This window comes from Podarcis cretensis, assembly GCF_951804945.1.
Source record: "Podarcis cretensis genome assembly, chromosome: 10".
Classification (NCBI taxonomy): Eukaryota; Metazoa; Chordata; class Lepidosauria; order Squamata; family Lacertidae; genus Podarcis; species Podarcis cretensis.
In genome coordinates this window covers 5,187,352-5,331,006 of record NC_137179.1, presented here as the reverse complement: position 1 = coordinate 5,331,006, position 143,655 = coordinate 5,187,352, and the positions used below count along the sequence as shown (strand labels likewise).

The 143,655-nt window shown below is 47.5% G+C and overlaps 2 protein-coding genes across 6 annotated transcripts; both read right to left on the bottom strand.

Annotated features, from left to right (window-relative positions):
* Nucleotides 1–36,375: 36,375 nt before the first annotated feature.
* On the bottom strand, nucleotides 36,376–113,791 carry NRF1 (nuclear respiratory factor 1). Of its 5 annotated transcripts, XM_079992740.1 has the most exons (12): nucleotides 113,254–113,790; nucleotides 97,848–98,082; nucleotides 94,754–94,868; nucleotides 84,252–84,378; nucleotides 81,407–81,547; nucleotides 76,773–76,931; nucleotides 75,078–75,122; nucleotides 74,105–74,299; nucleotides 71,970–72,071; nucleotides 67,112–67,269; nucleotides 62,769–62,893; nucleotides 36,376–38,542 (listed from the first exon to the last, which is right to left on the bottom strand). In XM_079992740.1, exons 2-12 carry the CDS (start codon nucleotides 98,068–98,070, stop codon nucleotides 38,379–38,381), a joined length of 1,554 nt encoding a protein of 517 aa, XP_079848866.1. In that variant the 5' UTR covers nucleotides 98,071–98,082; nucleotides 113,254–113,790; the 3' UTR covers nucleotides 36,376–38,378. The 5 variants fall into 5 exon arrangements, with proteins under 5 accessions (XP_079848866.1, XP_079848864.1, XP_079848865.1 ...); XM_079992738.1 differs by lacking the exon at nucleotides 75,078–75,122 and having other exon boundaries at nucleotides 76,725–76,931; XM_079992739.1 differs by lacking the exon at nucleotides 75,078–75,122 and having other exon boundaries at nucleotides 76,725–76,931; nucleotides 97,848–98,079.
* A 10,880-nt stretch (nucleotides 113,792–124,671) lies between these two features.
* Nucleotides 124,672–128,858, bottom strand: SMKR1 (small lysine rich protein 1). Its single transcript, XM_079993237.1, has 3 exons — nucleotides 128,695–128,858; nucleotides 127,643–127,737; nucleotides 124,672–125,089 (listed from the first exon to the last, which is right to left on the bottom strand). The coding sequence occupies exons 2-3, from the start codon at nucleotides 127,643–127,645 to the stop codon at nucleotides 124,880–124,882; spliced, it is 213 nt and encodes a 70-aa protein (XP_079849363.1). The 5' UTR covers nucleotides 127,646–127,737; nucleotides 128,695–128,858; the 3' UTR covers nucleotides 124,672–124,879.
* Between the last annotated feature and the right edge of the window lie 14,797 nt (nucleotides 128,859–143,655).

Genomic DNA, 143,655 nt, shown 5'->3' with positions numbered 1-143,655 from the left:
GAAGGAGATCGCAAGCTCCAGCTCAGAGTGCGTTGGCTTCCTCTTTTAGATGAGTCTGGTGTCTGGGGGGGGGGGGGGGGGCTTTAAAATATTGCTCCACCTACACGGGAAAGAGTTCAGACCAGTAGTTCCCAGACTTGCTTTTTTTTTTTAATTATTAGATTTTCCAAAGTAATAACAAAAACCACAAAGCAGAATGATACACAAAAACAGAAAAAAAAGAAAAATACATCAATGAACGGAAAAAAGGAACAATAAACAGATAAACAACAACAACAGCAAACTTAATTCTTTACAAATCCGACCTTTTAAACATCTTGGTTGACTTCCTCTAGTCCCTCCCTTCTGAGTTTCCTTGTAGTTGAAAGTAACAGCTTTCCAATATCATTATTAAACTAAAACAATTTCTAATTATAGTCCATCTTATTCACATTTCTTAATATTCTAAATCCCATTTATTTAATTATAATTTAGTTTAATCCTAAGCCTATTTGTTTCTTTCAAGTAATTTCTAATTTTTTATATTACAATATTTCTTCAAATAGTCCTTAAATTTCCTCCAGTCCTCTTGAAGCTCCTCTTCTTTCTGGTCGCGGATTCTTCCAGTCAGGTCAGCTAGCTCCGAAAAGTCCATCATCTTCATCTGCCAATCTTCCACTGTTGGTAGTTCTTGTGTTTTCCAATTTTTAGCAAGTAATATTCAGGCGGCCGTTGTGGCATACAAAAATAATTTAACATCTTCCTTAGTTCCCAGGCTTTTTCTGGCCATCGCCCCCTCCCTTGGTTCGATATTCTCACCCCAGGATTTGCAGGAGCTGCTCAGAAAAGAATGTACCCCATACTGTCAATTTAATGGGGTTTTTTTTTGGTGGTGGTGGCTTGTGGTTGTAAATAGCCAATAAATTGGTCCCCCAGTCTACTTACTTATTCCACCTTTCCTCCAATATTTGCAACGTCTCAAATATCAGTTGCTGGAAACCACAAGAGGGGAGAGTTCTTCCTGTGCTCAGATCCATAGCTGTCAACTTTTCCCTTTTCTTGCGAGGAATCCTATTTGGAAGAAGGGAATCTCCCTTAAAAAAAGGGAAACGTTGATAGCTATGCTCAGATCCTGCTTGCTGGTTTCCCGCAGGTATCTGGTTGGCCGCGGTGAGAACAGGATTCTGGACTCGGTGGGTCGGTTGTCCTAGACATCCAGTACTTCAAGGTACACTGGCTTTGAATATGGAGGTTCTATTTTGGCTAACAGAGAGAGGCAAGAGTGGTAAATGTAATATGTAGCACAGAGAAGGGTAGCTCAGTCGGTATAACATGAGAGTTGTGGGTTCAAGCCCCCACCTTGGGTAAAAAAATCCCTGCACTGCAGGGGGTGGAACTAGATGACCCTCACGGTTCCACCTTGAGATTGGACCTGGGATCTTCTGGGTGCATTGCAAGGGCTCTGCCAGCCACTCTGCTATCTGCTGTGCCCCAGGGAATTGTGGGACCTGTAGTCTGGTGAGGATGCTTAGAAGGATCTTTGGGGACTGCACAGAACTGCAGAATCATAGAATTGTAGAGTTAGAACGGGCCCCATCTAGTCCAGTCCCCCGCAATGCAGGAATCTCAGCTAAAGCATCCATGAAGCTGATTTGAAGGTGTGCCGTTGAGAACCTGCTTCCATTCCTAGACCTCGCCATCATTAGAGTGCAAGTCAATTGCCCAGTGCCAGTCTTGACACGATCACTGCAGATGGTGACAGCAGTCACGAAATTAAAAGACGCCTGCTTCTTGGGAGAAAAGCAATGACAAACCTAGACAGCATCTTAAAAAGCAGAGACATCACCTTCCAGCAAAGGTCCGTATAGTTCAAGCTATGGTTTTCCCAGTAGTGATGTATGGAAGGGAGAGCTGGACCATAAAGAAGGCTGATCGCCGAAGAATGGATGCTTTTGAATTCTGGTGCTGGAGGAGACTCTTGAGAGTCCCATGGACTGCAAGAAGATCCAACCTCTCCATTCTGAAGGAAATCAGCCCTGAGTGCTCACTGGAAGGACAGATCCTGAAGCTGAGGCTCCAAGACTTTGGCCACCTCATGAGAAGAGAAGACTCCCTGGAAAAGACCCTGATGTTGGGAAAGATGGAGGGCACAAGGAGAAGGGGACGACGGAGGACGAGATGGTTGGACAGTGTTCTCGAAGCTACCAGCCTGAGTTTGACCAAACTGCGGGAGGCAGTGGAAGACAGGAGTGCCTGGCATGCCCTGGTCCAGGGGGTCACAAAGAGTTGGACACGACTAAACAACAACAACAAACCTTGACAAAGGCCAATCAGTCAATCCTCCTCAATAAACTTAAGCAAGTTCTGGAAAACAAAAGATCAAAGGTCTGGCATTTTGGGCTTTGCAGAGAAGCAAAGTGGATGGTCTCGTATCAGGAACCTTAGCCAGCTATCACGTAGGAAACAATTTTTTTAAAAAAAATTATTCATTTTTCTTTTTCATTCATTACATACATCTCAAATTCTTAACATTTAGTATATATTTCTCCCTCCCTCCCTCCCCTGCTAGGCTTCCCCCGACTTTCGTTTCTGGTTTGTTTCTCTTTTCGCCCACTTTGCTACCTATCAGAAAAAGTTATTAATAACATAACATCAAACAAACAAAAACACCATAAAAGTAAAAAATGAATACACCATAATATTTCTCTATCATCTAAACATTTTCTAATATTATTAACGTGTTTATTTAAATCCTGCCTATTGACTTTCACGTAGGAAACCATTTAAAACCATTCAGAAGTTTTGATTTGTGGTGATGGGTATGCATATGTTGAATTTCAATAGAGGGCAGATTTGCCTGACTTGATCAGTGTAAACTCTCGTAATTCCAAGCTGGGTACTCTTACACTCTCCTTGAGGAGATTAATCAGCATAATAATAATAATAATAATAATAATAATAATTTTATTATTTATACCCCACCCATCTGGCTGGGTTTCCCCAGCCACTCTGGGCAGCTCCCAACAGAATACTGAAAACATAAGGCAGGGATCATAGGAAACCTGTGAGCTGCCAAACATTGCTCTCATCATCCCTGACCATTGGCCACAGGGCCTGAGGTGGGTTGATGGGGGCCAACAGCAGCAGGAAACCCACAGATTCCCCTGGAGAACGTGCCCCAAGATGGACAGGAGAAGCCATGTTCTAAGATGGATGAAATATACTCAGAGTCGAGAGTGGATTTCATGCTCTTTATTCAGCTCCTAGTGGTGAGGAGGAATGAAAGTTTCCCCAAAGTATCTGCTTTATATACATTATTTACACAATGGGCCCCACGTGATTGGCTAATTCCGGAATTCTCCTGTAGGCCAATCAGGTGGTGGATTCACTTCCACCTGGAGCTGGATTGGGTGGCTCCTGTGGATCAATCAGACTGCTGCATTTTGGATCCTATTGTTCTAGGAGCAAACAGATTGCTGCATTTTGGATCCTATTGTTCTAGGACCAATCAGAATGCTGCATTTTGGATCCTATTGTTCTAGGACCAATCAGACTGCTGCATTTTGGATCCTATTGTTCTAGGACCAATCAGACTGCTGCATTTTGGATCCTATTGTTCTAGGACCAATCAGACTGCTGCATTTTGGATCCTATTGTTCTAGGACCAATCAGACTGCTGCATTCTGAATCCTATTGTTCTAGGACCAATCAGACTGCTGCATTTTGGATCCTATTCAACTCAGTACATAACAATGGACATGCGTTTTGGGCAAAGTTGTTGGGTGACTTTGGTGAGCAATACAAAGAGACGTGTTGGATAAAGCCATTGGCCCGTTTTGACCAGTATCCTGTTCTTACAGTAGCCAAAACCAGATGTCCATTATGGGAAACCAGAAGCAGGATTTGAGCGCAAGAGAAACTCTCCCTTTCTGTGGTCTCCAGCAGTTGGTATTCAGAAGTGTTTCTGCCTGTGGAGCATATTAGTCATTATGACAAGCAGCCATCAATAGTCCTCTCCTGTTGTTCTGTTAGGTTCGTATTAGCCACCTAAACACAGAATTATTTCTTCAAATAGCAAAAGACCTGGCAAGGGAAAAACAGAAGATGATGAAATCTGGTCCAAAATGGGAAGGTTTTGAAAAATACTTTCCTTTTCTTTTGGACCAGAGAAGATCATAACCTGAGCCCAGTTCCAGTGTTCGTTCCTGAAATGGCTGGCTAGATTGGGGAGACTTAATGCTCCCTCTTAGGTGAGATGCGCCGGCAACCTTCCTGCCGCCCAGAGATGATGGGGCTTAATGTGAATGGAGTCTCTTCAATGCACAGAGAGTTTCCTCCATGAGGACTGGAACCCTGAGGGCACACGTTGTCGTCAACAGCGTTAGGGTTCATGTGTTCGGAATTGAAGATCGGGAATGGATTCTAGTTGGGTGGAAGAGGTGGAAGTCAGTGGTGTATTCAAGGGCTGTTGGTTTAGTTGTATGAGATGCAGCGAAAGGTCCCAGGATCTCTCTGGGAAGGGCTGTGGAAGATGCCATCTGAAATTCTGCAAAAAGTCACTGCTAAAGTTACCCATGACTTGATCTATGCAGCTTCCTGTGTCCTATGTTGGGCTCTGCACTAGGAAAGGGCCAGGTTTGCTGTTGTGCCGGAACCTGAAATAAGCCTTCGTAGAATCATAGAATTGGAGAGGGAATTGAAAGCAGGACAGGGGGAGGGGATGTGATCTTGCAGCCTTCAAGTGGTCCATCTTGTAGAATTATAGCTTTCTCCCAAGCTGGTGCCCTCCAGATAGACTATAACCCCCATCGTCCAGCGCAGCTGCACAGGATGCGGGTGATGGGAGTTGTAGTCCAAAACTCCTGTAGTCCAAAACAGCTTGGAGAAAGCTATGTTATGTGATTTTATTTTATATTTTTAATGGTAAGTTAAGAACTGGGGAGGGGAGAAGAGGAGATGCAGCAGCCTGCAATTGCCAAGTAGGAGGGCAAGTGGAGCAGTACTTCCTAATTAAAATCTAATCCTCCCAAGCTTACAGTTCTAAGATTTTCATCAAGCCAAAAGCCTGCCGGCTTTGGGAAAGGAGGGAGGGCCTCCGCCTGCGTCTTGCTAGCTGATCAACAAAGCATATGGCCGGCTCCAGGCTTGCTAAGATGCTATTAAGGTGGTAGGGAGACGTTCTGAGCCTTCTCCCTCTGATGCAAAGGTTGCCATGGGCTAACCTTCCTGCTGCCCTATTCAGGGCATTTCTGCAGCACCGTTTTTTGTTCTGCAGAGCTGATGGTGTGCGCTGTTTCATTAACATAGCTGTCAACTTACAGATTTGAAAATAAGGAACCAGCAGCCTCGAAAATAGGGGATCAGCAGCCAAAATAAGGGATCAACAATTACTTTGATAAAATACATATTTTGTTGCATGCAAATGGCTTTAGATACCTATTAGGTCCATAAATTACCATATAGCATATATTCAACACAAAAAAACAGCAACAGTTTGTTGTTGGCAAAGGACAGCTGGACATAGAAAGGGCCCCATTACCTTCAGTAGCTTATTTAAGGGACATCATCAATAAGGGACAGCAGCGGGACATGGCGCTGGGATAAGGGACTGTCCCGCCAAATAAGGGACGCTTGACAGCTATGTTCATTAAGCTTTGGGTTTTATGCTTTAGGTTGCAGGAAAAAGAAGCGAAGGCAGTTGTTTGCCTTTGTGAAATAGCCCAGTGGCTGCACGACGCATGGGTCTGTAGCATATTCGCGTGGCATTTTGAAGTCTGCAGTTAAATTACCTGCCCTGGAAGGGGTAGTAGGGACCTTTGGGTGGTGTTGTGGCAAGAGTGTTGGGCTACGCTGCGGGAGGGACCAGGGTTCAAATCTTGCCTCGGCCATGAAGCCCTCTGGGTAACCTTGGGCCAGTCGCTGCTTCTCAGCTTAACCCACCTCAAAGGGTTATTTTGTGGATTAAATGAGGAGACGGAGAACCAAAAGGCGAGGCGTAAATGCAATAATAATGAGAATAAAATGCGCACAGGACGAACAGCCGTGGAGTCGTCTTTCCACTGAGGGGTAGCAGGTCTCCTTTTTCCCAACGGCGGGTTTGAACTAGGGCGAAACTCACTCCTGTCCTGTCTATGGCACTGGTAGAATTCACTGTGAAAAGACTCTATCAGTGAATTACCATAGGGCCATAAACAGAGCAGAGAAAGAACCGCAAGATAACCTTCCTGCAAGGGCCAATCGCCCTGTTCGGTCGCCCTTTTGCTAAAATGCCCTTTTGCTAAAGAAGAAGGTTATATCTGGGACCGATGGGATTTGTAGTCCAAAACACCTGGAAGGGGGCTGATTTCTCTGCTCCAGGGCAATGTCCAGGCCTCCCTCACTCCACCCAATGATGCTTTTTGCACAGGGCTAATTAGTCAGCTGTAGAATATTTGCACCTGCTAGGTTGAACGAGGCCATTCTGCTGTGAAACTCTTGTGACGTCATGAGCAATTTAACAAATCCGATGTCATGGGAAGTGGCCCCTCTGCTTCCTTTTCCAAGTCCAGTTTTGTTGCAAAATCAATAGAGGCTGGGATTTCTCGCTGTCGCTACTGGTTGGACTTAAGGTGGGCAATGGCATCTGAACAAAATGTCCCGAAAGGTGTCCATTTCCACAAAGGTTTCCCACGCTTTGTGTTGTACGGAGAACAGGGTTCAGTTCTTCTGACTCAGCTGTCCTGTTCCAGGGAGGAGATCTGGAACCTGCCGAAAAAAACCTCTGCTTGGCCCTTTTTGGCACTAGCACATTTTTGCTGTTGTATATATACTTTGAGCAATTATGTGTAGTGCCAATATGGGAGAAGATGGAAAACGCAACGATGTTTAGCCCTTGCCACCGCAGCCATCGGCATTTAGTATTTCTTCCGCACGCCCTTCCTTGTAGCTTTGTGTAGCCAGATTATGCCCTCGGCTCTTTCCTTACTTTTGGGGGTTTCTTTTGCTCTTGTGTTGCAGGTTCAAGTATGACACAAATGAAAGGTTCTACACAAAGGCAGGAATAGCCAGATGCACAGATATAGGGTGAGGGACAGCTGACTTGTGAAATGGATGTAGGGGTCTTAGTAGACCACAAGCTGTACATGAGTCAACAGTGTAATGCAGCAGCAAAATAGGCTAATGCAATTCTAGGATGCATCAGCAGAAGTCTAGTGTCCAGATCAAGGGAAGTTAAGAGTAGTGCTCTATTCTGCCTTGGTTAGAAGCCACCTGCAGGACTGTGTTAGGTTTGGGGTATCACAGTCTAAGGGACGTGGGTGGCACTGTGGGTTAAACCACAGAGCCTAGGACTTGCCGATCAGAAGGTCGGCGGTTCGAATCCCTGTGATGGGGTGAGCTCCCATTGCTCGGTCCCTGCTCCTGCCAACCTAGCCGTTTGAAAGCACGTCAAAGTGCAAGTAGATAAATAGGTATCACTCCGGCGGGATGGTAAACGGCGTTTCTGTGTGCTGCTCTGGTTTGCCAGAAGCGGCTCAGTCATGCTGGCCACATGACCCGGAAGCTGTACGCCAGCTCCCTCGGCCAATAAAGCGAGGTGAGCGCCACAACCCCAGAGTCAGCCACGACTGGACCTGATGGTCAGGGGTCCCTTTACCTTTACCACAGTCTAAGAAGGATATTGACAAGGTCCCAGCTAAAGAAGAGTGGCAACTTAAGTTGACAGTATATGCACAGAACGAGAAGAACATACGTTTAGAGAAGATTGAAAATGTTTATTGAATATATGGGAAATAACTGTGTACAGCTGAAAACGGTGGCAGCATTAAGATAAAGTCAACAGTGTAAATAAGTTATGATGGATGTAATAATGGAATACTGAATGGTATAGTTTCTGTAAAATATTCAGGGATTTATGATAAGTAAAATGAACCATGAAAAGAGAAGAAGGGAAGTCATTGATATCTTAAGGATGTTTAAATGAATACTTTAAATTGTAAAACAGAAAATTTAATGAAAAAAGGGGGAGGGAAAGAAGGATATTGACAAGCTGGAAGGTGGGCAGAGGAGGGCAATCAAGATGATCAAGGTTCTGGAAACCAAGCCTGATGAGGAATGGTTGAAGAAGCTGGGTTTGTTTAGCCTGGAAAAGAGGAGACTGAGAGGAGATATGAGAGCCACATTCAAATATCCAAAGGGCTGTCATGTGGAAGATTGAGGAAGCTTGTTTCATATGGGAGGAGCCAAACCAATGGATTCAAATGATAAGAAATGAGATTCTGACTAAATATTAGGAAGGATTTTCTGACAGTAAGAGCTGCTCAGCAGTGGAACGGTCTCCCTTGGATGGTGGTAGACTCTTCTTCCTTGGAGGTTTTTAAGCAGAGGTTGGCTGGCCAGCTGCCATGGATGCTTTAGTTGATATTCCTGAACTAGACGGCCCTTGAGGTTCTCTCCAATTCTGCAGTTCTGATTCTATGATCAAGGGATAACTGGGGGCCTGTCTCATAGCACTAGAACTTTTGCACCTCCAGTGAAGCTGAATGTTGGAAGATTCAGGTCAGATCAAAGAAAGTCCTTCTTTATGTGGCACTTAAGTTAAAGCTGTGGAACTTGCTCTCATAGGTGACACTGATGACCACTAACTTTGTTGTTGTTTAGTCGTTTAGTCGTGTCCGACTCTTCGTGACCCCCTGGACCAGAGCACGCCAGGCCCTCCTGTCTTCCACTGCCTCCCGCAGTTTGGTCAAACTCATGCTGGTAGCTTCGAGAACACTGTCCCACCATCTGGTCCTCTGTCGTCCCCTTCTCCTTGTGCCCTCCATCTTTCCCAACATCAGGGTCTTTTCCAGGGAGTCTTCTCTTCTCATGAGGTGGCCAAAGTCTTGGAGCCTCAGCTTCAGGATCTGTCCTTCCAGTGAGCACTCAGGGCTGATTTCCTTCAGAATGGAGAGGTTTGATCTTCTCGCAGTCCATGGGACTCTCAAGAATCTCCTCCAGCACCAGAATTCAAAAGCATCAATTCTTTGATGATCAGCCTTCTTTATGGTCCAGCTCTCACTTCCATACATCACTACTGGGAAAACCATAGCTTTTACTATACGGACCTTTGTTGGCAAGGTGATGTCTCTGCTTTGTAAGATGCTGTCTAGGTTTGTCATTGCTTTTCTCCCAAGAAGCAGGCGTCTTTTAATTTTGTGGCTGCTGTCACCATCTGCAGTGATCATGGAGCCCAAGAAAGTAAAATCGCTCACTGCCTCCATTTCTTCCCCTTCTATTTGCCAGGAGGTGGTGGGCCCAAAGATTAAGACAAATTTCAGAGAAATTCATGAAGGATGTGTCTACCAGTGGTTGATAGCCATGGCGGTTGTGTTCTGCCTCCCACTTTGGCCTGCTATGGCAGGGTCTTCTTATGTTCTTATGCTTATAAGGAATGTGGATTTCACTTTTGAAAAATTAGGTGAGGGACCTCAGGTGGCTTTGGAAAAAGAAACTGGTTCAGATAAATTCATGGTGGTCAGGTTGGCTGTCCATGAGAGTTACGAGGAGCTTCCTTATTCAGACACAGTGTACCCCTGAATACCACTAGTTTTTTGGGGAGCTCCTTCCTGTGGAATCTCTGAAGGCACCTGGTTGACTCCAAAAGCAAGCAAGATGGAGGACGATATGGATTTTTAATCTAACCCAGGAAGCCAGTTCTTATGCTTACCGCAGCAGTGTGTACCTATCTTGCAATCATGCAATATCATGCCATCAAGCACAGACGTTTGCATTAGAAATTTCAAAACTTTTGGGTGGCATTTATCCAGAGTGGACCCATTGAAATTGCAAGCATGGCTATGTTAGGTATATTAATTTCAATGGATCTACAGAGAAAAGTGGAATAAAAAATATTAATTTAGCAGAGGCTGTTACTCTTTGGGGAGGGGCATGTGCCATCCTCAGTCTTCATCTCTGCCCATTCTGAATGGGCAAGCTGGGTATCGTTTTATGGCAATGCTCCAAACATTATAACTGACAAGGAAAGACTGTTGTAGTATGACATAGGTTTGAACAACGCACATAGCTAGGTTGTGCACACACCATGCAAGAATTCCCCCAAGAATTCTGGGAACTGTAATTTGCTAAGGGCGCTGGGAATTTGTAGCTCTGTGATGGGTAAACTTCGGTTCTCAGGATTCATTGGAAATATGTTGGAATGTTCTTTAAAAGTATGTTGTGTATATAACCCTATAGCATTAGGAAGCCTCACAATAGTTAAATTTGCAAATATGGGACAGAATCTTATTAAATGTGATTGATAACTTGCAAAATGAGAATGAAATTGGAATACACCAATTTCTCACTCCATTACCTGAAACCGCTCTAGCAGCCAGGGAGATTTGGTACAAAATCATCTGTCCCAAACATACACATTTGCTCCCTATATTTCAAAGGGTTGGCTGGAATTGCATAAAACCTGTGCTCTGTTTTCGGCTGTCCGTACGATTAATATCATATACAGATGTCATGAACGGTTCAGAAAGCTAGTCTGGAACAGGCAGATTGCTTCAACGTACCTTCATCCAGCGCCCGTTCCTTACTAAACTGAATAATGAACACTATCCACACAACTTATTCCGCTCCTGTTTTAAAATAAACAATAAATAAATAAATAAATAAACCAGCCCTGTTGAAACACTTGACGGTAATCGTCAAAGGCTTCTAAATAACTCTGCTGGCACAGGTGATGATCTGAGCCAGCCTTTTCCAACCTGGTGCTCTCCAAATGTCTTGGACCAGAATTCTCCCCAGCTCCAGGGAGCCTGGCCAATTGTGGTCCAGATCAGGTGAGGCTGGTACAACATTGGTCTTAGTCTTAGAAGATGGCTCACCATGATACTCATTAGATGAATTTGGGTTTCCGTACCATCTCAGCAACAGGAGAAGACAAGTGTTGGTTTCTGTTTGTTCTACATTTAATCTCTATGGAATATGATCTAAGCGTTGTTGTTGTTTTCTGATATAGTAACTGGAGTCTGCCATGTCTTTTCTCCATCAGGTTTGATGTAAACCTGACTCCTGCCTCTGCAGCTACTAGATCTTCCACTGAACTGAGCTGGTTTTGCCAATTAACTGATTAGTTTGATTCCATTTTATGGGTCGCTTTCCATAACCCCTCCAAGTGGTTTTACAATTAAAATAAATAAATCAACAATAAAAATAACTTTATATGTAAAAACAATTAAATCCCATTCTATGAATACAAACAGTTCCATGTGCACGAACAATTAAAAACAATTTCATAAGTAAAAACAATTTTGAGTAGGCTGGGATAAAGCTCTCTGCTGAAATGGCTTGTTGAAAAGGGAAGCTCTTCAATAGATGCTGAAGAGGTAACAGAAGCAGTGTTTTAGTGGGAGAGAGTTCCAATGGGTAGATGCTGCCACACTAAACAAACACTCTTAACTTCTCTTAGCTTGATAATCTGAAGAAGCAACTTCTCCCAGTCCAGGCTACTTCGGAATGAGCTTCTTCTCTGGAGTTGGAAGGGGTATTCTGATTTGGCTTCCGAGAAGTCTTGTATCAAGTCGCTATCAGTGGTGCTGATCCATTGCTTAAAACAGCAAGATGTTTTCCCTTGTCTCCCCATCCATTTGAGGATAGTGAAGAGGAGTAGCAGTAATATGGAAAAGGCTGTAAGATGTCCCGAAAGTCTGGAATTCTGTTGCTATAAAGTGAGTTCGATTGTCGGTCACAATTTTATCTGGCATGCCAAAGCAAACAGGTATTCTTTAGCTGGGCAACAACACCAAACGTCAAACATTTAAAAACTTCCCTAAACAGGGCTGCCAATCAGGTAAGGATGCAGCCTTCACCAACTCCAGATATTTCAGACGTAAAACTTCTATCAACCCCAGCCATCACGGCCAGGATGGCTAGGGCTGATGGGAGTTGTAGTCCGAAGTATCTGGAGGACAGCAAACTGATGTCATGATTAAAGGTTTCTTGCATTGTCTTGATCTGTTTCTTCTGCAGTAGTCGCAGGTCCAAGTTTTGGTTTTTTATGTCACTCTCAGTACCAGGCCAACATACTGTCTTCCTGGCTTGCTCGTGGCATTTGGTTACAGCTTGATGAGGTTACTTTGCTTGCATATCATGGTGCAATAATACGGTTCTCCCTGGTTTATTAGGCCTTCCAATTTACTCAGTTGTCCTTGGTCAACAATTTGCCTCCAGGCATTGCTAAGGTATTTAGTGTAAGACTTGATCTTTGTGAATAGCCATTGAGATTTGATAAAGGCTGTTTTTGGGTGCCGGGAGAGGGAGCATGTATAGCATAAAACAGTAACATTTCCCTCTAATTCAGCGGTTCTCAACCTGTGGGTCCCCAGATGTTGTTGGACTACAACTCCCATTATCCCTGAGCTCTGGCCTTGCTAGCTAGGGGTGATGGGAGCTGTAGTTCAACAACATCTGGGGACCCAAAGGTTGAGAAAGGCTGCTCTAATTTGTATTGTGGGGCTTCATGGCAAGAGAGTGGCTGCTACAAGGGATGTAAGGAGCCATCATTATTTTCTGCATGCAGCCCTGTTTCCATTCGCCTGCATTTCATCTTCTGCCACAAACTGCACGGTTGACGTTTTTTCCGATTCAGCACTAAAGAGTGGGTTTTCCAGAAGAAAGTGGTAGGGCAAGCAGAAAACCACTCGGATCTGTGCTTAGAAAGCACAGGAAGAGTGGATGAGCCCCTTGAGTCAGACCTTTGGTCCATCCAGTCCAACATGGCTGCGACCTTTTTCAGTTTGAGGGCCACATGCCTTTCTGTGCAACCTTCCCGGGGCCATTTCTTCTTCTTTGGCAATCACTCGTAGCTGAGCAAGATTGTCTTCCATGGGTACAGTCTTAACAGTGAGTCTGTAAGTGACTGTGGAGGCCAGTTCTGGATCCACACCTCCTTCCACAGTGGAGACATTGGTTTCCAGGTGGGAGTTGATCACGGTGTGGATTTGCCAAGTGTGCCTTCCTCTTAGCACGTTTGTCCCTTGCGTCCTGAGTTTGAGTGTCTTCAAAGTCCATGACACCTTTGGGAAATGCTGTTCTCCAACTGGAGCGCTCGCAGGCCAATGTTTCCCAATTGTTGGTGTTTATACTACATTTTTTAAGATTTGCTTTGAGAGAGTCTTTGAACCTCTTTTGTTGACCACCAGGGACACAGGTGGCGCTGTGGGTTAAACCACAGAGCCCAGGACTTGCCGATCAGAAGGTCGGCGGTTCGAATCCCCGCGACAGGGTGAGCTCCCGTTGCTTGGTCCCTGCTCCTGCCAACCTAGCAGTTCAAAAGCACGTCAAAGTGCAAGTAGATAAATAGGCACCTCTCCGACGGGAAGGTAAACGGCATTTCCGTATGCTGCTCTGGTTCGCCAGAAGCGGCTTAGTCATGCTGGCCAAATGACCTGAAAGCTGTACGCCGGCTCCCTCGGCCAATAAAGTGAGATGAGCTCCGCAACCCCAGAGTCGGTCACAACTGGACCTAATGGTCAGGGGTCCCTTTACCTTTACCTTTTTAGCATAACGCTTTCCATTTTTAAGTTCGGAATAGAGTAGTTGCTTTGGAAGACGATAATAAGGCATCCGCACAGCATGACCAATCCAACGAAGTTGACGTTGAAGAATCATTGCTTCGACACTCGTGATCACATGCCCATAGTGGGCAAGGGGAGAGGCAAAAGCACATGTAAAAGTTTGCTTTTGTACGCTAAGCTAGTTTCTACGCACAGTCTCACAACTCTCTCCATCCAGGGACACATCCCAGCTAGTGCTGGTGAGAGGTGTGGCACAAGGAAGAAATGGGGGGCCAGATAGAGACTTCTGGGGGCCTGTGCTTGGTGCACGGCCCTGTGGTGCACACCATGCCAGAACTGGGCAGAACAAAGGCCGTTTCTGGTTCACCATGAATTACACAGGCGAGCACAATTTGAATGATGAGCTGTCTGTGCATTGTGTAAACCTGATGCCCATTTCACACCAAAGGCTGTTCTTGACGAAAGGGTCCATCCCTCTTACACCCTCCTTCCTCTGTTCCTCCTATCATGGGAGCAAGAGTGGTATAGTGGTTAGAGTATTGCAATAGGTACTAGGGAGAGGCCGGGGTTCAAATTTCCAGTTAGCCCTGCAGCTCACAGGGTGACCTTGAGCCGCCCATTGCCTCTCAGCCCAACCCTACCTCACAGCTAAAATATAAAATAAAAAATATAAAATAAAAAATATAAAATATAAAATATAAAATATAAAATTAAAATATAAAATAAAAAATATAAAATATAAAATATAAAATATAAAATATAATAAAATGGGTTGTTGTGGGGTGGGGTGGGGTTAAATGGAGAGGTGGAGAACTATATCCATCACCTGGAGCTCCTTGGAGGAAAAAATGGTGGGAGATAAATTCAATAAGTAAAATAAATGAAAACATGCTCATCCGATGCCCTGCTTTAGATGCTTTAAAGGTCCATTCCCTGTATCCTTTTCCGGACCCGCCCTTTGGGAGAGGCCCATTTTCTTCTTTAAGCCGCTGCTCTCAAGGAGATTTATTTTATTTCATGATTCCCTGGTTGTTTTCCTCCTCACCATGCACTCCACAGCCTCCTGCTTTCCCAAACGCCCACCTCGCCCCTGACTTTGCTGCTCATCATCTCGATGTCGGGGAAAGTGGATCGATTCCCGGACACCCGCACAGATAGATCTTCCTGTCAATTTTTTTTCTGCACTAGCTCAGCTGCTGCCCTCTCCATTTCTTCTTCTTCTTCTGACAACCGGGTTGCAAACCGCAAACCTGAGAACCAAAAACCTAATGGGTTCTCTGACGCCATCGGCTAGGAACCAGTTCAGCTATTTTGCTATTTCCCACGATGGCTGCACATCAGGAGGGCATCAGGTTAAATTCGCATCCACTTCTGATGACTCACTGCTCTTTCTTTTCTCTCCATTGGGATGGCTCCGCTGGTAGAGCATGAACCCTCTTAAATCTCTGGGTTGCGGGTTCGAGTCCCACGGCAGGCAAAAGATTCCTGCATGGCAGGGGGTTGGACTAGATGACCCACGGGTCCCTTCCAAATCGACAATTCTCAGATCCCACGACTCCCTTCCACGCAGGCATTTTGCTTTGTAAGCGCCTCGGGGCAGGGAACTGCATTTCTGCAGTGCTTTTGAACACTGATGCCACATCCATTAACATGACAACGTTGAATAATTTGAAAGAGGGCTGTTTTTAACGCAAGGCCCTATGGGAAATTAGCATGTAAAGTGGGGGTATTAAAAAACACACACACACACAAAATAAATCTGGTTTTTAAGAAAATGCCTGTTGTCGCCACAGAAATTACATGGAACAATTTGGGTTCCTGGGCGCAGATGTGAATTATCTTTGCCCATCCATGTTGAAAACCTGTTCCTTAACACTGAGATGAGAATATGCGAGTGAATATTCTCCATTTGCCTTATTGCAAAAACAGATTTCTCATGCTGGATCAGGGCATTATTGGGAGGTCGCAAAGGGGTAGCCATGTTAGTCTGTTGCAGCAACGAAGAACCATATGTAAAATTCTGAGTAAATTTAAACCGATTATTTAGACTTTTAAGCTGCCGTGAGATTTATTAGGAGAGGCTATTTGAGGAAAACATGGAGAAAGGACAGGAAATGGCTACGAAGTTATTTCTGCCTGCCGTTATGCTTGCAGGCCAAGTTTATTTAATGCCGCAGTTTAAATGGCCTCCTTCTCTGTCAGGTTCAATATGGCTGCCGAAAGTCGTGTCATGGGCCATTCCTTGTGCTGGATGACGAGGGAAAATATGAAAATAAGACTGTTCAAGGAGGGTCGACATGAGGAGCCGAGTTTTCTTGGAAATGCGTCAGCAGCTCTATAGGAAAGAACCGGGTGGGAAGCTGAGGAGACGGAGGCCATTTTGTTTTCAGTCCCTCAGGATGAAAAACCGCCTAAATTAGCAACTTGTGGTTTTCGTTTGCTTGTTGAAAAGGAGTAGTAAGCTCTGCCGTTTTATCCCCTCCACGGCGTGAAAACTAAAGGGCAGCAAGGTTCCCCTTCAGTCCCTTCTGGGCTGTCGGGGGAAGAGCGTGAGGGCGGCCATTTTGAAAAGAAGCCATCTTGACTGAGGTGGATGGAGACTGGAAAATGGCCGTCTCTGACAGGAATCGATGGACGAGAACGACGGGGTTTTAACTCCTCAAAAAGAGATCGCTGGGGTTTTAATTATTTAATTCCATTGATCTGGCTTCTTATAGGATTTCTCACCCGGCCTTCAACCATATAAGGTCCTAAGGGCAGGCTGCAGCAGTTTTTTTAAAACCAGATAAACATTATTTTTTTAAAAATGAGAAACCAACTTGGGTCTGGTTGACCCAACTTGACCACTTCAGTTGGCACAATTGCAGGTGCCCCAAAAATATCCATTTCACATTTGTAAGTACTTGGTCTTTTAGTGTTGTTGCAGCAGCAGCACTGTGGAACTCCCTGCCTCATGATATAAGGCACGTGCCTTCAATGTAATTATTTTATTTTATTTTATTTTATTTTATTTTATTTTTATTTATTTATTTATTTATTTATTTATTTATTTATTTATTTATTTATACCCCGCCCTCCCCAGCCAAGGCCGATCTCAGGGCGGCTAACAAGCAATAATAAAAACTATATACTCTTTTTGGCATCTGCCAAAACCATTCTTGCTTAGACAGGCCTACCTAGATGCTTAGAAGCTCAAGGTCATTTTAATCTGCTTTAGTATTTTAACTTTTGTATGTTTTTAAAAGTATGGTTGTGATTTTTTTCTCTCGGTGTTTTTGCTTTGTCTATTTGTAAACTGCTTTTTTTTTTTTACAGTCAGCTAGCGGGATGTAAATTTAATGGAATAAATAAATAAATAAATACTGTTTGAATTGGAAAACAGAGGTTGTTATAAAAACACCCCTTAGCTGTCCAAGGCTGGGGTAAAGAGTTGCATCGCTATTGTTTTCATTTTCTTTTAATTTCGAAACTTTATAACCCGCCTGCTAGCCCTGTAAGGTCTCTCAAGATGGCTAATCCTGGAACAGGAAAAAAAAATACAATCCAAAATGCATGATTATTATTATTATTATTGAAAGGAGCCCGGCTTAATGTACAAGAGGAAAGTTAATATAATATGATAACCTAAAATGTACAGGAAAATACACACAGGCACACACTCCACCATAAATAGCAGCATTTAAAAAGCTTTGCAAGAACAGAGCTGTCTTTCTTTGGTGCCCAGGACAAAATGGAGGTGGCTGGTGGGCCTCTTTGGGGCGGCTGGAGTCGTGCCACTACCACCGAAAAGGCCCTGCTTCAAAAACTCGTCGCTGTTACCTCCTGTGAAATGGAAACTGAAGCAGAGCCAGGGGCGTAGGAAGGGGGACGGGGGGTGTAAAAAATGAACAATTGCTGCCCTGCTAGGGCGGTTCATAAAAAACTTTTTTTAAAAAAAATGCCTGCTCCAAAGGTCTTATCCTACTACACTAGGGATTATATAGCCATACCTGAAATTTCATGCATATCAGTTAATATCTTGACTCTCCTCCATGAAAATAACTGTTTACTTGGCCGTTTTCATACGTCATGAAGGCTGAAATTTCAATTGAGTGCAGCCAAAACACAATCCATCCTGTAGATTTAAGTATCTGTCCACAGTCACCTCCTTGTTATCAGAGGCCCATAATCTACATCGTAAGAAAATATGAAATAACGTAAAACTATTTTTGCAGGCCAAAAATTAATAATCAATTGGGGGGGGTGACAAGAAATTTTCCACACCTTGGGGAGATAAAATCAAGATATGGAAATATGGAAATATCGATGAGAGGCAGGACTGAGATTTGGAAATGCTTTGAGGTTCAGATTGTGGGAAGTCGTAAAATCAAATTTACAATTCGGAACACAATTGGGTTTTTTTATTTTAGTTTTTTACTTCTATTGGATTATGATTTGATATGTTAATTGGATGTTTTTTATTGGAAAATTAATAAACGCTCTAACGAAACAAAAAAGAAAAGAACTTTTCCACACCGGGTGCCACCTGACCTTCCTACGCCTCTGAGCAAAGCTCCCTAGTTATCTTAAATAAAAACTGGGGCAATCAAACAGGAGATAAAGCGCAAAAGCACTTTCTGCCTATGATGCATTTGGCCCAGATTGGGCCAGGGCAGAGATCAGCTGCTAGACGCCCTAGAACCAAATCCGCCCAGTTTCTCCCCAGACCCGTATGGTGAGTGTTTGTGGGCCTGATGGCTGCGGCCATCCACTTTGGGGGACACGTCTCCTGCACGCCCGACTCAATTTAGGGGAAGTTTTTGAGTTTTAGGACTTGAGGAAGTTTTTAATGACTGATGTTTTGATGTGTTTTTGGATTATTTTGAATTTTATTGAAGTTATTCACAACACAAATCTACCACAGCAACAAATAAACCCACCACCGTAACATCTAAAACGAAACAAACTTTACAACAATACACTTTCAACAAAGAAAAACGAAATAAAGGACTTCCTTTATCCTGTACACGGCTTCCTTATTTACTTCTTATAAACTGTTTCTCGTATAGATAACTATGACTGGTTATCTCAAATTGTAACTTAAGAACCAGAAATCCTCCTGCAGGAATTAATCGAAAGAGTCTGGGTGGTTATTTGGGGGCACTGCTTTAAGGTACCGTATTTTTTGCTCTATAAGACTCACTTTTTCTCTTCTAAAAAGTAAGGGGAAATGTGTGTGCGTCTTATGGAGCAAATGCAGGCTGCGCAGCTATCCCAGAAGCCAGAACAGCAAGAGGGATTGCTGCTTTCGCTGCGCAGCGATCCCTCTTGCTGTTCTGGCTTCTGAGATTCAGAATATTTTTTTTTCTTGTTTTCCTCCTCCAAAAACTAGGTGCGTCTTGTGGTCTGGTGCATCTTATAGAGAGAAAAATACAGTATTTTTAATCTTTTGTTGGAAGCCGCCCAGAGTGGCTGGGGAAACCCAGCAAGATGGGCGGGGTATAAATAATAAATTATCATCATCAATGGCATCCTGCACATTTTTCTCTCTGTTTCAGGCATAAAAGCATCTCTGGCCTGCCGCGAAAGGATCGACCCAAACGTTAACCTGGATGCAAAGGTATAAAGAGCCATCGGGGGTGCTGCACGGACACCATCCAGGAATGCCGCCCCAACTTTCTTCCTCCTTTGCAGGCGATGGCGGTGGTCAGGATGCGGCCCTCCTGTGTCGCTTTTTCCAGCCGTATCTTCTCTCTCTTGCTGTGTTTGGCAATGGTAGAACTCACACTGGTGAGGTATCATGATCCGGTGGTTCTAGACTTGCCAACTACAGCCTGAGGGTCGAGCCTCAGTCGCCCGTCCTGCGGTCAGGGAGAATGGACCCGCTAGCAAACGGCTCCCTCTGCCAGTGGTCGAGAGCAGGCGCAGACAGAAGTGAAATTCCAAATTCTCTGCCCGCTCAGGGTCACAGAGCAAGTAGTCCTTTGGAACAGGGGGCTTCTGTGCCAAGATGATTGTTTCTTCTAACGTGGGATAGAAACTTAAAAAATAAAATAAAATAGAATTCAAGTTTGTCCTCATTGAAGATGGAGGCTATACCATCTTGATTTGTGAATTTATTGTGTATAAATGTTGGCTGCAAGGAGTGTGTTAACGGAGGGCGTGGAGGGGTACCAGGCTCCAAAGATATGGAGTCTTTCGTAAGAAGAGCTTGCGGGATTAGGCCAAAGTGCAGCATCCCATTCTCACCGTGGCCAAAAGAGAAGCCTGCAAGCAAGATCTGAGCACATGAACATTCTCCGCACTTGCAATTCCCAGCAAAGGAGGTGCTGCAGAGAGGCTCAAAATGGACTATGTTTTTTTTTAAAAAAAGATGAATGCTGTTGTCCTCTGTGTCTGGGACTAGCTTTCACACGGTCTCCGGCACAGTTCCGTTCCTAATGTACATTTCCCCTCGCAAGTGCCCCTTGTCCTGTCTCAAGGCAGCAAACTGGTTCCTTGCAAACAAAGAACCACCCCACCACCCTCCAAATTCTGCATAACCTTTGAAATATAACCTTTGAAATTACATGTCGCTGATGCTTTGCAATAAAAGTTCCTTCTTTTCTCTGGGATCCTATTCCTATTCCTATTTTGCAGAGGGGCAGGAAAACACCTATCTAATAGTTCTTGGGGGGAAAAAAGGGCTAAACTGCTTTGAAAGTCCAGCGGGCTTTCCGCATGGCCAGATTTTTGCACAATTGCACTTGGGATATACTTCGGAGCAGCCCCCTCCTCAAAATGCAAAGGGCTCTTGCATAGTTCCTATTAGTTTCAATCACTGTTAAGATGACCAGATTCACCTTCCCCTGCCAAGACATTCGCTCTGTCTTGGCCTCAGTGGCCCATCTGTATAATGGGAATAACGAAACTGTTGTAAGCACAAAGTGCAGGTAGCAGGGCAGTAAAGGACTTTGCTAAGCGGAAATGCAACTTAAAAACACACATCGTCGCAGCAGCTTTGAGGAACACCATTATACTGAATCAGACCATTGGTGCAGCTAGCCCAGGACTGTTCACACTGGCAGCTCTCTATGGTTTCAAGACAGGGGCCTTAACCTCACTCTAACATGCCAGGGATAGGAGCTGGGCCCTTCTGCATGAGAGGCAGTTGCTCATTCACTGAGATATAGAAGATAGGAAATAATAATAATAATAATAATAATAATAATAATAATAATAATTTATTTGTACCCCGCCCATCTGGCTGGGCCTCCCCAGCCACCCTAGACGGCTTCCAACCAAATATTAAAATACAGCAATACATCAAACATTAAAAGCGTCCCTAAACAGGGCTGCCTTCAGATGCCTTCTAAAAGTCTGGTAGTTGTTTTTCTCTTTGACATCTGGTGGGAGGGCGTTCCATAGATAGGGCGCCACCACCGAGAAGGCCCTCTGCCTGGCTCCCTGGTTCCCTGTAGCTTTGCTTCTCGCAGGGAGGGAACCGCCAGAAGGCCCTCGGAGCTGGACCTCAGCGTCCGGGTAGAACAATGTTGCCACCCTCTGGAACTCTGGCGGAGGAGGCACGTGAAGAAAGGCCTCATATGATTATCTCAGGGTCCAGATCGATTCAAATTATAAGAGGCGGTCCTTGAGGTACTGTGCCCCCTGAGCCGTTGAAGGCTTTATGGCTCAAAACTAGCACTTTGAATCAGACCCAGAACCTGACCACCAAATTCTGCAGCAGCTGAAGTTGCCAAACCGTCGTCAAAAGCAGTGCTGCCTCCAGCTGTGGGAGGAGAGCAGAGCCATTGTGGATAATAGACGCCGATAGGCCTCCATGAATTTGTGCGATCCTCTTCAAAACCCATTTAGCTTGGTGGCCTCCAGTGGGAGGGAGTTCCACTGGTTAACTGCACAGCTTCCGGGTCTTGTGGCCAGCATGAATAAGCTGCTTCTGGTGAACCAGAGCAGCGCACAGAAACGCCGTTTACCTTCCCGCCAGAGCGGTACCTATTTATCTACTTGCACTTTGACGTGCTTTCGAACTGCTAGGTAGGCAGGAAGACATAACTTGCTGTAAGGCAAATTACGGATTCCTTCCTCGTTCTTGATGGAAAATATGCCGCCACCCCCCTTCCGCCGTGCAGGTATTTTGGATGCTGGGCCTTCCGCCGGCCTGGGCGTCTCTCCTACTTGCGCGGCTGACGGGAGCTGACAGGTTAAATTATGCATGACCCGGGATTCGATTTGGACAGGTGTCTCTTGCGGAAACAGGACTGAACAAGACTCCGGGCGCTATCCAGCCAGGAACTACAGAGGGCCCAAAATGAGACAGGCAGTTTTCATGGGGTTAAGGGGCCTCGCTTCTGACTTTTGGCTTTTGGATCTGCTCTGCCAAGCGCTGAAAATCTTTTTTTAAAAAAGATGGGGGCCATTCATCCCACCAAATGAGATTCCACACTGTTAACCACACACAAAGAGATTTCTAAAATCTCACTCAGAAACTCTGATCGCTTGGCATGCACTCATTCTCTCCCTCTCTCTTTTATTTCACATGCCGTCTATTTTTCTTACATTTCCATTCCACCTTTACACCTTTGGCCAGGTGTCTGTTTTAGCTCCTTCCAGTCTAGCCACATACTGGGAGCATTTGAAACAAATGGAGAAAATCAGCAAAAGCAACCATTTTTACTGCCGGGATGCGTCCCTGCTGAGACCCTGCCATTCCTTCATATCCCTCCCAGTTTGTGACAGGAAGGGAGGACAGGTGTGTGCCTCTGGAGTGGCCACAGGTCTTTGGGGTGCTGTCCCTAGATATTTCGTAGACTGCTTTGTTCCAACAGATGCTAACTTTGCTGCGCATTCCAGTTATCCTCTTTCGTTTCTAAGCCTCTGCAGAGTGAAATACCAGCCAGTGCCTGTAAACACTAGCATGGTAAATATTTTGCTTCAAATTAACTGAGGCACCTTTTTAATCAATTAACAGTGCTGAAGTTCAGTGGATCTTACTCCCAGGTAAGTGGGTTCAGGACTGCAGCCTAAAACTCATCGTATTTGCCCAAAATGAGCAAAATCTGACCTCAGCTTCAGCTGTACAGGGAACTAACCCTGTGGACAGGAACCTTAGGCCCAGATGTGGCCCTCCAAGACTCTGTGTCTGGCCCTTGGAATGCTCCCCAGGCCAACCTCTCTTACTGGGCCTGTCCCCACCCCCCCTTTAAGTGCTTTTCCCTAGCTGGAATGTGATCTTGAACTCTGATGATGCCTCTGTTGGAGGATAGACAGGCGTACGGAGCTGGGCGGGAACTAGCTTATTGCATAAAAGGTAAAGGTAAAGGGACCCCTGACTGTTAGGTCCAGTCGTGGCCGACTCTGGGGTTGCGGTGCTCATCTTGCTTTATTGGCCAAAGGAGCCGGTGTACAGCTTCTGGGTCATGTGGCCAGCATGACTAAGCCGCTTCTGGAGAACCAGAGCAGTGCACGGAAACGCCATTTACCTTCCCTCCAGAGCGGTACCTATTTATCTGCTTGCCCTGGTGTGCTTTTGAACTGCTAGGTTGGCAGGAGCAGGGACCGAGAAACAGGACCTCACCCTGTTGCGGGGATTCGAACCGCTGACCTTCTGATCGGCAAGTTCTAGGCTTTGTGGTTTAACCCACAGCGCCACGAGGGAGCCGGCGTTTGTCCGCAAACAGCTTCCAGGTCATGTGGCCAGCATGACTAAGCTGCTTCTGGCGAACCAGAGCAGTGCACGGAAACGCCGTTTACCTTCCCGCCGGAGCGGTACCTATTTATCTGCTTGCACTGGTGTGCTTTTGAACTGCTAGGTTGGCAGGAGCTGGGACCGAGCAACGGGAGCTCACCCCGTCGTATGGATTCGTACCGCCAACCTTCTGATCAGCAAGTCCTAGGCTCAGGGGTTTTAACTATACGGACCTTTGTTGGCAAGGTGATGTCTCTGCTTTTTAAGATGCTGTCTAGGTTTGTCATTGCTTTTCTCCCAAGAAGCAGGCGTCTTTTAATTTCGTGACTGCTGTCACCGTGATCATGGAACCCAAGAATGTAAAATCTCTCACCGCCTCCATTTCTTCCCGTGGAAGACAGGAGGGCCTGGCGTGCTCTGGTCCATGGGGGTCACAAAGAGTCGGACACAACATTGTTTGAGCCCCACATTGTGCAAAATATTCCTCTTTTTTTCAATTTTTTCTATTGATTTTCCGCATTTATAACAAATAAAACACACAAAAGAAAACACAATACTAAAAAAAGAAAGAAAACAACAACAAAAACCCCAAATATATAAACTCTTATTATTTCTAAGACCCAATCTAGCTTTCATTGTTATCTGAGTTCCTCAACCCCCCCCCCCAACTGAATTTCATTGTATCACCATGTAACTGTTCTCCAAAATCATCCTTCTAATAAAATTAACTGCTTCAATTTACTATCATCTTCTCTTTTCTTAACAGTCTAAATCCATAATGCTTTGCAACTCATTCTTATTCTAACCCTAAGCCTATTTGGTACTTTCAAGTGACTTCTAATTATATTACAATATTTAGCTAAATAATCTTTAAATTTCTTCCAATCTTCTTGGTATTCCTCTTCTTTCTGATCGCGGATTCTTCCAGTCAGGTCGGCCAGTTTCCAAAAAGTCTGACATCTTCACCTGCCATTCTTCTACAGTTGGTATTTCTTGCGATTTCCATTTTTAGCTGATAGCAGCACATTGAGCAAAAAACTCCTGCATCGCAGGGGGTTGGACTAGATGGCCCTTGTGGGTCCCGTCCGACTCTGGGATTCCATTATTCCTTCTTCCTGATTTCCCCATAATTTTCCCGCCCCCACCCTGCCTGCCATGACATATCTCCTTCTCCTTTTTCACCTCCATCTTCCTCCTCCAGTCCGTCCTTCACTGTAACAGGTAAGGCGCTAATGCAAATAATTTCTCTTTACCGCCAGCCGGGCCTTGCAGCCGAAATCGAAATCTAGGCCACCGCCGGCTGATGGTGGCGCTTTCAGAATAAGCTGTTTGGATAGTGGATGAGGACTGGATTAAGGGCCGAAGGCTGTCAGCACTTAAAAATAATGTCAGTTTCACAGCTGATGCGGGGGAGGGATGAGGGGTCTCGCGATGCAAGGCTTATGGGGCAAGATGGGGATTGGATGGGGTTGCCAAGCAACCGGTCTTTTACTGGTCCCATTAAGAAAACTCTATCAGTTCAGGCAAGGGCTGAATGCATGCAAATGCAATGAACCCTAAATGCAAAGCTTTGCAGCCACAAATAGAGCACAAACTATTTTTACATGCCACCCAAAACTGAGCAGTGAGGGACTCAAAGGTTCTAGGCATGCAGCCTGGGCTTTGGAATGAAGGTCAGCTGAGACTGTGGCGTCTCTGGGATATATGTCCCCCCCCCAAAAAAAATGTTTTTTATTCATTTTATAACACAAATAAACAATACAAACAGATTCTTGTCTTATCCTTATTTTTCTAAACATTGTTAGGTGGGCTTCCCCAAGTCCCCCCTATCTGATTTTTATTTTACCTCATCTTTAGCAGTTTACATATATCATGATTTTTAACCATTTTTTAATCACACTTACTTTTACCACAAAAATCTTCACATTTTATCACTTACAAATAATACTATTTTAAAATACACTATCTTCTACTACTAACCCTACAGCCTATATCCACTTCCAAAGCTATTCTAAAATGTAAATTTTAACATATTTTTTCAAATATTCTTTAAAATTCTTCCACCGTCTCTTCTCTCTGTCTTGGAGTCTCCCGGTCAGTTCGGCAAGTTCCATATAGTCCATCATCTTCATCCGCCATTCTTCTATAGTTGGTAAATCTTGTTTCTTCCAATTCTTCACTAATAATATTCTCGCAGCTGTTGTGGCATACAGAAAAAAAGTAACATCCTTTTTGGGGATTTCTCCCCCCACTATACCAAGTAAAAAGGATTCTGGTTTCTTAATAAATGTGTTTTCAACACTTTCCCCAGTTCATTATAGATCCTTTCCCAGAAGTCTTTTGCCTTGGGGCACGTCCACCACATGTGGTGAAATGTTCCTTCTTTTTCCTTACATTTCCAGCATTTATTATCATGAGTATGATCCATGATCCATGATACTCATATGATACATGAGTATGGGATATATGTTTTTATTCACTTGCATATACCAACTAGCCGGAATTAAGATTGCTGGAAGAAATATTAACAACCTCAGATATGCAGATGACACAACATTGATGGCAGAAAGTGAGGAGGAATTAAAGAAACTTTTAATGAGGGTGAAAGAGGAGAGGTCAAAATATGGTTTGAAGCTCAACATCAAAAAAACCAAGATCATGGCCACTGGTCCCATCACCTCCTGGCAAATAGAAGGGGAAGAAATGGAGGCAGTGAGAGATTTTACTTTTGTGGGCTCCATGATCACTGCAGATGGTGACAGCAGCCATGAAATTAAAAGACGCCTGCTTCTTGGGAGAAAAGCAATGACAAACCTAGAGAGCATCTTAAAAAGCAGAGACATCACCTTGCCAACAAAGGTCCGTATAGTTAAAGCTATGGTTTTCCCAGTAGTGATATATGGAAGTGAGAGCTGGACCATCAAGAAGGCTGATCGCCAAAGAATTGATGCTTTTGAATTATGGTGCTGGAGGAGACTCTTGAGAGTCCCATGGACTGCAAGAAGATCAAACCTCTCCATTCTGAAGGAAATCAGCCCTGAGTGCTCACTGGAAGGACAGATCCTGAAGCTGAGGCTCCAAGACTTTGGCCACTTCATTAAAAGAGAAGACTCCCTGGAAAAGACCCTGATGTTGGGAAAGATAGAGGGCACAAGGAGAAGGGGACGACAGAGGACGAGATGGTGGGACAGTGTTCTCGAAGCTACCAGTATGAGTTTGACCAAACTGCGGGAGGCAGTGGAAGACAGGAGGGCCTGGCGTGCTCTGGTCCAGGGGGTCACGAAGAGGCAGACACGACTAAACAACAACAACAAGGTGAAAGACTTCTGGGAAAAGATTTATAATGAGTTGAAAAAAAATGTTGAAAAATACATTTATTAAGAAACCAGAAGCCTTTCTACTTGGAATAGTAGGGTTGGAATTGCCCCAAAAAGATGTTAGATTGTTTTGGTATGCCACTACAGCGGCAAGACTTTTATTAGCCAAAAAATTGGAAATCGCAAGAAATACCAACAATAGAAGAATGGCAGGTGAAGATGTTGGACTTTTTGGAGCTGGCTGATCTGACTGGAAGAATCCGCGACCAGAAAGAAGAGGAGATACAAGAGGACTGGAAGAAATTTAAAGATTTTTTAGCTAAATATTGTGATATAAGATAAATAGAAAATTCTTGGAAGGAATAAATAGGCTTAGGGGTAGAATCAGAATGTGTGTAGTAAATATTAAGGACTAGAATATTAATAAAGAAGAAGAGGTTAGTTAATGAAAGGAGTTAATATTATTAGAAATATGAAGTTGGAGAACTGTTATATAGGTAATATAATGAAATTCAGATAGAGGGGGATCAAGGAAGTCAGTTATCAATGTAATGAGAATTAGATATTTAAAGATACAATTTTTTGTGTTTATTGTGGTGTAATGTGTTTTTCTTTGTTATGTGGTTTGCTATGTCTTTTTTTGTGATAAATGTGAAAAAGGTTTGGGCAACCCTGGGAGACCTGGATTCAGATTCTTGCTCAGGGATCTGTTTTAAGGGCAGGTCTTCAGCCAGTCACAATGGTCTTCTCTGACCACTTAATCTGTCCTCCTCAGCATTCCAAGAGAAGGAGCCAGGTTGCAAGAGCTACAACTAAGTGAGGGGGTCTCCAGATCAATGGGTGGGCTTTTCCTCCAGCCCCCTCACCTAGCTGCTAGGCAGGGGGACAATCACCAGAGTGATGTGTGCCAGAATTAGAAGCAGGCCTGGATGCTGGAGACAAGGAGACCTGCTTACTCCGTACTGGATCTAAAGCTGTGACTAACGGAGAAGCAAGATCTGTTGGAGGTGCTAATGTTGTGAGCCCCTCCACCGTACGCTCAGTTGGTATATGTTGTTGTTGTTGTTTAGTCATTTAGTCGTGTCCGACTCTTCGTGACCCCCTGGACCAGAGCACGCCAGGCAGTCCATCTCGTCCTCTGTCGTCCCCTTCTCCTTGTGCCCTCCATCTTTCCCAACATCACGGTCTTTTCCAGGGAGTCTTCTCTTCTCAGGAGGTGGCCAAAGTCTTCAGGATCTTTCCTTCCAGTGAGCACTCAGGGTTGATTTCCTTCAGAACGGAGAGGTTTGATCTTCTTGCAGTCCATGGGACTCTCTCCAGCACCAGAATTCAAAAGCATCAATTCTTTGGCGATCAGCCTTCTTGATGGTCCAGCTCTCACTTCCATATATCACTACTGGGAAAACCATAGCTTTAACTATACGGACCTTTGTTGGCAAGGTGATGTCTCTGCTTTTTAAGATGCTCTCTAGGTTTGTCATTGCTTTTCTCCCAAGAAATATGGACCTTTGTTGGCAAGGTGATGTCTCTGCTTTTAGGACACGCCAAACTTTTTTCAAAGAGGGCCAGATTTGATGAAGTGAACATGAGACCAGGACATTACTGCCATGGATCCGGATTACATCGGCCGCCAGCGGGCTGGATTAGGCCCCCGATTCAGACTTGACCCAGCCTTCCCCAACCCACAAGTGACCTCCACAAGTTCAGGACTCTTGATCCTCCTTTGAGGGAGCGATAAAAGTGACCTACCTCACAGGGTTGTTGTGAGGGCAAAACCAGTAAAGATAATAAAGCATTTTGAAAGCCCCTGCTGGAGTCTCATCTCCCCATTTCAGCAGGTTGGAAGAGGTCAAACCGAGGCTGGAAGGGCTGTGGAGAGTTTTGAATCGACGACTCCTTGGGTCTCTGCTCAAGCTGAGCCACACCGACAAAGCCATCCTAAATGCTTACGGTTCATGAAGGACTTAAGAGGGTTTCTTCATTTTTAAGTTGAGAAACTGCGAAAAGGGTTCAGACCGGTGTGACATTTAACCCCGAAATGACTCGGGCCTCAGATATCTGAACATAGCTGTCAACGTTTCCCTTTTTTAAGAGAAATTTCCTTATTCCGAATAGGGTTCCTTGCAAGAAAAGGGAAGAGTTGACAGCTATGTATCTGAAAGGCCACCTCCTTCTTCCATGCAGACCCTCTCAGGTGCTGAGATTGGCAGACCCCCTTGGTAGATCTTCCACCCTCAGGGGCTGAGGATTATGATGGCCTGGGAAAGGGCCTTCTCGGTGGGGGCCCCATAGCCAATAAACTAATAGGCTGATAGTTGTGGGGGTTGTGTTTGCCACCTTCCTTGTTAATTGGGATGATAATACTCTGGTTCTAACCCTTGGGGAAAGTGCCAGTATAGTTGATATAAGAAATTAATTTTGCTAGGAGGGGAGAGACCACCACGCAGAATTATTCCTAAAGACCTCTGAAGGGATCATGTCTTCTCCAGAAGCTTTATCCGTCATTAAGGCACCTATAAGATCGCTTACTTCTTGTTCTGAAACGGGGCTATTATGGTGTCAACGTTAGCAGGTCCTGAATCATAGTTGGCCCATTGTCATCATCACTTTCAAAGATTTTGCTGAAGTAAACACGCCAAGTATTAGCAGAGATAAAAGCATCTAACGTAGGATTAAAACCTGTATCTGAAATCAGGTGCCAGAGCTGTCTATCCATTTCTATCTAATGCTGCCATTCCCAGCTCTTTCCACTGAGTGATCATGAATGATTTCTCCACCTTAGTAGTTCCTTATAATTTGATAAGAAGCCAAAGTTGTTAGGTTAACTCTTGTCTGTGTCTGTCATACCCTCCTGGTTGAGCCAAATTCTTTTTTGTTGTTGTTTGCCTGCACTCATTATCGCACCGACCCAATTTGCCCAAAAATCCTCGCTGGATGTGTGACCCGGTTAAGTTAAAAGCAGTCTTAGATCTGCAAAGATGGACACAATGCCTTCAAAGGGATCCAGCCGTGGAAACTTGATGAACTGGACTTCAGCAAACAAAAGCTTATGCCGGAATATTGTTCCATGCACCGCGATCTCTGAGCAGCGGGAGATTCCCCCTCTTTCCTTTCTCCTTCTTTGATGGAACTCCTATTTGGGGACTTCCCTGGCTTTTTTCTGACCCACGTAGGACCAGTCTGGATAGTTGGCCTTGGTGAAGATTTGACGGTTCCATCCCCAAAAAGTTTTTGATTTGCATTTCTGCTGAAATGAGGATGCATTATAATATTGTATTTTAATCTTGTTTTTAAGTTGTATTTTAATCAATTGTTTTTATACCTGGTGTTAGCCGCCCTGAGCCCGGTCTTGGCTGGGGAGGGCAGGGTATAAATAAAATTTATTATTATTATTATTATTATTATTATTATTATTATTATTATTTCTGCACCTACTCTTAGGTCTGGAGATGACAGCAGTGATATAGGGTTTTATTTACACACAAACATATAAATGCTGAGCTTAAGTTGGAAGGGCTTGCAACATTTGATACTCCCAAAAGCTCTTGCCCCTGACAATTAGGTTTCTAGGGAGTTTCCCAAAACCACAGCTTCGGATTCAGGACAGAGAGGAACTCAAGCCTCTGGGTCTCATCCAGTGTGAGACAGGCCCCTTTTCTATTTCTCTCTTATACCCCCAGCAGCCAGAGCCGTTGCCCCATTGATTACCATGCTGAACCTCGGAAGATTCAGGAGAGGCAGAAGGCATTCCTTCACTCAGCACACATTGGTCTCAACTAGGGCCAGGGCCTTTTCAGTACTGGCCCCGACTTGGTGGAACGCTCTGTCCCAAGAGACCAGGGCCCTGCGGGACTTGACATCTTCCCGCAGGGCCTGCAAGACAGAGCTGTTCCGCCTGGCCTTTGGTTTGGACTCAGTCTGACCCTTATGTTTCCCCCCCACCCACCCCTTATGGTTTTGATCTATGGGCTGCTTTTAAATAATAATGATAATGATAATGATAATGATAATGATAATTTATTATTTGTACCCCATTCATCTGGCTGGGTTTCCCCAGCCACTCTGGGCGGCTTCCAACAAAGACAAAAAATACACTAAGACGTCACACATTAAAAACTTGAACAGGGCTGCCTTCAGATGTCTTCTGAATGCCAGGTAGTTGTTTATCTCTTTGACATCTGGTGGGAGGGCGTTCCACAGAGCGTGTGCCGCCACCGAGAAGGCCCTCTGCCTGGTTCCCTGTAACTTGGCTTCTCGCAGTGAGGGAACCGCCAGAAGGCCCTCGGAGCTGGACCTCAGTGTCCGGGCTGAACGATGGGGGTGGAGACGCTCCTTCAGGTATGCTGGACTGAGGCCATTTAGGGTTTTCAAGGTCAGCACCAACACTTTGAATTGTGCTCGGAAACGTACTGGGAGCCAATGCAGATCTCTCAGGACCGGTGTCATATGGTCTCAGCGGCTGCTCCCAGTCACCAGTCTAGCTGCCGCATTCTGGATTAGTTGTAGTTTCCGAGTCACCTTCAAAGGCAGCCCCATGTAGAGCGCATTGCAGTAGCCCAAGTGGGAGATAACCAGAGTATGCACCACTCTGGCGAGACAGTCTGCAGGCAGATAGGGTCTCATCCTGCGTACCAGGTGGAGCTGGTAGGCTGCATTTTAAATTGCATTTTAACCTATATTTTAAATTGCCCCCCCATTAGGTTTTTACTGTAATTTTACTGGTGTTAGTTGTCCTGAGCCTAGCTTTGGCCAGGGAGGGCGGGATAGAAATAAATAAAAATTATTATTATTATTATTATTATTATTATTATTATTATTATACCCTAGATGGCTTTAACAAGGTTGGGACAGATCCATGGAGGAGGAAAGGGCTATCGATGGCGATGGGTTTCAAACAGGGGGCATTTTAGCCACTGTGGGCCATTTGCATGCAAAGAATGAGCTCAGTCCCCAAGTTATAGCCCTGCCCTGACCTTTTGTTAGTCTTTATGGACCCAAGCAAACTCATTATTATAGAGAGATGCCCTTGTGGGGGTCGAAGGCTGAGCTGTTGCTCTCAAAACAGGTAGCTGCCTCCTTCTGCGCACCTCCTCTCAAACCCTGCCAGCCCTTTCCGCTTAGAGGAGCCCTCGCAGTTGGTCCTTTAATCTTCCCTAATCATTTGTTAATTAGGAGGTCACAGTCCCCTGTTGGGAGTCCTGCTCACAGCTGCCACAATCTATGTAATCCTCTCTAACCCCACTCCACTCCTGCCCTAACCTCCATCAGTATTTCAAATGCCGCAAGAAATAAGGGAAGGAGGGAGGGAGGGAAGGAAGGAAGGAAGGAAGGAAGGAAGGAAGGAAGGAAGGAAGGAGTCGGGAGCCAGAAAGAGACAAAGGTGCCTTACCTCTCTCGCCCTGATCTGGCCACAGTGATCCATGCGGCGGTCACCTCCAGGCTCGATTATTGTAACTCACTCTACATGGGGCTGCCCTTGAAGCTGACCCAGAAACTCCAGCAGGTGCAGAATGCTGTGGTGAAGCTCCTTATGGGGTCCTCGCTGCGGGATCACATTCATCCAGTGCTTTACCAACTGCACTGGCTCCCGGTGGAGTACAGGGTCAGGTTTAAGGTGCTGGTTTTGACCTTAAAGCCCTATGCGGCCCAGGACCCACGTACCTATGGGACCGCCTCTCCCGGTATGCCCCGCAGAGGACCTTAAGGTCCACAAATGACAACACTTTGGAGGTCCCAAGTCGCAAGGTGGTTAGATTGGTCTCAACTAGGGCCAGGGCCTTTTCTTTTTTTACATAGAATATTTATTAAAATTTTCAGAAATAATACAATATAAAATAAAAAGAAAAAATAACAAAAACACAAAAATAAAAACAATTAAAAACACATAGAATTTCCATTACTTATTTTCTTTTAACTTATTTCCCAGACCTCCTCATACCTCCCTTTTTTGTATTCCAATTCAGATTGTTAGTTCAGCAAATCCTCACCATTAGTTTTTACTTATTTCTAAGCCTTTTTTTTCATATTCTCTTAAGCATTACAGCTGGAAACCACTTAATTTCTGTCCAACACCATTCTAACATTCATTAATTTTACAATATTTCTGTAAATAGTCTTTAAATTTCTTCCAGTCTTCTTCCGCCGACTCTTTTCCCTGGTCCCGGATTCTGCCGGTCATTTCTGCCAGTCCCATATAGTCCATCACCTTCATCTGCCATTCTTCCAGAGTGGGTAGATCTTGTGTCTTCCAGTATTTTGCAATAAGTATTCTTGCTGCTGTTGTGGCATACATAAAAAAAGTTCTGTCCTTCTTTGGCACCAATTGGCCGACCATGCCCAGGAGGGCCTTTTCAGTACTGGCCCCGATCTGGTGGAACGCTCTGTCACAAGAGACCAGGGCCCTGCGGGACTTGACATCTTTCCGCAGGGCCTGCAAGACAAAGCTGTTCTGCCTGGCCTTTGGTTTGGACTCAGTCTGACCCTTATGTTTCCCTCCCCTTATGGTTTTGATGAGGCTGCATTTTAAATGGCATTTTAACCTGTATTTTAAATTGGTCTCTCCCCCCCCCCATTATGTTTTTACTGTAATTTTACTGTTGTTAGCCGTCCTGAGCCTGGCTCTGGCTGGGGAGGGCGGGGTATAAATAAAAATTATTATTATTATTATTACTGTATTATTATTATTATTATTGAAGTTGCAGAGGGGAAGGAACGGCAGCGGAGTTTTTCTCCATCTCTCGAAGCCACCCAGCGAAGCTGAACGTTGCAAGGTTCAGGACAGATAAAGTCCTTCTTCGCGCAGTGTGCAGTTAACCTTTGGAACTCCCTCCCACTGGAGGCCACCAAGCTAAATGGGTTTTAAAGAGGATTGCAAATTCATGGGGCCCTATCGGCGTCTATTATCCACAATGGCTCTGCTTTCCTCCCACAGCTGGAGGCAGCACTGCTTTTGACGACGGTTTGGCAACTTCAGCTGCTGCAGAATTTGGTGGTCAGGTTCTGGGTCCGATTCAAAGTGCTGGTTTTGAGCCATAAAGCCTTCAACGGCTCAGGGGGCACAGTACCTCAAGGATCGCCTCTTGTAATTTGAATTGATCTGGACCCTGAGATAATCATATGAGGCCTTTCTTCACGTGCCTCCTCCGCCAGAGTTCCAGAGGGTGGCAACATGAGAACGGGGCCTTTTCTGCAGTGGCTACCTGCTTGCGGAATTCTCTCCCCAGGGAAGTTCGCCTGGTGCCTTCATTATACACAAAAAAACATTCCTCTTCGACCAGGCCTTTGGCTGATTGGCATCCAATACCCTTTTAAATGTGTTGTGGGAGGAGGAATTACTGCTTTGTCGTTCTTAATTTTTTACCCTGCATTTTGTGGTTTTTATACTGTGATTTTATGTTGTGGACCACCCCCGAGATCTTCAGATGAGGGGTGGTATAAAAATTTAACAAATAAGAATAGTAGTATACCTGAAGGAGCGTCTCCACTCCCATCGTTCTACCCGGACGCTGAGGTCCAGCTCCAAGGCCCTTCTGGTGGTTCCCTCCCTGCGAGAAGCAAAGCTACAGGGAACCAGGCAGAGGGCCTTCTTGGTGGTGGCGCCCACCCCGTGGAACGCCCTCCCACCAGATGTCAAAGAGATAAACAACTACCTGACATTTAGAAGACATCTGAAGGCAGCCCTGTTCAGGGAAGTTTTTAATGTGGGACATTTTAATGTATTTTTAATCTTTGCTTGAAGCCGCCCAGAGTGGCTGGGGAATCCCAGCCAGATGGGCGGGGTACAAATAATAAATTATTATATATTGCTAATTTCTGGAAACCACAAGAGGGGAGAGGGAGCTCTTATGCCCGAGTCCTCCTGCGGGTTTCTAACAGGCTCAAATCTCCCGTGAAAAGAGGAACAGACAGAAGGCGACATGGAACTTATTTCACTGCAGCCCAGGGATTCTGTTGCCAGGCAAGAGCAAGGCGGCTCAACGGTTTGACTGGCGAAGGCGGCTTCCTTATGGTCAATTCCGTTCCAGTCCTGCCTGTTTCATATGTTTAGCCCAGCTGTCTAGTGGGCAGAGATGGGGAGCCTCCAGCCCCCACCATCGGGTCCAGCCAGCCTGGCCCAAATTGCCTGGGAAGATGGGAGATGGAGTCTGGAAAACCCTGCAGTCGCCCCATCCCTGATTTAAAACCAGAAACTTTGTGCATGGCTAGGATGTGCCCCACTACAGAGCTATGCCCTTTATATTTCTCACCTAAGGCCGACCACCGCCCTGTTTCTTAAAGATGTGCCATGCAAGAGAGGGAAGATCGGCAAAGGACGGCAGGTTTGGGCGTACGGTGGCAGCACAAGCGGAGGCCACGAGTGAAGACATTTGTAAGAAATCCACCTTTTAAGTGCAGAATTTACACTGTGGAACTACCTGTCTATTGACTTCAGGCAGATGCCATCGCCTTACTTTTGGGTGCCTGCAAAAAACGTTTTTGTTTAGACGACCCTCCCCAGACATGTAGACTGCTGCTTTTTGTTTTGACCTGTTCGTTGCTAATTTTGTAGGTAAAGGTAAAGGTAAAGGTACCCCTGCCCGTACGGGCCAGTCTTGACAGACTCTGGGGTTGTGCGCCCATCTCACTTAAGAGGCCAGGGGCCAGCGCTGTCTGGAGACACTTCCGGGTCACGTGGCCAGCGTGACATCGCTGCTCTGGCCAGAGCCAGAGTTGCACAAGGAAACGCCGTTTACCTTCCCGCTGGTAAGCGGTCCCTATTTATCTACTTGCACCCGGAGGTGCTTTCGAACTGCTAGGTTGGCAGGCGCTGGGACCGAGCAGCGGGAGCGCACCCCGCCGCAGGGATTCGAACCGCCGACCTTTCGATCGGCAAGCCCTAGGCGCTGAGGCTTTAACCCACAGCGCCACCTGCGTCCCCTACTAATTTTGTACTTTGATAAAATATAGTAGTAGTTCTTACTGAAAGTTCATCACTTTATTCTGCTTGCAAACCGCTTTGAGTTGCTCAGCAACTTAAAAAAGGTAAAAGGACCCGACCATTAGGTCCAGTCGTGACCGACTCTGGGGTTGCGGGACTCATCTCGCTTTATTGGCCAAGGGAGCCGGCGTACAGCTTCCGGGTCATGTGACCAGCATGACTAAGCCGCTTCTGGAGAACCAGAGCAGGGCACGGAAACACCATTTACCTTCCCGCCAGAGAGGTACCTATTTATCTACTTGCACTTTGACGTGCTTTCGAACTGCTAGGTTGGCAGGAGCAGGGACCAAGCAACGGGAGCTCACCCCGTCGCGGGGATTCGAACCGCCGACCTTCTGATAGTCAAGTCCTAGGCTCTGCCACCCGCGTCCCTTTCAGCAACTTTGGCTCTCCACAAAAAGCTCAATAACTTTCATGAAGCTTTCCCCCCAAAAGCTGAACAACTCTGGTCAATCCAATGCCAGTTTTTTTAACGGTGGTTGTAGAACGCAGTCTCTTGGAAGTTGGACATCCCTGTTTTATACAATCAATGAGGGATGACTCAGTTGGTAGAGCATGGGATTCTTAATATAAATTTTATGAAATAAACAAATGGTAAGAGAGAAACAGCAGAATTCTGGCATCATTCGCCCCCATCGTGTGAGTTTCCATAGTCCTAGGTGTCGTTCGCTCTGGAGTGACCAGGAAGCCGTTGTTCGTGCAGGAGCGCTCCACGCACCTCCCATGCTTCCACCTGCCTCTCTAGTCCTCCATGAGGACTATAGGCTTGCTTTAAAAATCGTGCACACACAAATCCAAGGCTTTTAAAGGAACTGGGTTCTACACGAGACGCAAACCTGATTATTAAGTTCTGCCCTTTTGCCACCGAGTGGAGAGAGAAGACGCGACAAAGGGAAGTTATAGACACTTCTGTAACAATTTATTGAATGAGGCAATAGACAGAATTTGGGGGAACAACAGGTAATTCCATGCTCTGCTACAGGACTGCGGGTGGCTGGGAACGAGGATGGTTTATCTTTGGGTCTCGGGGAATATGTCTCAGTCTATCGGAACGTTATTCCATTGCCAAAAAAAGAGAGAGAGGAAACACGGACTGTAAAGTCACACCTGACATCTTCACGACGACGATAAAAAATAATATTTTTTAAAAAATTTAAAAAATTAAGTCAGAGACCTGGGCTTTTGTTTCTACAGGAAGGATTCCCTCCCCTCGATTTAAGTCCAGGGTGTTGGTGGTGGGGGGATGGTGATTATACATTTGAGATTTTCTGTTTTTTTAAAAAAGCCAAGTAAACACAAGAATCTGGAAAAAGCAAAACCCTGCCCTGAAAGGTTGGGACAGACAAGGAGAGGTGTGGTGAATGGACCGGGTAAAAGAACGCAAAAACGAAACTAATTGCTGCGTACTATTCCCAGCCGGAAAGGGTGCTTGAAATAGGAAAGTAAGAGAGTGATTCTATCTGTGAGGCAACAGCAGCCGTTTGCTTAGCTGGGGCCTGTGAAAGCCTTGGCCCTGTCTAAGAGAGCTATCAAAAAATGCCTGGGGGAGACGTGAGAGGGGGGCAGCCCTCCCTGAGCCCCCATTCTGGGGCGGGGGGCTATCACCTTTCCCTTTGCCAACTCGGCACAGGGACTGTGGGTGCCCAGCCTTGCTGGCCACATGTCTTTCATAGATGTGCAGACCCTGGGCCCCTGCACAGCGCAGCATGGCAGCCGATGTCGAGTTTACAGCCCTGGCCGCCACGAAGGGGATGTGCGCAGCTGGGGTCGTGGGGCGGGGCTCCAAGGGCTCCGAACAGCCGCCACGAGAAAGGGGTCTTTGGATGGGCCCTCGCCCCAGGGTGCCAGGTGCAATTTGGAGGGGAAGGGGTCGGGGGAAGGAAATTGAAGCGAGAATTGTGGGTGGGATCTAGTGTGCAATCTGAAGCCCTTCGCCACCTGAATTGCCGCTGGTAGCTGAAGGTCGGGATCTCAGCCACGTGGCCAACGAGAGCGTGCTTAAATGCCACCTGTGTCCCTTCGCAACACCCAACAGGGCCTTTCTACTGGTGGCTCCCTCGTGCCTTTCCGAACTTGTCATTCCAAGGGAGGGGAGTCTTTTAAAAAAACAAACAAATGCAGAAATTCACCAGTGGGGAAAGGAGGCTTTGGAGGGAAGGGAAGGCTTTGAGCATGGACTTAGAAAGGGAGGACAGAATCTCCTTCAACAGGTCACCAAATAACTTTGGAAGGAAGGAATGGAGGAAGAATGGTCCCTCCATCCCGAGTCAACAGACTGCAGCCCTCGCTGTCTCCCGCAGGACTTTTCTTACCCTTTCAACGCCTTTGCGAGAAAAAAAAGAGGAAGCCTCTTTCCCCAATTTGTCTTCTCAAGCCTTGCTTTCTCTATCTCTCTCTTTTAAAATATATGTCCATGTTAAAATGATACCTAATTCTCGACGCGAGGAAGGCGGAGGAGCCTGGCTTTGTGGGGGTCTGCCGGGCCAGAAAAGCCTGCAGGGAGCCCCACCGCGGACCCCGCCTCCCCCCCCCCCCGCAACAAGCCCTGAGAAGAGAGGGCTATAAACCTTTTCCACCCCATCTCACCCCGGCTTTGAGAAAGGAAGGTCCATGCAGTGGGAGACGAAGGCTTGGCCCAGCCTGCCCCAAACAGGCTTCCTTGCTTTCACGAGGCCAGAGAGAAGCTGTCAAAGTCGCGGCTCCGAAATACACCCTGTATGTTTGTGTGTTGTTGTTGTTTTTTCCTTTTTGTTAAACGAAACCTTTTTTTTTTTTGCTTCCAAAGCTGCGAGACTCACAAATGCCACCTGATTGCACCTCCGCAGAGGCGTAGAAAAAAAACTATTCGCACAAAGGAGGAGGAAGCTGCTGCAGCGCCATGATCCTGCCGCTCTCGCCCGTCACTGCTCCAGAGTCACCACCTCCACGGCCTGGCCGTCCATGGTGACGGTGCTGTCTGTTATCCTCGCGGCCACGGGAGCCATGGCGACCTGGACCGGGCCGTTGCCCTGAGCAAGGCTGGTGACCACCGTCTGGTACATGCTGACGGGGATCTGGACGAGCCCTGCAGAGAAAGAGAGAGGGGAGAGGGTCAGGCGAGGCTGGGCAAGGCGCTGAGTCAGTTCCCGCGATCATGGAATCACGAGAGTTGGATGGGACACCGGGGGGTCATCTAGTCCAACCCCGCTGGCAAGGCAGGAATCCCAACCAAAGTGTCCCTCTGGGAGGCGGACGCCCAACCTCTGCTTAAAAACCTCCAAGGAAGGAGACTCCATTCTTCCTGAGGTTAAGTGGGAATCTAATTCCCTGTTCTGATGAAGAGAGCAGAGCAGAGATTATATTTTTTGAGAATTCTCCGGAAAAACAATCTCTCAAAGGAGCTGTTGATGGCATCTTGCCATTGCGCTGTGGAGAGTGTATTAACTTATGGTCTGTGTGTGTGGTTTGGGAGTTGCACGGTCAGGGGAAAAACAATGCTGTCCAGGGTTGGAAAGACTGCGGAGAGAATAATTGGGTGCGCTCTTCCCACCTAGGATCAAATCTATGCTTCCAGGTGCCATAAGAAAGCTGCAGAGACAGCGCAGGATAGTGCGCACCCCGGAAATGATCTCTTTCAGCTTCTGCCTTCTGGAATAAGGTACAGGGTTATAAAGACTAGGACTAGCCGCCTGAGAATAAAGATTATCGTATCATATTCTGAACCCACTAGTTCGGGTCCCACCCTCCAGAGCAGGAGAAAACAGGCTTGCGCTAAATTCCATGGGGCAGCCCTTGAGATATTTGAAGATGGTTAGCATATCTCCTCTCAGTCTCTTCTTCCCCAGACTAAAACATCCCCAACTCCCTCAACTGTTCCTCATCAGGCTTAGTTTCCAGACCCTTGATCATCTTGGTCGCCTTTCTCTGCACACCTTCCAACTTGTCAACACCCTTCATAAATTGTGGTTCCCAGAGATGGACACCATATTCCAGGTGTGGTCTGACCAAGGCAGAATAGAGTGGCACTATGACTTCCCTTGATCTCGACACTTAAGACTTCTGTTGATGCAGCCGAGAACAGCATTCGCTTTTTTTGCTGCTGATTTTTGAAAGCACCTGAAAGCAAAAAGGGACCCATCTTCTGCCTATGAAAGAGAGCTGTTGAGCCCCTTTGCCCAAAGACTAGCCCAGGGGGATGTTTTTTAAGCCCAGTGGCCGCCTTCCCTTCTGGGTGACTTTCTAAGGACCACATGCAACAATTGTGACTTTGTGCAACAGGTTAGAGATGACACACCCACACACCCCTCTCTATCCTCAACAGACAAGCAAGAGGGTCTAGCACCAGATTATGGTTGCCATTGTTTCGTATTATTACTATTATTTCATTATTGTGTTTATATCCCACCTTTTCCTCAGAGGGGCTTGAGGTGGTCTACATGGTTCTTCCCTTCTCTTTGCTCATTCAGTCCCCACAACAACCACATGAGGTAAGGCTAGGGCAAGAAACAGTGACCAAAACAACCCAAGCCAGCTTTGTGGCTGAGTAGGGAATTTGAACCCTGGTCCTAGCCTGACACTCTTGAGCGCTGCGCAGAAAAGGCTCTCATTATAAACATGTAACTCGCTCTACGTGGGGCTGCCCTTGAGACTGACCCAGAAACTCCAGTGGGTGCAGAATGCTGCGGCGAGACTCCTTACGGGGTCCTCGCTGCGGGATCACATTCACCCGGTGCTATACAAGCTGCACTGGCTCCCGGTGGAGTACAGGATCAGGTTCAAGGTGCTGGTTTTGACCTTTAAAGCCCTATACGACCTGGGACCCTCGTACCTACAGGACTGCCTCTGCTGGTACGTCCCACAGAGGACCTTACAGTCTTCAAATGAAAACATCTTGCAGGTCCCGGGCCACAGGGAGGTTAGGCTGGCCTCAACCAGAGCCAGGGCCTTTTCAGTACTGGCCCCAATCTGGTGGAACGCTCTGTCACAAGAGACTAGGGCAGTGCGGGACTTGACATCTTTCCACAGGGCCTGCAAGACGGAGCTGTTACACCAGGCCTCTGGCCAAGGCGCAGTCTGACCCCCTCCTTCTGTAATCCTCATAGAACTCTAGCCCAATGGTTGCCATTAATTTGATTCTGAATTGATTTTAGAATGAATTGTAGAATGCATTTCAATTAATTGCTTGTGATTTTATGTAAATGGTGTTACTTTTATTGTTGTTAGCCGCTCTGAGCCCGGCTTCGGCTGGGGAGAGCGGGATATAAATATTATTATTATTATTATTATTATTATTATTATTATTATTATTAGAACCTCTTTAGCAAAAATTCTTGGGTTTAGGAAGCGGAATCCCTGAGCCCCAAGCTCTGAAGGCGGGGCAAAGCGAGTCTGCCGCAGACCTCGGATTTCATTCCTGAAGGTCAACGTTTAACAGCAGCAGGAGGAGGAGGAGGCAGAATGTGATTTGAGTGTCCTCATATCACTTTGCTGTGCAGACAGGGAAGCTTAAGCCTTAAGCGCTCTGACCTGATATCTGAGGCAACTCCAAATTGGCCAGGCCTGAGCCCTGCCTGGTTGCTCTTTCTTGGATGATCGTGGTGCCCTTGGGCACCGCCAGGTAACACCACCTTCTCCCCAGAAAATCAGGTAAAAGAAGTAGCCTGTCCGAGACAGACTCACAGAGTGGGGGCGCTGCTCTTTCAAGCCCCGCACCACAATAAATCAGCAGCAGAACTAGAAAAAACATGCTAGGAAAATTTAGGCCAGGGGTCAGCAAACTTTTTCAGCAGGGGGCGAAGTCCACTGTCCCTCAGACCTTGTGGGGGGCTGGACTATATTTTGGAAAAATAATAATGAATGAATTCCTATGCCCCACAAATAACCCAGAGATGCATTTTAAATAAAAGCACACATTCTACTCATGTAAAAACACAAGGCAGGCCCCACAAATAACCCAGAGATGCATTTTAAATAAAAGCACACATTCTACTCATGTAAAAACACGCTGATTCCCAGACCACAAGCTGGATTTAGAAGGTGATTGGGCCGGATCCGGCCCCCGGGCGTTAGTTTGCCTACCCGTGCTTTAAGCCAAAACATTTTCAGAAATGAGCGCCAGGGGAAATTTGCACGCGGGTTCCTATTTCCCCCAGGGTCAAGCTATGCAACATATCCAAGATCTCTACAGTTCATCAAGCAGCAGCAATGGGAATCGGGTGGTTCGGCTGGGAGACTTCTGAAACTTTTTAGTTCAGAGAAATCGCAAGGAAGAGGTGACGTAATAGAAGTTTGTAGAGTTAAAAGTCTGGCTTGGAAGAAGTGGACGGATAAAAGTTTTTCTCCCTCTCTCATGATGCTAGAATTCATGGACACCCAATGGAGCCGAATGTGGGAAGATTCAGGAAAGAAAAATATCATTTACACGGCACATAGTTAACCTATGGAACTCACTGCCACAGGAGGCAGGGAAAGCTGCCAACTTGGATGGTTTAAAAAGATTTGTCTAATTTGTGGAGAGGGCTGTCAAAAGGCTTCTAGCCACGACGACCCTTCTCTGCCTCTGCAGTCGGGCGCAGGCGTGCTTTTGAGTCCCAGCTACAGGAAACTGCTAGAGAGAAGAGTTGGTCTTGTGTTCAAATCCTGCTTGCAGGCATCTGAGAGCAGGACGCTGGACTAAATGGGCCATGATCTAGCAGCAACACCTTATGTTATCATGAGATAGTTAATTTTTTCTCTCCCAGTGTTAGATTCCCAGGGAAAATCACCCCCCCCCATTCTGAAGCTGCCTTTTTCCCTAAAAGGAAAAGAAAAACTTACTTGTACAGGGAACTTAGGAGAAACTTTTCTCCATGGGCCATGTGTTCATCCCCTTCCCTCCTCCCCTTGCATTGATCCAGTTCAGGCATAGGCAAACTCCGGCCCTCCAGATGTTTGGGACTACAATTCCCATCGTCCCTGACCACTGGTCCTGTTAGCTAAGGGTGATGGGAATTGTAGTCCCAAACATCTGGAGGACCAGAATTTGCCTATGCCTGATCCAGTTGGTTACTTCTTAGTTTGATCAAACCATAGTTTACTGTTACATCTCAGCCTTCCAAACTGTCTCAACTGAGCCAGTGAGTGACTTTTGTTAGAAACGGGCCTCTGTAGCAGCTATACATGCCAGGAGGCAAAAGATGGACCTGTTGTTTTGCGCAGGAAACCCTGGTTTAGACACGATCTATAGCAAGCCGTCTTAAAAACCAAACTACCTTTTTTGCAATTTAAAAATCCTGACTACACTCCAGAGCTGGCTGTTAAAACTTGCCAAAGCTCTAAACTCCTATCTGCTAAACAATTCAGATCACAGATTCATTCATTCATTCATTCATTCATTCAATCAATCACCCATCTTCTTCTCCCAGGAGCTCAAGCTGGTATAAATGGCTCCTCCGCTCCTCATTTAACCCCCACGACAACCCTGTGAGGTTGGTTAGGCTAAGTGGCAGCGACTAGGCCCCAAGGTCACCCAGTGAGCTTCACAGCCAAGTGAGAATTCAAACCCTGGTCTCTCCCGGGTCCACGCTGGCAAGCCGAGATCAAGCACGTTGCAGAAAGACGTGAGGAGGGGGACAACTCTGGAGGAAACGAAGCCGAACAGCCAAGCCAGAATGCAATGGTACACTTCTACAGGCAAATTCAGTTAAAAACAGCAGAAAACTTAATTTGGGGTATGCTATAAACATCAACAATCTCATAATGTTTTGGACTACAACTAGGGCTGCCGGTAGTAATCTCAAACCATTTGGGAGGAGGGTACCAGGTTGGCAGGGACGCGGGTGGCGCTGTGGGTTAAACCACAGAGCCTGGGACTTGCTGATCAGAAGGTTGGCGGTTCGAATCCCCGTGACGAGGTGAGCTCCCGTTGCTCGGTCCCTGCTCCTGCCAACCTAGCAGTTCAAAAGCACGTCAAAGTGCAAGTAGATAAATAGGTCCCCCCTCCGGCGGGAAGGTAAACGACATTTCCGTGCGCGGCTCTGGTTCACCAGAAGCGGCTCAGTCATGCTGGCCACATGAGCCAGAAGCTGTACGCCGGCTCCCTCAGCCAGTAAAGCGAGATGAGCGCCGCAACCCCAGAGTTGGTCACGACTGGACCTAATGTTCAGGGGTCCCTTTACCTTTACCAAGTTGGCAAAGGCTGATTTCACTCATGTGGCCCACTCAGCCTACAATCTGAATCCCAAAAGTGGGGAGAAAAGTGAAGGGCAGGGGTTGCGATTGTAGGAACAGCTTCTCGCCAGCGATCTTCATCTTACTTTTATGGTTGTACGCAGTGCTTTCCCCCCCTTAAAAAAATGTTTAGGGGTACTCTCATTTTCTTACTCATATTGAAATACTGCCCCTCAATGAGGCCAAACTTAGATTCACAAAATGTTTAGGGGTATGCGTCCCCCCGCAAAAACAAAACAAAACGCTGTGTCATTTTAAACTATTTTTAATGTTGTAACCTGCCTCGGGAGGAGGGACGCAGGTGGCGCTGTGGGTTAAACCACAGAGCCTAGAACTTGCTGATCAGAAGGTCAGCGGTTCGAATCCCCGCAACGGGGTGAGCTCCCGTTGCTCGGTCCCTGCTCCTGCCAACCTAGCAGTTCAAAAGCACGTCAAAGTGCAAACCTATAAATTTCCCAAAGCCAGAGTTCTGTTGCTCCATTTATAAAAAGAAAGAAATGAAATACAGTGGTACCTTGGGTTACATACACTTCAGGTTACAGACGCTTCAGGTTACAGACTCTGCTAACTCAGAAATAGTACCTTGGATTAAAAATTTTGCTTCAGGATGAGAACAGAAATCGGGCTCCGGCGGCACGGGAGGCCCTATTAGCTAAAGTGGTGCTTTAGGTTAAGAACAGTTTCAGGTTAAGAACGGACCTCCGGAACGAATTAAGTATTTAACCCGAGGTACCACGGGATCCGTTCCGGAGGCTCGTTCGCAACCTGAACAGAACGCAACCCACTTCTGCGCATGACGTCATTCTGCATGTCTGCGCATGCGCTAGAGGCGAAACCCGGAAGTAACCGTTTCGTTACTTCTGGGTCGCCACGGGATGCAATCTGAAAACGTTCAACTTGAAGCAAACGTAACATGAGGGATGACTGTATGGCCAAACTTGCTCCTTGTCACTAGGGCAGAGAGAGCACGTTGGGTTGCAAGCCTGGAGCTCTCATCTGGGATAAAAGGAAAAGAGAGAGATGGAAGAAGAAAAAGGACAGGTGAGCAAAAAGCAGAAAAACAAAGTACAGTGGTACCTCGGGTTAAGTACTTAATTCGTTCCGGAGGTCCGTTCTTAACCTGAAACTGTTCTTAACCTGAAGCACCACTTTAGCTAATCGCTGCCATGCGATTACAGTTCTCATCCTGAAGCAAAGTTCTTAACCCGAGGTACTACTTCCGGGTTAGCGGAGTCTGTAACCTGAAGCGTATGTAACCCGAGGTACCACTGTAAAAGGAAAAACCAAGAATGGTCAATGTGCAATGAAACCATTGCTAAATATGTCATTCAGCCTGGCTTCGCCTCATGCACAGAACGGGAGCTTAAAAACCGGGAACTGTCTGTGCATGCACACAAAAACACACACAAACGTCCTTTGCTCCAAGGGGATTAAGCTGAATCGCTCCCCAGGCTTGGATGCAACGGCCTTCGGCACCGAGAAAGCGAGAGACGGGCAAGTTCCCTGCAAGACCCCAGAGAGCAGCCGCCTGCCCTTGGGAGAGCAGCCGCGGTTAAAGCCCCAGAGATATGGTAATCAGGCCTGGGACTGTCACCCCACGCATCTGCCCCTCTGATTAGCCTTAATCTAGTTGGCACATGTTAATCTAAAGCTTGGGATTTCGGACCCTTTCAATGGTATTAAAGAGAAAATCCCTTTGCTCACAACTTGGGCAAGGGTGGGGTGTGGGGGTGTGTGAAGAGCACGTCTGTAGGGCTGTCGGCTCTGCTCCCTGGTGTGGCACCCTGCCCCAAATGAAGGCGCACAAATTCCGGGTGCAATCCATGGGCGGATTGGGGTGGGGACTGTACCAGGGTGGGCCTTGGGGAAACTTTCCAAAAACTTCAGTCTGTTCAGAACATGGGTAGGCAAACTAAGGCCCGGGGGCCGGATCTGGCCCAATCGCCTACTAAATCCGGCCGACGGTCCGGGAATCAGCGTGTTTTTACATGAGTAGAATGTGTCCTTTTATTTAAAAAGCACCTCTGGGTTATTTGTGGGGCACAGGAATCCGTTCTTTTTTTCAAAATATAGTCCAGCCCCCCACAAGGTCTGAGGGACAGTGGACGGGCCCTCTCCTGAAAAAGTTTGCTGACCCCTGGTTCAGAACATGCTCCTGCTGGTGGTGACTAACTGGGGTGACTAACTGTTGCCTGATTTTTTAAAAAAACAACAGCACAATTCTTATTGATTTATTATTAACCAACAACGGCAGAGCCATGCATGGAGCATAGTCGGTGCAAAAGAAGATGAAATTAACAGAAGCACAGTTACAGGTAGCCAGGATTTTAAGGTAAGTCTATATAATAGCCCTAGGGACGCGGGTGGTGCTGTGGGTTAAACCACAGAGCCTAGGGCTTGCCGATCAGAAGGTCAGCAGTTCGAATCCCTGTGATGGGTTGAGCTCCCGTTGCTCGGTCCCTGCTCCTGCCAACCTAGCAGTTTGAAAGCATGCCAGTGCAAGTAGATAAATAGGTAAACGGTGGACGGGAAGGTAAACGGCGTTTCCGTGCGCTGCTCTGGTTCGCCAGAAGCGGCTTAGTCATGCTGGCCACATGACCTGGAAGCTGTACACTGGCTCCCTCGGTCAATAAAGTGAGATGAGCGCCGCAACCCCAGAGTTGTCTAATGGTCAGGGGTCCCTTTACTTTTACCTTTATATAATAGACCAACCACAACAAGGAATTGCGGGAGGGGCTGCTCATAGATGACTCCCCTATTGGTGCGGTCAAAGAACAGAGACAAGCACATGTCAAAACTCTCCCATTGGGCTTTGCCACAGGCAACATTGTTTAGCCCTGACCAGGCACTCAGATAAATATTTTATGGTACTAGGCAAAGGCCATGACGAAACCATACAAACACCCATACAGTGGTGCCTTGGTTCTCAAACTTAATCCGTTCCGGAAGTCAGTTCCAAAACCAAAGCATTCCAAAACCAAGGCGCGCTTCCCCATAGAAAGCAATGCAAAACAGATTAATCTGTTCCAGACTTTAAAAAACAACCCCTGAAACAGCAATTTAGCATGGATTTTACTATCTAATGAGACCATTGATCCATAAAATGAAAGCGATGTACTGCAGTCACACAATCCATCCTTCCATCCACCCATCAGGAGTGTTTTGTTTAAGGTTTGGAAACAGGTGGCAGCCATGACTTCTTCAGCACAGAATCCTTGGTGCACCACCTGAAAGGGACATACAGTGGTACCTCTGGTTGCGAACGGGATCCGTTCTGGAGGCCCATTCGCAACATGAAAAGAACGCAACCCGCAGCGACACGTCTGCGCACGCGCGGGTTTCGATTTGCCGTTTCTGCACATGAAGTCATTTTGTGTGCATGCGCAAGTGGCAAAACCCAGAAGTAACCCTTTCCGGTACTTCCGGGTCACCGCAGGACATAACCTGACAGAACATAACATGAAGCGGACGTATGATGATGATAATAATAATAATAATTTATTATGTATACCCCACCCATCTGGCTGAGTTTCCCCAGACACTCTGGGCGGCTTCCAACAAAGTATTAAAATACAGTAGTCTGTTAAATATCAAAAGCTTCCCTAAAGAGGGCTGCCTTCAGATGTCTTCTAAAAGTCTGGTAGTTGTTCTTCTCTTTGACATCTGATGGGAGGGCGTTCCACAGGGCGGGTGCCACTACCAAGAAGGCCCTCTGCCTGGTTCCCTGTAACTTCACTTTTCACAATGAGGGAACCACTAGAAGGCCCTCGGAGCTGGACCTCAGTGTCCGGCCAGAACGATGGGGGTAGAGACACTCCTTCAGGTACACTGGACCGAGGCTGTAACATGAGGTATGACTGTATTATCCAACCATCTCCATCTTGGAACCGAGCCTACTTGCAGCTTGTAGCTGCAGCATCCAGAGTAATTTTGCACTTCTTACGTTTTCCCTCATCGCCCTCCCTCCCACCCTTCCCCTGCTTTGAGTCACTGACATTGTGCCAGATATAGAGTTCTGGAGAACCTGAAAGCTTGTCAAACTCGCGTGACATTTTGCCTGGTCCCACTACTTGTCCAAGTGTGGATCTGGAATAACTTTTGAAGAGGACCTGCATCAAAAGCTCTCTGAAAGTCCAAGAGTAAAATATCTACCAGATCAGCCCTAGCCACCTGCTTGTTCACACTCTGCAAATTCAAAGTATTGGTGCTGACCTTTAAATCCCTAAACAGCCTCAGTCCAGTATATCTGAAGGAGCGTCTCCACCCCCATCGTTCAGCCCGGACACTGAGGTCCAGCGCCGAGGGCCTTCTGGCGGTTCCCTCACTGCAAGAAGCCAAGTTACAGGGAACCAGGCAGAGGGCCTTCTCTGTGGTGGCACCCGTCCTGTGGAATGCCCTCCCATCAGATGTCAAAGTGAAGAACTACCACCAGACTTTTAGAAGACATCTGAAGGCAGCCCTCTTTAGGGAAGCTTTTAATGTTTGATGCATTACTGTATTTTAATATTTTGTTGAAAGCCACCTAGAGTGGGCGGGGTATAAATAATAATGATGATTATCATCGTCATCATCTAAAATGTTGGCAGGGTTTCTTTTTGCGGAAGCCGTGCTGATCCTTCTGCCTCAAGACTTATCCTTCTGTGGGTTTTAACGATTCTTTCTACCAATTGAACCTGGGTCAGACGTTATGTCGACAGGTCTATGATTTCCTGTTTCCTCTTTAGGTGCCTTTCAAGCAACCAATGTTACAATGGCTGTCTCCTAATCCTCTGCTAAGGAGTTTGATTTAAATTCCAATCAACATTTGTTTTGTTGTTGTTAAAAGCAATTTCTCACAAGTTCTTTAGAGGACTCCAGGTGAATGCCGATGGCTTGTTAAATCTGTCCGTCAGCTCTAACATTTCACCTCCTGTCTCCTCCGTTTGGCAGAGTTGCTCAAGAGACCTGCCCGGAAACAATGGCTAGGGAAAAGGAGAAGAGAGAGAGGAACTGGCTGCAATTCATTGCTTATGAGCTTCCCACCAGAATGCTTGTAGCAGGAGACAGAAGGCTCAGCTAGACAGAGCGTATCTGATAGACCTTTTGGCTCGATCTGCTGGGACTCTTCCTGTCTCGGGCTGGCGTGAGGAATCAGCACCCAGAAATGGGGAAATTTAACAAAGCAACGAGTTATTGCGGTTAGCAGCTGCGGAGAAAGGCGAGCCTGAGTTCCTGGGTGCAAGATGGGAAAGGACTGTAGCTCAGGACACCTGCCTTGCATGCAGAAGGTCCCAGGTCCACTCCCCAATGGAGATGGGAGAGACTCTTGCCTGAAACCCGGGAGAGAGGCTGCCCGTCAGTGCAGACAATACTGGACCATTGGTCTGGCTTGCTATAAGGCAGCAGCCTAGGATCCTATGTCCGTCAACAATGTTTAGGCAACACGATGACCATATGCATAGGTAATAGACAATCTTTATAGAATTCCTTCATACAATAACAAGTTCAAAATGAAATCTTAGACTTAAAGTCTCTGAAAGTCTTTGAATGAAGTGAGGCACCAAACTCTGTACAATGAAAGATAAGCTGTGAAGCTTTGTGTCTTCAGCAAATATAATGTCCAACACTGAACAGAGATTCCGGGATATTGACTGCTGTTTCGTAGATCTTCGTCAGCGTGGTGGGAGAATATAGAATTGTTTCATAAAAAAGGAAAAGGGACCCCTGACCATTAGGTCCAGTTGTGGCCGACTCTGGGGTTGCGGCGCTCATCTCGCTTTACTGGCTGAGGGAGCTGGCGTACAGCTTCTGGGTCATGTGGCCAGCAGGACTAAGCCGCTTCTGGCGAACCAGAGCAGCACACGGAAACACCGTTTACCTTCCTGCCGGAGCGGTACCTATTTATCTACTTGTACTGGCGTGCTTTTGAACTGCTAGGTTGGCAGGAGCAGGGACTGAGCAACGGGAGCTCACCCCGTCACGGGGATTCGAACCACCGACCTTCTGATCGGCAAGCCCTAGGCTCTGTGGTTTAACCCACAGTGCCACCCACGTCCCAGAATTGTTTCATAAACCCATCTTATTTTGAATGAATATATGTGAATGAAAATATCAAATGCTGTAGAGCAGTGCTCATGTAATAATGACTATATTATTCTCCCACCACGCTGACGAAGATCTACGAAACAGCAGTCAATATTCGGAATCTCTGTTCAGTATTGGACATTATATTTGCTGAATACACAAAGCTTCACGGCTTATCTTTCATTGGTACCTTGATTCATTCAAAGACTTTCAGAGACTTTGAGACTAAAGATTTCATTTTGAACTTGTTATTGTTTGAAGGAATTCTATAAAGACTGTCTATTACCTATGCATATGGCCATCGTGTTGCCTAAACATTGTTGATGTTCTCTTTTGCAACACAGGGGTTGGTTTAGGTCCGGTAGGACAACCTCAGAGAGATACAGTGACCTCCACACAACGGTGGCTGCCCCATGGCCTCTTGTTCTCATTTCAGAAACTGCAGGGCAAGGGGAGCGTGCGTTTGCGTGTGTCCGTGGGGTGGAAAGAGGCCGATTCTTCCTGCAAGCTCCCCGCGCAGCTGTTTACCGGCTACGGATTACTGCAGTCACATGATCCGCTTCCCAGCAAAGCCAAGCTGTCCCCGGGACTGAGAAGGTCACTGCTGGGAGATGTGGGGCTGGAGAGGGAGAGGAGAAAAAGGCAGGCAGGCAGGCAAAGCACTGCCCTCCCCAGTGCATCAGGGGGCAGGATTTGCAGCCAGAAGGGCTACAGAGCTGCTGCTCAGTTCCTGGCACCGCACGCCAGAGAAACGCCAGCACATCCATGTCCTCAGCCACCCATCCAATCAGAGGCTAAAGCAAATGCTGGCAAACTTCACCAGCCTCCTTCTCTGCCCCATTTGCCTCCTGAGTTGCACCCAAGAGACATGAGGAAAGTGGCGCTGGTATTCATGGAGAAAGGAGATTATGCACGGGTGCAAGACGCAGGCATTTCTGGTGCATGGCCTAGAAGCTTTGCATTCTGGCCCCAAACACCTGCCCCAGATGCGCAGGAGCCAATTCTTGTTATTATTTTATTGCATTGCGTTGATGATATCCCACTTTTTCCCCAAGGAGCTCATGGTTTTCTCTCTTTTCATTCAATCCCCACAACAACCCTGTGAGGTAGGTTAGGCTGAGAGGCAGTGGCTGGTCCCCAGAATCACCCAGTGAGCTTCACGGCTGAGTAGGGGTTTGGATCTTGGTCTCTTAGGTCCTGGTCTCTGTCCCAGCTCCTGCAGTTCAAAAGCACACCAGTGCAAGTAATGCTGCTGTTGTTTAGTCGTGTCCACCTCTTCGTGACCCCCTGGACCAGAGCACGCCAGGCACTCCTGTCTTCCACTGCCTCCCGCAGTTTGGTCAAATTCATGCTGGTAGCTTCGAGAACACTGTCCCACCATCTCGTCCTCTGTCGTCCCCTTCTCCTTGTGCCCTCCATCTTTCCCAACATCAGGGTCTTTTCCAGGGAATCTTCTCTTCTCATGAGGTGGCCAAAGTCTTGGAGCCTCAGCTTCAGGATCTGTCCTTCCAGTGAGCACTCAGGGCTGATTTCCTTCAGAATGGAGAGGTTTGATCTTCTTGCAGTCCATGGGACTCTCAAGAGTCTCCTAGAATCATAGAGTTGGAAGAGACCACAAGGGCCATAGAGTCCAACCCCCTGCCAAGCAGGAAACACCATCAGAGCACTCCTGACATATGGTTGTCAAGCCTCTGCTTAAAGACCTCCAAAGAAGGAGACTCCACCACACTCCTTGGCAGCAAATTCCACTGTCGAACAGCTCTTACTGTCAGGAAGTTCTTCCTAATGTTTAGGTGGAATCTTATTTCTTGTAGTTTGGAACCACTGCTCCGTGTCCGCTTCTCTGGAGCAGCAGAAAACAACCTTTCTCCCTCCTCTATGTGACATCCTTTTATATATTTGAACATGGCTGTCATATCACCCCTTAACCTCCTCTTCTACAGGCTAAACATGCCCAGCTCCCTTAGCCGTTCCTCATAAGGCATCGTTTCCAGGCCTTTGACCATTCTGGTTGCCCTCCTCTGGACATGTTCCAGTTTGTCCGTGTCCTTCTTGAACTGTGGTGCCCAGAACTGGACACAGTACTCCAGGTGAGGTCTGACCAGAGCAGAATACAGTGGCACTATTACTTCCCTTGATCTAGATGCTATACTCCTCTTGATGCAGCCCAGAATTGCTGCATCAATAGGAGTATAGCATCCAGAATCCTCCAGCACCAGAATTCAAAAGCATCACTTCTCTGGCGATCAGCCTTTTTTATGGTCCATCTCTCACTTCCATATATCACTACTGGGAAAACCAGAGCTTTACCTATACATGGCCTTTATCGCTTTCCTTTATCTGTGTTGGGTTTCTCTCGAATCCTGTTCAGAATAGGGGCTTGGGCAGGGAAGGCCAAGGCAGCGCTAAGCAACACCACAACTAGATTAGAGACAGTTGCATCTTAGAACTGGCAAGTACAGAATCACAGAATTGCAGGGTTGGAAGGGACCCCAGCGGCCATCTAGTCCAACCCCTTGCAAAGTAGGAATCACAACTAAATCACAACTCATCTATGACTGCACGTTGTATTAGGTAAAGGTAAAGGGACGTCTGACCATTAGATTCAGTCACGGATGACTCTGGGGTTGCGGCGCTCATCTCACTTTATTGGCTGAGGGAGCCGGCGTACAGCTTCCGGGTCATGTGGCCAGCAGGACTCAGAGCAGCGCATGGAAACGCCGTTTACCTTCCCGCCAGAGCGGTACCTATTTATCTACTTGCACTTTGACGTGCTTTCGAACTGCTAGGTTGGCAGGAGCAGGGACCGAGCAACGGGAGCTCAACCCATCACAGGGATTCGAACTGCTGACCTTCTGATCAGCAAGTCCTAGGCTCTGTGGTCCCTCTGCACGTTGTATGAGCAGTTACTAAAAAGACGTAACACTTTTTCATTTTCATTTGTAATAAAGCCTGTTTTTAAGCAGGGAGATGAAAAGCCAGGAATCAACATTCTCAGAGGCTCAGTGAGAATAGGGGGACAGGCAGGAAGTGGGCCACCCTTGCAATTTCCCACTGGCCTGCAGCCTAACAAAGCACAGCACATTGAAAAACGACTGGGGATAGTGGCGAAGGCATTAAATGGCAGCAAAGTTTGCAGGTTTCCCCCACAGAACAGCTAGTCTATCTGGGCAGTGAGAATTTCAACAGAAGCACGCTTACAAATTCCTCAGTCCTTCTCCAGTCTAATTATTGTAGTGGGGAGGAAAATAGCGAACAGGAGAGGCAATATGAAAACAGCAATGTTACGATTGACCAATGAAATGTTAAAATCAATCCACTATGTGAGTTTTATATGAGCTGCCCAGAGTGGCTGGGGCAACCCAGTCAGGTGGGCGGGGTAAAAATAATAAATTATTATTATTTTATATTTGCATCATCTGCACTTCTGAAGAAAGAAAGGGCACATAGATTTTTATGCATAGTGGGGGCCATCTCAGAAGACATATTCCCCCTTGTGTAGGAATGGATGAATCCAGTACAGGGCAAATTCTGCAGGGCTCTGTTCGATCCCATTTCCACAATAATCTCTGAACATTTTTTTAAAAAAATCCTCTGTATTTAAATGTATATTTTATCACTGTGTGTGTGATGTATGTATTTTATCCCAACGTATGCAATGTACAAATTTCAAAATGTACTTTATTTTAATACATGTGGTGTTTTTTAATGCCAACCAGTAAATTTTTCGAACTGAGCACCATAGCAGAAAACTCAGAGGCGCACAATTGCATTCAGATCTCTGAATTAGTCTGGAAGGTGCAAATTGGGTCATTCTAATCCTCTTCCATCCCCGCTCTCGTGTGAGAAGCGGAGCAGGAAAATTCTCTCTTCTGCCTATTGCTAACTGGAGTGGGGGAGCATCGTTTTGGTCTATAATATTAAACTCGCGAACAGGGGGAGTTAAGTAACACTGAACTTCGTGGGACTGACTTCTGAAGCTCAGGCTGGCACAGCACAGAAGGGTTTGAGTTGATTAACCAATCAATCAACTCAAAAGCTGCAGCTTTAGCCCACGTGCCAGTGGCCAGGCTCCTTGGACAACCACTGCCCATGGAGGGAAGATGAACGTCTCTCCCTGATCTCCAACGCTTCCCCTCTCAGCAGAAATGGCTGCGATTATCGCCTCTCCTCTGCTGATGCATTATAAATGAGTCACCTAAAATGTCCTGAGTGGTGGCAGCAGCGGCTGAAACCAAGTCACAGAATGCAGGGGGCAGTCAAGGCCGGTTCCCTGGGGCAAAAGCATCCCCTCCCAGCCTGAGTTCCTGATACAGTCACAACACAATTCAAAGTGTTGGTGCTGACCTTTAAATCCCTAAACAGCCTTGTTCCAGTATACCTGAAGAAGCGTCCCCACCCCCATCGTCCAGCCCGGACACTGAGGTCCGAGGGCCTTCTGGCGGTTCCCTCACTGCAAGAAGCCAAGTTACGGGGAACCAGGCGGAGGGCCTTCTTGGTGGTGGCACCCGCCCTGTGGAACGCCCTCCCACCAGATGTCAAAGAGAAAAACAACTACCAGACTTTTAGAAGACATCTGAAGGCAGCCCTCTTTAGGGAAGCTTTTAATGTTTAATAGTTCCAGTTACAGATAGGTAGCCGTGTTGGTCTGCCATAGTCAAAACAAAAAAATTCCTTCCAGTAGCACCTTAAAGACCAACTAAGTCAGTTCTTGGTATGAGCTTTCGTGTGCATGTGTATCTGAAGAAGTGTGCATGCACACGAAAGCTCATACCAAGAACTGACTTAGTTGGTCTTTAAGGTGCTACTGGAAGGAATGTTTAATAGGTTATTGTATTTTAGTGTTTTGCTGGAAGCCGCCCAGTGTGGCTGGGGAAACCCAGCCAGATGGGCGGGGTATAAATAAATTTATTATTATTATTATTATTATTATTATTATTATTATTATCATTATCATCACAGCAGCTTCAGGTTGTGTTCTTTGGGTTACGGACTGCTGAAACCCAGAAGTACTGGACCGGGTTACTTCCAGGTTTCAGTGGTCGCGCATGCGCAGAAGCACCGAATCGCAACCCGTGCATGCACAGACGCAGGTTGCGAATGCTGCGGCTTGTGAACATACATCCCACACGGATCATGTTCGCAACCCGAGCGTCCACTGTACTGCCATTCTCCTACCAGCTGGGAGCATGAGTGACCAACCTTCCCTGCCCTGCTAGGAAAGGGCTACCCACCACCCCTTTTAAGATGCAGAGAATCTCCAGAAAGTGCAAGGAATGTTAAGACGAGCTTGCTGGATCAGGCCCGTGTCCCATCTTGTCCAGAATCCTGTTCCCAGAGTGGCCCTGGGAAACTTGCATGCAGGGTTCAAGCACAAAAGCATCACTCTCTGTTCCTGCAGTTTCCAGAAACTGGGGTTTAGATTGAAGCATCGCTGCCTCCGACCGCGGAGGCACAGCCAACCTGGCTAGCAGCCATTGATAGCCCTTTTCCTCCATGAATTTCTCTCATCCCTGGCCCCTGCGGCAGTGAGTTTCACAGTTTTAATCATGCACTGCAGGAAGAAGGACCCGATGATCTGACTTGAAGCAGCTTCGTACGCTCAGCCTGAAAAGAAAGCCCCTCTAGCTGCTGAGAGAGGACCAGATTTTCAACTCTGCAGGGACAGCGGCCCAAAAAACCTCCGAAACGCTTTCTGAGGTCTCCCGCTTGCTGAGGCCCAAAATGGCTGCCAGCTTCTCCTCCCGTCAACAGCGCAGGCTGCTATTCCTTGGCGCAGAGCAGGAGGGAACATATTGCAGCGGGCGGTGAGCACCCGAGGACGGCCATCTATTCCTTTAAATGCAACGTTAATGCCTTGTAATCAGCTTTAATTTTTAAACAGGCCCGGTCCCTCCTGTCCATTTCCCCTAATTCAGGCCACGTGGAAGGTAAAACGCTCCTGCGCTTTAAAGGGAAGACACACACACACACACACATACACACACACAAATAAAAATAGATGCCATCGCCTGTGACAGCTGGAGGGAGCAACTGATCGGCCCCATTAATGGGAGAGGATGTCAGGGCTCCCAGCAGAGAAGGAAGGAGCTGCAGAGCGGGGGGCGGGGGGCGGAGAAAAGGGGGTGCCGCAAGCTTCTCTAAGAGCCGCAAGGCAAAGGGAGTAGCGTGCTGGCACGCCTCATTTATGTAATGCTTTAGAAGGCCAATATATCCCTCTCTGTATGCGACAGGGATACAGCCGCTTTCAGGTTGCGTTTTTTCGGGTTACAGTCATACTTCATGTTGAAGTAGCTTTGGGATAAGTATTTTCGGGTTGCGCGCTGCGGTGACCTGGAAGTAACGGAGTGCGTTACTTCTGGGTTTTGCCGCTCGCGCATGTGCAGATGGTCAAAATGATGTCATGCGCATGCGCAGAAGCGACGAATCGCGACCTACGCAGACGCGGGTTGCATTTGCTTCTGGATGCGAAAGGGGCTCCGGAACGGATCCTGTTCGCATCCAGAGGTATCACTGTACTTCCGGATTTCGGCAGTCACGCATGCACAGAAGCGCTAAATCGTGCTTTGTGCATGGGCAGAAGTGCCGAATCGCAACCCGCGCATGAGCAGACGTGGGTTGCAAATACTGCGGGTTGTGAACGTGTACCCCGCATGGATCACATTCGCAACCTGAGCGTCCACTGTACCCTTCCCAAATTGCAGGTGGGGAATGCAAAGCCAAGCGAGGCAGAGTCCTGCTCATGCCCAGAGATGCCACCCACCAGCAGAGACAGGATGTCTCTCAATGGGGAGAGGGATGCCACGGGGTCTGTTGTGGCATCTGGCTGGTCACCGAGGGAGCAGGAAACTAGGCTGGAATGGCCTCCACCTGCAAGGCTCCAGGCCCACTGAGCCAGATCAGAAGGATGTAGTCAGCGCCACGGGGCAGAGTTTGCCATCACGCTCTCTCAGTCCCAGCTGGTAGACAGGCGGGCACACGTCAGGCCCTGACTAGACAGCAGCCTGGCTTCAGTCCCGCTGTGTCCTGGCTGAGTGCTGCAATGCCTGTGCTGGGGCCCGGTGGCAGAAGTAAGAAGCGCATGCCCAGTCCCTACTGGCAAGCGTTAATGTCCAGGAGCAGTCTAGGATGACCAGCACAAGCACACCAAGTGCTGGGCTTGGATTTGCAGTGGGCAGCATTGACCTCAGGGCTGGAGGCCTCCCCACACCAAACACACCACAGTTAATCTTCCCAGGGGATCCCAAAAGCCACCAGTCATATTGAGAGAGGGGGGAAGAGATGGTCACGTGACCTCCTGAGCTCGGTGTTTGATAGATCACTGAGACGAAGTGACATTCTGGAACAGTCAGGATTGCACCTGCAGTTCCACAAATAAAGCACCCAGTTTGCAGAATTCAGCTCTCTGAGAAATGTCTTTTTCATTATTTAATGAATCAAGTCTTTAGTCCTTATTGCTGTGTCCCTGCTGCTGGCATCTCAGCAGGGCAGGAAGAGGGCTGAATGGGATTTCCGTAGCTTCGGTGAGCAGCAAAGCTCCTGACCCGCAACTAGCAGATCTAGAATTGGAGATCAGGAAACAGAAGACGAATTGCGCACGTTCTGCCAATGTACCTAATCCACGACGCCGGTTGCAGAAACCATCCTTTATTGGTGCAGAATTTGGATTGAGTAGGCATGTAAGGACACAAGAGGAGCCGGCTGGGTCAGGCCAATGGCCCACTTAAGTCCAGCATCCTGTTTTCACACTGGTCAACTGGATGCCCTGCAAGAAGGATCCGAGCACAAGATCCGAGCACAGAAAGATCCCTCCTCCTGTGGCTTCTAGCAACTTGTATTCAGAAGCAGGCAGCCTCCCAGTTTGCAGGCAGACCACAGCCACTGTGACCAGTAGCCACGGAGAGCCCCCTCCGCTATGAATTTGCCACCGAACTTGTACTCATGGGAGCCCCTGCCCCTCTGCAAACAGCATGCTCAGATTCACCCCAAAACATGACTTCAGTGTCAGAGCTAATAATATAATAATAATAATAATAATTTATTATTTATACCCCGCCCATCTGGCTGAGTTTCCCCAGCCACTCTGGGCAGCTTCCAATCAAGTGTTAAAAACAGTACAGCGTTAAATATTAAAAACTTCCCTAAGCAGGGCTGCCTTCAGATGTCTTGTAAAGATAGGATAGCTGCTTATTTCCTTCACATCTGAAGGGAGGGTGTTCCACAGGGCAGGCGCCACTACCAAGAAGGCCCTCTGTCTGGTTCCCTGCAACCTCACTTCTCGCAAAGGGGGAACCGCCAGAAGGCACTCGGAGCTGGACCTCAGTGTCCAGGATGAACGATGGGGGGTGGAGAAGCTCCTTCAGGTATACAGGACCGGGGCCGTTTAGGGCTTTAAAGGTCAGCACCAACACTTTGAATTGTGCTCGGAAACGTACTAGCTAAGGCTAGGGACACGTGAGGTAGTGAAGAAGGTGCGCTCCTCTTCTCCGCTGAATAACCGCAGCCGATCTCCATCGACTGGAGTTAACGGGAGAAGGGCTAGGAGGAGAAAAGTCCTCTTATCAGTTAAATTTGGTGTCCAAAAGGTTCCAGCAAGGAGAGACCGCTGTACCACGAACCCTGGAAGCAGAGATACAGCTTTCTGACCCTTGAAGAACATCCCTTCTGCCACCCACTGACTTTATGGTCAGAGAGGGGTTCTCGGCCGGCCTCCACTAACCAGCGGCGATACGGGTAACAGATACGGCTATTTCCTTGCAGGAAAGGACGTCAGGATTACTGAACTTTGGCAAAGCTCTTGCTAAGAAGCGAAGGACAGGCCAGAGGAGGCATACGTAATAGGATGATGAACGAGCCCATTCGTTCGCATCAAATCTAGGGCAGAATGAATTGGCTGGTTAATTCCACCGCTCGCTAAGGCTCTTCGCCCTCCTTCCCCTCCCTCAGCTATTCGTGACCAATCAGATAGCTGCCCCCTTAATCTTCTACGTCGACCGAGTTCTGCGCTAATGAAGCCTCCCTGATTGGCTACGCCGGGGAGCAGACGACCGTGTAACCGGGCAGATCCTTTCCTGGGTGTCAGGTGGGAGAGGACTGGTCTGCCCAGAAGGCAAAATGCAAAAAAACATCCAAGCACGAGCCGGGATGCTGAGCATTTGCGCTCCGTGCGATTGCAAAGAGTCTCCTAGTTCTGCCTGCTCACCGGCGAAGGGAAAGCAATCTGCCAGTTATGTAATTCTAATTTATTATTTGTACCCCACCCATCTGGCTGGGTTTCCCCAGCCACTGTGGGCGGCTTCAGACAAAGATGAAAAATACGTTAAAATGTCACGCATTAAAAACTTCCCTGAACAGGGCTGCCTTCAGATGTCTTCTAAATGTCATGTAGTTGTTTATCTCTTTGACATCTGGTGGGAGGGCGTTCCACAGGGTGGGTGCCACCACCGAGAAGGCCCTCTGCCCGGATCTCTGTAGCTTTGGGAACCGCCAGAAGGGCCTCAGAGCTGGACCTCAGTGTCCGGGCAGAACGATGGGGGTGGAGATGCTCCTTCAGGTATACTCGGTATACTTCAGGTAAGAACACTACATGGCCCAATTCTCCCAAGGGCTCCCCAGCTCCCAGCCTAGCTTAGTCAGAGGCACCAAACTCTTAATGCCACCCAAAATTAGAGCAATGGTAGGAGAGAAGAAGGGACGTGGGTGGCGCTGTGGGTTAAACCACAGAGCCTAGGACTTGCCGATCAGAAGGTCGGCGGTTCGAATCCCTGCGACGGGGTGAGCTCCCGTTGCTCGGTCCCAGCTCCTGCCAACCTAGCAGTTCGAAAGCACCTCAAAGCAGAAGTAGATAAATAGGTACCACTCTGGCGGGAAGGTAATCGGCGTTTCCGTGCACTGCTCTGGTTCGCCAGAAGCGGCTTAGTCATGCTGGCCACATGACCCGGAAGCTGTACGCTGGCTCCCTCGGCCAGTAAAGCGAGATGAGCGCTGCAACCCCAGAGTCGGCCATGACTGGACCTAACGGTCAGGGGTCCCTTTACCTTTACTTAGGGGAGAAGAAATGGCATGGGGATGGAAGGGGGGCAGGGCAGAATGCCAGCAATGCAACCCCCTTTATCATGAATGTCAAGAGCTGGGTATGTGAAGAATTTGAAAGACTTGGTCACCTGGCTTGTTCAAACGTTGGTCAAATAATGGTCAAATATTTTTCAAGCATTCACTTTATTACAACAACAGCAACAAAAAAAGAGAGGGTACTTTCATCATCTACAGATTTTGATGCTCACACTAATTACAAAAAAAAGGAACCCCAAAGCCGTTAACCGTTACTGCGAAACAATGCAATTGACGTTTTGAAAGCTGAAAGGTATTTCCAGGCCGATGTGAGGCAGATGCACGTGGGAAAGGGGAAAGCGGCCTGCGTTCCCTGCAGCAAGCAAAATGGGAGTCAGGGGGTGGCCGTTTGCGTCTGAAGATGGCTGGCCCCCCTGTCAAGAGCCACTGGCCGTTCTAGCTGGTGACCAGAAAGAGAAGCTTTCATATGAATCTGCTCCTGACTGCTGCAAGGATGTGGGGCGGAGGCCCTATACCTGCCATTGCAAAGATATGGGCATCATCACAAAACTTGGGGGAAACCCGTGAGCTGCCACCAATAAGTTGGCATTCTCAGAATACGTGACAGTATTTGACCAAGGTCAAATCACAGGCCTTCTTCGAGCTGGCAATATCTGACCAGTGTGCCAACCCTCTTGGAAAAGAAACCATTTCATTTCTGAACGGGTGAGCGAGGCAGAAGGGCTCGGAGGGGGACTGGGACCGGCAGCTCTGTCCAACCCGTCTCAATCCTTAGCTTAAAAGGGATGCCAAGGTCCTTTCCATGCCGTTTCCTGCGGGCCAGATGATGTAGGAGTGTGCCATGGGGACGCCCCAAGTGAGGCTCACGGGGTCAGCAGGGGCTTCGCTCCCCACTTCCTCTGGGGCAACAGGAGCTGCAAGATGTAAGGCAGTGGGGATTTAGGCACTACAATAACTTAATAATGCCTGCGTTGCAGGGGGGGTTGGACTAGATGACCCTCAGGGTCCCTTCCAACTCTACAGTGATTCTGAGCACAGACCAAGGTCAGAGCAGCTTCAGGCACAAATTGGGTCCGAAAGAACAAGCAACCACCAGCCCTCTAGCCGTTAGGTAAGAACATAAAGAGAGCCCACTGAATGAGGCCAATGGCCTACGCACTGTGCATCCTCTTCTTGCAATAGCCAAGCAGATGCCTGCAAGCAAGATTTAAGCATGAGAGAAACTCTTCCCTCTGGTGCTTTTCAGCAGCTAGAATTCAGAACCATTACTGCCGCGGCTTGGAGCACTGAATCGCAATTTGCTGCAGGGTGAAATTCGAAGTGCTGGTTATCAGCAGCCCCAGCTCCTGCGGATGAGGCTCTCAATGGCTGCAAAATCCTCTTTGCATAGGAACCCATTAGATGGGCTTGGAACACCTGCACCCCCGGGCAGAAAGCAGAACAGTCTTGCTAGAACGCTCTGTGGTTCTGCAGGCCTGCCAGAGTCCCACTTTGCAAGACCCAGTTGCCAAGAAAGTCTTCTTTGGGCAGGGCTCAAGCAGCCAAGCAGCCTCAGAACTGTTTGCCCTGCTGAAGGAAGGAAGAAGGTTTTGGAACGCTGTGCTGAACGTGTCGCAAGTGACTTGTTTACCAGCTCCAAGGTGCCTGGGCTCTTGGGAGCAGAAAAGCAGCAATTAAGCAAGCAGAGAGACCGCGTACATTTCTATGCTTGGTTACCGGCTCTGAGGCCGGAGCGGGAAACCCAACGGAGTAAACAGCGTGAGGGATGCTCAGGTCTACGCCACACAGGGAACCGTACGAAACCGCCTTACACTGAAGCAGACTGTTGGCCCAGGCATGCTCTCTCTTCCTAGGCCCTAACTTGCCAGCCCTGATTTCCACACTTCCTAGAGGGTTTTTGCCTGGCTGGGCTGTGCCCCTGAGGTCTGATAATACCTCATAATAATAATAATAATAATAATAATAATAATAATAATACAGTCATACCTCGGGTTGAATGTGCTTCGGGATGAGCGCATTCGAGTTGCACTCCGCGGAAACCCAGAAGTAACGGAGCGCATTACTTCCGGGTTTCGCCGCTTGCGCATGCGCAGACGCTCAAAATGACGTCACGCGCATGCGCAGCAGCGGCGAAAAGCGACATGTGCGTGCACAGACGTGCCGTCGCTAGTTATGTTTGCTTCTAGATGCGAACGGGGCTCCGGAACGGATCCTGTTCGCATCTAGAGGTACCACTGTAATAATAATAATAATAATAATAATAATAATAATAAAAAACAACTTATACACTGTCTATCTGACTGGTTTCCCCAGCCACTGGGCAGCTACCAACACATATAAAAACATAATAAAACATCAAACTTTATAAACTTCCCTATATGGGGCTGCCTTCAGATGTCTTCTAAAAGTCACATAGTTGTTTATTTCCTTGACATCTGATGGGAGGGTATTCCGCAGGGCAGGTGCCACTACCGAGAAGGCCCTCTGCCTGGTTCCCTGTAACTTCACTTCTCGCAGGGAGGGAACCCCTAGGAGGCCCTCGGACTTGGACCTCAGTGCAGAGACCTTGTGCAGAGGTCTTTCCTGTCACCTGCTAACCTGACCTTTTTTCCCCAGTGAAGCTGTGGAACTGAATCTGGGACCTCTGTGTGCAAAGACCTGAGTTGAGTGGCTCCACCCATGTCCTGCAGCCACATTCTCAGTTGATGCAAAATGTAGGGGGGGCGGGAAGGAAGCAGAGGGGCCTATAAAATGGAGAAGTGAAGTTCTGCAAACTTTCCTGCATTCTGAGGGCCCAACAACTCAGGCAGCTACTCCTTTTGAGGCGAGAAAACGACAAAGCGGGTAGATTTTACTGCTGGGAACCGCCTTCTTTGGGCCCAGTGAGACTTTGCAACCCCATACATCAGTCTGAGCGAGTTCACGAAGGAATCAGGAAGAAACGCAATTGCATATCTGCATCAGCCTACCGTTCGCATCTTGAACCCCGGTGAGCGCGCCGACGGCTGCTGCAGTTTCACCGGACAAGACAATCTGGCCTCCACCTTGGAGGGTGGCTTCTGCAAGCGTGGCGACGGCGTGGGCAGCTGCTTCACTGCAAGGCAAGGAGAGGAGAGGTTACCAAAACGAGAGAGAGAGAGAGAGAGAGAGAGAGAGAGAGAGAGAGAGAGAGAGCAATGAAACATGTGGTGGGCATGGACAGGCGTCCCAAGCTCAACCTCTAGCCCTGGGAAGTTGAAAAAAATAAGTATTCCTTACTCAAGGTAACAGGCAAAGTTGGAGAGATGATGGGGAACATGTCTGTGTTCACAAAAGCCTTGCAGAAGTCAGGAGCCACAGAATATCCCCACCAAAGCATCGTCCTTCTTTGTTTGTTTCATAAAATCTAATACCCTGCCTAGCTGTCAAAAAAAAAATCCTTCAAAGCAGTTTAAAGGTAAAGGTACCCCTGCCCGTACGGGCCAGTCTTGACAGACTCTGGGGTTGTGCGCCCATCTCACTTAAGAGGCCAGGGGCCAGCGCTGTCCGGAGACACTTCCGGGTCACGTGGCCAGCGTGACATCGCTGCTCTGGCGAGCCAGAGCCGCACACGGAAACGCCGTTTACCTTCCCGCTGGTAAGCGGTCCCTATTTATCTACTTGCACCCGGAGGTGCTTTCGAACTGCTAGGTTGGCAGGCGCTGGGACCGAGCAGCGGGAGCGCACCCCGCCGCAGGGATTCGAACCGCCGACCTTTCGATCGGCAAGCCCTAGGCGCTGAGGCTTTAACCCACAGCGACACCTGCGTCCTTCAAAGCAGTTTACAAAGAGAATAAAACAATACAACCATCAGTTAAAAACAAATCTGTAAGAGCAACTGTGCAAATCATTCGAAACATAAAATCGACAGTAAGCTAAAAGCAGCTCAAAACATACATCCGTACTCAATACAGCGGTACTTTCGGTTGCGGACAGGATCTGTTCCAGAGCCTGCGGTTTCTGCAATTGGAGGTGCCGCTTCTGCACATGTGCGCGGCACAATACAGTGCTTCTGCGCATGCGGCAAAACCCGTTCCGGGTTTGACGCTTTCGCAACCCGAAGTTTACGTTACCCGAGGGTAACGTAAGCCGAGGTTGGACTGTGTGTCTGGGTAAAGGTAAAGGTAAAGGGATCCCTGACCATTAGGTCCAGTTGTGACCAACTCTGGGGTTGTGGCGCTCATCTTGCTTTATTGGCCGAGGGAGCTGGCATACAGCTTCCGGGTCATGTGGCCAGCATGACTAAGCCACTTCTGGAGAACCAGAGCAGCGCATGGAAATGCCGTTTACCTTTCCGCCAGAGTGGTACCTATTTATCTACTTGCACTTTAACGTGCTTTTGAACTGCTAGGTTGGCAGGAGCAGGGACTGAGCAGGGGATCCCGTTGCGGGGATTTGAACTGCCAACCTTCTGATCGGCAAGTCCTAGGCTCTGTGGTTTAACCCACAGCGCCACCCACGTCCCCTGTATGTCTGGGTAGGCTGGTCTGAACTAAAATGTTTTTAGCGGACACAGAAAAGAGCAGAGTGAAGGTGCCTGCGTGCTATCAATAGGCAGGGAGTTCCACAGTGCAGGAGCTGCCACACAGAGATATTGGTCTCTTGCAAATGGGGAATGGGTATTATGTGTACTCTTCTTTGAAGAGTGGGCTTCTCTTGGTCCCACCGCCTTCACAGGCGAACGTGGTGGGGACACAGAAGCGGGGCTTTTCTGTGGCTGCTCCCAGACTTTGGAACTCCCTCCCTGGAGAAGCCAGATTGGCTCCCTCCCTGTTGTCCTTCTGCCAGCAGGGGAAGCCCTTCTCCTTCCAACAGGCCTTGGGGGTGGAATCAACAAAAAACAAGCAAACGTTAGCAGAATTATATGCATACATATACAATTCTATTAATATTTTCTTGTTTTGTAATGTTTTGCCCTCATGTTTATAGCAGTTCATATTTTATTTGTAAGCCGTCTTGAGTCCCTGTCAGGGGGAAAAAGCAGGGTATAAATAAATATAGCACAGTCGTAGCTTGGAAGTCAAACAGAATCCATTCCAAAGTCCGTTCAGCTTCCAAAATGTTCGGAAACCAAAGCGCAGCTTCTGACTGGCTGCAGGAAGTTCCTGCAGCCAATCGGAAGTCCCGTCGGACGTTCGGCTTCCAAAAATAGTTCGCAAACCGGAACAGCTGCGTCCGGGTTTGCGGTGTTTGGGAGCCAAAATGTTCAAAAACTAAGCTGTTCGAAAACCAAGGTATGAATGTAATAAAAACTTTATTATTTGAACCTCTGCACCCAGCCACTCTGAGTGTAGCATATAATACCACTATGACTATTAGGTTGCAACAGGAAAGAACAATGCCTTTTCTCTCTGGTTTCCGTATCTGTCGGCTGCAATCCTGTTCGCTCCCGGCCCAGCCATCGCCTCACTCCCGCACAAGGACTGCTCGAGTCAGTTCAGGCGCTTGGAGGCTTGTTAACAAACCCTCGGGGGACGCTATTAAATCCGCTGCCATCAGAACCATTTCCCCACAGCAAAGCAGCCTTTCCTGCCGATACCCCAAGCCAGTCCTCCTGCGCATCTGAGGCTTAGAAGCCGAGCTGGTTTGTGTGTGTGTTGGCAAGGGAATCAGCTTCGAAAGCAACAGAGGTCTGATATTGAATGTTATTGCGGAGTCGGTGGAGAGGCAGGGCACCCCACGGCCCATCGCCGCAGGTGACAACATTCAGACTGTGTGCTGTTCAGGATGCTCAGTGGTCAGGGAGCACACCTGTTGCGCCCTCCTTGGCCGCAGGGTACTGTGAGAAGGATGCAGCAGCTCACAGTGGGGCTTGGCGCCTTGATGTTCCCCCAAAAGACTGAGCCCGGGGCAGCGACCCCCTCAGCTCCTCATGCTACGCTCTTGTCGTGGCTAGCAGCCACCTAGCTATTGTCAAGGACATTTTGACTCTGGTGATGTGCTAACATAGTCAAATGTAAGGTAAAGGTAAAGGTACCCCTGCCCGTACGGGCCAGTCTTGACAGACTCTGGGGTTGTGCGCCCATCTCACTTAAGAGGCCAGGGGCCAGCGCTGTCTGGAGACACTTCCGGGTCACGTGGCCAGTGTGACATCCCTGCTCTGGCGAGCCAGAGCCGCACACGGAAACGCCGTTTACCTTCCCGCTGGTAAGCGGTCCCTATTTATCTACTTGCACCCGGAGGTGCTTTCGAACTGCTAGGTTGGCAGGCGCTGGGACCGAGCAGCGGGAGCGCACCCCGCCGCAGGGATTCGAACTGCCGACCTTTCGATCGGCAAGTCCTAAGCGCTGAGGCTTTAACCCACAGCGCCACCTGCGTCCCTGGCATAGTCAAATGAGCACTTAATAAATAAGCAAATAAATGGGAAATTCGTAACCAAATCCCTTTAAAAGCGAAGGCGCAGGTATTTGGCTACCCCACCATCCTTCTCATCCAATCCTTAAGTTTTCTCAAGCAAGCACGAGAGCCAGTTGCCCTATCACCTTGGGGGTCTATTAACAAAGAGGAGGGAAATATAAACGGTGCAATGCTTTGATGGTATTTTATCGCTGTTCTCAGCTGGGCTGTTTTCTGTCACCAGCCGCACTGCCTTCCCAGAGGGAAGCAAGCAAACACTGCACTGTGCTTCAGAATTGCAGAGCTCTCTAAAAGAGGGCTTCTTAAAGGCAGACTTACTGAGTCTCGTGAATCCCAAAACAGCTCTAGGTAAAGATAAAGGTAAAGGGACCCCTGACCATTAGGTCCAGTCATGGCCGACTCTGGGGTTGCAGAGCTCATCTCACTTTACTGGTCAAGGGAGCCGGCGTACAGCTTCCGGGTCATGTGGCCAGCATGACTAAGCTGCTTCTGGCGAACCAGAGCAGTGCACGGAAATGCAGTTTACCTTCCCGCTGGAGCGGTACCTATTTATCTACTTGCACTTTGACGTGCTTTCAGCTGCTAGGTTGGCAGGAGCAGGGACAGAGCAACTTGAGCTCACCCCGTCGCGGGGATTCGAACCACCGACCTTCTGATCGGCAAGTCCTAGGCTCTGTGGTTTAGACCCCAGCGCCACCCGCATCCCCCCAAAAAACAGCTCTACTGTTGTCTAAAAGAGACTTGACCTTTTGCAAAACTACCTAAGGTGAGATTTCATGAGCATTTTGGCCAATTCCAGCTATAACTTTGCTTCTTTTGCAAGTTACTTTAAAGAGAGGTTAGGTAGCAAGGAGCCATTGGCCTTCACCAAACCAGCCCAGCACCCAAACATCAATGAAGACCCCACGTGCCCAGTTTGTCGACAGTATCTTAATACCTGTTGAGGGCCATGGTGACTGTTGCCCCTTGCTGCATCTCTTGCGATGCCGCCACCGCCGCTTCTGCCAGGGATGCCACTGCCTGCGTGGCTTCTGAAGCCTGGGTGGTTTGGATTGTCATCTCTCCTCCCTGTAGCGTTGCCCAGTTCTGCTCCACCTGGTGGGACGGAGAAGACAAGAGAGGCATGATGGAACTCGCACCGTCTGAGAAAGTATCCAGGGACCATTCCTGCTTGGGTGCATTTCTTTCTCTCTCTCTCTCTCTCTCTCTAAATTTATTTATTTGGTTTTTCAAATAAGAATTTCACCATCACATATCCAACATACAACATAAGAACAAGATTCCAGAGAATCTCCAGTGCTTCCCCCCCTCCTCTTTGTGGGTCGTATTATTAATCATTTCCTCCTGCAACTTTTATAATAAACTTTTATAACCCGAGTGGTACCTCGGGTTAAGTACTTAATTCATTCTGGAGGTCCGTACTTAACCTGAGACTGTTCTTAACCTGAAGCACTGCTTTAGCTAGTGGGGCTTCCCTCTGCCGCCGTGCTGCCGGAGCACGATTTCTGTTCTCATCCTGAAGCAAAGTTCTTAACCCGGGGTACTATTTCTGGGTTAGCAGAGTCTGTAACCTGAAGCGTATGTAACCTGAAGCGTATGTAACCTGAGGTACCACTGTAATCCAAATCTTCTACATCTCCATTGTATCCAAAATCCACCATTAAACTACAAGTGTTATTCCAACCCTACTAACAATTTTATCTGTCTTACAGTGGTTTTTAAGGTCAATTATAAATTTCCCCCATTCCTTATTAAATTTTTGGTCTTCCTGATTTCTAATTCTTCTGGTCATTTTTGCCATTTCGGCATAATCCACCACCTCAACCAGCCATTCTTCTCTGACTGAGACCTTGGCCTCTTTCCATCTCTGGGCCAGCTTGGGTGCATTTCTCAATGCCAAGATTTTGGTACGTGGAGGGGCTATGGGAGGGGTTTTTCTTTTTTTCTTCTTTTTTCTTTTTACCCTCCCCTCCTCTCCACTGCTTCCCTTCACCTGTGTGACATCTTCCCAACATATTTTTTTCTAGTTGCTTTAACAAAATAACATGAAAACCAATAAATTATAATTACTTCTTTTGTCCAGCGGTGCGGCAGCAGCAGGAGGCCCCATTAGCTAAAGTGGTCTTCAGGTTAAGAACAGTTTCAGGTTAAGTACGGACCTCTGGAACGAATTAAGTACTTAACCCGAGGTATCACTGTATCTCGTTCCAAAATTGTCTTACCGCCTTACACCCCCACCACATATGGTATAATGTCCCCACCTCTTTCATCTCCATGGGGAGAGCATTTCATAGCAGAAGATCTCTGGCTCGATCGCCAATGACATCTCCAGCTATGGCTGAGAAGATTCTCTGCCTGAGCCTCAGGAGGGAGCCACTGTTGCCGGTCAGTGTATGTAACCCTGAGCTAGATGGACCAATGGGTTTCACAGGGTGTAAGGCAGTTTCTTATGTGCCTGTTTCGGAAGGGCGGTGGCTCAGGGGTGGAGCATTTGCTTTTCATGCCGAAAGCCCCGGGTTCAGTTCCTGGGGAGCCTGTCTACCTGCAATACCCAAAGGTGCAACTCTGCAGGTCAAGGGAGAAAGCCCACACTTTGCATACAAAGAAGTCCCAAGTCAAGTCAATGGCATCTCAAGCAACGGGAATGACTAGAGCCTCAGGCAGGAGAGTCCAAGACAGTGTTTCTCAAACTTGAGTCTGCAGCTGTTGCTGGATTATGTTAGTACAGTCATACCTCGGGTTGAGCGTTTTCAGGTTGCGTCCCACGGCAACCTGGAAGTAACAGAACAGGTTACTTCCGGGTTTCGCTGTTCGCGCATGCGCAGACGCTCTAAATGACGTCACGCACATGCGCAGAAGCAGCAAATCATGACCCATGCAAGCGCAGACATGGGTTGCGCTCTGCTCAGGTTGTGAATGGGGCTCCGGAACGGATCCCATTCGCAACCAGAGGTCCCACTGTACAGTGGTATCTTGGTTTTCGAACGGCTTAGTTGTTGAATGAGTTGGCTCCCAAACGCCGCAAACCCAGAAGTGTTCCAGTTTGCGAACGTTTTTCGGAAGCCAGACATCCGACGCGGTTTCCGCTTGCATGCAAGAAGCTCCTGCAGCCAATCGGAAGCTGCGCCTTGGTTTTCGAACGGTTTCGGGAGTCAAGCAGACTCCCGGAACGGATTAAGTTTGACATCCAAGGTACCACTGTATTTGTATTGTATTTACATTGTAAATGTATTTCACAAAGAATAAATGGTACTGGGGAAAGGAGGTGGCAGCTAGCGGTTGGTTGGTTATTCTATTCAGCCGACGTGGCAGGGAACAGGCTGTGGCCAGGCTCAATTGCAGGAGGCAGCGACTTCGTATTTTCACATGCTCGGAACAGGAAGCAAGTACATTAGGGAAGGTGGAAGGTGCCCGCTTTCACCGAGACAATGAGGGGCTTGTCTCCTGAAACCCCCTTTGATGCATCGGATGGAATTTTCAGGGACAGAAATCTCAAAAAACAAAACAACCAGTTTCCAGCCGGCCTTTCAAATGCAAATGCCGGCGTCTCTGGGAACAAGAGCTGTTTTTGTGCTGCCACCTATTGCCCTGAGAATCCTATCCCTTTCCAGAGAAGCGTGGGGCTTCGCCACTCCATCCTGACACAAAGGCCTGGAGACTTGGACTTGGGTCCAATAGAAAGAGAACAGGCCTCTCCCTCTCTCCAAGAGGAGTCTGTTCTTCCCAGCTCCGCACACCCAAGTTTTCAAGAAAGTTAGTATTCGCTTCCCCAGCCTGGGCTTTCCAGACCCAAAGTCACTCGCTTTGCCTCTGCCAGAACACCTATGTCATGGGTAGGCAAACTAAGGCCCAGGGGCCGGATCCAGCCCAATCGCCTTCTAAATCCGGCCCGCAAACAGTCTGGGAATCAGCATGTTTTTACATTAGAATATTTCCTTTTATTTAAAATGCATCTCTGGGTTATTTGTGGGGCCTGCCTGGTGTTTTTACATGAGTAGAATGTGTGCTTTTATTTAAAATGCATCTCTGGGTTATTTGTGGGACACAGGAATTCGTTCATTATTATTTTTTTCCAAAATATAGTCCGGCCTCCCACAAGGTCTGAGGGACAGTGGACCGGCCCCCTGCTGAAAAAGGTTGCCTACCCCGGACCTATGTGAAGCCTCTGTTTAACCCTCCTGATTCTGCCCCAGCTGAAATGAATCTTAAGTGCATCCACTGTGCAAATGTGCTAGGAGGCAGGGAGCCATATTTCTGCATAACTATTATTCCTTGCCATCAGGGTAGAGTATACTCTGTACAAGGCTGGCACTGAAAAAATGATCAATAACCACCGCAACGAAGTCTACTGATTAACACCAAGAGAGTTAACAGAAAACAAGACCTTAGATGGTATTTCTTTTAATTTTTAAACACTTTTGCTAGCTGTTGTGGAAATGGATATTGCTGATAGATCCACCTGGCTAGTTCTTCATGAAATACGTAAAGCAAATTTTTGACTATGTGCAAAAATCGGAACCCAGAGGAAAAAGGGCTCTACTGAATCATTCGTTCTCATATTATTATTCCACCACCATTCATCTTTAGATCTTATCAGGGCAGTTCAAAACATAAAAGTACAAGACAAAAGACACAAAATACGTAATAAAAACAAAAACAAACCAATAACCTCACCTTCCCCCTAACCCCCATGTCAGCAAAAAGCACATCTATTTGTGGGTCCGCATCCAGGCGGACATAATGTAAAAATAACGGTTTTATAAAATGTACCAATCACTTTTCTACCTTTAAAGCCCTTCACGGCCTAGGACCCTCGTACCTACGGGACCGCCTCTCCTGGTATGCCCCACGGAGAGCCTCAAGGTCCATAAATAACAACACCCTAGTGGTCTCTGGCCCTAAGGAAGTTAGATTGGCTTCAACCAGAGCCAGGGCCTTTTCAGCACTGGCTCCGGCCTGGTGGAACGCTCTACCTCATGAGACCAGGGCCCTGCGGGATCTGATTTCTTTCCGCAGGGCCTGTAAGACAGAGTTGTTCCGCCTGGCCTTTGGATTGGAGCCAATTTGATTCCCTCCCTCCCTCTCTTTTTTTTTCTTTTCCTTCTCCTCCTGCGATGAGGCTACATTTTAATATTTTAATGTTCCATTATTTTAATGTTGTATTTTATTTTTGTTTTTAAGTTGTAATCATTCATCTTGTTTTTATTATTGCTTGTAAGCCGCTCTGAGCCCGGCCTTGGCTGGGGAGGGCGGGGTATAAAAAATTATTATTATTATTATTATTATTATTATTACTTTTAAAAAAGCAAGCTCTAATGGCAGCCATTTTGCACACAGCAAAATGACCTTAAACTTCAGAAAGTCAGATTCATTCAGCCCCGCTCACTCAGTCCAGCAGGCCTCCACATTTGGCTCACAGGTGGCTTTCGCTCGCTAGGCTGGCCCGCCTGCCCAACACCTGACGTCAAAAGCCGCAGCGGCCACCAATCAGCAGCACCCGCGAAGCCCTGTGCCTTTGCAAGAGCTGGACCACCAACTGATAATCAGCCCTTTCCTTTATCAGATGAGGGGCCAGTCCCTTTGAATCACTCATCAATATCCGAATGGCACCAGGGGACTGACAACTGGGAAGCTCCACCCACCTGTCAAAGCTGGCGCATGGGAGATCAGGATTCTGCCCAGCACCTGATCTGGTCCCCCACACCTGAGCGAGGCAAAGCAGCCTAGCTGCCATGCGGCTTCAGGGAGCTTGTGGAAACACTTTCCACGTGAATTTCCAGGACATCGCCACTCACCTCTCCGTCGGTTACTGCAGAGTAGTTGACTTGTGCGACAGTAACGGTGGTGGGCAATTCGGAGGCATCTGCCAAGGTCGCTACCGTAGCTCCTGTGCCAACCTGCAATACACAACGGTAGTCAGCGAGATGCCACCAAGGGTTGCCTTTTGAGCCAGCCTGCTTCTTAGGCTATGATCATACGCATCACACGGTCCAACTTAAAGAAACACAATACGTATCTCCCTGCTCATTCAGATTTCTGGCTTGGTCCCAAGCCCTGCAGCCAAGCTGCGGGTTTCAAAATGTATTTATATGGAAAAAAATAAAATATATCGGCACATTCTTTTCCATTCTGAAGGAAATCAGCCCTGAGTGCTCACTGGAAGGACAGATCCTGAAGCTGAGGCTCCAAGACTTTGGCCACCTCATGAGAAGAGAAGACTCCCTGGAGAAGACCCTGATGCTGGGAAAGATGGAGGGCACAAGGAGAAGGGGACGACAGAGGACGAGATGGTGGGACAGTGTTCTCGAAGCTACCAGCATGAGTCTGACCAAACTGGGGGAGGCAGTGGAAGACAGGAGGGCCTGGCGTGCTCTGGTCCAGGGGGTCACAAAGAGTTGGACACAACTAAATGACTAAACAACAACAATATTGGCACAAAAGCCAATGATCTCTACACAATAGCTACAAGGCCTAGAACCCAGAGAAAGCTTGATTCACACTGAAACCAATGAGATGGTCAGTTGTGAGTAAATCAAGAAACCAATTAAACCAAGCAGGGGCGACATTTTTTAGATTCAGGTTGGCCACATTCGCACATCACACCAAGCTAAGCTATGACATAGCACAAACACACAAGTGCACTAGCTCCTGAGGAAGAGACCGCAGCCCCTTTGTTCCTCCAAAAATGAATAATTTCTGTGTCTTTGCATGCCAACCAAGTATTTTCGAGAATGATTCCTATTACTCAGGGCCAGAACTCCTCAGGCATAGAGCTATTTGCCAAAGTTCGACCCTGGGGTGACATGACACAGAATATTGTTTGCACAGTACCAAGGAACTGCAAGAGAACTAGTGTGGTGTAGTGGTTAGAATTGGACTAGGACCTAAGGTAAAAGTTAAAAGGTAAAGGACCTCTGGACAGTTAAGTCCAGTCAAAGGCGACTCCGGGGTTGCGGCGCTCATCTCGCTTTCAGGCCGAGGGAGCCGGCGTTTGCCCATAGGCAGCTTTCCAGGTCATGTGGCCAGCATGACTAAACTGCTTCTAGCACAACAGGACACCATGATGGAAACCAGAGTGCATGGAAATGCCGTTTAAAAAGCAGAGACATCACCTTGCCGACAAAGGTCCATATAGTTAAAGCCATGGTTTTCCCAGTAGTGATGTATGGAAGTGAGAGCTGGACCATAAAGAAGGCTGATCGCCGAAGAATGGGTGCTTTTGAATTCTGGTGCTGGAGGAGACTCTTGAGAGTCCCATGGGCTGCAAGAAGATCCAACCTCTCCATTCTGAAGGAAATCAGCTCTGAGTGCTCACTGGAAGGACAGATCGTGAAGCTGAGGCTCCAAGACTTTGGCCACCTCATGAGAAGAGAAGACTCCCTGGAAAAGACCCTGATGTTGGGAAAGATGGAGGGCAGAAGAAGGGGACGACAGAGGACGAGATGGTTGGACAGTGTTCTCGAAGAGACCAGCATGAGTTTGACCAAACTGTGGGAAGCAGTGGAAGACAGGAGAGCCTGGCGTGCTCCGGTCCAGGGAGTCACGAAGAGGTGGACACAACTAAATGACTAAACAACAACAACAGCACTACTTGCACTGGTGAGCTTTCGAACTGCAGGAGCTGGGACAGAGACCAGGACCTAAAAGACCAGGACGTAAGAGACCAAGGTCCAAACCCACAGTCAGCCGTGAAGCTCACTGGGTGATTCTGGGGACCAGTCACTGCCTCTCAGCCTAACCTACCTCACAGGGTTGTGGGGAGTGAATGAGGAGAGAGAAAACCATGTACCTCACCTTGAGCTCCTTGCAATGCAATAAAATAACAAGAAGAATTGGCTCCTGCGCATCTGGGGCACATTTGGGGCCAGAATGCAAAGCTTCTAGACCAATCTGAAGCCCGGGACCCTCTTTGTGCTGCTGCAATCCTCACCTGGATGAGAGAGACTGTGCCGTCGGGATTGCTGAAGGTCTGGACCACGGTTTGGGACGGGACCAGGTGTGCTATACTGTGTGTTGCTGTCGCAGGCTGTGTTTGCTGATCCTCAAAAGCGTAGAGCAGGTCCTCGCGGCCGTGCTGTTTGTAGCAGTTCTTCACAATGGTCCTCAGTGCCTGAGTCCAAGACACCTGCCGGATTAAAGAGGGAGAGAAGAGGCATATTCAGGGATACCATATCCCATTAAAAAAACAAAAGCAAAACAGAAGCAAAACAAACAATGAAGTAACCAAGCTCTGAAATATCCCTTAAATTGAGTGATGGGATCTCTGGTAAACTTTACTCCATAAAGAGCTTTCAAAGCAGAAATGTACTTCCAATGGGGGCAAGATTAAGAACACAAGATGGGCCGGCAGGATCAGGCCAAAGGCCTATCTAGCCCAGCGCCCTGTTCGCACTGCAGCCAACCAGGTGCCCCCACAGAAAGCCTGCAAGCAAAACCTCAGCTCAGCAGCATCTGCCCCACCTGCGACCCCCAGCAAATGGTACTCAAAGGCATTGTCTCACGAAAAACCACTAGCAGTGGGTCCCCAAATCACTGCAAGTCGACTAACTAACCTACGGTGTGAAAAGGGTGTCTCTCGCCCACATTAGCAATTGTGAAAATTGCTGAATTTTAACTGCATTAACTAAACCAGGACAAATGAATGGCTTTCTCCATTCTGGGATTAGAGTGGACAGACAGGCGCGCTCAGAAGGCCTTTTTCCTTCTTCTGCAGAATCTTCCCGAACAGCCACAGACTGGAGGCAACTGGGACCATCCTGCTTTGCTCTGGATGTGCCGGTCTGGGGTGGGGAATGCCTGGCCTGGGAGCCAAATATGCCTCACTCTGTGGTCCTCCCCAGGCCACGCCCCTTTCCCCCAGCTAAATCCCTCGCCAGCCCTCCCTCAAGTTTTGGTTTTTTTACCTGGCTGTGATGTGTCCTCGAGCTCTCGCAAGGCTCCTTGCTTCCCTGGATGGAGGACAGAAAGGGGTGTGCGAGTGCATGTGTTGAAACTAGCCTCCTTTACAAAGGTAACAATTTACATCAATTGCTCCGCCCACAGCTGACTCTGGCCCCACCCACTACTGGCTCGTGGCCCACGATGGAAAGTTGCCCAGAAGGGAGAGCTTGGGGCTCGGGTACCCCAAGGGCTTTCTGCTCCCACATGACCTTGCTAAGAAATCAAGTAGGGACAGGGCCTTTTCCGGTTGTGGCACCCAATAGTTGGAATGCTCTCCCAAGGCCAATTCACATGGTTCGTTAAGTTCATAGGTGCTGGACAAAGAATTTACCGTTTTTTTCGCTCTATAGGATGCACTTTTTCCCTCCCCAAAAATTAAGGGGAAATGTGTGTGCGTCCTATAGAGCAAGTGCAGGCTGCGCGGCTAAGCCCAAAGGCAGAACAGGGAGACAGAGCGCTGCACAGTGCTCCGTTTCGCTGTTAAAGCTTGGGGTTAGCTGCGCAAAGCCTCCGCAGGACAGTGGGGTGCTTTCACCCCGCTGCCCTGCAGAGGCTACGAATGCTGTATGAAGGTGGGGGGAAAGCTGCAACGCTTCCCCCCACCGCCAGCCCCACAAGATTGGGGGGCAGCGGGAAGGCGGCGTGTCACCTCTGCGCTGCTCCCCGACCTGGCCTTTGGGGCTGGCGGTGGGGGAAAGAGGTGCTTCCCCCCCGCCAGCCCCAAAGAGCAGGTCGAAAGGAACCCAAAGCCTGGGCTCCAGAGGCTTCGGGTGAACACACCCTGAACGCACGGAACGCACCTTGTTTTAGAGGGGGAGAACAAGAAAAAATATATATATATTTTCCTATTCTCCCCCTCCTATGGTCCGGTGCATCCTATAGAGCGAAAAATACGGTATTTGCTTTCTTCTTATTATTATTAATCACATGTTAATTTCATCCGCTGCGTTGCGGTTTGCTTTTAAGTGCATTCTGAAATTGTCTTACGATTATTATTGTTGCTTCCCATTGGATTGTGAGCTGTCTTGAACAGTTTGCTGAATTATAAAGGCATGATAAGACTTCTGTAAAACACGGAGCGCAATCCGTGGCTGCTTTTATTTATTTCAGTTTTGCATCTCCAGAAGCAGGCTGGGATTCAGCTTCCGGATCTGAAAGGCTGGCTTAAGTAAGCGGGGAATACCAAGGCTTTTGCTGAAAGCTAAGGGAGAAACGTGCTGGATTCAATGTGCAGCGATGTGCTCTGATGGCTGCTGGTATAACAGCTGCTAAAAAAACAGAGAGGTAAATTCCTGGAGGACAGGTCATTAACGGCTGCAAGCCAAGATGGCCAGGAATGTAACCACTACGTCCATAGATCATATGCCTCTTGGGAACCAGATGCTGGGGACTGAGATCCAGGGAGGGCCTTTTCCCGTAAATCCCACGCTTGCAAATTCCTGGGGTGCCTGGCTGAACCCACTGGGAACAGAGAGCTGAGCACTGTTGGCTGGAGCTGAGATGGCCACCCTCTTGTGTTCTTACCTGATCTATATGCTATTTTGGTCCCAAAGCACTTCACAGACTTCCCCAACAGAGATCTATAAGCTAAGCCTTTCCACTTGTCATACCAAGTCAGAGCCCTTTGCTGAAGCAAGCGGACTTTCATCAACACACACCCTCTGCTTCTGCTCCTCGGTCCGGACGTCGCTGCGGACGTTGGCCCACGGGATGTCTTCGGGCCACCAGACGGGCTTGCAGCTCTCCTTCCCCCAACCCGGCTTGCCGCGGCCCGTCGAGTATTTCAGCATTTCAGGGATGAAGGCCCGCAGCTGTGCCTGTGGCATTAAAAATAAATAAATAAATAAATAAATAAATAAATGATCAATCAATCAATCAGCATTCAGAAATCAACGTTCCAGCAGCAGCTTGGGACATTGCGTACACAAAATTCTAAAGGAATGGCTAGGTTCAGTCCAAATGAGAACAGATCTGCAGGGGCAGTTTCCCCCAGTTTCAACTTGGGTCAGGGGCACGGTGACCAATTATCATCACACGCCCTGAATATTTGACCTGTATCACCAGCTTTTGCTTTGAAAATTCAGAGCCAGAGTAATTCAGAGCCACAGCAGAGGCCTTCCAAGAGATTTGCGATTTCATAGCCTGGTTCTAGATAGGAAGAACATTTTTTGCTAGGTATGACTGCAATGATCCTGAAAGATTGCAATTTTCGATACTGACTAGGGATGGGCGATATATCGATATATCATCCAAAACAGATGTCAAGGAAATAAGGAACTATCCTACTTTTAAAAGACATCTGAAGGCAGCCCTGCTTAGGGAGGTTTTTAACCTTTAAAGCCCTATGCGGCCTAGGACCCTCGTACCTATGGGACTGCCTCTCCTGGTATGTCCCATGGAGGACCTTAAGGTCCTCAAATAAAAGCATATTGGAGGTCCCGGGCCACAGGGAGGTTAGGCTGGCCTCAACCAGAGCCAGGGCTTTTTCGGCCATGGCCCCGATCTGGTGGAACGCTCTGTCCCAAGAGACCAGGGCCCTGCAGGACTTGACATCTTTCCGCAGGGCCTGCAAGATGGAGCTGTTACACCAGGACTTTGGCTAAGGTCTGACCTCTTCCTTTGGTAATCCTCACAGAACTCTAGCCCAATGGTTTCCATTAATTTGATTTTGAACTGATTTTAGAATGAATTGATTTTAGAATGCTGTATTTTTTTACTGTTGTTAGCCGCTCTGAGCCTAGCTTCGGCTGGGGAGGGCGGGATATAAATAAAATTTTATTATTTATTATTATTTAATGTATAAATGGACGCAGGTGGCGCTGTGGGGGACGCAGGTGGCGCTGTGGGTTAAAGCCTCAGCGCCTAGGGCTTGCCGATCGAAAGGTCGGCGGTTCGAATCCCTGCGGCGGGGTGCGCTCCCGCTGCTCGGTCTCAGCGCCTGCCAACCTAGCAGTTCGAAAGCACCTCCGGGTGCAAGTAGATAAATAGGGACCGCTTACCAGCGGGAAGGTAAACGGCGTTTCCGTGTGCGGCTCTGGCTTGCCAGAGCAGCGATGTCACGCTGGCCACGTGACCCGGAAGTGTCTCCGGACAGCGCTGGCCCCCGGCCTCTTAAGTGAGATGGGCGCACAACCCCAGAGTCTGTCAAGACTGGCCCGTACGGGCAGGGGTACCTTTACCTTTACCTTTAATGCTGTATTGTGTTTTTAATATTCAATTCGGAGCCGCCCAGAGTGGCTGGGGAAACCCAGCCAAATGGGCGGGGTAATAATAATAATAATAATAATAATAATAATAATAATAGTTCTTCACTTTGGCTTCTATTATTTCCCTACTGTCTATTTTAGACTGCAAGCACCATGCAGAGAGCAGGGACCTTTCCTTGGCAATTGTGTGAAGCAGCTGCAGTATGGCATTGGGATGGCTCTCCCCCAATTCCTTACTATAGTTACAGTGGTACCTCGCAAGACGAATGCCTCGTAAGACGAAAAACTCGCAAAACGAAAGAGTTTTTCGTTTTTTGAGTTGCTTCGCAAGACGGATTTCCCTATGGGCTTGCTTCACAGGACGAAAACGTCTTGCAAGTTTGTTTCCTTTGTCTTGCGAGTTTGTTTCCTTTTTCTTAAAACCGTGCATTCACTTCGAGGAGCAACTCATAGCAGGCGGCGTGGTAGCCTTTTTTGAGGTTTTTGAAGACTTTGGTGATTTTTGAAGCTTTCCCAAAGTCCGTGCTTCGCAAGACGAAAAAATCGCAAGACGAAAAAACTTGCGGGACGAATTAATTTCGTCTTGCGAGGCACCACTGTATTAGATAAAGGATGGGCTGTTTTCAGTGAGGTCTCTCTGTATGTTCTATGAATGGGCGCAGCAGCTATGCAAATGGCGCTGCAGCACCGTCTAGCAATTACGTATAAATATCCCAGGGATGAGACCGCAGCATATCTAAGCAACCGAAGGTGAACAGGATGGATGAGGGAGCATCTATCTGAAAGGAGGCACGCTTACACAAGGATGTGCCGTGTAAACACCACCAGGCTTTATTAACGCTGTGGGCAAAAAAAACCCAAAACAACAACACAGATTCAAATTATGCCAACCACTAAAATGTATGCAAACATGCTGTGTTTGAATGAACTTGCTTCATTTGCATGCTTCATTTCGAAGGTGATGCCTCGGTTTTGCAAACGTTTTGTCCTGTCCCGCCCCCCCCCCCAAAGCAAAAGCCACCAAAAAGAAAACTAGAGCAAGGACCCAGTACAAGGAAGAAGGACAAGCTAGATGCAGCGAGCAGATCAGGACCACAGCTCACGAATATAACAGCTTCGCCACGGGGTCCAAGAACAGCAGCATGCGGCTCTGCAATTGCAATAACTACTTCTCGTTTCCAGATGGATTAATTAGCGGTCCTCGGGAGCCGAGAGTTTCGAGCCACTTGCAAGTGCTTGTTAAAGGCTCTGGAGCCACTGGGGAGACAATCAACGGGGAGCCCTGCATCTCGGCCTGCTCAGGCACGAGGACCTCTCTAATTGCCACCACAACAAGAGTGGAGATCATCACCTCACCATAGAATCCTAGAGCTGGAAGGGACCATGCAATGCAGGAATCTATTGTCCCATGCGGGGCTTGAACCCATGACCCAACAGGCCCTTTTGCTTCCACAAGTCTTATGTGGATGGGCCAATGCATGTCAGCCAAGTGCAGCGCTGAAGGCCCAATTATTATTATTATTATTACCCCGCCCACCTGGCTGGGTTTCCCCAGCCACTCTGAGTGGCTCCCAATCGAGTGTTAAAAACAATACAACATTAAATATTAAAAACTTCCCTAAACAGGGACACAATGTCACCTCAAGCCTCAGTTTTAATTTCGGCGTTGCCCTGTGCAACATCCTATCACTGAAGATGCTAAGAACTGAACTGGGCACTTCCGACTTAGAAGTCACAATCTCTGCCAAAGTGCTCTAGAAAGCAAGCCTTCTGAGGAACGCTTAATAATAATAATAATAATAATAATAATAATAAATTTATATCCCGCCCTCCCCAGCCAAAACCGGGCTCAGAGCGGCTAACAACAATAAAAGTAACGCAGCATTCTAAAATCAATTCATTCTAAAATCAGTTCAAAATCAAATTAATGGAAACCATTGGGCTAGAGATCTGTGAGGATTACCAAAGGAGGGGGGTCAGATGGCGCCTTGGCCAAAGGCCTGGTGGAGCAGCTCTGTCTTGCAGGCCCTGCGGAAAGATGTCAAGTCCCGCAGGGCCCAAGTCTCTTGTGACAGAGCGTTCCACCAGATCGGAGTCACAGCCGAAAAAGCCCTGGCTCTGGATGAGGCCTAACCTCCCTGTGGCCTGGGACCTCCAAGATGCTTTTGTTTGAAGACCGTAAGGTCCTCCGTGGGACATACCAGGAGAGGCGGTCCCGTAGCTACGAGGGTCCTAGGCCGCACAGGGCTTTAAAGGTTAAAACCAGCACCTTAAACCTGACCCTGTACTCCACTGGGAGCCAGTGCAGCTGGTATAGCACTGGGTGAATGTGATCCCATGGCAAGGACCCCGTAAGGCTGAGGGAGTCAGGTATGTTTAACCTGGAGAAGAGAACACTACGAGGTGACATGACAGCCATCTTCAAATATCTGAAGATGGAGCAAGCTGGTTTCCTGTTGTCCCGGGGGGAAGACCCGAACCAATGGATTCAAATGACAATAAAGGAGATTACGACAAAACATCGGGAAGAACTTTCTTATGGTAAGAGCTGTTCAACAGTGGAACAGGCAAACCCAGAAGGTGGTGGATTCTCCTTCACTGGTGATTTTTAAGCAGAGGTTGGGAGAGGCATGTCTGGGATTCTTTGGTGATTTCTGCACTGCATGGAGTTGAACCAGATAATCATTAGGTTCCCTTCCAATTCTTTGATTCTGCAATCCTTCACGGGCGTTCGGCCATGTGTCCGATGAGCTGCTCAAAGGAGCAGCAAGGCAAACAGGTGCTCCCAGGCAGGTGGGCTGACAAAAATATTGCCTCTGGCTTTGCAATCACTGCTAGTTATTCTCCCACACTTTGTAGAAAAGGCAGCATCAATGGGAACACCTTATCTCGTACCATTTAGCAGAGTCACTGCAGCATCCCCCTGGAGAGAAAGAATTAAGTGTGTCTCGGAGGAGTTGTGTGTGCAACAGAGAAGGCGAGAGGGAGAGATTTTGAGACTAGAGATTCTTCGCTGGAAAAATCAATAGGCTGGAGACAACCAAAGCTCCCCTGAATGGCTTTTTCCACCTTTTCTGTTTGCTTACCTGGGTCATCTTGTCCACAGAGACCGGAATCCCGTCGATGGTAAGCGGTGGCAGCTCAGAGTTAACCTCTTGCGGCGCAGGTGCGTGTTCCAACAGAGCGGACTCCAGGTCTTCCAGGATCATACTCTTGTACTTGCGCACCTGTGGGGAATCGGAAGGGCTCGGGTAAACAAGGCGAGGAGCAACAGGAGAGAAGACGGTGCTAAGTAACGGGAAGGGGGGGTGCGGTCCCCTTCCTCGTGGCACTGCGCAGCAGAGCAAACAACGCCCCAGCTGCCGGATGAAAATACCCACTGGCCCCAAAGCCCGCAGACCAGGAGGGCATTCGAGCGAGATGATGATGATGAAACTCGGAGCAACACCAACGAGAGGAGCAATGCGATGATTTCCAGAGAAGTCTGGAGGCAGGGCAGGGCTATCCCAAACAGCTGCTGGTGTGTCTATTCTGGGTCCCTTTTGAACCAGCCCTTGCTGGAGGTCTAAATCCCTTGAGAGTGAAGACCATACTAATAATAAAATTTTATCTATATCCCGCCCTCCCCAGCTGAAGCCGGGCTCAGAGCAGCTAACAACAGTAAAATAATACAACATTCTAAAATCAGTTCATTCTAAAATCAGTTCAAATCAAATTACTGGCAACCATTGGGCTAGAGTTCTGTGAGGATTGCCAAAGGAGAGGGTCAGACTGCGCCTTGGCCAAAGGCCTGGTGGAACAGCTCTGTCTTGCAGGCCCTGCGGAAAGATGTCAAGTCCCGCAAGGTCCTAGTCTCTTGGGACAGAGCGTTCCACCAAGTCGGGGCCAGTGCTGAAAAGGCCCTGGCTCTGGTTGAGGCCAACCTAACCTCCCTGTGGCCCTGGACCTCCAGGGTGTTTTTGTTTGAAGACCGTAAGTTCCTCCATGGGTCACACCAGGAGAGGGGGTCCGTAGGTACGAGGGTCCTAGACCGTATAGGGCTTTAAAGGTCAAAACCAGCACTGATGGCAGACAAGCTGGGCGAGGAGATCATTCTCAGGCATCTTTGGGATCAGCCCACAATTCGTTCACTTCTTTAGTTCACTTGTTCATCTTTTATCTTGCTGATGGTCCTTCTTCCCCTCTAACTAGGACTCTAGGAGCTGAGTCAGGAACGACGCAGCCCAGTGGTTCCAGAACTTTTTTGGCCCAACGCCCCCCTTGGTTCCATAAACTCACCCCCGACACCCCCTTCCCTCTCCTATAAAAAGGCATTACAGTGGTACCTCGGGTTACAGACACTTCGGGTTACAGACTCCGCTAACCCAGAAATAGTACCTCGAGTTAAGAACTTTGCTTCAGGATGAGAACAGAAATTGGGTGGTGGTGGCAGCGTGACAGCAGCAGGAGGCCCCATTAGCTAAAGTGGTATCTCAGGTTAAGAACAGTTTCAGGTTAAGAACGGACCCCTAGAGCGAAGTAAGTTCTTAACCCGAGGTACCACTGTATTCAGAATAATGGTCTGCACGGCTCACTTAGGAACATAATAGAGCAATAAAATTCAAAACAGCAACTATTAATTGCGCTTTTATTCAAAAGCCAATTAAAACTATTTTGGTTTAATTAATTCAATGAAACTGCATTACCACATTTGGTAAGTACTTCATTGCTGGGTAAGTTCCAAATGTGATGGAGGGGTCTGACAAAGTGATACCAGTTTCCCAATGTCTGTTTTGCTGTGGCAAAGAATTTAGCAATTTCCAAAGATGGATTAGATACTAGTAGAAACTGACGTTGGTTATGCCAAAGGCTGCTTCTATCTTATGACTGGCTCTGCCTTTTTGTGACTGGTGGGCCTTGGTAATTTTCAGCTGTCTCCAGTGGGCGGGGGGGCACCTTACACGCAAACTGACATGAGTTGCAATTCCCAGGAGAGGTCTTGAACTTTCCTTCCTTGGAGGTTTCTAACAGAAGTTGGGGGGCCCTATGTCATGGATGCTTTAGCTGAGATTCCTGCAATGCAGCAGGGCGTTGGACTAGATGACCCTCGGGGTGCCTTCCAACTCTACAGTTCTGTGAACCACCATAATCCCCCCCCCAAAAAAAAGAACCACTGGTGTGTGTCTGGGAATACTAATTCCTCATTCAAAGCTATACAACAGTATTACCACTAATCTCCTCACATTTTAAGAAACGTAATTAAGCAGCAATTAAGCATCTGTGGACATGGGTGGTGCTGTGGGTTAAACCACAGAGCCTAGGACTTGCCGATCAGAAGGTCGGCGGTTCGAATCCCCACGATGGGGTGAGCTCCCATTGCTCGGTCCCTGCTCCTGCCAACCTAGCAGCTCAAAAGCACCTCAAAGTGCAAGTAAATAAATAGGTACCACTCCGGTGGGAAGGCAAACGGTGTTTCCATGTGCTGCTCTGGTTCGCCAGAAGCGGCTTAATCCTGCTGGCCACATGACCCGGAAGCTGTACGCTGGCTCCCTCGGCCAATAAAGCAAGATGAGCGCCGCAACCCCAGAGTCGGTCACGACTGGACCTAATGGTCAGGGGTCCCTTTACCTTTACCTTTAAGCATCTCAGAATGATGTACAGTGGAACCTCGGGTTGCGAACGTGATCTGTGCAGGAGGCATATTCACAACCCGCAGCGCCGCATCTGCACACGACGCGATTCAGTGTTTCTGAGTATGCGCAAAGTGCAATTTAGCACTTCTTCGCATGTGCCGAAACCCAGTAGTAACCCGTTCCAGTACTTCCAGGTTCGGTGTGTCCGTAACCCGAAAATGCGCAACCTGCAGTGTTCGCAACCCAAGGTATGACTGTACGTAACTAAAATAAGTAAGAACCCCAGGAGCAAATCATGCATGGAACTTTGAAGCCTTACCACGTTCTCTAGCGGTGCTGCACCAAACACTTTAAAAACAGGGTTGGGTTTGGAGGGCGAGATGCAGAGGACGATGGCCTGCTGTCCGACACGAGTAGTGTATTCGTCCAGCGTGGCACGAAGCTTCCTGTTTCAGTGGGCCAAAAAGAAAAGAAGTTTATTTCCCCTTAAAGACATTTCACTATACATCAGAACACAGGAAGAGCATCATAGCCAGACACTGGAGAGACCTGTCAGGAGTAAGCATGGACCAATGGTACCAAATAGTATGGGAAACAGGCCTACTAGAAAAATTAACCAATAAACTGAAACTGACACGGGGACAAACAGAAGACGACGCCTATGGCTCCCCTTTATCACATACGTAGCCCAACAAGACGATGACAAGAATCCACCAACAGCATACAAATCAGTATGGCTAACCTGATCCAAAACACCCACCCACCCCACGCACACACGAAAACAAAGACCACCACAGCCAACCACAAATGAACAGCCACACCCTAGGCCAACCCCAACCTCTCTCACCACCAAAGAAACACAAGTGAACAGCAGAGAACCTGCACAAACAACGCTGACACCAAACCTTACATATATTAAGTAAAATAGAAACATCGCCACCCGACCCCACCCCATTCATCTCCCCCCCCCCCACCTCTTTCCCTCCTAATGTCTCAACAAATGAAACTGATTTGTAAAAATGTTACATGGGGGGGGGAATAATATGAGAGAGAGACATTGCAAACACTTTTGTAAATCAACAAAATCTTTAATTAAAAAATAAATAAATAAGAACATAGGAAGGGCCTGTAACTGGACCAGGCCAATGTCCCATTAGTCCAACATCCTGTTCTGACAGTGGCCAGCCAGATGCCAGTGGGGAATCCCAAGCAAAAGAAGCCTCTCTCTTCCTGTGGTTTCCAGCAACTGGTATTCAAAAGCATTGCTGCGGAGGCAGAGAAGGGCCATCCTGGCTAGGAGCCATCGATATCCCTCTCCTCCTCCAGGAATTTGTCTAATCCTATCTTAAAAACAAGGCTGTATATTGTCCCCCTGCTTATTTAACTTATATGCAGAATTCATCATGCGAAAGGCTTGCCTGGATGATTCCCTAGCCGGAATTAAGATTGCCGGAAGAAATATCAACAACCTCAGATATGAGGATGACACAACCTTGATGGCAGAAAGTGAGGAGGAATTAAAGAACCTTTTAATGAGGGTGAAAGAGGAGAGTGCAAAATATGGTCTGAAGCTCAACATAAAAAAACCGAAGATCATGTCCACTGGGCCCATCACCTTCTGGAAAATAGAAGGGGAAGAAATGGAGGCGGCAGTGAGAGATTTTTTCTTTCTTGGGCTCCATGATCACTGCAGATGGTGACAGCAGTCACAAAATTAAAAGACGCCTGATCCTTGGGAGAAGAGCAATGACAAACCTAGACAGCATCTTAAAAAGCAGAGACATCACCTTGCTGACAAAGGTCCGTATAGTTAAAGCCATGGTTTTCCCAGTAGTGATGTAGGGAAGTGAGAGCTGGACCATAAAGGCGGCTGATTGCCAAAGAATTGATTCTTTTGAATTCTGGTGCTGGAGGAGACTCTTGAGAGTCCCATGGACTGCAAGAAGGAAATCAGCCCTGAGTGCTCACTGGAAGGACAGATCCTGAAGCCGAGGCTCCAAGACTTTGGGCACCTCATGAGAAGAGAAGACTCCCTGGAAAAGACCCTGATGTTGGGAAAGATGGAGGGCACAAGGAGAAGAGGACGACAGAGGACAAGATGGTGGGACAGTGTTCGCGAAGAGACCAGCATGAGTTTGACCAAACTGCGGGAAGCAGGAGTCAATGTGGGAGCTCCCCTTAACAGCTAAGCTGACTCCTTTTGTCAGAACTAGAGATAAGGGACAACAAGCCGGACAAGTTTATGGCAAATTGACCAGCTTCTGTTGAATATGGTGTGAAGAACTTGCTCTTTCTCAGAGTGGAGCAACACCAACATGGGTTTATGAGGTTTTGAAAGGCAGCAACGAATAACGTAATTTATCTTACAAATTAAATGAAGGATTTGCTTCAGTGGCAGGATTTGTGACCTATTTGGTTGCATGCAAATAGGCTGGGTTGCATCCAGCTAAATTCTCTTCTGGGTAGACCAATTCATGTCAATGAACCTTAGTTAGCCAGGTCTGTCCATTCAGAATTGGTCCACTCTGAATATGACTAGCACAACCCAGTGATGGGAGTGGGTTCTTATGTATCACCTTAATAATAATAATAATATCATCTATATTGATATCAGGCAGGCACTTTCACTGTACTCTTTCCAGCACCGGCTAAAAAACATTTTTTTTACCCAGATTTATAGAGTGCGGATGTGTTTTTCATCTATTGCTGGTTTAAATTTTTTGAATGTTTTGTTTTTGCTTTTCATCTTATTGTTTAATTCTTTTTCCAAAGCACTTTGAGGTTTCTGTTTGTTTTTATCTATGTAAACTTCATGAAACGAGCAAACAAAATACCCAGTCACCACGCTTACAGGATAACCTTGGGTTGGTCACCGTATATCAGGTTAAACTACCTCATACGTAGGGTTGTTTTGAGGATAATATGGCCAGGTCACAAGAGGACGGAAACCTGCTTCAAATTCCCCGGGGGAAAAACGTCTCCCTGCTCAAAAGAATGCTCAAAGGGAGATATGAGGAAATAAAGCTACAAAAGTTTGTTTATAGTGCCAGGATAGCCATCATGCAAAAAGCACCCCTCTCTGTGCGAACAAGGAGGTCTCAGGTACGCCCAGGTGTTTCCCTGTTGAGTGTTGAGAGAGTTAGGGCAGCGCAGGGTCTAGGAGAGACACAAGGTGCCGAGTTCAAGTCTTGGCTCTGCCATGAACTCACAAAGTGATCTCAGGCAATCTCCTATCCCACAGCCTCAGTCTCTACCTCCAAAATACGGGGAGTAATAAGACTAGCTCAGCTTATCTCACAGGTCTGCTGCACAAATTAAAGATACAGTAAAAGTAAAGGGACCCCTGACCATTAGGTCCAGTCGTGGACGACTCTGGGGTTGTGGCGCTCATCTTGCTTTATTGGCCGAGGGAGCCGGCGTACAGCTTCCGGGTCATGTGGCCAGCATAACTAGGCCGCTTCTGGCGAACCAGAGCAGCGCATGGAAAGGCCGTTTACCTTCCCGCCGGAGTGGTACCTATTTATCTACTTGCACTGGTGTGCTTTCGAACTGCTAGGTTGGCAGGAGCAGGGACTGAGCAACAGGAGCTCACCCTGTTGCGGGGATTCGAACTGCCGACCTTCTGATCGGCAAGTCCTAGGCTCTGTGGTTTAACCCACAGCGCCACCTGCATCTCCCACAGAGCCACGTATTAAAAAAAAACTGTGAGGGAATAGCCTGCAGTGGGACACAGGAAGATGCCTTATGCAGAGTCAGACTATTGGTCCATCTACCTCAGTACCATCTACACTGACTGGCAGAAGCTTCTCCAGAATTTCAGACAGGAGTCTTTTGCTAGATCCAGCACTGAGGGCCTTCTGTTGGTTCCCTCATTGTGAGAAGCGAAGCTACAGGGTCTGAAGGTCCATGAATAATCATAGTTTAGAGGTCCTGGGCCCTAAGGAAGTGAGATTATCCTCCACCAGGGCCAGGGCCTTCTCAGTGATGGCTCCGACCTGGTGGAATGCTCTGTCCCAGGAGACCAGGGCCCGGCAGGATTTAACTTCCACCTGGAAGCTATTCCGCCTGGCTTTCAATTTGAACTTAGCCTGAACTTTTATTCCCCTTCCTTCCCTCCCCCTCCCCTTTTTATGAAGATTAGCCGCTCTGGGATCCCACAGATAATTCTCCCCTGGTCTCCTCGCTGACCCAAACAGGACTAATTTAGCAAGCTAGCCCTGGTGATCATCCAATGTTTATTGGATGGATTTCCCCCCTAAATTGATTTTTGAATTCTGAATTTATTGTTATTCACATTTTATACTGTATTTTATGCTGTTTTTGTTGCATCTGTTAAGTGTTTTAAATTTGTTGTTAGCCGCCTGAGCCCGGTTTTCTGAACTGGGAAGGGTGGGGTATAAATAAAAAATTATTATTATTATTATTATTATTATTATTATTATTATTATCGGTAGCGGCTTCCTCCCTGTGGAACACCCTCCCATCAGATGTCAAGAAGATGAGTAACTATACAACTTTTGGAAGACATCTGAAGGCAGCCCTGTACAGAGAAGCTTCTTAAGGTTTAAGGTTTTATTACAGTTTTTATATGTTGGAAGCCGCCCAGAGTGGCTAGGGCAACCAGTGAAATGGGCGGGGTACAAATAATTTATTATTATTATATCCCCAGGGCTATAATAAATGCACCACTTTCTAAATTGCCATGTTTCTGCAGGAGAATATGAAGCACACACCCATCTCATTCTTACTTAAAGGTAAAGGTAAAGGGACCCCTGACCATTAGGTCCAGTTGTGACTGACTCTGGGGTTGCAGTGCTCATCTCACTTTATTGGCTGAGGGAGCTGGCGTACAGCTTCCGGGTCATGTGGCCAGCATGACTAAGCCGCTTCTGGCGAACCAGAGCAGCGCACGGAAACGCCGTTTACCTTCCTGCCGGAGCGGTCCCTATTTACCTACTTGCACTTTGACGTGCTTTCGAACTGCTAGGTGGGCAGGAGCAGGGACCAAGCAACGGGAACTCACCCCGTCGTGGGGATTCGAACCGCCGACCTTCTGATCAGCAAGCCCTAGGCCCAGTGTTTTAACCCAGGAGCATTAATTTGGGGGTGCAAGAGCTCCAGATCTTGCCAGAGGTTGCTGGCTCTCTTCTAAGCCTCTTCAACCTTGCAAATGTACACAATGAGTCTGAGGTTAGCCCTCGCTATCCGAGGACAGCCGATTATGTAAACTGATTTTTGGTGCACTGCAGGAACACGGAAAGCCGATGTATACCCACAAGCTATGGCCAGGCCCCATCACGTGCATGCAAAACAGGGTGCAAATCATGAAAAGAGCAACTTGTATGCAAATCCGCATATACAAATTAGCACTGGTCCTCTCAACAGACCTGAACGGTGGCCACATGGTACAAACCAAATCTCTTCCTTTTGCTTCCCTGGATAGGGAGGGAATTCCTAAAATGGTTTCCAGCAACTGGGATTCAGAAACATTGCATAGTCATCGTGGCTACAGCCTTATCCTTGCATTTTGCTGCGCTCCCATCTCACTTAAGTATCAGAAATATTTTTTGAAATCGCTTAAAACACACACACACACACACACACACAGAGAGAGAGAGAGAGAGAGAGAGAGAGAGAGACCTGGATTAAGAATAAAGCATAAAATGATCTAGTTTTTGGAAGTATGAAGACCTGGCACTTCAAACTTGGCTGAATAAAAAAAAAAAATAAACCCTCTGCATTCCATCTTCTTATCAACAGTCCCTGCTCTTCTCTGGCCCCATATGAGTCTTTCCCCATCTCCCTCCAGGTCTTTAACCTGCTGACGACAGCCCATGGTTAGGCAAACTAAGGCCCGGGGGCCGGATCCAGCCCAATCGCCTTCTAAATCCGGCCCATGGACGATCCGGGAATCAGCGTGTTTTTACATGTGTAGAATGTGTCCTTTTATTTGAAATGCATCTCTGGGTTATTTGTGGGGCCTGCCTGGTGTTTTTACATGAGGAGAAATGTGTGCTTTTATTTAAAATTTATGGGTTATTTATGGAACATAGGAATTTGTTCATTTCCCCAAAGAAAATGTAGTCCGGCCGCCCACAAGGTCTTAAGGACAGTGGACTGGCCCCCTGCTGAAAAGGTTTGCTGACCCCTGGACTAATTAATCAATAGATGTCTTTTTAAACGGTGGGAGGTGTTGTTTTTGTTTGTTACTACAGGGCAAAAATAGGGAAGGGTCGTAGCTCAGTGCATCTGCCTTGCCGAAGGTCCTGGGATCAGTCCCCAGTATCCCCAGCTAGGGCTGTGTTTTTATACTTATGTTTTTTCTTTTTCAAAATATAGTACGGCCCCCCACAAGGTCTGAGGGACAGCGGACCGGTCCCCCGCTGAAAAAGTTTGCTGACCCCTGCCTCAGCCACTATGGCCCTCGAGCCCCCCTTATTCCCTCGCCTCCATGCACACACTTCCTGCCCCTAGTCTCTGGGACCATTTTCTTCCACAGCTCAAATTAAAGGAGGGAAGGAGGGAGACCACAGGGAGAGTCATGATTTGGCTAAAATTGGCAGGCGTTGTCTTTGTCCATGGAGTTTTCTTGGCAGGGATACTGGAGTGGCTTGCCAGTTCCTGCTCCAGGTGGATCACGTTTGGTCAAAACTCTCTGCTATGATCTGTCCATCTTGGGTGGCCCTGCACGGCATAGCTCATAGCTTCTCTGAGTTATTCAAGCCCCTTCGCCACAGCAAGGCCGAAGAATTGATGCTTTTGAATTCTGGTGCTGGAGGAGACTCTTGAGAGTCCCATGGAAGATCAAACCTCTCCATTCTGAAGGAAATCAGCCCTGAGTGCTCACTGGAAGGACAAATCCTGAAGCTGAGGCTCCAATACTTTGGCCACCTCATGAGAAGACTCCCTGGAAAAGACCCTGATGTTGGGAAAGATGGAGGGCACAAGGAGAAGGGGACGGCAGAGGACGAGATGGTGGGACAGTGTTCTCGAAGCTACCAGCATGAGTTTGACCAAACTGTGGGAGGCAGTGGAAGACAGGAGGGCCTGGCGTGCTCTGGTCCAGGGGGTCATAAAGAGTTGGACATGACTAAACGATGAAACAACAACAACAAGCAGGAGTTGGGGGTGTGGATTATGGATTTCATTAAGACTCTCCTACTTCTCCTTCAGTCAAACCTTTCACTTCCACTGCATCAGTTGTGCTGATTTTTCTGCCTCCTGTGACTGCCTTTCCTCTTAGCGGTGTCAGCATTCACAAACATTCTGCAGCATATAGAATCGTAAGAGTTGGAAGGGACCCTGAGGATCATCTAGTCCAACCCCCTGCAACGCAGGAATAGGCAGCTGTCCCTTACAGGGATTGAACCTGCAACCTTGGGGTTATCAGCACCACGCTCTAACCAATCACAGCAAGTCAATCCATGGGGTGGAAGCTCTCAGTCAGGGAACAGCCAGTTTTTAGGCTGAGGTCACTGGAATTGCAAATCTGTGCCACTCCCCTAGATTTGAATTGTATTGCTGCATTGTTTTTAACACTCAATTGGGAGCCGCCCAGAGTGGCTGGGGAAACTCAGCCAGATGGGTGGGGAATAAATTATTATTATTATTATTATTATTATTATTATTATTATTATTATTATTATTATTTTGAGCAAGGTTTCCCCCCACCCTGAGCAGTGCAGCCCTATCAGAAAGAACAAAGTTCTGCGACCTATTGTCTGATGAAACTAAGAGCAGATTGGAAGAAAACCTTTTTAAATGGTGGTGGTGGTGGGGAGGGACATTCAAATTGTGCCAAAAACTTTTATGCACGCTCCACGAGGGAGGAAAGAAGCCCTGGGACTGCAAACCTGCTGGAATAATCCCACCGGCACCAAGCCGCGTTGAGCAAGACTCGGCAACACATTGCAACAGCAGGCCAAGGGAAATGAATCTGCTCCGCTGAACGTTGCATCAGAGTGCCCCTAGAGGAAGAGAGCCTTTCATGGGAACAGAAGTGTTCTCAACTAGCAGCTAACTTCTTTCTTCTTTGAGACGCTGCAATGCGCATTCCTAGAGAGGCCGTCATTTGCATCATCCCACAGACCCGAGAGTGACTGGGTCATCACCTTGTGACTTCCAGCACCGGAAAACGGGTCAACGTGTAACTATCGAAGGGGAGAGCAGCCATTACGGCATTCACAACAGTTTGAAATTTCAGGTGCGCACAATTCCCACTAAGCTGAATGCCAAGGCTTTTCTTGCTGTGCTCATCTCACTCTTCGGCAGTGGTTTTACCCAAAGCCATTTTCAGGAAAGTGGCAGGGTGGGGAAAGATCTTACAGACTGAGCTTTTCTCCTGGGCCCCAATTTGGAAAGTTCTGGCTGTGTGCCACGCTTTGCAGCATCCCTGAAGGCAAACTCAAGGATATGCGAGGCTGAGAGCCGGACCCCAGAGGCACTAAGAGCAAAACAGTCCGGCCTCCTCTTTTGTGAACGCCTGACTCTGCAATCCCATTTTGCATGCACTTCCAGACAGGCCTTTTGAGAAGAGACCTATGCAGGGACAGAAGAAGGGGGAGCAGTAGGGGCGGGCCGCCCCAGGTGTCACCACTGAGGGGGCCTGCAGCGAACCCAAGCCACGCATCTCTTCTGTGAGAGACACAGTGGCTTGAGCACGCGAAGGCTCTGCGCTGCCCAAATGGTCCGCCTGCTGCCTCCCCCCCAGCTGTAGGGCAGCTGAGTGAGCCCCACACCTATGGGCACGCCACCCCAGGCACCCAAGCGGCTTCCTCTGCCACTGGGCCTATGGTGCATGAGCAGATTGTTGTTGTTGTTGTTTAGTCGTGTCCGACTCTTTGTGACCCCCTGGACCAGAGCACGCCAGGCACTCCTGTCTTCCACTGCCTCCTGCAGTTTGGTCAAACTCATGCTGGTAGCTTCGAGAACACCGTCCCACTATCTCGTCCTCTGTCGTCCCCTTCTCCTTGTGCCTTCTTTATGGTCCAGCTCTCACTTCCATACATCACTACTGGGAAAACCATAGCTTTTACTATACGGACCTTTGTCGGCAAGGTGATGTCTCTGCTTTTTAAGATGCTGTCTAGGTTTATCATTGCTTTTCTCCCAAGAAGCAGGCGTCTTTTAATTTTGTGACTGCTGTCATGGGCAGATAGATACCAGGAAATTAAATGCTAAGGTCAACATGGGGTGAACGAAGCAAGTCACAGTGGCTCCGTTTGCACATAACACAAAGCCAATTCAAGGCTTATCACGAATGTGCAGACTCCCAGAGAGGAAATGGCAGCTGCTTTACTCGTCCTCTGGTCCTGCTGGCGATGTGCTCCTCTGAGCTATGCCATGGTTTGGATTAGCATGTTGCACACAAGCCCAGGCTTGTGCTTTGTCTGCTACAGACAAGTGGCAAGTCACGGGACAAACCTTGGCTACAGCATGTTGTTTACCTGGAGATGACTACTCTAATAGTGATGATGATGATGATGATGATGATAATAATAGTAATAATAGTAATAATAGTAATAATAGTAATAATAACAACAACATTTATTTATACCCCGCCCTCCCCAGCCAAGACCAGGCTTAGGGCGGCTAACACCCGATATAAAAACAAATTGATGGAAATACAACGTAAAAACAAGATTAAAATACAACATTAAAATACAGCCTTTCGGAACCTTTGCCCGCCCCCCCCCCCGATGTTCAACAACCCCAGCTGCCATCAGACACCCCCCCAGCATAGCCAATGGTCAGGGGAGTGGGTGGGAATTATTGTCCAGCAAAATCTGGAGGGACACAGGCTCCCCATCCATGGCTCTATAGGTATGGGGAAGAAGGACGTACGAGGGGTCACTCATTCATCAATCTGGCCCAGATGGTGACCCTGGAGGTTCCAGGACTTTATACTGCTGGTGGAGGCGGGAGGGAGGGAGAAATCATACCTTTCGTCCTGAAACCTGGAGACTGAAATATGGCTGTGGGGCCATTGATTCCCAACTCTCTAGACTGCTGGAATCACAGGTAGGTGGAGGGAAGTGCAAGGATACTTCCAAGCCTAAATTCTCCTGGGAAACAGGACTTCAGAGAACCGATCCCATGCCTCTACCTGCTGCAAGCCTGGACAAACTGCTATTGAAGGAAACTACAGTGGTGCCCCACAAGACGAATGCCTCGCAAGACGGAAAACCCGCTAGACGAAAGGGTTTTCCGTTTTGGAGGTGCTTCGCAAAACGAATTTCCTATGGGCTTGCTTCGCAAGACGAAAATGTCTTGCGAGTTCCTGCGGGGGTTTTTTTTTCTCCCCCCCCCTCTTTTTCTAAGCCGCTAAGCCGCTAAAAGCCGCTAAAAGCGCTAATAGCGCTAAGCCGTCAATGGGCTTGCTTCGCAAGACGAAAAAACCGCTAGACGAAGAGACTCGCAGAACGGATTAATTTCGTCTTGCGAGGCACCACTGTACAAGACTCTTCCCGCTGTATACTGAGGCTATTTGTCCCTGGCTGGTTGCCATCCTTTTAAGTCATGAGGAGTTGGGTCTTGTCATGCGCCGGACCCTGAGCACCTGATATACACAAGAGAGATCTCTTCTTCAAGACAGCATAGAATGAAACTATGGGATTCACTCCCACAAGGGGGCATTGATGACCACTGACTTGGACTACCTAGGGCCACATTGTTCACTTGGGTAGTGCGTGAGACTCTTCTCTGGGGTAGCAGGGCCGACAAAGACCCCTCTCTGCCCCCAAACCTTGGAGAACTACTCCCAGTTGGAGGAGACAATGCCGGGCCAGTGTAAGGAAACTTTCTGCGTTCAGACGCTCTTACCGTAACAAACGCGTCTGCTGCCTCTTGCGGATCGACGGGTTGGACTCAAAGACGTGAGGACGTTTCCTTTTCTTGCCTGTCGCCACGGCGGCAGCAGCGGCCATTCCCACAGGGCCTGCGGACGAGAGATGGGTTTTGAATATTCGGGGGGCCACAGGCCGAAGACACCATAGGCCATAAATGCTACAGCAAGCTACTGGTGAGATGCCACAGAATATCTGAGAGGTTAAGAAAAGCGGAAGAAATCGACGGACATTTATGACATAGTTATGCACTGGTAACTTCAAGATTGGATTGCTGCAATGCGCCCTAAGGTACCAACATATAAGACCCTGTACAATTTCTCCTTCAAAGGCATCAGAAGCCTGCTCCACAATAACTCAGAGCAAGGGCTTTCAGTGTCGCTTGCTCAGGGAAACAGGATCACTGCTGAGATATGACAGGTGCCCTCATCTGTGCTTTCCAAAAACAACTGGAGAGTCTTTCGTATCGTTTCTAAAACTATATTTAGTTGGATTTTTGTATTGTTTTCAAAACTACCGTATTTTTCGCCCTATAGGGCGCACTGGCCCATAGGGCGCACCTAGTTGTTGTTGTTTTTTTGGGGGGGAGGAAATAAAGGAAAAAAAATATTTCCCCCCCCCCCCCGAACAGGTTGCTATCCGCAAGCCTTGGGAGCCCGACGGGAAGTTGCACTGGGCTCCCAAGGCTTGCGGATAGCTTCCTGAAGCCTGGAGAGCGAGAGGGGTCGGTGAAAGCCTGCATTCGCCCCATAGGATGCACACACATTTCCCCTTCATTTTTGGAGGGGAAAAAGTGCATCCTATAGGGCGAATGCAGGTATTTTTTAGCTGTGCTTATGGTATATTTGCAAATTGCCTCACGTGAAAGGCAATTCGTAAGTTACTTAAACAATGATGATGATGTATTTGTTGGTCTTTAAAGTTGGCTGCAACTTTAAGAACTGTAACTTTATAAATATGTGATTGAGCTTGCTTTTCCCTCCTCCCTCCCACTCCTTTTTCCTAACATATCGTGCTCTTTTAGGTTGTGAATGTGAAGGTGGGGGCTGTCTTATAGCTAATTTCCGTAAGCCACTCTGAGAACCCTTTTGGCTAAAGAGTGGAGTATAAATTCTTCTGCAAATAAATAAACAAACAGCACCATTAGACTAATACAACTACCCTTCCGGATATAATTTCAATAGCAATTATTTCACGCAGTATCTTTCTCCATGCATATGTTCCCAAAATCACCCTACAGGTTATTATTCATCGTAAACAGGATGGATTTAGAACCCTAACTTGAAGTTAGAACCCTAACACGGAGATATCAGATGAGAAAGAAACATTGTCAGTTGCAATTGCTGTACTGCCCTCTGCTGGTTGCAGCTTCATACTAGAAAATCTGGCTTGAGGACGTGAGTAAAATGTCCCCAAAAATGCAGATGAGGGGGGGTGGAAAGGGTTCCCCTTCCCGGGACTGGTTTTTAAAGACAAGATTCCAGGGAAGTTCTGACAGCAAGGTATGGACCAGTCAAATCATGAAAGTGTGTGTGCCTGCATTAGTCCTTTGCTCAAATGTACGATTGTTTTGAAATAAATTGCATTGCTCCTTCTTAATCCCTCACTAATCAGACCTTCTGAAGGGAGGGGTGAAGAGATCTTTTGCTCAGTTTAACATGCTGTTTATTCTATATACTACGAGAGAATTCGTCTTCTATATGCAGATCCTTGGCTAGTCAAAAGGCATCATACGATACAATACGATAATCTTTATTGCCATTGTCCCATACAGAACAACGAAACTGAAAAAATCTACATCAGACATTCAAAACCCCACAAGCCCGCTATCCCAGCCTGGTTAGCCCCTAAAAACTCTGATACCCCATAATTAAATGCAATATACTCCCATAGAGACTACCTTACACTGCGTTTAAAACCAAAATCGCATTTGGGTAGAAACTGTTTCTCAGGCAGCTGGTCCTAGTCTTTATAACCCTGTACCTTCTTCCAGAGGGATGCGGGTGGTGCTGTGAGTTAAACCACAGACCCTAGGGCCGTTTACCTTCCCGCCAGAGTGGTACCTATTTATCTACTTGCACTTGGACGTGCTTTCGAACTGCTAGGTTGGCAGGAGCAGGGACCAAACAATGGGAGCTCACCCCATTGCGGGGATTCGAACCACCAACCTTCTGATCGGCAAGCCCTAGGCTCTGTGGTTTAACCCACAGCACCAACCGCATCCCTTAAAATAGCTAGATGCACTTAAATTGCCCAAACTGTTCAGTTGACCCTTGTGAAAAATCAACCCCAATAGAAAAAGCCCTTTTGCATCAGTCTCTTCCACCAGGTGCCAAAAGTGAAGCTCGCACCCAGGGATACATAAATAGATTGTGGGTGGTTATCAGAACATAATCCATCTATCAAAAAGTAAACAGGGGAAGAGTATTTTCTAAGGGTGCAGCGCTCTTTGTGAATCAAGAGGGTGGTTTTTTTGCTTTTCATGTGTGTTATGTGACCGGCAAGTGAACCCCACTGATGTCTTCTCAGAGTTTGGAGAATTTACGTCCTGAAATATTAACACGGCCACATCCTTTGACCTTGAAAGGGGCCAAAGGAAATACTTCGGTGCTCAGTACAGTGGTACCTCTGGTTGCGAACAGGATCCGTTCCAGAAGCCCGTTCGCAACATGAAAGGAACACAACCCACAGCGGCGGGTCTGAACACACACGGGTTGTGATTCGCCGCTTCATTTTGACTTCATTTTGCGTGTCTGTGCATGTGCGAGGGGCAAAACCCAGAAGTAATCCTTTCCGGTACTTCCGGGTCACTGCAGGACATAACCTGAAGCGGACGTAACATGAGGTATGACTGTATGAGTATTTTCTTCCACCAAAATAAAAAAACCTTATGGGTATCAATTCAAACATTTGTGGGTCCCCTAAGAATTTCGGGGATCCACCTCGGGCACCTGTGGCCAACTCTGCACTGCCTAGACAAGTCTTGATGCGAAACAGAGGAAGAAATGCTATGCCCCTTTAGGGCACATGGGGCAAGCGAGGGAAAACAGGAAAGGACGCCAGCAATGTACCTGCAGCGGCCAGGTGGGCTGTCACCTCATCAGTAGCCGTGGAGTTGAGAATGTCCGAGTCGTCGTAGGAAGTGTCCTCGGGAGAAGACGGCGAGTCTTCATCTGCGCTGAGCATGCTGTGCTCCGTGTACGTGGCCACATGAACCTGCTGCACCTGTTGGGCCACTGCGTGGGCCTCAATGGTGGCCATGTGCTCCGTCTGCGTCACCGTGTGTTCCTCCATCGGTAGCTACTGCTAGAGGAAAGGAGATACAGGAGGGGAGAGAAATCAGGCGGAGGAATAATAATAATAATAATAATAATAATAATAATTCTTAATACTCCGCCCATCTGGCTGGGTTTCCCCAGCCGCTCTGGGCGGCTTCCAACAGAACACCAAAATACAATAACTTATTAAACATTAAAAGTTTCCCTAAATAGGGCTGCCTTCAGATGTCTTCTAAAAGTCTGGTAGTTGTTGTTCTCTTTGACATCTGATGGGAGGGCGTTCCACAGGGCAGGCGCCACTACTGGGAAGGCCCTCTGCCAGGTTCCTTGTAACATGGCTTCTTGAGGGAGGGAACCGCCAGAAGGCCCTGGGAGCTGGACCTCAGTGTCCAGGCCAAACGATGGGGGTGGAGACGCTCCTTCAGGTATACAGGACCGAGGCCGTTTAGGGCTTTCAAGGTCAGCAACAACACTTTGAATTGTGCTTGGAAACGTACTGGGAGCCAATGTAGAGCTTTCAAGACCGGTGTTATGTGGTCTTGGCGGCCGCTCCCAGTCACCAGTCTAGCTGCCGCATTCTGGATTAGTTGTAGTTTCCGGGTCAACTTCAAAGGCAGCCCCACGTAGAGCGCATTGCAGTAGTCCAAGCGAGAGACAACTAGAGCATGCACCACTCTGGCGACAGTGTCCGCGGGCAGGGAGGGTCTCATTCTGCGTACCAGATGGAGCTGATAAACAGCTGCCCTGAACACAGAATTGACCTGCGCCTCCATGGACAGCTGTGAGTCCAAAATGACTCCCAGGCTGCACACCTGGTCCTTCAGGGGCACAGTTACCCCATTCAGGACCAGGGAATCCTCCACACCAGCCCGCCCCCGGTCTCCCCAAAACAGTACTTCTGTCTTGTCAGGATTCAACCTCAATCTGTTAGCCGCCATCCATCCTCCAACCAGAGAAAGAAAAAGTGAAGTCTGAAATATCCACTCCTGACACATATCTCAAAGATCAGAACCTAGAACAGGAGGGGATCTTGAAGAGGTGGAATCACAGGTGAGAAGAGCTTGTGTGTGCTCAGGACCTGCTTGTGGGAGCCCCATGGGCATCTGGTTGGCCACTGTAAGTACTGGGTGGGCCTCTGATCTGATCCAGCTGTCAGGCTTTTCTTATGTTCTTATGACTACTGAACCTGCATTGCGACCTGACTGGCTAGTGACAAAAAATGCAGGCTGACGCGTCTCAGGAGTCACTGGCTGAGCGTGGCCCCTGATGTGACTGTCTCCCTCCCCCTAGATTCAGGTAGGTAGCTGTGTTGGTCTGACGCAGTAGAAATGCATTAAAAATAATATATATATATATAAATTGTCCTGTAGCACCTTAGAGACCAACTAAGTTTGTTCTTGGTATGAGCTTTCGTGTGCATAGAGTTGGAAGGGACCCGGTGGGTCATCTATTCTAATCCCTTGCAACGCAGGAATCTCAACTAAAGCATCCATGACAGAGGGCCATCTAACCTCCACGGAAGGAGAGTCCACAACCTCCAGAAGGAGAATGTAAACAAACATAATAATAATAATAATAATAATAATAATAATAATAATAAATTATACCCTGTTCATCTAGCTGGGCTTCCCCAGCCACTCTGGGCAGCTTCCAACAAAATATTAAAAATACAATAAAACATCAAACATTAAAAACTTCCCTAAACAGGGCTGCCTTCAGATGTCTTCTAAAAGTCTGGTAGTTGTTTTTCTCTTTGACATCTGGTGGGAGGGTGTTCCACAGGGCGGGTGCCACCACCGAGAAGGCCCTCTGCCTGGTTCCCTGTAACTTGGCTTCTTGCAGTAAGGGAACCGCCAGAAGGCCCTCGGAGCTGGACCTCAGTATCCGGGCAGAACGATGGGGGTGGAGACGCTCCTTCAGATATACTGGATTTAAAATTAAAAGACGAGAAACGGCTCCTCTTTCAGACACCAGAGCAACCCCTCTTCAGGGGCGTAACCTAAAACCCGAAGTTAAAACGGCACTGTAACTTAAAATCCTAAAGAACAGGATGACGGTCTCATTCAGTATTCATGCGTTTCCTTTCCCAAGCAGTCAGGTTTCATGTTCTACATGTGGTGTGAAGGTCGCTAATGTACCTTAAAGCATTGGGTTGTGCCCTGCTTATTCACCGTTATAACAGAGACAGTGTGGCTCATCGGATGTACAAACCAGGTGTGACCCTTCAGGGGCAATCTGTTGGGGACTGAATGCTGGCATTGAGTTAGGCCAGAGCCAAGTGGACCACTTCACTTTCTCCACCATCCGCCCCACCGTAGCGCCAGGAGAAGGAAAATCAGTCTCACCAGAGGGCTGAACTAATACAGTGGTTGTAGTTACAGATAGGTAGCCGTGTTGGTCTGCCATAGTCAAAACAAAAAAAATTCCTTCCAGTAGCACCTTAAAGACCAACTAAGTTAGTTCTTGGTATGAGCTTTAGAAGTGTGCATGCACACGAAAGCTCATACCAAGAACTAACTTAGTTGGTCTTTAAGGTGCTACTGGAAGGAATTTTTTTTGTTAATACAGTGGTGCCCCGCAAGTCGAATGCCTCGCAAGACGGAAAACTCACTAGACGAAAGAGTTTTCCGTTTTGGAGGTGCTTCGCAAAACGAATTTCCTATGGGCTTGCTTCGCAAGACGAAAATGTCTAGCGAGTTCCTGCGGGTTTTCCCCCCCTTCCCCCCCTTTTTCTAAGCCGCTTATCCGCTTATCCGCTAAAAGCCGCTAAACCACTAATAGCGCTAATCCGCTAAGCCGTCAGTGGGCTTGCTCCGCAAGACGAAAAAACCGCTAGACAAAGAGACTCGCGGAACGGATTCTTTTCGTCTTGCGAGGCACCACTGTAATTGCTTGCAGAGGACATCCCCGTTCCTCCCATCGCTTTATTAATGTAAGAACATAAGAAAAGCATGCTGGATCAGGCCAGCGGCCAGTCATGCCCAAAATCCTGTTCTCACAGCGGCCAACCAGATCCCTGTGGGAAACCCACAAGCAGGATTCGAGCGCAAGAGCAATTCTTCCCCTCCTGTGATTTCTTGCAGCCGATATTCGGAATCATTGCTGCCTCCCAACTTTGGAAGCAGAGCAGAGCCTTAATAGCTAGTAGCCGCTGGAGTCATCTCCTCCATTAATTTGTCTAATCCTCTTTTAAAACTGTCCAAGTCAGTCGCCATGACTGTCTCTTGTGGGAGGGAGTTCCATAGTTCAACTATGTGCAGCGTGTAGAAATACCTTCTTTTTTTCTGTCCTGAACCAACACTCAGCTTCGTTGGATATCCACAAGTTCAGAGTGGTGCATGCTCTAGTTATCTCTCACTTGGACTACTGCAATGCGCTCTATGTGGGGCTGCCTTTGAAGGTGACCCGGAAACTACAACTAATCCAGAATGCAGCAGCTAGACTACTGACTGGGAGTGGCCACCGAGACCACATAACACCGGTCTTGAAAGACCTACATTGGCTCCCAGTACGTTTCCAAGCACAATTCAAAGTGTTGGTGCTGACCTTTAAAGCCATAAACGGCCTTGGTCCAGTATATCTGAAGGGTACAGGGAACCTGGCAGAGGGCCTTCTCGGTAGTGGCGCCCTCCCTGTGGAACGTCCTCCCACCAGATGTCAAAGAGAACAACTACCACCAGACTTTTAGAAGACATCTGAAGGCAGCCCTGTTTAGGGAAGCTTTTAATGTTTAATAGGTTATTGTATTTTGGTGTTCTGTTGGAAGCCGCCCAGAGTGGCTGGGGAAACCCAGCCAGATGGGCAGGGTATAAACAAACAAACAAACAAACAAACAAACAAATAATTGCAAGAGAGGGAGAAAGACTTCTCTGCATTCTCTATGCCAGGCTTCCTCAAACTTGGCCCTCCAGATGTTTTGAGACTACAATTCCCATCACCCCTGACCACTGGTCCTGCTAGCTAGGGATCATGGGAGTTGTAGGCCAAAAACATCTGGAGGACTGAGTTTGAGGAAGCCTGCTCTGTGCCATAGCACAATTTTTATGAATTTCTATCATGTCCACCCTTTCTTCATGGAGGAAGTACTCCATCTCCTTGATCATTTTCGGTTACCCTTTTCTGAACCTTCTGCAACACTGCAATGTCCTTTTTAAGTTGTGGCTATTGGAACTATACACGATATTCCAACTGCAGTTGCCCAATAGGTTTGTATTATGGCATTATAATACTGACAGTTTTTATTTTCAGTCCCTTTCCTAATGATCCCTAGCAACAGAAAGCAACCATAAACACAGAACGAGATTTCTAAGAATACTTCAGAATGGAGAGCAGATGTGGGCGTGGAATGGGAAATGGGCCTTTGTATCCTTTGTCTTGGTTCCGTGTCCATTTTCTAAGATGCTGCTTTGCCAAGTTTTTCTTTATAATAAATATATGAAACACACACAAAACACTGCAATTGCACTGTATAAAAAGAATCACAGAACACTAAAAGCTAACAATCCATTTTCTTTGTAATAACAAAGGCTAATTAGCCTTCAGTCGCCAATTAGTACCAGCAAGTTCGGTAAGATTACTGATGGGGTTACATAACTAGAAGCTTACGTTACAAGGCTGTGTGGGTAGAAAATGCAGGTGCTAAAAATTACCTGTTCTTAAAATGATAAAATTTAGTGAAAACATAATGCGAAAATACAGCTTTTGTGTTCATCGAGCTGTGCGCAGAGCTTAAAATGCTTGAGAACCTAACATTGGGTGGACAATATGAGAGATGGATGGGGCCATGCTCTGGTGTGGTCCAGAAAAACTTCAACCAAACCTGTGGGTTCCATCTGTTGCTGATGGCAGACATCCGTTTGTGCAACTCTCCCCTCTCCTCTCCCCTGAAGCCCCTCTCCCCAACATCTTCTCCAGAAGTTTGGAGGACTTTCTGGAGCAGATTTTGAGGGTGCCCATGGAGAGAAAAGGGAAGTCCCTTTGTTTAAGTAGAACTCCCCAGGCTCAGTGTCTGGATGCAACTCCATTTCTTTACCCAGACATTCGAACAGAATTTGGGTTGTTCTGAAATACGGGTAAAGGGACCCCTGAACATTAGGTCCAGTCGTGGCCGACTCTGGGGTTGCGATGCTCATCTCACTTTACTGGCCGAGGGAGCCGTTGTACAGCTTCCGGATCATGTGGCCAGCATGACTAAGCCGCTTCTGGCGAACCAAAGCAGCACACGGAAACGCTGTTTACCTTCCTGCCACAGCGGTACCTATTTATCTACTTGCACTTTGACGTGCTTTCGAACTGCTAGGTTGGCAGGAGCAGGGACTGAGCAACGGGAGCTCACCCCGTCGTGCGGATTCGAACCGCCGACCTTCTAATCGGCAAGTTCTAGGCTCTGTGATTTAACCCACAGCGCCACCTGCGTCCCTTCGAAATACAGGTACCATATCCTTTATTCCCCAAGAACTCTAGTTCTGGCGAAGGCGGGGGGGGGGGCGTGTTCCAAGTCCTGCAGGCTTCAAACCCTTTTACAGCATTTTTCATCGCTTGGGTAGGGGAAGCAGACGACTGCTGCAGAGGCCTCAGACTCCACAGGTGCTGTGCATGTGCACATGAATGCTCAATCAAGGGAGGCTGGAGATGGTTCATATGGAGGACTCTTGAAGGCCTCTGTGGAGCCCTACAGTTCACTCTGTGGTGTGGAAAGGACAGGCTGGTGTGCCTGTCCGAAAGCCAATTTCTCTAGATTTTGCACTGCATGATAACTGAGTGAATTGGGCAATAACTGAGGCAAGGATTTGGGTTTGTCTAGCTATGGAGAGAGGCCAAAGAGTTCTGCTCTGCTCACTGTGGCAGGCATCCTCCAAACAATTGAGTAGCACCCCTTAAAGTTTTCAAGTTAATCATGGAATCATGAGTTGGAAGGGACCAAAAGAATCATCTAAAGCAGGAAACTTTTGCCCAATGTGGGACTCTGAGATTAAGAGTGCCATGATCTAATGTTCCAAGTCTCTTCCATATCCTGCTCCATTTATTCCCCAAAGACTACTTCCACTGATGAATTCATGTGGTTTTTATGTTGATCTTTTCTGTGAACTGCCCCGAGACCTCCGGGTATAAGGCGGCATATAAATTCAATAAATAATAGTAAAGCGTAACAGCCAGAGAATTGCCGCTTGTCGGATGAGTGTTTGGCTGAAGGTTGTGGCAGTATAACTGGAGAAGAGCCTGGAGAAGAGGAGGTTAAGGGGTGATATGATAGCCATGTTCAAATATATAAAAGGATGTCACATAGAGGAGGGAGAAAGGTTGTTTTCTGCTGCTCCAGAGAAGCGGACACGGAGCAATGGCTCCAAACTACAAGAAAGAAGATTCCACCTAAACATTAGGAAGAACTTCCTGACAGTAAGAGCTGTTTGACAGTGGAATTTGCTGCCAAGGAGTGTGGTGGAGTCTCCTTCTTTGGAGGTCTTTAAGCAGAGGCTTGACAACCATATGTCAGGAGTGCTCTGATGGTGTTTCCTGCTTGGCAGGGGGTTGGACTCGATGGCCCTTGTGGTCTCTTCCAACTCTATGATTCTATGATTCTATGGAGGCTGCCAAGCTGTGCTCTTGATTCCAGAGAAGAACTGTCATGGGAAGCACCTGCTCAGAAGGTGGCTGAGATCAAGTTTGTGGGCAAGGATAGCCTGAACCAAGAGGCTTCTACTTCAGCTAGGAGAGGTGTTGGTAGACATTGACAGATAACATGTGAAAATGCAAGAACTGGCCATTTGGAAAGACCTAGTTAGACATTTTAACTCAAGACATTTCGCTATGTTGAGTTAAATTTTATATAAAATGTACACAACGTACCCCCCCCCCGCCCAAAAGGACTGATAGTTCTCCTTTTTCAGCAGTGAGGATCTGCAGGTTTTGGAAAACAGCAGACTTGAGGCAGTCAATTTGCAGCCAGTATAAACTTCAAGCATTATTCGAAGCCCACCCATTACTTGATTCCAAGTCCACCCACTTTGGAAAACAACAATCTCTACCAACGTCAAGATGGCCCAGTATCCTATTTTAACCAGTCAAGAAAATGTTACTTTAGAGCTGAAGTATTTCTCTCACCTTCATATGTCAGCTATGTGATATGGAAATATTCAGAGCCAGTAGCTGACTGGGGGCTGTGTGAAAACAAACCAACCAGTAACCAGGATTGGGGCAATGGTCTCTTCTGTGTGCACTGCCTGCCTAGAGTCTCTCCCCAAAATATCACACCCACAGGACTGACATTTTCAAAGCACAGTCCCTGCTAGCAGCATATTTTAAAAGAAGATAATCACAGTCTTGAAAAAGAAGAAAAAACAGTCTGGGCTGGTAGCAAAAAGAAGAGGGGAATACAAAGCAGCTCTTTGTTTTAAGTAAGTTAACAGCAAAATGGCTGTTGGATTTTGGCATCGGAGAAAATTCTCATTAGCAAGTGCTCTGAGCTGCTTGCCTGAAGACAGGTTTTGATACAAGGCAGCCGGGCAATTTAAAACAATTGTCACTCCTCAAAGAGAAAGGCGGCCGCATAATATGTACTTGCATGTACCAGCTGAACAAGTGACAAACGCTGAAAGAACAGGGCGCTGGGTGAAAGGAGCACCAACACACACAAACACCCTGCCGTCCTTTATCAGGCGCTGATCTCTGACATTGCAAGAAGAGGTTTCTGTAGGAAGTGGGACTGATCCCAGGAAGTGCAGCTGGGTAGGCTAAAGAGAGCCCAACCAAAGGCTCAAGAAAAAAAGAATTGCCTTCCATTAATTCCTCCTCCAAAAATAAATAGGAGCAGGTTGTGGTTTATCTTCTTGCTAACATGCTTCCAGAGTACAGGGGCCAGCACTAAGGAGACCCTGACATCTGTCTGCTTCTTTGCTATGTGATCTCATCTCTTGTGAAATGGAGATTGATGATCCTGAGAGGCGTTGGGCTCAGGCTGTTTCCAGTTAAACACAAGGCGAAGATGGATGATCTGTGCCCTCAGCTGTATTTGGACATAGAAGTAGTTGTCAGACACCATTGTCGGACAAAACTCCTCTATGACATTTATGGTTCTTACAAATAATAACTGGGAGCGGCCGCCGAGACCATATAACACCGGTCTTGAAAGACCTACATTGGCTCCCAGTACGTTTCCGAGCACAATTCAAAGTGTTGGTGCTGACCTTTAAAGCCCTAAATGGCCCTAAATGGCCTCGGTCCAGTATATCTGAAGGAGCGTCTCCTCCCCCATCGGTCTGCCCGGACACTGAGGTCCAGCTCCGAGGGCCTTCTGGCGGTTCCCTCACTGCGAGAGGCCAAGTTGCAGGGAACCAGGCAGAGGGCCTTCTCGGTGGTGGCGCCCGCCCTGTGGAATGCCCTCCCATCGGATGTCAAGGCGATGGACAACTACCTGACATTCAGAAAACATCTGAAGGCAGCCCTGTTCAGGGAAGTTTTTAATATGTGACATTTTAGTGTATTTTTCATCTCTGTTGGAAGCCGCCCAGAGTGGCTGGGGAAACCCAGCCAGATGGGCGGGGTACAAATAATAAACTATTATTATTATTATTATTATTATTATTATTATTACAACAATAATAATAATAATAACAACAACATCATTTATTTATACCCCGCCCTCCTCAACCAGAGCCGAGCTCAGGGCAGCTAACACCAGTAAAATTACAGCAAAATGCAATTTAAAATGAAACCTCGTTTTAAAAGTAGCCCATAGATCAAAACCATAAGGGTCAGACTGAGTCCAAACCAAAGGCCAGGCGGAACAGCTCCATCTTGCAGGCCCTGCGGAAAGATGTCAAGTCCCGCAGGGTCCTAGTCTCTTGGGACAGAGCGTTCCACAAAGTTGGGGCGCCTGGACACAAGATTTGTTAAGTCTTTCACAGATTTCCTGAATTTGCAGGACAGGGAGCCTCTCTGTCAGTCACAGTGCCAAAGAGTAGCCCAGCTCTTCCAGATTCATAGCTCCTTTACATGTTCAGGGTTATATCCGAAGTAGTGCTAAGCAACCAGTCCTCAAGGATTTCCAGTTGTGCAATCCAGTTGTCCTCCCCCTGCCCTCCTCAAATCTGCTCGAGGGGATTGGTGGGGGGAACCCAGAGCAGATTTAGGGGATGGGGGGGGGAGAGAAGTTCTGTTGCAAAAGCATAAATCCTTGCATTGACAGATGGGTCCTTAGCAGTATGTCGCTGACAAGACCATAAGGAGCTGTGACTCTGAAGGGGTTGCAACAATGACTGCTGAAGATGTAAAGTGGGAATGAACTTAGGCTGTGATTGTATGAAATCTCACTGAACTCAGTGGTGACACGTACATTGGTAAAGGCTTTCTGGGAAATGATATATAACGAGTTAAAGAAAATGTTTAAAAATACATTTGTCCAAAAAACCAGAAGCCATTTTTACTAGGTATTATAGGTGAAGAGTTCCCAAGAGAAGATAAAAGACTAAAAGATAAAAGCAACCTTTTGATTTGTACCATTAAGTATTTCTCCCCCCCCCCCAATATAACAGAATTATGAACAATAAACGTAACTAATTTTTCTCCCACCAGCATCCTTATTTGCTATACAGTGGTACCTCTACTTACGAACGTGATGCCATTTGCACCCCAAAAAGTCCGTAAGTAGAGCAACACTACTGCGCATGCGCAAAAGAGCACTTCTGTGCACGCACAAATTGCGCAGATCGCTTCTGCACTTTCGCAACCCGAAAATCCGCAACATGAAGCAAACGCAACCAGAGGTATGACTGTATTACTAGAAGACTCTGGCTTTTATCACAAAACATTGATTGGAATTCTAGTGTGGGCAGATACTTCCATTAAATTCTGATTATTTTTCTTTGGCTACATTTCTATTTTCATCCTACTGCCAAGTGAAGTGGATAGACCTGAGACTGTGGTCTGGTTCATCTATAACTAAGTTAAGTCAAAACTAAAGTTTAGCAAGAATGAACATTTGTGCAGATATCGGTCCAAGATGAAAAATCACAGCCACTTCACTCCTCTGCTGTTCCTGATGCTCTACGTGGAGCCAAGCTATAGTTTGGCTTAGTGTTATGTGCAAACACAGGCTTACGGTTTGTCTCCTTCCCAATATCTATGTGCTGTGCCAGTGACTTCTTTTGTCTGGTCTGAATCTTCCACCATTCAGCTTTACTGGGTCACTCTGGGTTCTAATAGCATGAAAGGGGGATAAAAACTTTTCTCTATCCACTTTCCCTACACCATGCAGAAATTTATACACCTCTATGTTCCATCTTACGCACCTTTTCTCTAAACTAAAAAGGCCCAGTCTTTTCCTTATGGTTGGGTTGCTCGCTTCACCACCCTGATCATGTTGGCTTGCCTTTTTCTGAACCTTGAATGTTCAGGGGATCTGAATGTGTTTCTCTTGCTCTGGCCCAACACTGTAATAGTCTATAAATCACAGTGGACTCAACTAGACTAGTAAAGAAAAAGTGATATATCGAACACGACTAAACGACTAAACAAATGCATTGTATATGCAACATAACATTGTGCCATCAGATGGCGATATGGAGTCCTGTTTTTTCTCTACCTGTTTTCTTCGGTGTGTCTAGATCAGGGGTCGGCAAACCAAGGCCTGGGGGCCAAATCCGGCCCAATAGCCTTCTCAATCCAGCCTGCGGACGGTCCAGGAATCAATGTTTTTACATGAGTAGACTGTGTCCTTTTATTTAAAATGCATCTCTGGCTTATTTGTGGGGCATAGGAATTCATTCAATCCCCCCCCCCGAAATATAGTCCGGCCCCCCACAAGGTCTGAAGGATAGTGGACCGGCCCCCTGCTGAAAAAGTTTGCTGACCCCTGGTCTAGATCCAGCCTGTATCTCTACTGACACAGCATTCACTGTGCGTCAAAAACATTTGCTTTAAGTTATGTACATTAACCGTGTACATGTATTGCACGCACACACCTCTTTCCTTCTTGCAGAAATTTTATCTACACGTTTTAGGTGTGGGACAAGAATTTTTTTGGCAAAGAACTGAATGATAGCAAGGATATGTGAAAGCATCCTGTGTAGGAGGATCATGTGTGGGGATCAAGGCAGTAAGTAGCAGCGAGACTTGCTTTCAGGCGAAATGCTTACAATCATACTGCATGAGCCAATTTAAAGAAGCGGTTTCAGTTACTTCCTTGTAGGAAATGAGTCTTGTCTGAAGCAAGCCTAAAGAGAAGTGGAGACTGCAGACACAGAAGCTCCACTCCGCTTTGAAACATGAATGCAGCAAAACAAATGTTGACATTTTCAGGAAAGAAAGAAAAAAGCCCAGGGAGAAATTATCCTTGTGGGATAATAGATGAATTTTCCTGGTTCCAGATAACACTTTCTGAGGGTCCTCTGCATATCAAAGAAACCTATTTAAAAACCAGTTTTACTGTCATGGTTTCCCTCCCTCTTGCGTAAAAACTGGGGGGAGGGGGGGGGGAGGCTGCAATTCTAACAAGGATAAAAATTCTCTGCACCTTAATGCACTGTACGAAGTCGCAGCTACAAGCAACTGACCCAGCTTCTCTCGTCTGGTGTAGAGGGCTAGTGCTGGTGTCCCTCCCAGTGTCTTATGCCCATTGAGAGAAATTAGTCAGGCACCATGTGTGTTTTGCGACTGACACAGGTCCTATGATGACCATGTGGGGATCTCTGGACGCCAGGATGGTGACTGGGGAAAGCAAAATGTCACTTAGAGAAAGATCTGAAATATTTTCCTTGGAGCTTTCATTTGTTTTACTGTGGATTGTTTCATTTGATGTTTTAAAACGTTGCAAACCACCTTGAGAGTTGTTCTTTAAAATATAAAGTAGTATAGAAATGAAATCAATATGTTTTTTAAAAACTTCACTGGGGGGGAAAGGGCACCTAGACATTCCATTGTGGCAACCGTAACCCAGGTTTAAGGTGCCATTGGGCAAATTAGATTATATATCTGAGTTTCTAACACTGAAAGTTATGCCAGACAAAATGCAATGTTAACCAAAGTATCTTACATATCCTGTATCTAGATTCAGGTAGGTAGCCGTGTTGGTTTGATGCAGTTGAAATAAAATAAATAAATAAATAAAAAATTTGCCCAGTGGCACCTTAGAGACCAACTAAGTTTGTTCTGGGTATAAGCTTTCGTGTGCATGCAAATGTCTTCAGATACACTGAAACAGAAGTCCTGTATCTACACATGTCTCTGGCCTCCAGTACAACACCAGAAAAATTGGTGCACAGAGGTTAACCTTCAAACAAATTGCACTACAGCTTCCGCCATACACTTCTTATCCAAGTTGTGTTAAATGCACTAAGTTTTATTCAAACCACTCCCACATAACCATAGGTTTGGGGAAGAAGCCATTCCCTCTCTCTCTCCTCCAGTGCCCTTGCAGCCCTGCACAGTTCAAAGCCTAGCCTGCATTAGATAAAAGGAACTCCACCACACCCAGTTTCTATTGATATGCAAAGGATAGGCAGTCTGCCACTTCCCCTGACAAGCAGCTCCTCTGCTACAGCAACTTTTGAGCCTTGGCTCATTCCTCCCGACACAGTTTGGGAAGAGGGTTAGTAGACAAAACTTCTACCTCTTTGTACATCACCTGCTTCCGAGACAGCTAATGTGGGGGTAAAATCCCAACAGCCCCTTCACATATCAAATATCACTGAATTTGGAAAGAACAAGGAAAGGAAGGAAGGAAGGAAGGAAGGAAGGAAGGAAGGAAGGAAGTCTAGGATAGGAATGGAGCACTCCTTTTTGAAAGGCACTTGCAAGACACTAAATGCACAAACTAAAGGCATCTCCAACGCTGTGGTCCAGATCCTGAACTGCAGGGTGCTTAAGGCTGTGTTAGTTCCTGAACATATTGAAAGAACCAGTGAGATATCTGCCTTTTTCTCCAGTGAAAAGGGAATTGGGCAACAATTTTGGCCCTCATTGGTAGAGATGCGGAACCTGTGTCCCTCTAGATTTTGGCCCTCCAACTCTCAGCCAGCATGGTCAGCGGGTCAGTGATGATGGGAGTTGTAGTCCAACAACTGGAGGGCCACAGGTTCTCCCTCCCCCACCCTGCTTTTTTGGGGAAGCTACAGCAGCAAGTTGAGCAATGACAGTTTCGCCAGAGCTGTCTATGCTTCCTTAGCACAGCCAATGAGCCATGAGCTTTCTAGCATTCCCTACCAAAGACTTCCAAGCCTTAATCCACCCATTTCCAGGAACAAGAGCTGTCTATGGAATCCATCTCCTCCTTGTCTAAGAATACAGATTTGCTCTCTTGCAAGGATCCTCACCCTGGACGGAGCACCCTGCATTTCTTGAGGCAAACAGGGACTCTTCCTTCTATGACGACCAGTCAAAGGGTACAAGCACACACTCCAATTTAGGGACAGGTAAAGACGGTGAGGGGGACGCAGGTGGCGCTGTGGGTTAAAGCCTCAGCGCCTAGGGCTTGCCGATCGAAAAGTCGGCGGTTCGAATCCCTGCAGCGGGGTGCGCTCCTGCTGCTCGGTCCCAGCGCCTGCCAACCTAGCAGTTCGAAAGCACCTCCGGGTGCAAGTAGATAAATAGGGACCGCTTACCAGCGGGAAGGTAAACGGCGTTTCCGTGTGCGGCTCTGGCTCGCCAGAGCAGCGATGTCACGCTGGCCACGTGACCCGGAAGTGTCTCCGGACAGCGCTGGCCCCTGGCCTCTTAAGTGAGATGGGCGCACAACCCCAGAGTCTGTCAAGACTGGCCCGTACGGGCAGGGGTACCTTTACCTTTACCTTAAAGACGGTGAGAATAGATTAGGCACCTGCACTATGGTCCCCTTCTGCACTATCCAAAAGGATTGGAGTGGGTGCAATTTAAACATTAAAAAGATGCAAGTCTGCATATAACCAGAACCCAGGAGAAATATATTTATTTAACAGAATTTATACACCCTTCAGTTGTCAAAATCTCAGTGGTACACATTATTTCTCTTACAGAGCATGCAAGGGTCCATCGTTCTCAATGGCTGGGGGATCAAGAGCAGTCAGTGGGGGGAAATCAACTTGAGACAGAAGTTTGCACTTCTGTTAGGAATCCCAACAATAGAGATTAGGCTGGGCTCCTATGCCCCCCCCCCCCGCACCACAAAAAAACACCTGGTGACTGCCTCCCTTCTTATCAATAGATTAAATGTATTTATTTAGGGTATGTTTGCCCCACCTTTCAACTTTAAAAATCCCCTTTGTGCAAGAAGATGGAAAATCTTTTTTTTTTTAAAAAAGTCTCTGGCCTCCAGTAAAGAAAGAAAAAAATAAATAAGGGGTGGGGGCAGACAAATCCTTCAAAGTTACTGCTTTCCACCCAGTACCATTCCTCAAAATGTGAATGTGGGCAAAAAACGGGGTTCCTATTTAAGGGGGAAAAGAGCAGGCTGAGGTTGTTCTTGGCTGCTTGGAATTATCCTGGATTTCATCAGGAGGCCGCCCCATCTCCACGTCCAAAATCAAAGGAGGATTTGGAAAGAAAGCAGATTTGGGGGGGAGGGGGGGTTGGAAAGAAAAATAGGAAGACCCCCATCTTGACCCTGCCCTGCGTGTGTTTGAGGAGGGGGGTTTCCCTTTCCCTCCCGCGCCCAGGATTAAGAAAAAAAAAGGGGGGGGAATGGAATATAAAGTAGCCGTACAAATCTACCCCAGGAGTCGCGGCCTAGCGCGGCGACAGGAGGGCGGGAAATAAAATAAGTGCAATTAATAATAGTATTAACAACAACAACAACAACAACAACAACACAGCCCTCCCCCCCCCCCGAGTTAGGGTCTCTTCTTCCTCAGAAAGAGGGTCAAAAGAACCTCCTTTTTTAAAAAGGGACCCCCCCCCTCACGGCCGGCCTAAGTCTCCCTCCTTCCCCTCAGAGGCTCCTCGGGGCCTAGTCAGGCCTCGGCCCGCGGGGGCGGCGGCGGCGGCGGGCCCGGGGTGTGAGGGGGGGGGGTTGTTCGTGAGGGGGGGGTCGGCGGGTCGGAGCGCGGGCGCGCGCCCGGTCGTCGGGGGCGGCCGGCGGCCCTTCTTCTTCTTCTCCTTCTTGGGAAGAGGAGGAGGAGGAGGAGGCGGAGGAGGGCGAGGAGGTGCGGGGCCCCCGCGTTGCTGCGGCTGCGCCGGGTCTGGCGCGAGGCGAGTGAGGAGCTGCTGGGAGATTGCGCGGTAGGACACTCACCTCAGAGCGGCTGCGCTGCGGCGGGCCTGCGCCGTGGAGGAGGAAGAAGGAGAAGCCAGGCAGGCAGGCAGGCAGGCAGGAGGCGGCGGGATGTGGCGGAGGAGGAGGAGGAGGAGGAGGAGGCTGCTGCGACTGGGCGCGGGAGACCCGCACACGCGGGAGCGAGGGAAGGAGGGAGGAGGAGGAGGAGGAGGAGGAGGAGGGGAGCGGGCGCGCGCCCCTCCTCGGGCTCGGCTGAGGGAAACAGGCGCGGCCTAGGCTGGGAGGAGGCCTCGCCACCTCACCTCACGGCTGAGGAGCCGCCGCCGCCGCCGCGATGGCGGGAGCAAAAGGGGGGGAAATAAAGCCGGGAAGGCGGGCGCCTCAGAACGGGCCTAGCTCGGGCGGCACTCGAGTCGGGCGGTGGTGGCAGGAGCAGCACCAGGCCGGAGGGGAGGGGGGAAGGGAGGACGCACGGCGTGAGGGGAGCCGCCGCGCCGCCATGATGGGAAGGGCAACGAGGGTTTGGGTTGGTTTTCTATTCTTTAATCCTCCCCACGCTGATAGAGAAAGGGCGGGGGGAGGTTTTGAAGAGGCCTGGAGAGGTGGCGGCGTGGGTCGGAAAGAGAGGCGCGTAGTTTGGGGGGGGGGGAGAGAGAGAGAAGGCAAACGGGCGCCATTTTGGGAAGGTCGGTTGGCGAAAGCGTCCCCGAACCGAGCGGGCTGTGCGGCCGCCATGATGGGAAGGGAGCTAGCCGCTCGGAAGAGAAGGCGGCGCCATGTTGAGGAGGGCGGGGGAGGCTCGCCATGTTGGGAAGGTCTTCGGGTGCTCTTTCTGCAATGGGCGCCCGTCGCCATGTTGAGGAGGAGGAGGAGGCGCCCCTTGAAATGAGGAGGAAGGGTGGTGGTTGTAGTGAAGGGAGCGGTGAGAAGCAGGGGCATGGGACGTCAAGCATTGGCCAGTTAAAGCAGCACCCTCGTGGCTTCGCAAAGCAGGCTCGGGAAGAATTGCAGGCCTCTGCCCCGAAGGGCCTACAATCTACAATTCAAGCAATACTGGGCCAAAGATGGCTAATGAGGTGGGGGTGATTAAGAAGATGGGAGGGCGAGGCCACTTGTCTCCTGGCCTTCGCCTCTGTGCCGCCAGCCTTTTTTAGAACTTATTTTTTACATTTTTATGTACGGTATAAATAAATACATAATGCCAGCTTTGGGCAACCAACTGCTTTTAACGAGAGGCGTGGTGCTGTGCTGTTTTTATGGCAATTGTTTTTATGTTTTAAATAATTATATATAATATATATATGGTTTAAATTCTATTAATGTTTAATTGTTTTTAATGACACCCCCCAATGTTTTCAGCTATTTTATCTTTAAGCCACCTTAAGTCCCTGCCACAGAACAAGACGGTGGAATAAATAAATAATAATAATAATAATAATAATAATAATAATAATACTGGACTGTAGGGTGTGCTGCAAAGTGCCGTGGAACACGCATACACCTTAATTTGCTTGGAGACCTGAATTTGCATCTATTTATATAAAGCAGCACATGCCGTTTTATGCAAATTGGGCCAGAGTCTTTTCAGTTCATAGGAACATCCCTGTATATTTTCAGCATTACAAAATTATTTCAACTGAAGGTAGCAGAAAATCAGTACACAACATTATGGTTGCCAGTTCCAGGTCATACGAGACTGCATCTCTCTTTCATATTAGATCACATTTTTTTACCCCATCTTTCCTTCAACGAACTGAGGATGGCATACATGGATTTTGCTGTTTCTTCACTCCTTTCATTCTAACAACAATCCTACAAGGTAGGATAGACAAGTGAGATGGAATTTGAAACTTGACTGTCCTCGGGCTCAGGTTGGCTCTCTAGCAATTTGATTATGACTATGTTGCAAGTCTTATACTGCTTAGAGATTTTTGAAATATTAAATGGTTCATCAATGCTTATAATTAAATAAATCTTGCATTAAAAGGTGTGTGTGGCTTTTTGTGTCATCCAGCTGTGAAAGTCTGTTAACATTCACAGGCTGGCACATCCTTGTTTGCAGGAGTTCTGAAAAACCTCCCGCTTGGATGCTGGTGTCAGGGAGTCTTATCTTGTAATAGCCACCAGGCCGTGGCTTTGACAGAATGCAAGGGCCTGGGAGTTCCCTGTCACACAATCCAAATATTGTGAAGTTTGGAGCTGCCTCCCGGAATGGGTGCATGCAGAGAGAAAGGTGTTATTTCCTACCGTGTGATGTGTTGGTGTGTGTATGAAAAACACCCTGGAGGCAGTTTTGCATGTACAAATAGCCCAGTGTTCCAGTTTTGAAAAAACACGTTTCCCTCATTAATAAAAACTCAGGTTCTCAGCAGACTTAATTATTAAGCATCAAGAATTGGGTTTCTGCAGTTTCTTAAAGCAGATACTGATTAAGTAAAATGCAGAGTCTGGCCCATGCTAAAGATTCTGGTTGTGTTGTGGTAGTGGTGGGTGGATAGTTGATGCCAGGTTTGTTGGTCACAACAATGCACTGGCACATGGAGTGTGTGTAGCAGAAGAGGGGTGCTTCTAGTGCCACCACTGCATCCCACCATTGATGCGTTTCATCCTGATCACATCTAGCTTATACACAGTATCATTCCATCAATGCATTCCCTTCTTAGAAGAGTGATATATCATCCAGTGGTCCTTACAGCCTGTCAGACCGTAGCTGTCAACTTTTCCCTTTTCTTGCAAGGAATCCTATTTGGAATAAGGGAATTTCACTTAAAAAAGGGAAACGTTGACAGCTATGTTTCAGACTGGGCATTTGCCTTGCCCAATATATCTTAAGATCCAGGAGGGAGTTATGCCTAGGCATATTTTTTATTTATTTCACTACTTAATACATTTATAGGCTACCTATGTTCTCCCCCTATTACCCTCACAATAACCTTGTGTAGGCCAGTCTAAGGCAGTGATTGGTCTAAAAGTTGCCCAGTGGGGCTCATGGCTGAAAGGGGACTTGGAAATCCAATCTCTACAGCAGAGTGGTTCTTTCTGGGTTCAATAGTGCTTAGTCTGTAGATGCCAAATGCACTTGTCATGGTAGGTGTGATGCTGCCCTTTCTGAAGCTCGGGGAGGAAGGTTTTGGGATTTTCGGCTTGGTAAAGGCATTCCAGAAAGTGTTACTACAGTATACAATCCTAACCGTGTCAGAAGTAAGTCCTATTGGGTTTAAGGTAAAGGGACCCCGACCATTAGGTCCAGTCGTGGCCGACTCTGGGGTTGCGGCACTGATCTCGCTTTACTGGCCAAGGGAGCCGGCGTACAGCTTCCGGGTCATGTGGCCAGCAGGACTAAGCCGCTTCTGGCGAACCAGAGCAGCGCACGGAAACACCGTTTACCTTCCCGCCGGAGCAGTATCTACTTATCTACTTGCACTTTGACGTGCTTTCGAACTGCTAGGTTGGCAGGAGCTGGGACCGAGCAACGGGAGCTCACCCCATCACGGGGATTCGAACCACCGACCTTCTGATCGGCAAGTCCTAGGCTCTGCGGTTTAACCCACAGCGCCACCCTATTGGGTTTACTCCCAGGTAAGGGGCTAGGATTGCAGGTAGCGGGGAAGACTTTGCCTGAATGTGCTCCACAGGGCATCCTCTACCCATCCTTTCCCTTTGGAAAGACCTGGTTTGGAAGGGTGCCACTTACAAAAGGCTCTTGGAAAAGCTGCATGTGATATTTGAGGAGGTTGTCTTGAACAGATTTCCCTGTGCTGATTATACAGTAAGCTGAATTTTTACACTCCCACTGCACACACAAATACACTTGATAAGAAATCCTAATCCTTGCGCAAGCCAGCCTCCTGAACAGCTGATAGCAGAACAAAGGGAAGATTAACGTTTTGCAGAAGTGCTTAGCAAGGGGATTCTCAAGCAGTCTCCTGTGAAGAAAACGGTCTCTCTGCTCCCTGCCTTTTGCCAAGACAGAATACTGTGGCTTCAGCTTCTTGCCACTGCCTGCTCCCACTTGGGGGATTCACTCTCGCACCCTGCCCTTCAAAGCACTAGAGCTGGTGTGGTGTGGACCACAGGGCAGTTTATAGTACCTTGCCTGCATCATTAGCAGGTTCTGTGTGCACCCAAGTTGGTGCTTTTATTCCTGGTGCCTTGGCAACGACGGTGGGCAAAAGGACGTAGGAAGCTACGTTTATGCCATCACTCTTGTCCCAAGCATAGAGGTGAGCAGGCAGAAAGGGAAAGATTCAGAGCTGCTTGGGCCTATGATTGTGTGATTTCGGTCCCAGGTGGAGAGACAGACAGCAACACCCTACTTTAAAAGCAAATGAGAATCGGATTGGTGGCTAAATACAATATTTACCCGATACAAAGGGGTGGTGGCACTCTGGTGCCATCAAAACATAAAGGAAAGCTGGATGAATAATCGATGGGGGTGTGATGTGAGAAACCAGAGGGAGGGGGCGGGAAAACACAGCCTAAAGGTTCATTTTAAGGAACAAGGGGCGGAAAGCAGCTGACCTGCAACATACTGTGTATTATACAACTGCTTTCCTGATATTTAAACCAATGCACACTGGTCGTTCTGTGTTGTTGGTGTTTGTCCATTTGAGTCTCAGTCGCCCAAAGGGATCAGTGTAGACCAAAACAGCACTCCCAGCCTCTGAAATTAGGCTAGCTTAGATAGGCCCTTAGGGGAAAAGGGATCCAGGTAAACTGGAGTGTTTCTTCTTGGGTCACTTAAGTTCCTTCAACGCTCAACTTCAGGTGTGCCATACAGCAGAGAAAGGGAGAAGCAGGCAACAGACCAGGAGATGGTGCTTCCTTGCTTCAGACACGAGATTCAGTCTCTGCTAAATTCCCTCAAGTTGTAGGAATTTAATTTCGTGTGGGGCTCATACTGAAGGAATGGGTTTCTGCGCAGTAAGTTTAAAACTGACTCAAACCCCTCCTTTTCTTCTTTCTCCAAGAGAGTACAGTGGTGCCTCGCAAGACGAAATTAATCCGTTCTGCGAGTCTCTTCGTCTTGCGGTTTTTTCGTCTTGCGAAGCATGGCTATTAGCGGCTTAGCGCTATTAGCGGATTCGCAGCTATTAGCGGCTTAGAAAACGGGGAGGGGAAAGGGAAAAAACTCGCAAGAACTCGCAAGACGTTTCGTCTTGCGAAGCAAGCCCATAGGGAAATTCATCTTGCGAAGCACATCAAAAGACGGAAAACTCTTTTGTCTAGCGAGTTTTTCGTCTTGCGAGGCATTCGTCTTGCGGGGCACCACTGTACTCTAAAATGCGTAAAACTTGAGCTGTTGAGCAAAAGCATAACAAGGACACAGTTGCATAAACAAGTTCTCTCCTTTATCAGTCACGACAAGGGATGACCCTGGCTGTTCTTCTAGGGGAACAGAGAAGATACGTCAGTACCTTATGTGCTGACCACAAAAGATGCACAGGCCAATGTCCGGGGAAAACGCCAGAAGCGTGTCTTCGGAGATGATGACCTCTTCCTCCCAGATAAGAGTAGGAAGTGGAAGATCCTTTTATGGTCAGAAGTACAGGAAGGAAATCCCTTTTATGGTTAAGAATACCAGAGCAAGAACATATGTGATGTCAACCTGCGTACATAGGCTGAGGTGGTTGGAGAGGGTGCCTGGAGGATATATATACTGCATGAAACTTGTTATTTCTTTGGACTTGCTGTGGACTTGATCACGCAAGTGCCTTCTGCTATCCGGAGAGCAGAATAAACTCTTTCTTTGAATCAACCTCGGTGTCATTTGACTTCCTTCCTCCTGTCCCGGAGCAACGCAGACCCAATCGGTGAACTCCAATATGGTTACAATACCTAATTTTAAAATTAAATTCCTACGAACCACAGTGACTATGTGCACCACTAGCATCACAATGTGCAGGGAGACTCGTTCACACAGGTTTGTTTAATAAAGCAGGTATGCTGGAACAGTAGTCTTGCAGGGTGATGAACAGCTGCTATCCTCACAGCCTGTTGTGTTGGTAGGAACACTAACCAGTGGATCCTGGTAAATCCTATCTATCACACAATAGATTCCAGCAACGTTAAAGGTCATGGAGATACAAGGCAGAGGGACTTGGATAGCCTCAAGCAGGTTTGCAGACACTCAACGGACAAGTTTCCCTCAGAGGATGCACTGACGTCACCAGGAATTGAGGATCTAGCTTCCAGCAGGAAGTTGGAGAGACTCCCATGACGTTGGTTCCTTGCTATTATATTACCAGTGCATGTACTGCTTATATACCAAAATGGCTTTTTTACTGACACCCCTGGGAGCTTACAACAATTAGGCTTGCTAAACTTACCCACCAACTCTCTGCTCCTACAACAGGCACTATGATGGGCAGAGATTTAGTCAGGGAAACGTTTCTCTCAAAGCAAGCTCCTGACCTGGCCATGCTACTTGCTAAATTTGCCTGTGTTGTGCTGCTGCTGAAGACACAGGAGCAGAGCCAAGAAAAACAGCGGCAAGCCTAATTTCGCCGTTTGCAAAGTGCCAGTGTAAGGGAAATGTTGCTCAAAACCTTGGGGAGGCAAAATAAGTCCTGGGCCAGATCTGTCCCAATCGCCGGCTAAATCTGGCCTGCGGACGGTCTGCGAATCAGCGTGTTTTTACATGAGTAGAATGTGTGCTTTTATTTAAAATGCATCTCTGGGTTATTTGTGGGACATAGGAATTTGTTCATCCCCCCCCCCAAAAAATATATATATATATAGTACGGCCACCCACAAGGTCTGAGGGACAGTGGACCAGCCGCCTGCTGAAAATGGTTGCTGACTCCTGCTCAAAACTAACAGGCTGGTTGTTTGGAAAACTATCAAGAGGATGTTCCCACTGGATGAACAAAGCATGAGAATAATGTCAAGGTAGAAGGGGACACTTTGGGTTGTTTCATTGCCTTCAAATAGGCCCACAAGTAAGAAACTATCTTAGATTTGGAAACTGAACAAGTTAACAACAAATAACAATCCCATCAACTTTCCCGTTGGGGTATTTACCACCCCCACCTTCCAAAAAAGTTCATAGCTCTGAAAGCGGTTAAGAACAGTCGCACTGCACACTCCAAGAAGAACCCCAAACCAAACCACTCTCACTGCTTTGCAACAACTCCAGAAGAAATGGCTTGCAAATTGCAGCCCGCGACAATGTGATCCTTTATTTTGCTTCTGTATAAAAAGCCATGTAAACACCAGGAGGACATTAGGGGGAAATCCTTATAAGATTTGGAGGAGTAGCTGGGTGGAGGAAACAAAAGGAAAACAAACAAAATGTATTGGCACCAGAGCCACCTGCTTTCCCTTAATCCCAAACTCAAACAGGCTAATTCCCCTCAGCAGGGGAATTAGTTGTGGACAAGGGCTGATACTTTGATGGAAGGGGAGGGGCAAGCGGCACTTTGGCCAAATCCTGCCTCTCTTTCAGCTTTGAATGGGTGACCTGAGCAGGCAGCCTGCACTGGATGGAGGGAATAATAATAATAAATTTTATTTATACCCCGCCCTCCCCAGCCAAGACCTGGCTCAGGGCAGCTAACACCAGGTATAAAAACGATTGAAATTCAACTTAAAAAACAAGCTAATGCAGCCTCATTTCAGCAGAAACTCAAATCAAAAACTTTTGGGGGAATGAAAACATCAAGTCTTCACCCAGGCCAACTATCCAGACTGGTCCTACGTGGGCCAGAAAAAAGCCAGGGAAGTCCCCAAATAGGAGTTCCATCGCAGAAGGAGAAAGGAAAAAGGAAAGAGGGGGAGGGGATCAAGTTGATTCCAAGCCAAAGGCCAGGTGGAACAACTCTGTCTTACAGGCCCTGCGGAAAGAAATCAGATCCCGAAGGGCCCTGGTCTCATGAGACAAAGCGTTCCACCAGGTCGGGGCCAATGCCGAAAAGGCCCTGGCTCTGGTTGAGGCTAATCTGACTTCCTTAGGGCCGGGGACCTCTAGGGCGTTGCTATTTATGGACCTTAAGGTCCTCCGTGGGGCAGACCGGGAGAGGCGGTCCCATAGGTATGAGGGTCCTAGGCCGTGAAGGGCTTTAAAGGTCAAAACCAGCACCTTAAATCTGACCCTGTACTCCACCGGGAGCCAGAGCTGAGCACAGTGATAGGAAGCACTTAGCCTAAGGCTGTGCACGCATCACGCATTTGAAGCACATGACATCCCCCAAAGAATCCTGGGAATTGTAGTTCGCCAAGGTGGTTGGGAATTACAGTTTTCTAAAGACTAGACTGCAGTTCCCAGGCTTGTATGGAGGAAGCCATGCCCTTTAAATGTATGGCGTGCCCACAACCTAACACTTCTGAAGTCGAAATATATGGAAAAAAGGAAAGAACTTTAAGCATGCCTGACGCATTTAAAGTACAGTAGTACCTCGGGTTACAGACACTTCAGGTTACAGACTCCGCTAACACAGAAATAGTGCTTCAGGTTAAGAACTTTGCTTCAGGATGAGAACAGAAATCGGGCTCCGGTGGCGCGGCGGCAGCGGGAGGCCCCATTAGCTAAAGTGGTGCTTCAGGTTAAGAACAGTTTCAGGTTAAGAACGGACCTCCGGAACGAATTAAGTACTTAACCCAAGGTACCACTGTAGCTGTTGGTCTGACAAGCCACTGGCTGCTTCCATGAATCTGTCATATAATTGACAGTGGAAGACATTCCCCTCCAGGCCTGTGCTTGACCTTCCAGAATCAGGTTCTCTTTGGTCCTGATCCAACGGCTCTCCCCATCTTCTCAACTCATCAAGTGTCTTGGCACAGTGGTTGCTTTTCTTAACCTTCCCTTTGCTTGCCCGTGTTTCTTTCGAGAAACAGCAAAAACAAAACCCAGGCATTTCCCCATCTCAAACTTTGCATTTCCAGGAATTTCCTTTGTCCTCGCTCAAGCTGTTGACGTGTCATAGGTAGCAACCTGGGATACGCAGCAGAAAATGGAGGGGTGCAGTAAACAAGCTTAAAAGGCTAAAAGTGTAAAAGACTAAAAACTTGCTGCGTAATCCTGAATCACAAACGAAATGGAGACGTTAACAAAAATTCAAAACTTCTTGTGGATGAATTCAAAGTACACTAGGAAAAGCCGCATACAAACTTGGCTTGTGTCTTTACATGTAAACATGGGACAGAGCTGGGATGTTAAAGGGAAGAAGGCAAAACATAGTGGCCAGAAGGCAGCACAGACTCCACAGGGTTTAATGGGACGAGGGCAGTCACTGCCCACTGGATTGTGGGAAGCCCAGCCTGGGTGTGCTCACAAGGTAGTCGCAATGAACATGCTGTGCCTGGACTGGAAAACATTTGTACATTATATTTTGCTTATTCCTTGGTAACGATTTAAGAAAAGAAATGGGTTCGTCTGCAGGTTTCTGGCTGCACAGCCTTAAACTGTATGTCTCCTTCACAAAGGAAATGTTATGGACTGGAATATCAAATAGCACCATTTGAATGCGCACACCCGCACACATATTTAGCTGTCCGCAGTACGTTAGTTCAAGAGTAGCTGACCAGCATCAGCAGGCAACCAGAACTTCCCGGAAGCCACACAGCACAGCCACTATGGAGAGTCAGGTGTGGTCGAAAGGGTGGATAAAATGGTGAATACACACCTGCCACCCCACTTCCAAACCAACAGTGTACCGTATTTTTTGCTCTATAAGACTCACTTTTCCGCACCTAAAAAGTAAGGGGAAATGTGTGTGCGTCTTATGGAGCGAATGCAGGCTGCGCAGCTATCCCAGAAGCCAGAACAGCAAGAGTGAAAGCAGCGATCCCTCTTGCTGTTCTGGCTTCTGGGATTCAGAATTTTTTTTTTCTTCTTTTCCTCCTCCAAAAACTAGGTACGTCTTGTGGTCTGGTGCGTCTTACAGAGCGAAAAATACGGTACATCCTTGCAGAAAGGGAGGAGGACAGAAGGCTAGCCCACGCCTTCCCTCTCTATCAACCCCCAGCTTCCTAGTCTTCCTGAGCCAAGTTTTATCAGTACAGCACAGCTGTAAGGATAGCTCCTGCCCTGGGGCCCCATCAGCCAGGTCTACAAAGCCATACTAGTGTAAGGGAAGGCAACGCCTCTGCTTTGGCGGGATGTGTGAGCCTCTGGAAGTACTGAGACACGCCTGCAGGCATCGTTAGATTTCCAGATTGGCACCGTTCCTTCCCCCTCACCTCGTCTGCCTACATGGCACATTGCCACCAGGACGCCGAAACTCAGGCAGGTGGCAAATCCTTCTTTGCTGCAGATAAGGTTTCAGGTCTGGACCTGTTTAGGCAGCAATACCAACCCAGCTGGCAAATAATTATATATATATATATATATATATATATATATATATGAGAGGGATGCGGGCGGCACTGTGGGTTAAACCACAGAGCTTAGGACTTGCCGATCAGAAGGTCGGTGGTTCGAATCCCCGCAACATGGTGAGCTCCCGTTGCTCGGTCCCTGCTCCTTCCAACCTAGCAGTTCGAAAGCACTTCAAAGTGCAAGTAGATAAATAGGTACCACTCCGGCGGGAAGGTGAATGGCGTTTCCGTGCGCTGCTCTGGTTCGCCAGAAGCAGCTTAGTCATGCTGGCCACATGACCTGGAAGCTGTACGCCGGCGCCCTCGGCCAATAAAGCGAGATGAGTGCCGCAACCCCAGAGTCGGTCACGACTGGACCTAATGGTCAGGGGTCCCTTTACCTTTATATAAACTCAAACTGCACCTGAGCCTGTCAGGATGCCACCTCAGCCAGCATACACTCTACTTCACAGCCCACCCTACAGAAATTGTTGCCCATTTCTTCCTGCTCCTATGTATAAATTTGCTTCCCAACAGATCTAATCCTCGACTACTCCGTCACACGGGTCCCAGGCGTCTTAATGACTTCCCTTCACCAAGCAAATCACACAAAATGTTGCCCTATCTGGTGCAGCACGTAAAGTCTGGGATTCTTGGAATCATAAAAGATGCTAGATGTATACCCTCGCAGCTAAGCGGGATCCTGCATGGAAATGACACTCTGCCCCAGAATCCCCTGGGCTGTCACAAAAGGATTATGGGGCACACTCTGAAAGCTGGCCATGCTCGATGCAGAGGCGCTGGACTTCTGCACTGCTTAAAGGATGGTCCCACCCACCCCTTCCCCAGGCAAATTCTCAGCCTGCCTTTACGCTCAGGCCAGACTTGCCTAGTGTGTGGAGTATTGCGCTTGTAAAGCCCCAGGTCCTGAAAGGCCCCTGCATCACAGCTGCAGCTTGGTTTGTGCAACCAAATTTCACGCTTGTGGTGCAGCTTTCACAAGGGAAAGCAGGGGCCCTGGAGATGGGGGCGGCCCCTAGCGCAAAGCCCACCCCCATCAGACACGATCAGGAGGAGGCACGGAAGGGTTCTGCGAGTCACTTCCTGCAACAATGAAGAACAGACTGCGGTGCTGCGGTAGACATCTCAAAGCAGCGTTTACTTCCTTCTGGTCGTTGGAAGCCAGAGCTGCTTCAGTCCACCTGCAACTGTGATTATGGCAAAGAAAGAAACCTGAGTGAATTGTGCTCGGGTTCGCGTGGCCCCCGCAAAAGTCTCCTTCCCCTGTGACAGGGGGCTCCGGGTCTCACCGCGAACACTGGGGTGACCTTCTCCCACTGCTGCATCCCTATTTCCTCTTCTTCCCTTTCTTTTTCGGAGAGCCTGGCCACGGGAAGCCGCGGAACTCCAAGCAGGCAGCAGCGTTGTGGGCGATGTAGTAGAGGTTCAGCATGGCCGCCGGGCTCATGATGTCCACCTCGACGGCGCCCTTCTTCCCTTTCTTCCCTTTCCCTTTCCCCTTTCCTTTCCCCTTTCCTTTGCCTTTGCCTCCACCACCCTGCCAGGAAAAGCGGAGAAGGAGAGTCAGCTTGGAAACAAGAACCATCTCAAACAGAAGAGTCTTTAAGTTCTAGAATTAGATTGCTACAGCCAGCAAAACACATAGTAAATTGTGCATTCAGAACAAGGGGAAATACCGTATTTTTCGCTCTATAAGACGCACTTTCCCCCTCCTAAAAAGTAAGGGGAAATGAAGGCAGCCCTGTTTAGGGAAGCTTTTAGTGTTTGATGTATTACTGTATTTTAATATTTTGTTGGAAACCGCCCAGAGTGGCTGGGAAAGCCCAGCCAGATGGGCGGAGTATAAATAATAAATTATTATTATTATTAGTTAAGCAAACAAACAATGAAATCAAAGAACAATTCTAAACATTAAAGCAACAGGTTGGATAAATTTGAGTGTTAAAGCTGGGGGGGGGGGCACGATCTCTACCTGAAACCAAACAAATTGAAAAAAACAAAATGAATTCTTTGGAATTCCAAAGACGGGAAGCCCCCATCTTCAGTGCCCCATCTGACTTACCTCTGGTTCAGGGTGGGGGCAGCCTCAATATTTGGACCAGTTCAGGTGGGAAGTGATAGCCCTTTAGGAAACTCAAATCCAAAGTTATTTATGGTTCCACAGCAGTGGCCAGGAACCTGTTGCTCTCCTGTATATCTGAAGGAGCGTCTCCACCCACAACGTTCAGCCCGGACACTGAGATCCAGCGCCAAGGGCCTTCTGGCGGTTTCCTCATTGTGAGAAGTGAGGCTACAGGGAACCAGACAGAGGGACTTCTCGGTAGTGGCACCCGCCCTGTGGAACGCCCTCCCTTCAGATGTCAAGGAAATAAGCAGCTATCCTATCTTTAAAAGACATCTGAAGGCAGCCCTGTTTAGGGAAGTTTTTAATATATAATGCTGTATTCTTTTTAACATGTGACTGGGAGCCGCCCAGAGTAGCTGGGGAGACTCAGCCAGATGGGCGGGTTATAAATAATAAATTATTATTATTACTATATTATTACTCCTAACCGGAAGCTGCTGAAGTAAGTCTTCAAAGGCAGCCCATATGGATGGAATTCAGAAAATGTTTAGGAGTACAGTGGATGGGGATGGAAGGGGAACAGCAACTCATAGCATCAAGTAAGGCCTTCAGAGGTTGCTAGACTCCGGCTCCCATCACCTTTTACCATTGGCCACAATGGCTGGGGCTCATGGGAGCTGGGAGTCCCATAACATCTGAAGGGCCATAAATCCCCCGTTGAATGTATTGTTGGACCCCTGGGAAACAAGAAGTCCAGCCTGACAACAGTGGGCTAGAATGCAGCAGATAGGTTAAAGAAGGATAGGATTTTCTTTATGTATGCCACCACAGCAGCAAGAATTCTACTGGCGAAGTATTGGAAGATGCAAGAACTACCTACTCTGGAAGAATGGCAAACAAAGGTGATGGACTTTATGGGACTGGCTGAGATGACGGGCAGAATCCGTGACCAGGGGAAGGAGACAGTGGAAGAGGACTGGAAGAAATTTAAAATATACCTTAAAAACTGTTGTAAAATTGAGGAATGCTAAGATGTCAAGGGGTAAGAAACAGAGAATTACAGCTGTAACTAAAAAACTAAAGGAAATTTAATGAAAGGGAATCAAGATAAATTGACCAAAGGGTTGCTAAAGAACCATAAAACAAGGATGCAGGGATGGGGAGGTATGGGGAAGTCGAAGGAAAGAAGGTGTATGAAAATACAATTTTGAAGTTATATTGGTTTAATTGTTATGTATGTTTTTGTTTTGTGTTTTGAGTTTTTGTTTTGTGATTTGTTTTTATTATGTGTTTGAAAAATGAATAAAAATTATTTTTTTAAAAAAAAACAAAATAAAGAGCTGCTTTGGAGGAAAAAAAAGATAGAATGCAGCCAAAATGTTTCTTTCTTTCTTTGCAAAATGAAAGGTGTTATACAGTACAGTGCTTGGGGGGGGGGGATGTATACAGTCATATCTCCGGTTACAGCCGCTACAGGTTGCGGTTTTTGGGTTACGCACCCGCCAAAACCCGGAAGTACTGGAACGGGTTACTTCCGGGTTTCAGCGGTTGCGCATGCGCAGAAGCGCTAAATCGTGCTTTGCACATGCGCAGACGCGCCGAATCGCAACCCGCATGTGCGCAGATGCTCCTCTGCGGGTTGCGAACGTCCATCCCACACGGATCATGTTCGCAACCCGAGCGTCCACTGTACTCCTAAACATTTTGTGAATCTCTGTACTTTTTCCATTTACTGTATTTATTTTTCCCGATTTGAACTATAAAATGGTGATTTTTCTCGAGTCAATATGAAAGTACCCCTAAACATTTTTTTAAAGAAAAAAAGCACTGGTGTTATATACGTTATTTTAATGAAATAGAACAATTGAATGCAGGCTACTGTCGGGGTGGGGGAATAATGAAGCACCACCCAGAATGAATAAAGAGAAAGCCCAAGGGGTCTGGAAAAGAAACTGCTTTTCCTGCTGCCCCAGAAGCAACGAATGGTGCCTCGTTAGCACTGGGATTTGTGAAACTATACATTACCATAGTGATGTCCTTTCACTGGACTGAGCTGGTGACCATTGTGTCTAGTCTCAATGCAAGGCAATTAATTTTTTTTATACTTCCAAAGGCAATGCCTACAATGTAAAAAGAAAAGAAAGTACAGTAAAGGAATGATATAAGATAACACTGTTGTGATGACACAATATCTGACTTTACTGAACATTTTTGAGGATGGGAATCAGGGCATATTGTATAAAGAAAGGCCTGATTACCTGCATTATGGGCCTTTACCTTGTCATACCATAAATATGCATGTCAACCAAGCACATTGTCGAATCCCTCCAAATCTAATAGATCTGTGTCTTCTAATTGCATCCATTCTTTAATCCAGCAAAGTACAGCAGCTTCAAAATAAATTTTTAAATCTGGCAGGGAAAATCTCCCTCTTTCTTTAGAATCCTTAAGTAATTTATATTTAATTCTGGGTTTCTTCCCCTGCCAGATAAATCTGGATAATGCTTTCTGCCATTCTTTAAAACATTTCACATTATCTATAATTGGGAGGGCTTGAAACAAAAAAAAAAGCATCTTTGGCAGCACATTCATCTTAATCACAGAAATCCGGCCCATTGATGACAGTTTTAGGTTTGACCATATCTCCAAATCTCTTTTAATTTCATTCCATAATTTACCAGTTGGGTGGCTTTTAAAGGAGATTAGACAAATCCATTGAGGAGAAGCTCATAGATGGAGTAAGCAGGAAGTATCTCACTGAACTCTTAGTATAACAGAGTAGGAAAAGTTTCATTTTCTGAAAAATGAGGCTCAAGGAAGGTCAGAAAAGGATAGTTTCCTTACTGACCCGTTTCCCTTTATTCAATATGTTAATAGCACTTTCTCTGGGTATAGGGCAGGTCTGTAACTCCAGCTGCTGTTAAGAGGTTGGGGCACTTCTCTTCGCCCCCTACTCCACCCGCTTCCTTCACTAACAGGCAACGCATTTCCCTAGCCGACACGCGTCCTCATCCTTAACACGCGAGTCCGCGTTCCCACGTGCCGCCCGGGCTACACGCGTCCCCGCGCGGACTCACCAGCCAAGCCAGCTCCTCCTCTCCCGACCCGTCCAAAGCGGAGCTCGCGCGCCCCCGCGCCTGCGTGCGCGGGACCAGACGGAGCCGCCGCCGCCGCCGCCTCCTCGCGCTGCCAGTTTGCCGGGCGGAGCTTGGCCCTTCGGGGGGCGGGGCTTGCCGCCTTCTGTTTACCTCGCCGTCCAGTTCGGTTGCCATGGTTCGGAAAAGGGGGGAAAAGGAGGAGGGGAGGGTCGATGAGGTCATTCCGTCGTAACCGGGCAACGAGCGGAACCTAAGAGGGACCCGAGCCCGCGCGTGCGCACTCCGGGGGCAGTTTCGGGAGGACGTGTTACGCCGTGGTGAGGAGGGAGGAGAAAAGGCGGGAAAAAGTGGCGCCCGCGCGCGCCCCTCCCCCATCTGTTCCAACAAGCGCTTTGAAGAGGCGACTGTGAGGGAAAAGGGCGGGAAAATCTCCCCCATTCTCTCTTAAATAGAAGAATCAGATAAACATGTTGTTGTTGCTTAGTCGTTTAGTTGTGTCCGACTCATGCAGTGTGGTCAGAGTCATGTTCGTGGCTTCGAGAACACGGTCCCACCATCTCGTCCTCTGTTGTCCCCTTCTCCTTGTGTCTGATTGGTCCTAGAACAATAGGATTCAGAATACAGCAGTCTGATTGGTCCTAGAACATTAGGATCCAGAATGCAGCAGTCTGATTGGTCCTAGAACATTAGGATCCACAATGCAGCAGTCTGATTGGTCCTAGAACATTAGGATCCAGAATGCAGCAGTCTGATTGGTCCTAGAACATTAGGATCCAGAATGCAGCAGTCTGATTGGTCCTAGAACATTAGGATCCAGAATACAGCAGTCTGATTGGTCCTAGAACATTAGGATCCAGAATGCAGCAGTCTGATTGGTCCTAGAACATTAGGATCCAGAATGCAGCAGTCTGATTGGTCCTAGAACATTAGGATTCAGAATACAGCAGTCTGGTTGGTCCTAGAACATTAGGATTCAGAATACAGCAGTCTGGTTGGTCCTAGAACATTAGGATTCAGAATACAGCAGTCTGATTGGTCCTAGAACATTAGGATCCAGAATGCAGCAGTCTGATTGGTCCTAGAACAATACAATCCAGGATGCAGCAGTCTGGTTGGTCCACATGAGCCACCCAATCCAACTCCATGTGGAAGTGAATCCGCAACCTGATTGGCCTACAGGAGAATCCCGGAATTAGCCAATCATGTGGGGCCCATTGTGTAAATAATGTATATAAAGCAGACAGTTTGGGGGAACTTCCATTCCTCCTCACCACTATGAGCTGAATAAAGAGCATGAAATCCACACTCGGCTCCGATCCGAGTATATTTCAAATTGTTGTTGTTTAGTCGTTTAGTCCGACTCTTTGTGACCCCCTGGACCAGAACACACCAGGCCCTCCTGTCTTCCACCGCCTCCTGCAGTTTGGTCAAACTCATGCTGGTAGCTTCAAGAACACTGTCCCACCATCTCGTCCTCTGTCGTCCCCTTCTCCTTGTGCCCTCCATCTTTCCCAACATCAGGGTCTTCTCCAGGGAGTCTTCTCTTCTCATGAGGTGGCCAAAGTCTTGGAGCCTCAGCTTCAGGATCTGTCCTTCTGTAGCACCCTGCTTGTGGTTAACGCTTAGCTGGAATGAAATATTCAACGCAGCAATAGAGAAATTAAAATAGTAATTTATTTGTCAGACAAATAAATATGAGGCACAGTGGTATATGGTTACCAAGCTCTGGCCTGGCCTCTTGCCATTCTGGCCAGCACTTATATTTCCTTAATCCAGCCCCCTTGCTCCTCCTGTGGCTGCCTCTGTCCAATCAGCCTGGTTGAAATTCCTATTGGCTGTTTGCTAGAACCAATCACAAAAGATACACCCATTTCCTCTTGCCCTTTTATGGGAAACAAAAAGCTATATATTCTTCTATCTATAAATGACAAATAAGTAGTAATATATCTTACATGTGTCTCAACAAGGAACCTTAATTACCAGCTCACCTCTTGCCCTCCTTGCCCTATTGCCCTCCAAAACAAATGGTTAATCTTAAATTTTTATCTTAAACAGATGTCAAGGATCTTGAGTTCACATCATCATTGAAAGATCTCCTTCTCTTGGAGGTCTTTAAACAAAGGCCTGACAACCATATGTGTGCTCTAATGATGTTTCCTGCTTGGCAGGGGGGCTGGGCTGATGGCTGATGGCCCCTGTGATCTCTTCCAACTATATGAAATAAGAATCTAGCATAAGGATTTAACATTTCTTAGCTTCTAATTCCTTTGCATAATTACATTTAAGCCAATATATTTAATACATAACATAGATAGCCTTTTAGAAGAATAAACCTTTTCAAAGTATAAAAAGGAAGGAACATTTTAGAGCCTCAAAATAAAATAGAAAGAAAGAAAACCTATCTTCTCCAGCCAAGCCAGTTGCCTTTTTCACTGCTCTTGACCTTTCAACCTTAGGAAAATATGGCTCAAGTTTAATGGGAGGCACATGGTTTTATTTTACTATTTACCCACTCTTAATTATGTTTATCTCTTTTTTTATCTTCTGTAATATGTAGGGTCAGTGTAACCTTGGCTGTCAGCCTGTAATTCCCTTTTTACGACTTTGAGAATTGTTTTCTGCTATAAATCAGGGGGCCCCCTTGTCCAGGAGAATAAACATTTTGCCAAGGTTCTTAGGCAGCTGGTCTTCTGCCTGGCATAAACATTTGAAAATCTTTAAGCTCTTTTTAAGATACAGGCCTTAATCAAAAATATAAGCTTTGATAAAAATGCAGGCTTATGATTAGATGCCTCACTTCCAGTGAGCACTCAGGGCTGATTTCCTTAAGCAGATAAATATAGTATTAGATAGACAGATAGATAGATAGATAGATAGACAGACTATGCTATTGGAAATATACTCGGAGTCGAGTATGGATTTCAGCTCATAATAGTGAGGAGGAATGGAAGTTCCCCCGAGATGTCTGCTTTATATACATTATTTACACAATGGGCCCCACGTGATTGGCTAATTCCGGGATTCTCCTGTAGCCCAATCAGGTTGTGGATTCACTTCCACCTGTAGTTGGATTGGGTGGCTCCTGAGGACCAATCAGACTGCTGCATCCTGGATCCTATTGTTCTAGGACCAATCAGACTGCTGCATTCTGTATCCTATTGTTCTAGGACCAATCAGACTGCTAGATTTTGGATCCTATTCAACTCAACACATAACACTATTATATATTGTATAACATATACTGTATATTCAGTTTTTCATTGGCTTTTAGCGATACAAAAGCTGCCTATAAAATACACACACTCGCTCATGCACCCACAGTTTTTATTCATTCCCTTTTTGCACAAAACATTTCTACACCACCTCTCACCCGAGTCTCACTGATTAAGATATATCAGTATATGGCAATGTAATTGTTATGTACTGAAATTATCACCCTGAGCCAGCAGGGGGATACCGTAGATAGATTTCACTCAGGTCCGCATATGCAAATAAGGAATTGAAAGTGACGTTCAGTGATTGGATAGTTAGAGAAAGTTGTTTCTGTTGCTTTGTAGTTGAGCTCTATATAAGCAGGTTGGCTGAACCCTTCAGTTCAGTTCTGTCCTGGCCTGTGAATAAACAAGATTTGTTTGAAGAATTGCTGTGTCATCTGAAATGTTCACCCACAACTTAACTGTAATCACGCCTCTTTAGGTGTATGTTGAGGGCCTGCCTTGTGTCGCCTTTTCTCCCCTCAGAAATTACTGTTCCTATTCACTTGCGAAAGGCTGGGCTGGATGAATCCCTAGCCGGAATTAAGATTGGCGGAAGAAATATCAACAACCTCAGATATGCAGATGACACAACCTTGATGGCAGAGAGGAGGAACTAAAGAACCTTTTAATGAGGGTGAAAGAGGAGAGCGCAAAATATGGTCTGAAGCTCAACATCAAAAAAACGAAGATCATGGCCACTGGGACCATCACCTCCTGGAAAATAGAAGGGGAAGAAATGGAGGCAGTGAGAGATTTTACTTTCTTGGGCTCCATGATCACTGCAGATGGTGACAGCAGCCACGAAATTAAAAGATGCCTGCTTCTTGGGAGAAAAGCAATGACAAACCTAGACAGCATCTTACAAAGCAGAGACATCACCTTGCCAACAAAGGTCCGTATAGTTAAAGCTATGGTTTTCCTTTTTTTTTTTTTTATAAATATTTATTGAGATTTTTTTAAATACAAAATGCAAAAATAATAAACAATATAACATGTATCATAACACATTTTTCAGAACTTCTTTGGACTCCCTCACGTCTCCCACTCCCACTTACATCATTATAAATTTTTTCCAGCAATTTAGCATCTTATTTATGTTCTTAAATCTTGTTCAGTTAATTTAATCTAATCTCCAAAAATTTTGTGTTTCCCTCAATCTCACTTATCGTCAAATTCAAATCTAATTCAATGGTAGGCAATTATTTATGATCTAGCATCCTTCTTAGCATTCAACCAAATTACAATACTTTTGTAGATAAATCTTGAATTTCTTCCAGTCTTCTTCAACCCTCTCTTCTCCCAGGTCTCGGATTCTGCCAGTCATCTCGGCCAGTTGCATATAGTCCATCAGCTGCATCTGCCACTCTTCCAGTGTGGGTAGATCTTGAGTTTTCCAATTCTTAGCAATGAGTATCCTTGCTGCCGTTGTTGCATACATAAAAAATGTTCGGTCCTTCTTTAACACCTTCTGGCCGACAATGCCCAGAAGGAAGGTGTGGTGGGATAATGAGCTGCTTGTGCGTTAAAGCTTGATCCCTCAGAGCTCACTCAGTGTAGTGAAGCCCTGCCTTGAGCGGAGCCCTTTGGGGTGGCTCCGTCAGTCGCTGGTAGTATCTGACAGTGGGCGTTTGCGGAAACGTTTCCAACATAAAAGCTGTTTCACGGACATGCGCCTCCTGGATTCTCTGCGTGACAGTTTCCGGCGAGGGGTGGGGGTCCTTAAAGGGGGTCCTGATACCTCCTCACTGTTCTCACTGGAAGTATCCCAGAGCCTCCCCTCCGACTCCCTTTCCTTTGGAGCTCCCGCACTCCCCCTACTGGTTCCTTCTTCTGCTGAACTGTCTCTCCTATCCTCCTGGAGCCTTCTCACCACCTGTCCTTCCGATGGCAGTTCCCTGACATCCACCTCCCCCCCAGGGCCCCCTTCACCCCCTCCCGCCTCTTCTCTTACTGGCGGCGAGGACGGAAATCCCTGGAAGGAACTCCCCTCATCCTCCGAGGATTCAAACACTTCTAACCACGGCCTTCCGTCTCTTTCCCCATCTTCCTCTCCTTCGTCGGAATCTGTTTCCACCTCCACCCCTGACTCTGGGAACCCTTCAAACTCCCCTTCCTCATCTGTAGTCCCGAAGTGTTCCCTCCTAAATCTTGCCACTGGTTGTGGTTTTCTTGGGAAACGCCGATGAAACGTTTCTATTAAAATCTCGTCTTTGACTTCCTCTGCCGGTACCCATGTGTTTTCTGACTCTTCCTCCCCCTCCCATTCTACCAAGTATTCCACCTGATTTCCCTTCCACCTGGAATCAATGATCCCTGCCACATCCATGTTGCGTTCTCTCTCTTCTATGACGGGTGTCCGGGTGACCTCCCTCTCATGTTCCCCCCACTCACTTCCCTCTCTGTACGGCGACAGTAATGACCTGTGAAATACTGGGTGCAATTTCATGTGACTGGGCAATCGGAGTTTGAATGCTACTGGGTTGACCTGCTGTATGACCTCAAAGGGTCCCAACCGTTTGGGTCTCAATTTCTTACACCCTCCCTTGAACGGCAGTCCTTGGGTGGATAGCCACACCCGGTTACCCACCCTTATGGTTTCGCCTTCCCTCCTATTTCTGTCTGCTTGCTTCTTATATTCTTCTTTGGCTTTCTCTAAGTTGAGTTGGAGCTGACGGTGGATCGCTTCCATCTCTTCAACAAAATTTTCCGCTGCAGGTACACTCCACCTCCCCCCTCCTTCTCCTGGAAATGCCCGAGGATGACACCCATAATTGGCTAGAAAGGGACTCATCCCTGTAGACACGTTCTCCGCGTTGTTGTAGGCAAATTCTGCCAGAGGTAACCTGTCTACCCAATCAGTTTCTCTGTCCTTTACATAACACCTCAGATATTGTTGCAAAACCCCGTTTGCCCTTTCTGCTTGCCCATTTGTTTCTGGGTGCCTGGCGGTGGAAAAACTTACCTCCACATGCAACATGCTCATTAGTTTCCTCCAGAACCTGGAAGTAAATTGTTTTCCTCTGTCGCTCAAAACCCTCAAGGGGGCGCCATGCAACCTAAAAATGTGCTTCACAAACAACCTTGCGGTTTCTTCCGCTGTCACTGCATGTGAACAAGCTATAAAGTGGCACATCTTAGTTAGTAGATCTACCACCACCATGACCGCGGTTTTCCCTTTGGATCTCGGTAGATCGGTCATGAAGTCTATGGATACCATCTCCCATGGCCTTTCTGGGGTGGGTAAGGGTTCTAATAACCCTGCTGGCGCCAACCTCTCTCCCTTTGCTCTTTGGCACCTGTCGCATCCCCTGACATACTCCCGCACGTCTTCCCTCACCTTGGGCCACCAAAACTCCCTGGTAACCAACCACATGGTCTTGTGCTGCCCGAAGTGCCCCGCCGTGGGGCTGTCATGCAACTGTTTGAGCACCCGCCCTCTTAGTTCCCCATCTGGTATGTAGAGTGCCCCTTTGTAATATAGTTTTCCGTTCTTTTCCTCAAAACCCCCTGCGTTCTCACCTGTCCCCCTGAGTTCCCTAAGTTTTTCTTGGGCATATTCATCGTTCTCAATACCCTCTACCAGTTCTCTTTGCCCCACCAATGCCGCCCCACAAACCCAGTGGTCCTCCGAGATGATATGTCTTTCTTCCGCCCCTCCTTCCCCCTCCAAGTACTCAGGTTTTCTGGAGAGAGCGTCCGCCCTGACATTCTCAGCCCCTGGCACGTAGCGAATTTCAAAATTGAACTTGGAGAACTCTTGCGCCCATCTTACTTGTCTCTGGTTCAATACTCGGGCTGTCCTCCAGTATTCTAGATTTTTGTGGTCTGTCCGCACTTGAACCTTGTGTTGCGCCCCAATCAACAGGTGTCTCCATCTCTTGAACGCTTCGTGGACGGCGAGTAATTCTCTGTCGTACACTGTATAATTCCTCTCGGATTTGTTCAATTTCCTCGAGAAGAAGGCACACGGTCTCCATTCTGACGTATTCGGTCCTGGCTGCAGGAGCACGGCGCCCACCGCTCTGTCAGACGCGTCGGTTTCCACCCTCATCGGCTGCTGCAGATCCACGTGTAAGAGTTGTTCTTCCGAAGCAAACGCCCTCTTTAAACTTTCGAAAGCTCGCTGCGCTTCTTCCGTCCAGACAAATTTCTTCTTACTGCTGAGACAATCCGTGATGGGGGCTGTTAAGTGGGCGAAGTTCTTGATGAACTTCCGATAGAAGTTTCCGAACCCCAAAAACCTCTGCACATCTTTCTTAGTTTTCGGTGGCCTCCATTCCAGCACCGCTTGCACCTTGCTAGGATCCATGGCCAGCCCCTTGTCCGACAACCGGTACCCTAGGAATTCCACCTCCCTGGTGTGAAACTGACACTTCTCCAGTTTCACCCACAGCTGGTTTTCTTGCAGTTTCCTCAGTACCTCTCGCACATCTCGCACATGCTGCTCTTCATCCTCTGAGTACACCAGTACATCATCCAAGAACGCAGCGCAGTTCTTGTAAAGCAATGGTCCTAGTACGTGATTCATGAATGATTGAAATACTGCCGATCCCGCCTGGAGGCCGAAAGGCATAACGCAGTACTCAAATGCTCCCAAGGGGGTGAACATAGTGGTTTTCCACTCATCTCCCTTTCTCATACGTATCAGGTTATACGCCCCCCTCAGGTCCAGCTTGGTAAAAATCTTCCCTTTTCTCACCCGGGTCAGAATGTCATCGATTCTGGGCATAGGGAAAGTCACGGGTTCGGACACTGCGTTTAGGGCCCTGAAGTCCACAATTAATCTTGGTTTGTCTGAATTTTTTTTGTCCACAAAGAACACTGGGCTACCCCCCACCGCTCGTGACTCTCTGATGAACCCACGCTTGAGGTTATTGTCAACAAACTCCCTAAGCTCCTGCATCTCCCTGTCAGACATTGCATACACCTTGCCCACTGGCAATTGTGCTCCTGGGAGTAAGTTGATTTGGCAGTCAAAGGGTCTGTGCGGGGGTAGTTTATCTGCTTCCCTTTCGCTGAAGACGTCGGCAAAATCTGCATATTGTCGTGGTACCCCACCTTGATCCGTTGCTTCTATCTTTGCTAACGTGGCCTGAGTGCCTACTTGGCCCCCTTTTTCCGTGCAGTGTCCCATACAATGCGCTGACCCAAAGGAAACCACTCTCTGATGCCATCCCACAAGCGGATCATGCAGCGCTAGCCAGCTCATCCCCAAAATGATGGGCGCTCCTCCCAAAGTGGCTATATTAAACGCTATCAGTTCCGTGTGTCTTGCCACCCTCATTGTCATGGGGACAGTCTGCTGGTTTACTTCTCCCCCCAACAGCGCCCTCCCATCAATCGTGGTCACCTGCAGGGGATTTTTTAAAGGGATGGTCTGTATCTGATGTGCGGCTGCAAACTCCTTACTCATAAAGTTGCAGGAGCTGCCTGAGTCTAATAGCGCCTTCACCTTTAGTGGGTGTCCGTTTGCCAGCTCCAGCAATACCTCTATTACAAGAGCTGGTCTTGGGGGTTCTGGCGTGGGCACATTTACTGTTCCTTGGCCTGGCTGCTGTGCCCCGACGGTGGCAGCCAGGCGTTGGCTTTTACTTGCTCCTTAGCTCCTTCTCCCTCCTCCCCAACAGCTCCCGCCATTCCTTGCCATTCCTTTCTTTGCGGACAAACTCTGGCAAAGTGACCTGGCTGTTGGCAGAGAAAACATTTCTTGGCGCCTTTTCCCTCCTTCTTCCGCCCTTCACTGGGGTTTGAAATTGCGCGCGCGCGCGCTGTTCCGATTTCCATCGGCTCTGCTGGCAGAGAAGGCTGCTCTGGAATCTCTGGAATGCGGAAATCCCTCCAACGCTCCCCTTTCCCTTCCCTCTTCTCCAAGGCTCTGGCCTCCTGGCGTGATCCTATGGCCAGCGCTGATTTAGTCAGATGGTCCATAGACTCCGCCCTGGGCCCCCGGGCAAGTTCGTCTTTCACTGCCGAAGATAGTCCTTCTTCGAACAGCATTTGTATCGGTTCCGCTGACAAATCCCAACCTAATTTATGGATCAACATGGTGAACTCAGTCCAGTACTCACGGACAGATCGGTTCCCTTGTTTACACGCCATTAACTGCCTGCGCGCCACTCCCTGCTCAATCTCGCTGGAAAACATCAGATCCATGGCGCGAAAAAACTTCCTTGTGTCCCTTAGGGCTTCATTATTGGCTGCCATTAGTGGCCTCACCCAATCTTTTGCCCCGCCTTCGAGATGCCCAATCACATAAGCAACCCTCGAATCCTCATCAGGAAAATCATCAAACTGCAGATTGAGGGCATATTGCATCTCTGTCCTGAAGGCTTGATAATTCCTGGGATCACCCCCAAACTTCTGCACCAGTCCAGGCACTTTCCTCGAGAGCTGGGCGGCTTTCCCCTTTTCTGCATCATGAGCCCTCCTCTCCTCAAGCCTCGCCGTTTGCAGAGCTAACTGTACCTCCAACATCCTGTACCTTTCTTCCAGGCTAGGACCGGCTGCAGCTGCTCCCCCATCTCCGGCTCCGGCTGGGTTGCTCATGATGCCTCTCTTTGCACAAGCTGCTTTCAGAGACTGTCAGATTGCTGTGGTGGGATAATGAGCTGCTTGTGCGTTAAAGCTTGATCCCTCAGAGCTCACTCAGTGTAGTGAAGCCCTGCCTTGAGCGGAGCCCTTTGGGGTGGCTCCGTCAGTCGCTGGTAGTATCTGACAGTGGGCGTTTGCGGAAACGTTTCCAACATAAAAGCTGTTTCACGGACATGCGCCTCCTGGATTCTCTGCGTGACAGTTTCCGGCGAGGGGTGGGGGTCCTTAAAGGGTGTCCTGATACCTCCTCACTGTTCTCACTGGAAGTATCCCAGAGCCTCCCCTCCGACTCCCTTTCCTTTGGAGCTCCCGCACTCCCCCTACTGGTTCCTTCTTCTGCTGAACTGTCTCTCCTATCCTCCTGGAGCCTTCTCACCACCTGTCCTTCCGATGGCAGTTCCCTGACAGAAGGCCTCTGGTTTCTTAGTGAAGGTATACTTAAATACCTTTTTCAACTCATTATATATCATTTCCCAGAAGGCCTTCACTCTAGGGCAAGTCCACCAGAGGTGAAAGAATGTTCCTTCGTGTTCTTTACATTTCCAACATTTATTATCAGACAAATGGTATATTTTGGCAAGTTTAACTGGGGTCATGTACCATCTATATATCATTTTCATTACATTTTCCTTCAAAGCATTACATGCAGTGAAGTTCAGCCCAGTGGTCCACAACCTTTCCCAGTCCTCAAACATAATATTATGCCCAATATCCTGAGCCCACTTTATCATAACCGATTTAACCATTTCGTCTTGTGTATTCCATTTCAGCAGCAAGTTATACATTCTTGATAATACCTTAGTTTTTGGTTCTAACAATTCTGTTTCCAACTTCGATTTCTCCACCTGGAACCCTACCTTTTTGTCATTTTTAAAAACTTCTTTAATCTGAGCGTAATGTAACCAGTCTCGCACTTTATCCTTCATTTTCTCCAAACTCTGCAATTTCCAATTATCTCCGTCTTTTTCTAATATTTCCCAATATTTTGGCCATTTGGCTTCCATATTGGGTCTTTTTCGGGCCTTAGCTTCCAGAGGTGAAAGCCACCTCGGAGTTTTGTTTTCCAGTATGTCTTTGTATTTTGTCCAGACATTAAAGACTGCTTTCCTGACAATATGGTTCTTGAAGACCTTATTGATCTTAACCTTATCGTACCATAGATATGCATGCCAACCAAAAGCATTGTTAAACCCTTCCAAATCCAATACGTCAGTGTCTTCGAGAAGTAGCCAGTCTTTTAGCCAGCAAAAGGCTGCGGCTTCATAGTACAACTTTAAGTCCGGCAGGGCAAAGCCCCCTCTTTCTTTCGCATCAGTTAGTATCTTAAACTTAATTCTGGGCTTTTTGCCCTGCCAGACAAATTTAGATATATCTCTCTGCCACTTCCGGAAGCACTCTGTTTTATCCACAATCTGCAATGTTTGAAACAAAAACAACATCCTTGGCAATACATTCATCTTAACAGCAGCAATTCGGCCTAGCAAAGAAAGCTTCAATTTTGTCCAACTATCCAAATCTCTCTTAATTTCAAACCAACATTTTTCATAGTTATCCTTAAATAGACTCAGATTTTTTGCTGTTATGTTTACCCCTAGGTACTTTACTTTTTTAACCACAGTTAGTTCTGTTTCTCTCTGAAACTGTTCCGACTCTACATCTGTCAGATTTTTCCCCAACACCTTAGTTTTCTGTTTATTTAGTTTAAATCCCGCCACCCGACCAAAATCTTGGATCAGTTGTAATACTCTTTTTGTACTAGATTCTGGCTCCTGCAGGGTCAGAACTAGGTCATCTGCAAAAGCTTTAAGTTTATATTGTTTCGCTCCGACCTGAATCCCTTCCACCAACCGGTCCCCTCTAATCATATTCAAGAGCACCTCCAGAACTGATATAAATAACAAAGGGGAAATCGGGCAGCCTTGTCGTGTTCCTTTTTCAATTTTAAACTCTTCAGTGACCACATTGTTTACTATCAATTTAGCCTTTTGATCTGAATATATTGCATCAATCCCATTCTCAATCCCATTCAAGCTATGGTTTTCCCAGTAGTGATGTATGGAAGTGAGAGCTGGACCATAATGAAGGCTGATTGCCAAAGAATGGATGCTTTTGAATTCTGGTGCTGGAGGAGACTCTTGAGTGTCCCATGGACTGCAGGAAGATCCAACCTCTCCATTCTGAAGGAAATCAGCCCTGAGTGCTCCCTGGAAGGACAGATCCTGAAGCTGAGGCTCCAGTACTTTGGCCACCTCATGAGAAGAGAAGACTCCCTGGAATAGACCCTGATGTTGGGAAAGATGGAGGGCACAAGGAGAAGGGGACGACAGAGGACGAGATGGTGGGACAGTGTTCTCGAAGAGACCAGCATGAGTTTGACCAAACTGCGGGAGGCAGTGGAAGACAGGAGGGCCTGGCGTGCTCTGGTCCAGGGGGTCACGAAGAGTCGGACACAACTCAACGACTCAACAACAACAACAATTTGAAATATACTCAGAGTCGAGTGTGGATTTCATGCTCTTTATTCAGCTCACAGTAGAGAGGAATGGAACTTCCCCCAAACTGTCTGCTTTATATACATTATTTACACAATGATTGGCTGATTCCGGGATTCTCCTGTAGGCCAATCAGGTTGCGGATTCACTTCCACCTGGAGCTGGATTGGGTGGCTCCTGTGGACCAATCAGACTGCTGCATCCTGGATCCTATTGTTCCAGGACCAATCAGACTGCTGCATTCTGGATCCTATTCAACTCAGTACATAACACTATTATATATTGTATAACGTATACTGTATATTCAGTTTGTCATTGGATTTTAGCGGTACAAAAGCTGCCTATAAAATACACACACTCACTCATGCACCCACAGTTTTTATTCATTCCCTTTTTGCGTGAAACATTTCCACACCACCTCTCACCCAAGTTTCACTGATTAAGATATAACAGTATATGGAGATGTAATTGTTATGTACTGAAGTTCTCACCCTGGGCCAGCAGGGGGATACTGTAGATAGTTTTCACTCAGGTCCGCATATGCAAATAAGGAATTGAAAGTGACGTTCAGTGATTGGATAGTTAGAGAAGGTTGTTACTGTTGCTTTGTAGTTGAGCTCTATATAAGCAGGTTGGCTGAACCCTTCAGTTCAGCTCTGTTCTGGCCTGTGAATAAACAAGAGCTGTTTGAAGAATCGCTGTGTCGTCTGATATGTTCACCCACAACTTAACTGTAATCACGCCTCTTTAGGTGTATGTTGAGTATTAAGTTGTGGGTGAACATATCAGACGACACAGCGATTCTTCAAACAGCTCTTGTTTATTCCGAGGCCAGAACAGAACTACAGTGGTGCCTCGCAAGACGAAATTAATCCGTTCCGTGAGGCTCTTCGTATAGCGGTTTTTTCGTCTTGCGAAGCAAGCCCATTGACAGCTTAGCGGATTAGCGCTATTAGCGGTTTAGCGGCTTTTAGCGATCAGCTGATAAGCGGCTTAGGGCTTAGGAAAAGGGGGGGAAGGGAAAAAACCCCGCAGGAACTCGCAAGACATTTTCGTCTTGCGAAGCAAGCCCATAGGGAAATTTGTTTTGCGAAGCGCCTCCAAAACGGAAAACCCTTTCGTCTAGCAGGTTTTCTGTCTTGCGAGGCATTCGTCTTGCGGGGCACCACTGTAAACAGAAGGGCTCAGTCAGCCTGCTTATATAGAGCTCCAGTACAACATTACTGTAGCAACTTTCTAAAACTATCCTTCATTTGCATAACTATCTACAGTATCCCCCTGCTGGCCCAGGGTGAGAACTTCAGTACATAACATTGAGGGCCTGCCTTGTGTCGCCTTTCCTCCCCTCAGAAATTACTTTTCCTATTCACTTGTAGGAATCCTTGACATCTGTGGATATTGGCACACAGTTAAAATCGTATTCGCCACACTGTGGCGTGTGGGGATTATTGTAGGTGGGTCCAGGGCAAGTGGAGCCTGCAAGGATGGGAGAGAAAACATGCACCATCTACTACTACTACTTGGTGGTCTTAAGATCCCGCAGCTGGGATCTTGAACATACAGCTTATAATCATCAATCTCATTAGGACACCAGTTCGGTCTGCTTATATTAATATCAATTTCAAAAACGATATACTGCTTGACTGTAAAAAAAACCAACCCAACCCAAACCCTGCAAACGGTTTACAGAAAGAATAAAACAATTAAATTATCCACTTTTTTAAAAAGTTTAAGAACATTTTCAATTGTACAGGGTTTTTTTTTATTGTAAGTGTGAGCTGACTGTTTCTTTGTGAGGGTGTTATTTGCAAATCTTGTCGTTGTTTAGTCGTTTAGTCGTGTCCGACTCTTCGTGACCCCATGGACCAGAGAACGCCAGGCACTCCTGTCCTCCACTGCCCCCCGCAGCTTGGTCAGACTCATGCTGGTAACCTCGAAAACACTATCCAACCATCTCGTCCTCTGTCGTCCCCTTCTCCTTGTGCCCTCCATCTTTCCCAACATCAGGGTCTTCTCCAGGGAGTCTTCTCTTCTCATGAGGTGGCCAAAGTACTGGAGCCTCAGCTTCACAAATCTTACTTTTCTCCAATAATAATAATAATAACAATAATAATAATAATACGGCAATATACCACAATGCAACTCCACCAGCCCGGCATGACCATGACTGTAACTGAAATTATATTATCTGAAAAGGCCAACTTTGAGCTGTATGGTTTAAGGAAGCCCCAAAATGCAATCAGAGATGGTGCCAGCCTAAGGCTGAAATCCCCGTCTTAATTTACCTGTGATTAAGATCTACTGAATTCAATATGGCTTACTTCTGAGGAGGGCAAAGGGTAGGATTGCACTGTAAATTCATTATCTGTGCTCCTTTGAGAGGAAGGGTGGGGTGAAAAATCCTAATAATAATAGCATATCCATACTAGCATTTAAGGGACGCAGGTGGCGCTGTGGGTTAAAGCCTCAGCGCCTAGGGCTTGCCGATCGAAAGGTCGGCAGTTCGAATCCCTGCGGCGGGGTGCGCTCCCGCTGCTCGGTCCCAGCGCCTGCCAACCTAGCAGTTCGAAAGCACCTCCGGGTGCAAGTAGATAAATAGG

Excerpts from the sequence above, each read along its gene's own strand:
- NRF1 (XM_079992738.1), bottom strand. The coding sequence starts at position 98,070 with ATGGAGGAACACACGGTGACGCAGACGGAGCACATGGCCACCATTGAG. Across the intron at positions 94,869-97,847 it reads AGCCCACCTGGCCGCTGCAG|GCCCTGTGGGAATGGCCGCT; the intron begins GTACATTGCTGG and ends TCTCGTCCGCAG. Across the intron at positions 74,300-76,724 it reads CAGCAAAGGGCTCTGACTTG|GTGTCTTGGACTCAGGCACT; the intron begins GTATGACAAGTG and ends TTAATCCGGCAG.